Source organism: Lotus japonicus, chromosome 1, assembly GCF_012489685.1.
Source record: "Lotus japonicus ecotype B-129 chromosome 1, LjGifu_v1.2".
Classification (NCBI taxonomy): Eukaryota; Viridiplantae; Streptophyta; class Magnoliopsida; order Fabales; family Fabaceae; genus Lotus; species Lotus japonicus.
The window spans coordinates 50,387,837-50,532,015 of NC_080041.1; the positions used below are offsets into that span (position 1 = coordinate 50,387,837).

General features: G+C 40.5%; 2 protein-coding genes and 1 long non-coding RNA gene across 3 annotated transcripts in view; 2 read left to right on the plus strand and 1 right to left on the minus strand.

Annotated features, from left to right (window-relative positions):
• The first annotated feature begins 2,569 nt into the window (after nt 1-2,569).
• LOC130737625 (amino acid permease 1-like) lies at nt 2,570-79,762 on the plus strand. Its single transcript, XM_057589445.1, has 6 exons — nt 2,570-2,654; nt 8,541-8,868; nt 8,956-9,173; nt 45,062-45,195; nt 57,062-57,289; nt 79,340-79,762. Exons 1-6 carry the CDS (start codon nt 2,570-2,572, stop codon nt 79,760-79,762), a joined length of 1,416 nt encoding a protein of 471 aa, XP_057445428.1.
• Nucleotides 79,763-100,917: 21,155 nt separating this feature from the next.
• Nucleotides 100,918-110,141, minus strand: LOC130744408 (uncharacterized). The gene is made up of 3 exons (XR_009021497.1): nt 109,674-110,141; nt 108,422-108,544; nt 100,918-101,195 (listed from the first exon to the last, which is right to left on the minus strand). It is a non-coding gene; the product is annotated as an uncharacterized LOC130744408 (long non-coding RNA).
• Nucleotides 110,142-139,113: 28,972 nt separating this feature from the next.
• Nucleotides 139,114-144,179, plus strand: part of LOC130737635 (uncharacterized) — a 6,675-nt gene continuing 1,609 nt past the window's right edge. Inside the window, exons 1-2 of the mRNA XM_057589453.1 lie at nt 139,114-139,280; nt 139,380-140,266. Coding sequence (XP_057445436.1) covers nt 139,114-139,280; nt 139,380-140,266 — 1,054 coding nt within the window. The remainder of the gene's footprint in view (nt 139,281-139,379; nt 140,267-144,179) is intronic.

Consider the following 144,179-nt stretch of genomic DNA (forward strand, 5'->3'; position numbering starts at 1 on the left):
CGTCGCCAAGCAGAGTGACGTTATTCGGGTTTGTGTCAGCATATTCTGCAGTGACACAATGCATCTTATTATGATTTGATGTTGATTAACATTGTTACGTGTTTTGGTGATTGAATTGTGTAAGAGATTCGATAACATGCTATGTATATACCTTAGGGTAGGCAATACATAACTGATATGTATGTATATACAACATATATATACCCCCTTTATCGCATGTTGATTGTATATCTATTGTATTCTGTAAGTTGACCCTAGCGCCTTGGCTTTGTTTGTATGTTTGTGTTTGGGCGGTCGGCCTGCTGCCAGGCGTCTGTCAGCCGGTTCGTGATGATTCGTTGTGCGGGAAAGACCCGGAGCGAAATGACTAAGACTAAAGCTTTCGACGAAGACCCGGACTTCATGCCTGATCGAGGGAGGGTCGATGATAGTAGTGTGGGTTATGGGTGGTTAGAGTCTTTTGGAGTTGGTTGTTACTGTAATAGCTCTGATTCGTTTTGCTTTTGGGACAGGGTAGGTTCCCGACGCATGGCTTTTGTGTGGTTCTCTTACTGAGGGATCACAGTGAGTCAGTCGGACCATAGGGGTCTTTGCTTAGGCCATTTTGAGGCCGACTTTCTCCTAGTGGGTTGTAATTATACTCTTTCTCACTCACACTTCTGGTTTTGTACATATTTGCCTACGGGCACACTACTTTGGAGTCACTGCAAGTGTGCGTGACGTGGAAGTGCAGCTGAGGCTGTACATGTTTATATTTGATGTATATTGGTAAGTTTAGTGGTTGGGTTATGACTTTATTTCCTTTTCGCTTTATTTAAGAAGGAATCAATCGAAAAAAATTACCTGTTTTTCCGCAAAAGTTTATTTTTGGTTACTAAAGTGACACCTGGAAGTCGGGGTGTTACAGGCCGCATTGAGTAATAATTTCTAAAATTTTGGGGTCCAAGCGATTATTTTATTAGTTAACTCATGTCACCTCTCAGCTTTTTGGCATAGGTGAAATCATGGCCCTAAAAAGGCTATAACTGTCAGCTAGTGGAGAAGTCATCAGACGTTATGGCTGCTGATTGGACTTGAAGATCGGATGGTCGAGAGCACAAAGTATTTGAATCGTTGGAATCGAACGGCTACGATCAAAAATGCTTGGTGTCTTCAAGCTGAAGCAGTCGACAACCAACATTCTTGGGGGGCAACTGTTAAGCTAAAAACTACGAGGACTACGACTCTCGACATCATGGTGCAAAGGTGGGTTCTCGACAACAAGGGCTATGGCGAAACCGGCAACTCAGCATACGGTGCCCCTCAAAGTCAAGTTAGGAAGAGTTATATCTCGACAAACTCAGCAGATGAAGAAATCTCGATCATCTTAATGGAAGAGGCAGTTACCGAGTAACAAGTAACTACAAGCACGTGCATATACCCACGATGCCACGAATAGCAACGGTTGCCCACGACTCAGAACCACCCACGTGGCAATAGAGTCACGTGCTTGAAAACCAGCGGCTAAACGTGGGGCATGGCGCCAAAATTCAAAACCCACGAAGCCATCATGCACCCAAGAAAAACCGCCAAGAACGTGGGCAATGACAGCACTATAAATAGAAGAAGCAGCAGCAGAAAGAAGGGTTCCCAACTCAAAACTCCGAAAGTTCACCAAAAAGCTCTAAACGTCCGCATCAATGAGACTCAGAGAGCAAAACGTGATGATGGAGGAGTATGTTGCAGAACCAACGCTTTAGTTTTCTTGCATTTATGTTTGTTAATTCCCCAGTTCTTCTACGCATTTCCCTGTCGAGATCTTCATCTTTTGTAGTTTTTATGTTATTTTGATGTATGTGATTTCTTTGTAATTTACCCGTGTGTAATGAAATTCAGTTCTGTTTAAATCAACTTGGTGTTATCGAAAAAGCACTCACACACGCAACCCTTTGGCAAAGCGTTTTCTCAAAAGGACCCCGAATCTAAACTTCCTTTAGTCGAACTAAGAGGATATTTGTTTACCAAAAAACAACGTAAACACCAACCTAGCTTACCCGTGGTTATAGCTTACCCGTGGTTATAGGACGTTGAGAAACCATGATCGTGCTTTCTGAACCACCGTCATGCCACCTAGCGCAACCAGAGGCCTTGTAATTAAACCAAACAAATTATGATTGTATTATTGGCACATGACATTAAAGGTAAAAACCATTACCCAAATTGTACTACATTTGTATATATTATAGTTTTAGACGAAAAAACTAAAAGCTATACGTGCGTACTTTTCATTAAAATAGTTTCAAAAAAAAATTCTTAATTGTTTTAGAAATGCTTAATGACGAAAAAATGGCGTAAAATTGATTATTGAAAATGTCAAACAGTTTCTTTTCTCCATAACTGAGATGGACATTTTCAAAATGTGACAAAAATCTAGTGTCACGTGTCGAAATTTTAGATGGAAATCAATTTTATGTAGTATTATTATATACTGATTAATTTTTAATTTCTATTCAGTCAATAGGTTTTTGTTTATTTATGCTCTTAGATCTGGGAGCTTTCTTTGTAAATCGCAAGGTTGAAAGGTTGGTGGATGGAGATCAAGAAAGAACTCGATATGGGAGTAATTGAAAATGATAGTACTCTACTAGATGACGATGGCAAACCAAAACGAACAGGTACGGTCTAGTTTTTAATTTTTATTCTTTATATAAATTTATTTGGTCTAATTGATCATCTCCATTGAAAGGTAAGAAACTTCATTTCTTTTTTTTCTTGTCATGTGAATTTGAGTCTAAGAATTAATGTAGTTCGAATCAAAATGTCTCCAACATGTATAATGTTCCTTGCTACTTGTAAATTACCTGCATGGTGTAACATTTGTTTTTTTCAATGGCTATGTCTATCCCATCACTTTCTAAATACAAAACATAAAATATTAGGTGAGAGGGCAAGATCTGTAGAGGAATAAATTTTTATGACTTCAAATTTAGTTGATCTCATGCTCGTTAATATTTTTACCCACAACAAGTTCCTTAACTAACAACGTGGGCTGAGTGTATAGGAAGAGCTACCGAGTTCAATCTCAACACATTATATTAGAGAAGAAGGGATAAAAAAATATCATTTTAAATTTTACATAATTTTGTTTGCAAAATAAAATATGTATGTGTATGATTTACATACCATTGTTATTCTACCCAGCTCGATTCTCTCATAATAATACATGTATATGTGTATGTTTATCTTATGAGAAGAACAATCTTCTTTATATATATATTTCATAACTGTTAGATTTAATTTTTTTCTTTTTCTTAGACAAATATTAGTGGTTAGTTGTTAGTAAGTTAGAAAATCCCTTCAAATTTCCCTTCCAGGATTCGAACCCTGGACCTTCCCCTCCCCAACCCTTATGTCTCCTACCTCTTACCACTTGAGCTAACCCTCGAGTACAACTGTTAGATTTAATAATGAGTAGTTAAGATCAAAACATCAAGTATTTTAAGTAGTCATGTGACCATTTACTATCTTTTACTCATGATTATTAATTATTAGATCTAACGGTCATGATTTGTTCCTATCATCCTCATATAAAAGTATCTTTCTGATAAGATACATCTACTTTATGTGTTCAAAAAGTTATTAAATAAAATTTTATTCTAATTTAAATTTAACAGTTTATTATTATAATTTTAATTATTATTATTATTATTATTATTATTATTATTATTAAAGGCTTTATAAACCACCTTAAAAAAAGGCATAATAAACCAATATAATTAATGAATAATATTTTTAATTTAACTCAAAATAAAATATCAAATTTTAGCACTAAGAGTTGTGAAACACTAATAATGACTTTAATTTTAATTTAATGAACATACACTTGAAATAAAAATGTTTTAAGCTTGGAAATATTTAATAACTTTTTAAATCCACCAATAAAATAAAAACGTCTAGTTAAGAGTTTGTTTGGTGTGATGATTTGACAATTGTGACAACTATAAAATATGTCATACACATGAGTGTGAACTAACTGTAAACATAGTCATAGAAAGTTTGGAGAAACGCTCATATCTCTTTCTAGTTCTTTCTACGCCTTTTTTATATTGATTAAAATAGTATAAAGGCGATCTTTGTAGATGGACATAGGGACAATGCTCATGTTTTTCATCATCCTTATAGTCCTTCCATCAAGCACTATATGTAGACTCTTTCCCAAGAGTCGCATCTTTTGATTCAAGAGTCATGCCCCTTCAAAAAGTCACACACTTTCATATAAAAGGCTCATCTCTTTATTCATGAGTCATATCTCTTCATTTAAACATGAAATAACATATCCATTCACATGAGACATTTCTTACATTCTCCAACATAGCTCATGTGACAAAATACAATTCATAATTTAATGAACATCAAACATAATGCGCATAAATATAATGTAAATTTCATATAATCATTAAATCATAAATGATTATTTAAAATAAGAACTAGTAAGAGTCATGAGTCATGACAGTTGTACATCATTTGTCTTCCATAGTTCTTTTCATGTACCACTATATTAGCATTTTTCCTGACATTACACATTAATGAGAAGTACATAATATGTATTATAATAATATCATTAGAAAAGAAAAATAATATTTTCAATATTATGATTCTCACATGTATTCATAAATATGAAAATATAATCAGAAACTTAAACAAAATTAAGCTCAGAATGTCAAACATACATTAAAACATAATGCTAATACTTTCTACATGATAAGTAATTATTTTTTTTAGTAGCCCTTTTGACAAAGTGTCAACAATTATAAGATTAGTGCTAATATATTCAATAGACACTATATTTCTGAAATTCTTCTTTAACAACAAAATATTTCAAGTCCATATGTTTAGCACTTTTGGATACATTTTGTTTCATAAAATACAATTACTGCCGAATTTAATATAATAAAATTTTCAGTGGCTTAGCAACACTGTCGACTACTCCAAGTTCTGAAACAAAATTCGCAGTCACATATCCTAAACTACGACCTCAAAGCATGACATACATTTAGCTTTCATAGTAAATGCAGTAATGACAAAGTGCTTCACACTCTTCCTTGAGATAACTTTTCTAGCTAAAATAAATACATAGCTGAAGATAGACTTTCTTATGTATACGCATCCAATAAATAAAGCCTGAATCTGAATATCGAATCACCTCAAGGTTATTATATCTTCTATAAGGATGCATGTTAACATGTCATAAATTTCTTTGTAGTCTTCCAATGATCTATACCAGGATTACTTGGGTATCTTCCAAACATTCCAACTGCAAAACTAATATATGGTCTCGTACAAGTCCGAGCTTACATTAAGCTCCCAATATCTTCCACACGAACCATTATATAGAGAGTGCTCAGAGTAGAAAACTTGCTGAATACACCAATTTCTTGTTTTTTTTTTTCCTTTTTCCATATTTTCCTTTTCTTTTCTCCTTTTTACACCTATGACCTCTTGCATATTGCACATTTATCATAAAATACTGGAGTTCTTTATAGATAATGCAATATTTAGGTACAAAATCATATCGATAACACAAGAAATATCATACAATTTAGATGCGCATCAATTTCGATCCTCATACTTACATTCTACTTGTCCTCAAGCAAACTTCTAGACTATCAAATAAAACATGTGTCTCCACATAACTAGAAGCTAGAGAGGAACAAATGCTGATAATGTCCGCCATTCGATACAATTTACAGGACTTTTCAACTATAGTATGAGATAGATAAATTACCAACAACATTTCTAGAAAACTAGTGCATACACTATCCCTAACTTGGAGTTACTATGTTAATATCTCCCAATTAAGGGTAGTGTTTGGCTTGCTCAAGAGCACCAATTTACGATCCTCTGAAATGTTAGAAAATGATATCAGTTATCACCAAGTTTATATTGACAACGATAACCAACAATTTAAAGCTAATGTACACAACATAGGGAAATTAGAAGATAATGCACCCGTCATAATTAAACATCATATCAAATTTTGAGTCAACATAAGATCTGAATGTCAATTAAATTAATCATTTCAAGTTCAAAGTACATCACAAATAATTGTAACTAGACATAAGAAAACTAATACATAATGACAAAAGTATTTAAGAGCTTCTCAAGCAGCAGCTTATTACTTGTGTCATTCTTTTCACATTTCCAATGTCAACTCATTTATATATTTATCAGGCGTCACCTTTTCTCATGTCTTGAAGAAAAAAATGAAATAACACAAATTTAAAATTTCATTTTAGTAAATTTTTTCAAGTGAAGTATAAGATAAATAAATGAAAAACGTGATTTCGAAAAACTACCACCCATAGTGCACATACGTAGACAAGGTAGAAAGACCTTATTGATAGCATCTCTACGTTAATAATTCATCTATACAATTTATACTTATGCAGCTCTTTGAAGGTCTTCATCTGATGATCTTGTATTCTTGATATGGTCCTAAAATGATTGTTATAGCCAGCAACAATTACAAGAATTGAAAATCTAGCTCTATCAACCAGGTGACTTATAAATGTTTCTACCAGGATTTGGGAGTTGTGACTACACTCCACACAACTTATTATGGATTTCAAGGATAAAAAAATATTATCCACCTCAACTCAAACTTGATAGTGCCTTAAAATAGAGGAATTATGATATCCCATAGCCTCAACAAATTAAACTAAAACTACAAATATCAATCAATGTCTTCATGGATATGACAATGTTATTGTGGCATCTTCCAACCGTTGTGTTACCGTTGAAACCAACAATAATGTGCATGATGAGTCTGATATGTATTTCATTATTGTTTCAAAAAATTTATTGTATTTTCACCACATTTGTTACGTCATGAATGGGAAGCACCTGCTCATGTCAGTGGAAGCTCCGACCACATATTGTAATCCTTTTAGTCATTGCTCCATGACTTGCGAGAAGTTCATAATCGTCAGATGCTTCTATAATATAAAAATTAACTCACTATACATCATTAGTATTAAAAACGCTAAATCATGTTCCACTAGTTCAATTCGGTTAGCAACAACCTAAGATATGATTTTAATCTCTCTTATATGAGTTAGTTGGTGATCAAGGAGAACCACGAGCTCCCCTTTCAGCACGAGAGGTATGGTTGTCATTGTTAACCCAAACAAGCATTGTAACTAAACATCGTCATTGGCTTCTGTCCTACCAATTACTCTTTACATTGTCATGAAAGTATGACTTAAATCATCAACACTATCGTGAAACCAAAATCTATCCTTCACTTTTATGATAAGGATTTAGACCTACTCGACTCACACAATAGATCAAAGTATAGGAGAAGTACGTACTAAATGCTAACTAACTAGTTCATTACTTTGTTTTTCATAACATAAACTCATTATCCTTAGACAAACAATCATCTCAATTTACACATTGCAATACTTTCATATAATCAAACTTCATCTTAATTTACGGATTCTAATACTTACATATAATTAATTGAAATAATTGATCTTAAGACAAACAATTACACTTTCAGTTATTTAATATCATCAAATAACTGATGCAGGGAACACAATAGAACCAACAAAACATCAGAGATCAATGAAGGACCTGGTTAAACAAGTTTAGAGATCAAAGGATGAGAAAAAATGGAGTCGGTGGATGCTCTAGGGACGTCAAAGCAGGAACAATAGAGACAGAGTGACAGTGAAGTATCGCGCAGTAGAGCAGCAGTTTTGCGATGGCTTACGACAATGTAGCAACGACTCTTTGCAGAGTGGTAGTGTGGCAGCAACGCTATAGTGAGATAGAGTGTTGTGGGAGGAGTGTTGCAGAGAGGGAGAGGGAAAGGGTGAAGTTGAGGCCGAGGCAAGGGGAGAGGGTGAGGAGGAGGGTGGCAGAGGGAGGCGGAGAGGGAGACATAGGAGGAGTTGGGTGGTGGAGAGCCCGAGGGAGAGAGCGAGGGTGGCGGAGGAAGAGAAAGTGAGGTGGGTATGAGGGAGGGGTGAATAGAGTGATTTATAAGGAAGATGGGGCAGAGAAATCAATCAATGATAGCGTATAATTGATTGACACTAGAATTCAGTTGGCATTACTGTTGGTTGTCGTCATCGCTAGTTAGGCCAGTGAAGTACTCTGCGAGGAGGAAAACTATGTTGGCTGGTTATTTTAGTGTCTGCTACAACTGATGCTCACTTACAAAAAACCAATGCTAAGTAAAGTCGTTTAGAACGATGTAAAATAATATGATTATGTATAATGCTTAACATCGGCTTTGCGTCGGTGTAACCTACAGTACAAAGTAAAATTAGCATCGGCGTCGGGGCCAACACTAATTTTTTATGCTAATTACTCAAGTCATTCTTTCTTGCAGTGCCCCCACCTCCCTCCCCCACCCTTCCCCCAAAGCCTTTTAATTAATCTTGTAATTAGAGTCATTTCAATAGAATATAGTTCATTTTTAGCTAGCTATATAGGTTAATGGAATGAAATATATATAGGTGATTGATTTGGTTTAGTTTACGTCTTGCATGCAGGGACAGTGTGGACTGCTAGTGCGCATATAATAACAGCAGTAATTGGTGCAGGCGTGCTCTCCTTGCCGTGGGTGATGGCTCAGTTGGGATGGATCATAGGCGCATCATATATCATACTTATTGCTGCTGTCACTCTCTTCACTTCTAATCTTCTTGCTGATTGTTATAGAACCCCTCACCCTGTCACTGGCAACAGGAACCGCACCTACATGGAGGCTGTCAAAACTAACTTAGGCGGAAAAATGCATGTTATATGTGCATTATCTCAGTACCTCAATCTTAGTGGTGCAGCAATTGGATATACAATTACTACATCTATAAGCGTCGTGTAAGTTTTATCTTCTTTCACCTCACTTTAAATTATATACTTTTACTTACTAAAGATAACATATAATAGTTTTGTCAATATTTGCAGGTCAATAAGAAAAATAAATTGCTTCCACCACAAGGGAATTGCAGCTTCATGCCAATTTTCTAATAATCCATACATGATTGCTCTTGGCATTGTTGAAATATTTTTGTCGCAAATACGAAATTTCCACAAGCTATCTTGGCTCTCAATCTTAGCAGCAGTCACGTCTTTTGGTTATGCATTTATTGGTATCGGACTTTCCCTTGCTACCATCATCCAAGGTTAATTTTTCCATTCTCACTCTTGTTGGAGTCTTTAAACTCCTGAATTTTACCTTACTTCTAATAATCGTCAAATGCAGATCATATTTTAAGTCCTTCGATCCCCAAAATATAAAATGAAAGTATATCTTTAAAAAGTCGTTGGTGTTTTAGACATCACAGTATAAGATACAATATATTATAAATTTATTTAATATTTGATGTTAACATTGTATTGTATATGCTTATATATCCACTATTATACATTAAAATAGTGGATTATTTAATCCAGCATATAGACGATGGAAAAGGGTGAATAAAATTGTAAATGATCATACAAATCTAACCAAATCATCGGGAAGGGTGTTGATTGAGGAGGAATGGCGAAACTTCAATGAGGAGGGGTGGCGAGATGATGATCTTCTCGATGCTCCGTTGTCGTTCGTGCCCGGGAGGGAGGTCCCTGCGATGATACTTCGACGCTCAAGTTAGAACATGGGCTTAAGGGTATGATAAATGAGATGGATTATGCGTACCTTATGTTCGTCCTTATAATTGATCGAGTGAGGAGACAACGTGATCAACCCAGAGGGTGATCGTGTAACACCCTCTAAACCCCGCGCAATTATTATAGTATAAATCAGAGTAAAATGCATAACACAGAGGGTGTCACACTTATTCTCCAGAAACATAAATCAAAACACCTGTCATGCTCATAATCAATATATAAATTTCCAACTTTAATGTTATAACATCATATGCATAGCACAACGGATTTATTCAGCTTCAAAATAAAACATAATCCAAAAATAAATAAAGAGAGTTCATAAAATAACTCTTAACATCAAGGTACAAAACTAAGCGTTTCCCCGTGTTACATAATAGAGCATGACTCCCCTAACTAAAACATATCTAAAAGACTAGCTCCTCCGACCAACTCTTGCGAGAAGCTCCACTATCCTCGATACCTGAGCGATGTCGCATAGAACATCATTCCAACAGATCGGGTGAGAACTCATATCATATGGATAAGCATAACAATAAATAATGTATAAGTTTATCTATGTTCCACATAAATTCTTCACACTCCACTAGCAAATAATAAATTATGTAATTTAATATAATCAATCAATCTCACAGTTATGACAATACTCCATAATTCATAGTATCAAGTAAGCAAATATTATTGTCTCCAATTACAACAACATCAAATCTCAAAAAAATATCACAATTATCATTAATTAGCATCAACAACTCCCTAACACATATGACTCAAGTGAGATCCGTGCAAATGCCTTTAGTACCAAAGTTGCTATCCTTAGCGGTATCACCGCGTCCACTCCAGACAGATAGCCACCAATAAAGTCCTCGCTCTAGGCTTTCAAAACCAATCTAGTTTTGGGACAAGTCACTAGCCTCCACGAGAATTGGCAAACATTGCCTCTTGACAACTATGCAGTGTATTGTGCAAAACTCAACTAACATATGCATATTCAAACCATCTCCAAGTCTTAATTATTTTAGCATATTCATCACCAGCTCACTCAACAATTCACATCATCTCCAATTTCACAAAACACACACTTACATGTTATCAATCACACAACTTGCAATCACAGTAACTTAGCAACTTAACACATAACATCAATTTAGAAACAACATCATACAATGAACTATTAAATAAATGTAAATTAGCAAATACACTCAGAAAAATCTAATATTTTTATCATGGTTCCCTATGCACGTTTTGTAAATCCCTTTAAATTTTCAAGTCTAAATTCGAAGTACAAAATTCAGGAAAAATCTAAGACTAACAGCAGTTCGTGAGAAACGAGACAGCTTAACCTATCCTCACTAAAACGCATATAACTCGAGCTACAGACGTCGGAATGACGAGAAACCAGCGGAAAACGTTTCATAACCGAAAGGGCTACAACTTTTATGAAGACTACTTCTTCAAATTCGGTCATTAACACAGCTAGAAATAGGGTTCAAGAGCTTGTAAATTTCCCACGCGCAACCCGCGCATCATGCGCCCCTATCTTCTACCCCCAAAATTCATCTTAAAATCAAACCCTAACTATTTCAATTTGGGAATTTATGCAACCTAGGGTTCCTAAATCATGCTTCCTATCATTACCCACTATCATACTAATCCATAGAACACGAATCCAAACCCTGACCTCTTGAAGATCAAAGTCTAGGTTTTCATCTCTTTTCTCCTCTCCTTCTTGCTTTTCACGTGTTCTCTCTGTCTGCTAACTTCTCTAATTCTCAAATTCTGATTCCTCTTTTTTTTATTTCACTCCTATCCCTTAAATAGTCATACTAATGGGCCCCACGCTCAATTACTCACTATAAAACCTAAAACCCTTATTTATCTATATCACATAATCACTTAATTATCTACTAAAATCACTTAATCACCTTATCATCTAATTAAATCACATAATTCATCAAATTACCATATAGCATAATAATAATTAAAATAAAATAGTAAATAACCTAATAACGAAAAATGAGGTGTTACAGATCAGCTGGAGCATCTGCCAAAACAATAATCCCCTAGCTCTGGTCCCCAAGAATTGTGGAGCTTGAGGTAATAGAGTTTGAGTTGTAAGTCGGAAGTTGTGTTTGATCGGGTGAGGAGGTAGTGTGATTGAGGCAAGAATTGTGGAGTTTAAGCTTAAAGTCAGAAGCCGGCCTTGAATTCTCTCTCAGAACTGTCAGAAACCGACCTTGAATTATCTCTGAAAACATTCATCCCCTTGCTCTGGCATTTTGTGATGGATGTCGAGGGCTAAGTTGTTTTCCCTTGAAAGATTCTTGGTGTGCGTTTAACGAGGTGTTCAGAAGCTTGGAGGGAAGTTGTCGTTTGTGTGACGAATCTCTTAGAGCTCGGAGTACTCCTTGCACTCGCTTGACGAGACATTGGTTCTCAGAGGGTATTTTTCTTGTTCGTTAGACAAAGCTATGGGCATTTGATTAAATGGTTTGACACTTGGTTGTTTTGACATAGTAGAGTTTCTAAATCTTTGGGACCCGACAAAACGCTTAGTTTCAGTGGGATGATCGATCTCAACTAAGCGTTTTTGCACTTTGCGGTTTTTGAATTTTTGTTGTCCGCTCGATGAGAAAATCAAGTCTTCGAGGATTCTACCTATATTTTCTTTGTCTTCATTGTCTTCCTTTTCTTGGTTCCTTTTAGCTCCCCAAGGCATTCGTGCGCTCGTCGGGATTTCTTGGCGATCGTACTTGACTAAGAGTTTTGACGCTTAGGAAGTTTCTTGGCTTGAGCTTCCCCAAGCACTCAATTTTAGGGGTAATGCTCATCCTTGAGTAAGTTCTTGAGCATGTTGGAATTTGTCTTCATATCTAGTCTCGTCGAGCATTGAGACACTCGGTGGGGGAGGGGGGGGATTTTGTCTTCATATCCACTCTGACTGAGCATTGAGACACTCGAGGGGGATTTTTCTTAAAATTCGCTATCACCGAGCGTTGAGACACTCCAGGGGTATTTGTCTTCATATCTGCTTTTGCCGAGCGTTGAGATACGAAGGGGGGATCTTGTCTTCATATCCGCTTTCTTCGAGCGTTGAGACACTCCGAGGGGATTTGTCTTCATATCCCCTCTAATCAAACGTTGAGACGCTCAGGGGGGATTTATCTTCATATCCGCTATGGTCGAGCGTTGAGTCGTCCTAGGGGTATTTTATCATCATATCCTCTCTGGTCGTGCGTTGAGACAATGGAGGGGGATCTTGTCTTCAAACATGTTCTCTCTGAGCATTGAGATGCTCATGGGGGATTTTGTCTTCACATCCAGTCTCGTCGAGCATTGAGACGGTAAAAGGGGATTTGTCTTCTTAACCACTCTCGCCGAGCGTTGAGACACTCGGGGAGGGGGATTTTGTCTTCATCTCCGCTCTCGCCAAGCATTGACACGCTCGGGGAGAATTTTTTTCTTTCTATCCGCTATCGCTGAGCGCTTAGGCACTCGGGAGGGTGGGATTTTGTCTTCATATTTGCTCTCGCCGAGCACTAAGGCGCTCGGCGAATATTTTTTCTTCATATCTGCTCCTGCCGAGCATTGAGATGCTCGAGGATGATTTCTTCTTCATGTCCGCTCTCGCCGAGCGTTGAGACACTCGGGGTGGATTTCTCCTTGTGTCAGATCTTGATTTCTTCTTTTATCTCTTGGGAGAGTCTTCCTTCTCGTGCAGCTCATAGCCAACGTTTTGGCTTTGAGGGGTTTCACTTGTGCTTGAAAAAGTTTGGTGCTTGGGAGGGTCTTCCTTCTTGGGCACCTCATAGCCAAAGTTCTAGCTTTGAGAGGTTTTGCTAGTGCTCGACCAAGTTCGGTACTTCGGGGCCTTCCTTCTCAGGCACCTCATAGCCAACGTTCTGGATTTGACAGGTTTCGCTTGTGCTCGACCAAGTTCGATGCTTGGGAGAGGGTCTTCCTTCTCAAGCACCTCATAGCCAATGTTCTTGCTTTGAGAGGTTTCGCTCTTGCTCGACCAAGTTTGGTGCTTTGGAGGGTCTTTTTCGTCTTTGGAGAATTTGTTTGAACCTGTTACCTTCTTTACAAAGTCATGCTAATACATTCGTTCATATAAGACGTGTAACATGTTAGTGGAAAGCTTAATTGGCTGAGAAATTATAGCATATGAGAAAAGAGTGCTGGGAGCAACTTTGGAATTTTTCTGGACGGATCCTCTATCCATGTCCTTATTTATCCAAGCTTTCCTAGGTTGTTGCCATCGGTTTTTCTAAGATAGTGACTTCCATCGTTGGTGTTACCTTGATCGGAAAAACTTGCACTTTACCTGCTCTTTGAGTCTTGCTAGTATAATAAAATATTTAATCTGGTTGTTAGAAAATTTTTACTTTTGCTCTTTTTTTTGTTTAAGAGGCGTTTCACATCCTCCACCCATGTGAAAGTCGTGTAACATCACATATAAAACAAAAGATTTTAATGAGAGTAAATAAAACCTAACTACTCTGAGGTTTCTCAGTATAACACTAAACTCCAAAGTTGCTAAAATATTACACTCCACACTATTTGTGCCAAATAGATACCAGAATATTTATGATTCTGTTACAGAATATTCTCTTTAACCTTAGTTAACTAATTGGTTAACACTAAATAATAAAAATATCATAAACTGATCAAATTTCAATCCCAATTTACAATTTAACATTTTTTTTTCTTATCCTTTTTCCTTTTAACATTATCCTTCTCACTGCAAATAAAAATGTTATCCCTCCTTTTTATTTTGTCTCCTTGTTGATTCCACATTCACATAAGCTGAGAGACGTTAAAATTCCCCCCTCCACATGTATACGAATTGCTTGATCCATCAAGCTGAGACACGTTAAATTGATTCTCCAATTTATATAGCCAAACAACAATTTCCCAAAACTTGTGAATTTGAATAAGGAACGCAAAACCCAGTAGTGCAAACAGGTACCCATCACTTGAAAGAGAGACTAGAACTAGAAGTATAATAATTGATTCAGATTCTACATCTCCCTGAACCAACTAGCCACCCCCTACTAAAACCCTAGCTGATGCCCCTAAACCCCAAATTTCAGTTACCAAAGGGAACCAAAAATCTCAAAATCAGGGGTAGCAGATACAGGACGCAGCTCCAGGAAGGGAGGAAAAACAGTCATGACGGTGGGCGAACGACAAACAAGATGAGAGAACAACGAACATGATGAACTACCCGCAACCACGGCGAGGTGTTGTTGTGGTGTCACACGGCGAGATGTTGCTCGGCCTCTTTGTCTCTCTAACCTTCCAAGATTTTTCTTAACTTTCTACCATGGTCTATTTTTGTACTTTTAACTTGGGTTAAGTAACTTCATTCTGTTTTATTAAAAAAATTGAAATAGCATACTAAACAAACGACGTCAAAAAGAACGTTAGTGGCAACTTAAAAAAATGGGGGGAGTTGGGTTTGGCACCCCACCTATGGGGCTTGGCACCCCACTTTATCAAATACGGAATTTAAAATTCCGTATTCTCCCTATTGAATACGGAACTTAAAATTCCGTACTGCATTTAAGCATGCGTGTCACATTTTCAACCACTCATTATATACTAAAACAGATACGGAATTTTATTTTCCGTATTGATAGGGAACTTTAAATTCCGTATTTAATAAAGTGGGGTGCAAAGCCCAAGGGGTGGGGCACCAAACTCAATTCCCGGGCGGATGTAATTTTTATCCAACTTTGGAGTTTAGTGTTATATTAACAAACTTCAGTGTAGTTAGGTGTAATTTACTCTTTTAATTATATAATAGCTAGTTTTTCAAATTCCAGTCCGTGTAGATGTGAGATAATATATAAGACAATGGAGACATTGTATAATTTGGTTAATATGACCAGATATCAAATTTGCCAAGCCGTATGGATATTTGAGCAGCATTCATGTTTTTTTTACTGGCATATGTTAGTTGTTAGTAACGTTTGTAAATTAATCCATCTCAGGATTCAAACCCTGGACCCTCAGCAACATTCATGTAAAATAAAAGATATGCAAGGATGTCATATGGCCACACGGGAAATGATGGTTAAAAAGGCCTCTAGATTCACATTCTCAAGTTTTTGGGTGTTGGTAGAGTTTAACAACATACGCATAAGACAAAATGAGTAAAGGGTCATTTTGGTCCCTTAATGTGTTCACTTATGACGGTCCAGTCCTCATACTTAAGAATTTGTCTTATTTTGTCCCTAAATGTGTTACCGTCAGTCAAGTTGGTCATGGGTTCTGTTTTCCGTTAGTCCCTGAGACGGAAAAGGCCAAATGACAAGTTTTTCCACGTTGGATTGCCATGTCATGCTCCAACAGTCAGATGTGAAGTTTCGAAAACAGTCAATTTAGTCCTCGAGTCAATCTTCCAAAGTATGAGGACTGGATCGTAATAAGTGAACACATTCGGGGACCAAAATGACAGTTTACTCGTGTCATCATCTTCAACCTCATCTTCATCTTCACCCTCAATATCACCTTCTTTCATCATTTCCAAAAAACGAACACAGAATCCCCAAATCTTCATCCTCCCTCATCTTATTCCATATTCAACCATTAAATTTTAAAATCCCAAAAAAAGTGTTTCTTCAACTTCATGTTACTCATCTTCTTATTCTTTATCTCTTTTAATTCTAATTCTTAAAAATCCCAAACCCATAAATTTAAAAAGCCAAACCCACCTCAACCCAGAAATAAGAGAAAAGTGTCTTGATCTTATCAGAAGTTGCAAAGATGGATCAAGTGGTTCAAGGTCACTTACATGTTGTTGTGTCAATTCGACATTGATTATTTAGTGAGGCTTTGATTACTGCTGAGCAAGATTGTGCCAACCCTTTAATTGACCTTAACATATGATATTCCATATTTGAAAGAATCATATATAGCATCTAGGCTTTGATTTCTGCTTTGTGCCTTTGTCACTCAATATGGTTCTACATAACTGAAACGTCATCCAATTTATGCGTTAGGGTGAGTTTGAGTTAAGGGTGGATATTAAAGTTAGGGGTGGATTTTTTATTTCTGGGTTACGGTGGGTTTGGCTTTTCAAAATTCTGGGTTTGGGTTTTTAAGAATTAGAATTAAAGAAGATAAAGAATAAGAAGATGAGTAACATGAAGTTGAAAAAACACCTTTTTTGGGTTTTTAAAGTTTAACGGTTGAATATGGAAAAAGATGAGAGAGGATGAAGATTTGGGGATTTTGTGTTCGTTTTTGGAAATAATGATAAAAGAAGGTGAGGTTGAGGATGAAGATGAAGATGAGGTTAAAGATGGTTGGTTATAAAGTGATTTTTTGGAGTAAACCATCATTTTGGTCCCCGAATGTGTTCACTTATTACGGTTCATTTCTCATATTTTGGAAGATTGGCTCGAGGCCTAAATTGACTGTTTTCGATACGTCACATCTGACTGTTGGAGCATGATGTGGCAATCCAATGTGGAAAAACCTGCCATTTGGCATTTTCCGCCTCAGGGGCTAACGAAAAACACAACCAAGGACCAACTTGACCGACGGTAACACATTCAAGGACAAAAACAACCCATTTCCTACGTATCAGGACTGGACCGTCATAAGTGAACACATTCAGGGACCAAAATGACCCTTTACTCTTGACCAAATATTGGGAAAGAGAGATGCTCACATGCACTCTATATATATTTTTGTTTCACTTGCAAACTAAGTTGTACTTTATGTAGAATAAAATAATAATGGAAAGAAAGTGATTGATGACACCTGAGCAGTTGTTCGCGAGCCTCAAGGACTGTTCATTGCGTCGCCCAACATTGCATATGTCCATCTATCCATTGGTAACCCACAGGGTTGCCCTTGCTTTCTTTATTTAGAATTACTAGAATACCCCTGTTCTTTTTGTGTGATGAAGTTGTTGCCCCTGAATTTTGAGGGGAAATCCTTGTCAAATCAATCTTGTTTATTCTTCAATCTTGTTGCTTTCCGGCATCATTCTAGTATCATTGCGATATTCTAGGCGGCGATGCGGAGTGTCGGTGATGCGATGTGGCGGCGATGCGACATGGTTCTTATACTTCACGATGATAATGACTTTTTGATTGTGTTACTCTTAGTCTCCCTTCGAGTGTCCACTTGTGTTTTATCCTACTTCTTTGTTGCATTTCGTTCTTGATCATTGTCTTCCTTCAAGAAATGGTCCTCCTTCACGTGATTTTGGGATCTGCTTACTTCAAGCTTGGTTCTGATTTGCTCCGGTCATTGTCTTTCTGCTTCTTGAGTGCGAAAAAGAAACACGAGATGAGAGAAATGGTGAAAGAAGGAAAAAAGGGGTCGATACCGGAGGGAAATTTCGTGGTGCCTCCTCCTGTTGTTGTGATGTCAAGAACTTCTAGATCTGATGCTACGTCCTCTTCTTTTGCCTAGTTCTTGTTTGGTCTTGGAGGCATGTTTACTCGGTTTTGGAGCGGAAGGTGGAGATTTGCGCAGAATGAGGGTCTTGGCCATCGTGCTAACACTAACGATGGTGGAGTTCACTTTACAGCAGCGGAACCTTTCGATTTTTGTTGTCTAATTGTCGATCAAAGATTTCTTTTTCAATGGTGTGGCCTTTGATCATTCTTCATCTTTTTCATTCCTTCCTTGTTTCTTCGTTGTAGTGAGCGAAAGCTTGTTCCTTTTCAGTGATGTGAGAGGCGTTGGTGGTGGAAGCCTCCTCTGGGTTTCTCCCAACCGAAGAACACCTTGAAGAAGGAGTTGAAAACATTTCAACGACTCATCTTCCTAACCTTCTCATCTTATTTTTTTTGAGGAATCTGAGCTTTCGAGGTATCTCTATTGCTGCTCCCTTCTTCTTCTCACGAGATCCATGTAGTCTTTTTTATGTGGTTCCATTGGTGGAGAAGTTGTTGTTGCTATCGGCGGGGTTGCGGCCAGCTTTTTGCCATAATTTGGTGAAGGAGAAGGTTTACCAGTTCCCACAGAAGACGCCAATTGATCAGACGAATCTAACCAAATGAACGAGAATAAGGTTGATTGAGGAGGAACGACGAAACTCCGGTGAGTAGGAGTGGCGAGAAGATGATATTCATAGTGTTCTGTCGTCCGTCGTGCCTAGGAGGGGTCCCTGCGATGATACTTCGACGCTCAAGTTAGAATATGGGTTTACGGGAATGGATAATTGGGATGGGTTTTGCGTACCTTATGTTCTCCAACCCTTGACTTTTATAGAATTTAGGATCGCGCGGTTCGAGGCATCATGAGTGCTTATTCCAGCCACGAGCTTTGCGCCTTTACCTTGGCCGTTGGTCCATGGTTACTTGTTTGGTCAATCGGGGTTGATCGTCCTTAGAATTGATCGGGTAAAGAGACAACTTGATCGACCCGAGGAGTGATCGCTTAGAGCGTCTCCAAGAATAGTAATGTATAAGGCTTATTTTTTACGTTGTATTAGACATGATAGTATAAGCCTATACAATACATTATGGACTTATCCATGGTTTTGTGATAATATTGTATTGTATAAGCTTATCCATCAATCCACTCTTAGACATTAAAATGATAGATACGACATGATAAGTGTGTGATGTATAAGTCACATGAAAATATATCATCCACCACCACCACTACTCTCCCCCACTGCAACCACCAACGTTTCCACCATCGCTACTACCACTAGCACTGCCCCTGCTTCCACATCCTCCACCACCACCTCCATTACCGTCACCTTCTAACTTCACCACAACCGTCGCCACCACCCGAACCTCCCCCGATATTTCGACCACCACCATCTTCCTACAACACTACCACCTTCACAATACTATCCATATTCATTATCCACTACAACTACTACCACCACCCTCAAGCACCACCATCTTCAACTGTCATTGTCATCACCACCATTGATAAATAACGTAACGACACAAGTAAGGAGGGTTTGAATTGTGTATTAGAAAAATGACATTTTTAAACCTTTATGAAACAAAAAAAGGTTCTTAAGGTCTTTCGTAAAAGCGATTTGATTCAACGGATAGAATGAGTGATAGAGAACTTAAAGCAAGTAAAATTACACAAGGGTTTTTATCCTGATTCACCCTAAATTGATGGGCTACACCCAAGCCTTGGTACCCACAAATACTTTCCACTAAACAAGTATCAAAGACTTCTCCCTCACAAGTATTCAATAGGACTTCTCCTCAACAAGTATTCAACAAGACTTCTCCCAAATCTATAATAGAATTTTTCTTCTACTTAGATTTCTTCATAAAACGATTTAGATCAAGCTATTCTTCTACAAGTGTGTACAAGATATGATAATAAAGATTATCAATAGTATTTCAGAAAAAGATTTGACTTGTATGTGCTCTGATGATATTGAACAAGATAGTTCTTAGGACTTCTTCAACTTTGAACTCACTTCTTTAGCAGACTATGCTTATTTCTTCAAAGGTATTGGTGTTTTCCCTTTCGTTGACTAGTCAAAAGAAGTAGACGATACTCTCTTCAGACGAGACTTATCGTCTAAAATCGTTATCGAAGATATAGAACGATTTCCCTGAAATAATGAGACAGAATATCTTTAGAGATTTTTTTTTATCTTATAGGAATGCAATTAACAACATTTTTTTACTCAAAACATTAATGATTGAGAAATAGGAACCTAACATTTGAACTTTATAAACTTAACTGTATCTTCCATCTATCATCTATCGCGATTGTGTGATTTGATTCCTAATGTTTAAAATGAGCGATTTTGATCCAATAATTTTTAATTTGTTAAAATTGGGTCTTTCTGTCTCACTTGCGTCCAACTGATAACAAAAATAGTTGATGTTACCCTCATTTTATGACCTGGATCCAACTTGTATTACACATAGGTGTCTTGTAATTATTTTTTAATATAACACTAAAATTAATTTAATTTAATTATCAGGAGCGTTCCCGTCAGCAGGAAGGGAGGCCTTTCCGTTTCCCGGTCTAGTCGGCAATTCAGCTTCCCGGCAAGCATCCTCCTGCCACAATGGTGTGGGGAAATAATTTAAATGACATATGAGTTCTTTTTTAACCTTCCCCTTTCATCGAAGTGCTTCTTCAACTTTGCTCTTAGCACCTTCCTCCCCTCCTCACCACCTTTCTAATTTCCAGACAATGGCCTACCATTTAGACAATGGTCCCTCCGATGATGGGTGTTATGGTATGCACAATATCCATGTTGAGCAGATGACGAGTTCTTGTTGGATGATGATGATTTTTCAGATGATGGTGGTTTGTTCGATGAAGGGCGAACAATATTCTCATTAAGATTCATATCTGCAAAATTCTCCTCAAGGCTTGCTAGATCATCGTTATTAGTTCCACCATCAAATTTAACATTTATGGATTCTTTCACAACCAAAGTTCTTGAGCTATAGGCTCTACAAGCTTTTGAGTTAGGAGAGTAACCAATAAATATGTCTTTATCTGACTTAGAGTCAAACTTACCAAGACTGTCCTTTGTGTTGATGAAATCATGGACATCCAAAGGGATGTATGTAGAAAATGATAGGTTTCCTTCATTTCCAAAGTTCATAAGGAGTCTTCTTCAAAATGAGTCTCATAAGTATTCTATTCTGAATATAGCACGATGTGTTAACATCTTCTGCCCAAAAGTACTTCGGAAGAGAAGTTTCATTTAGCACGGTCTTCTCCATTTCTTGAAGAGATATGTTCTATCTTTCAGATAGTCCATTTTGTTGAGGAGTTCTTGGAGCTGACACTTGATAGAAAATGTCATTTTGATCACAAAATTCTTCAAAATCTTTGTTTAGTAATTCTCCTCCTCTATCACTTCTAATCGTTGCAAAGCAGTATACTTTCTCATTTTGTACTATCTTGTATATGTTTGAGAAAGCTTTAAAGGTATCATCTTTTTTACTTAGGTAGATAATCCATGTAAATCTTGTATAGTCATCAACAATGACAAAGTCGTATATGTCCAGAAAGACTATTTGTTGCAGTAGGTACAAACAAGTCCATGTGTAACATTTCCAACGCTTTGCAAGTACTTACAACGTTCTTCACTTTGAAATATCTTTTTAATTGTTTTCCTTAAAAACATGTAGAGCATATGATGTCAGACTAGAAAGATAACTTTGGCAGACCACTTACCAGGTTGTGTTTGAAGATTTGGGTAATGGTCTTTAAGGATGCATGCCCAAGCTTCTTAAGCCAAAGCCATTTATCGTCCTCTGAAAAAAGTAGACATGTTACATTTTGACTTGCCTCTGAGCTTCCCTTGTCAATGAGCTTCAAAGACAACTTTGTCATTAACGTCTGTGACACTACACTTCACTTTATTAAAGGAAACAATGAATCCACTATCATAAAATTGACTTATGCTAAGTAGATTATGTTTTACTCATTTAACTAGCAAAACATGGTTAATAACAGTGAGTGAAGCCTTACCCACTTTACCTTCACCTATGATCCGGCCTTTCTGCCATTATTTAACGTGTGCATCCACTATCCAGGTACCATTGTTTGTGTTTGATTTGTTAGTCAAACACATCTGCAACATGCAAAATAACTTAGGCACCCAAATAATCTTCGGTCCTTGTTTATTAGTGAATGGTTTCAAAGGAACCTTGTTTAACATATGAGGACCTTTCAATGGTTTGTTCAAGTTTGAAGTTCATTATAAATAATTTTTGGCCAGATGATGTGGATGCAGACGATATAAACGTGATGTCAGACGATGCATCATTTGATTGACATTAATTTTCTTGGTCATGCCCTAGATAACTTTTATCGTAGATGGCTCTATTGTTACCAGCCAGTTTTATCAAGTTATCATGTCCAAGAGTGAATGATGAAAGATCATCAATTAGTGAATCTACTTTCTCTTTAAAAGAAACTACTTCTCTAGATGAATCATCAGCCAGTTTTATGAGACAACGTAAGTTTTTCATTTTTGGCATGCATCAATGTCCTTTTAAAGTTGAGAAAGATTTTTCTTCAAGAGTTTATATTTATAAGATAAGGCATGAGAGTGAGCAAGAAGTTCATTATATTCATCTTCAAGAGTTTCGGTTTGTACCTTATCGTCTTCTTGCATGAAGGTGCCGAAGGCTTTATTTTCGTTTTCTTCTTCTTCTTCATCATCGTATAAGTTGTCCTCGGAACACTCATCTTTGATATGCCCAGGATTTCTGCATTCATTTTAGACGATGAGATTCTTTTTAGAGCTTTGTTCTCCTTTATTCCTAAAGCTCCATGATGGATTTTTGAAGTTTGATTCCTTCTTGTAGTTTCCTTTAGAATCATTACTGGCATTCTTCCTTTTGAGCCATATTCTTCTGAATTTCTTGGTAATGAAGGCTTGTTCTTTCCACTAAGTCATCTTCTGATTTCTCTATTTCTTCATATGACTCTTCAACCTTGGGGGATCTTTAGACTTTTGTTTTGAAAGCCACCAACTTGTTATTTCTTCCTCCACCATCTCGGTCTAGTTCCACTTCATGAACCATCAATGACCCAATAAGATCTTCTAATTTTAGAGTGTTGAGATATTTGGCTTCTTAAATGGTAGTGACTTTAGGTCTCCGTATTCTGGGTAGACACCTTAGGATCTTGTTGACTTGGTCAGCATTATCATAGGTTCTTCCAAGGTGGCTCAATTTTGTGGATGATGGCCTAAAATCTTGCAAACATTTCATTGATGTTTTCATCCTCTTTCATATTGAGTGACCAGCAGGTTGATTTTAGTTTGCTTCACATTCGATTTCTTTAATTCTTCCTTTCATACTTCTCGCTACAGGTCAAGAGAGGTTGTATAGTCTGCTGTCTTTAGTTAGTTGACCATCCAAAGCATATATCCATGGTACAAATGGTCATCTACTTTGCATTTAATGATTGTGCCCGTTGTTGTACTTTTGTTCAGAAAAGATTTTCAAAAAGGTGATCCAAAAGGTAGGTAGAAGTTTTGTGCAGTGGATCTTTCATCTTTTAGTGAAAGTTAGAGTTGGCAGATAGCTATCTGAAGTGACTTGTAGGACAACGTTGTACTTTCACTTTGTTCAATTAGCATTTTTAGCTCACGTGGTATACTTTAGGTCTTCAAGCTCTTTTCACTTAGGCTTTGAACTTAAGCTTCTTCAGCACACCATACTTGCTTCTTCGAAGGTCCATTGGCCCTTTCGTTGAATGGTCAAAAATCATTGAACAATGCTTCCTTCAGACCAGACTTATGCTCTTCTGACGTTAATGAGGAAAGAAAATGAGTTCCTTAAAAGGATACACAAGTATGTGATATCAGAAAAAAGTAGCATAAGAAAAGGGGGATTTGAATTGTTTTCACTAAAAACTTGAGTTTTCAAACGATTATAAGTTTAGAAAGAGTTTTTGCAATCGTTTGGTGTAGCGGATATAAAAGCAGTGAAGTAAAAGACGAAAAGCAAACAACGATATATTCTGGTTTACCCACAAAAGATGGGGCTACATCCAGTCCTTGGCTTAGCCAAGATTTCCACTAACAAGTATCAAGGACTTCTCCTACAACAAATATTCGGAAGGACTTCTCCCACTATAAGTATTACACATGACTTCTCCAACTAGTATTCTCCAGGACTTCTCCTAACAAATATTAGTCAGGACGTCTCCCAACAACAAGTATTATGCTGGACTTCTTCTAAGATCTTTTGCAAGATCGTCTGGTTCTACAGGGTTCTCTTCTCACAAGAGGGGTTATAGACTTTTATAGTGCGATGAACAACAAAGTTTTTGAATAAGATTTGACTCTTGAATGTACTTTGTGTTCCAAATCTAGAGAGAGTTGGATAGAGGATTTGACTCTTTGGCTTTTCTCTCAAATGATAAGGATTTGACTCTTGACTTGTTGAAGAAATTATTCAGATAAAAATTTATAGCTAATTTTCTTGAGTCTGAACATCTTCATGACCTCCTTTTATACTTCAAGTCTTTCTTGGATATGTTGAGAGTCGTTGGAGTGTATAGAGCATCTTGAGCACTAGTCGTTGGATCAAACGGTTTTCTCGTCAGGTGCATTTAATGTCTTGTACTTCTATAACAGAGACTTGTTGCTACAATGTGTATCTTTATCAAAGGTTGGTAGCATTTTGAGCCTTGTTCCACTCCTTGTGTACGAGAAAGAGGAAACTTGATTTTGAAAACGTTGTACTTGTTTCCTTGAACAAAGAGGTTTGTGAGATATCACGTGTTTCATTGCACTTTCATTCTCTTCTTGAATGTCAGAGGCTTAAATTTGAATGTGCCGCTCATTCTCTAGACATTGTTCTTCCTTCATCAGTACTTGACATAGATGATGTTGATCTTCATTAACTGCACTCTTCTCAGACTTTACTTCCATAGCTTGTTCTGATGCTTTCACACATCTCGTCTTCTTTATCTTCTTCTATATTCTTGATGAGACGATTTAGCAGAATAGACTTCCCTTTGCTTAGGTAGTCTGCCCTGAATCTTTGATATTTCTCTTTCTTCGTTTGGTCAGACGATTCATCATATTTGACTTTTCTTCATTCTAATAGTCTCCCTAGTTACTTTGACCTTTCTTGTACGTTGACTGGATTGATCTTTGATTACAGTCTTGTACTTTGTCATTAGACGATGGGGATGTGAATCATGGAAGATATTTCCTGAAAAGAAATTCACATTAATTATATAATCATTTCATTTATGTTCTATTAAAAATTATTATTATTCAAAACATGATAGACGTTGTATTCAGCGTTTGAACTAAACACTACGGGAACAAAAATAACTCATTTTTTTTTCTTTTAAGCTTAAAGTGAGGTTAATTTATTAAGCGGTAAAAAATTTATGTTGCTCACACATCGTGACTTGCAATGCATTTTGGCCCATTGAGGTTAGAACTCATACACATGAATTATTCTCCTCATAAACTCTTAACATTGTTATATAAAAGTGTTAATTATCATATGCTATATACTATTTACCAAACCAAACTCCAGACAAGTGTCTCCCCCTCATTCTATGTCTTTCTTTATAAGCTTTCTATCTCATACTATAATTAGTAGGTAGATGATGTCATATTTATACTTTCTGAGTTTTAAATAATTTAAATTTTATATAATTTCATAATTTAAAAAATAATTAATGTATTAATATTGCATTTTAATAGTTATTAATGCTATTAGAATAATTAACAAAAGTCAACTATTACTTTTTGGAAAATAACTATTGAACTAATTTGACTTTTAATGGTTTTTAATGACATTAAAATAGTTAATAAAAGTCAATTGTGACTTTTCTACCATCAAGATATATGTTGATACAGTATTTTTTTTAATGATTATTTTTATTTTTTATATAACAAAATTAAAAAAAATTAAATGTAAATCGTTATGTTCAAAATTTACATCTAATAGTTTTAAATGATTGATTTAAAAATTAACTCGAAAATTTTGAATTTTATGTTTTTGAATATACACCTAGAAGATTAAAATGATTTTGGTATATTGATTCATAGCATAACTAATTAGGAAGAAAAAAAATTAGAATGTAACTAGAATTTGAATGATTTCGAATATACATCAATTTCCTTTTTTTGGTCGTTCCCATTCTCAACTAAGGCTCCTCTGTAACCGTCGTTCCCTTTTTTTTTTTCCGGTCTTGTAACCACAGCTTTTGAGGCGTTTTCGGCAGCATTTGGACGCTGGAACTGCTCTGGTTCTAAGGTCATGTTTCGTATTCTGTTCGCCCTTGGTTTCCATTGCGTGTTATCAACTCTGTTTGTCCCTGTTTTGTGGTTTTTGTCATCTGCGGTTCTGGTTTTCCGTCTTTTCTTCGTGCTTTGCCCATGTCTCCCTGAGTGCGCCTGCTTCGTCTCTGTTCGTTCCGTCCTACTCGTGCCTTTTTCCTGGCGAGTTTTTGTCTGTGGTTGAGGCTGCTGGTTATTTTCTTGCATTCGTGATTTCTTATTTCTCTATTTCATCCCTGTTCGCCACTGGTTTCGTTCTTCCGTGATGGTTTCTATAACACCTTCTAAACCCCGCATAAATATTATAGCATAAATCAGAGTAAAATTCATAACACAGAGGGTATCACATTTATTCTCCAGAAACATAAATCAAAACACCTATCATGCTCATAATTTTAGACATAAATTTTCAACTTTGATGTCTCAACTTCATATGCATAGCACAACGGATTTATTTCAACTCTAAAATTTAACATAATCCAAAAATAAATAAAGAGAGTACATAAAGTATCTCTTAACATCCAGGTAAAATACTAAATGTTTCCCCGTGTTACATAACAGAGCATGACTCTCATAACTAAAATATAAATAAAAGAGTAGTTCCTCCGACTAAATCTTGTGAGAAGCTCTACTATCCTCGGTACCTGAGCGATATCGCAAAGACCAGAAGGATAAGAACTCATATCATATGGATAAGCATAGTAATAAGTAATTGTAAAAGCTGGTATATATTACACATAAATTCTTCACACATCGCCAAGAAAAATAATTTATGTAATTTAATTTAATCAATCAATTTCACAATTATGACAAAGCTCCATAATTTATAGCTCAAGTATAGCAAATATAATTGTCTCCAATTACCACAACATCAAACTCCTCCAAACATATCACAATTATCATTAATTAGCATCAACAGCTCCCTAAGGCCTAATGTAACAATTTTACAATAAAACATATGACTCAAGTGAGACCCGGTGCAAATGCATTTGATACTAAAGTGTTATGATTAGCGGTATCACCGCGTCCACTCCAGACTGATAACCTCCAATAAAGCCCGTCCTCTAAGCTTTCAAAAGCATCTCCAGTTTTGGGACAAGTCACTAGCCTCCACGAGAACTAGCAAACGTTGCCTCTTGACAACTATGCAGTGTATTGTGCAAAACTCAACTAACATATGCATATTCATACCACTCCAAGTCCTGATTATACTAGCATATTAATCTCGCAATTTCACAAAACTTACATGTTATCAATTACCCAACGCGCAATCACAATAACTTAACAACTTAACTCATAACATCAATTCAGAAACAACACTATATAGTGAATATTAAAAATAGATGTAAATTAGGCATTAATCATAGGCAACCAGATTCTGCAACTATTTTTAAAAAAATTGGATTTTCTCCCAATTTTCTCAAAAACCTGTGGCATGACGCATGCGCGACACCCCCCTACGCCGCGCGCCACCTCCATGGGTTGTACGCCACCGTGCTCGACTACCTCCATGGGTTGCGCTTCACCCTCTCCCCCACATGCGCCCACCACGCGCCACCCTGTCCCTCCTGCGTGCCCACCGCACGCCTCCCTCACCCTCATGCGCGCCCACCACGCCTCTCTCTCCAACATGTGCGCCTCTCTTCCACCCCCAAACCATAGCCCTACATTCAAACTGTCTACTTTCAGTTTAGAAAATTATGCATCATAGGATTCCTAAATCTTGCTTTCTATCACTACCACTACTATACCAATTCAGAAAATATGAGTTCAAACCCTTACCTCTTGTAGATCAACTCTAGGTTTTCTCCACTTTTCTCCTCTCCTTCTCTGCTTCATGTGTTCTTCTGTCTGCTCCTCTGCTTATCCTTATTTTCTTTCTTTCTTTCTATTTATTTCACTCCTAACCCTAAACTAGATGTACTAGTCTACTGCACTCCCAACTACTCACACTAAAACCCAAAAACCTTATTTAATTTAATCACTTAATTATCTAATAAAATCACTGAATTACCATATATCATAATAATAATTAAAATAAAATAATAAATAACCTAATAACGGAAAGTGGGGTGTTATAGTTCCCTTGGGTGTTGATGGGTCGGTGGGGTGGGACGTGAATTCTTATGGTTTGGGTGTTGGGCGTGAGGCTAACGTTTTGTGATTATGGGAGACTAATGTCTATTCATGTTTAACACTGGCCAAAGCGTGGGCGAAAGCCAAGGTTCGATTTTGTGCGGTTTTCCAATACATATCATGCTTTGGAGGCGCTCTGGGCGGTGCAAGGGAGGAGCTTCGGCGGTGCTCGTATCTCTGTGTCTATGGCTCGTTTTCCTGCAAAGGGCAGCGTAAGGTCAATTATACTTGGATGGAGATGGAGAGTGAGTCATCTCTAGTTGCGACGGATTTGGGGATTGATGATGAGCTTATGAAGGTTGTGTCAAGTTCTTTCAGTGGGGAGATGTCCAAGTTTCGTGCTCCTTCTTCTTCAGATTCTGAAGGAGAAATGGGCGTGCTTTCAGTGGCTAGGCCTTTGGTTTTAGAGGAGCGTGCTCCGGAAACTTGTATTACTGGATGTATTTATGAAGTATCAAATAATTTGATGGTATCTTTGAATGACGCTGGTGGTGACTCTTCGAGGGATGAAGATGAGGGTTCTTCATGTTTGGCGCTATTTAAGAAGTCTCCGATTGATTTGCGCTTGGTTCGAGGTGTAGGTGATTCGCATTAGTTTACTATTGATGGTGAGGTAAAATTCTTTGCAGGGCCTGATTCTTCAGTTGTGTTAGATATAATGGTTTGGACTACTTATGGGAGTTTGGCTACATATGTCGTGATGAAGGATTTTGAGGCGAGAATAGATGCTTTGCGCCGTGGAGATTATGCATCATTTGAGAGACGTGATGTTCTTTCTCTCCGAAGTGATGTTATTGGTGCTGGTGGTTCCTCTATGGAGATTAAGTTCTCTTTGAATACAAGTTTGGGTAGTAATCTAGTTGATGGTTAAGATCGTATGTTGGGTCATGGTCATGTAGTTTTTCCTTTCGTTTGGGTTATTTTATAATTGACTTATTGTGTTTAGATTTGGGTATTTATATTTTATGGTATTTGTATGCTTGAAGGGCGCTGCTGGGGGAATGTTGTACCCTTTTTCCTTTACTAGGATTTTGTCCCACTGGGTTTTTCCTATGAAGATTTTAATGAGGCAAGTTTCTTGGGTGCGGTCTTTGGGGTGGTTTTAATTGGTGGGATTTGGTTGATTTGTACTACTTGTGAGAGGGTTATTCTCATGATTTCACCTATTCATTACACACATATATATGTATACATATATATATATATACATATAGATATATATATATATATATTTCTTTTTCTGTAAAAAAAACTAGAATTAGAATAAAAAATTAAATAGGTGATATACGTATTTAAATAAAAACGAGAAAGAAAATATGAAAATGTCTGATGTATGTTGATAAAGTACTCTTACTTCATCCGTGCACAACGTTGGATCAATACTAGTAACGAGCAGAAAAAAAAAATAACAAGAAGGAGGAAGAGGAGGAGAAACACAAAGATATAGACATTGTTGACGGAAGCAAACAAAACACGTTTTAAAATTTCTTCCAAGTAAGCTAAAAAGGAGGTTAATTAATGAAGCAGTAAAAAAATTTGTTTCCCCGCACATTGTGGCCAGCACTGCCCAGTGAGGCAAGAGCTCATCCTTTTTTTTTTGATAAGCCAATAATATATATTAAGAGAAGTACAAGGGGTACTTCAACCCAATACATGAAAAGAGAGAGAGAGATAGAATAAGAGTAAATACTAACCTCAACCAAGGACAAGAAGTAGTAACACAAAAAACCGTGTACTACTAATAAGCACCCACCCGAACTTTGGAAGGAAGACTAGAGAAAGTAGCCTCATTAAAACCTTGCTAGGAAAAACCCCCTTGGGAAAACCTAGGAAGGAAAAAGAGTACTAGTTTCTAAAGTCAAAGCGACCCTCCCAAAGAGATACAAACCCACCCCAAAGATTAAAGAGTCAAAATCCATCCCTACTACAATATACAGCCTACCAGTAATATAGCTAACAAGTATCTCCCAGAGCTGCCACAACAGAAATTCAAATTAGATCATCTAGAACCTGCAGACAAAAGCCAAGGAATAGTCACTCTGTACCCCATCAGAATCATCATATTGCCACCAAAGCAACCAACCAATAAGCATTATGGAAAGCAAACCCACACGAGACTACCATCAAGATAATCAAATGTACCCCTCCCTTTCTAAGTCAAGCAATAGATTAAAGACAGTGAATTGGCAGCCGTTTCCATTCATAGAGGGAATATAAAAAACCAGGAAATTTCGCCTTGAGCCAGAACCATGAGCGGACCTGAATTAAATCCAGCATATTTCCACTGTCAAAATGTCCATTACTAAAAATTAAGTCGTTCCTTGCCAGCCACAGAGACCAAACCACTGCCATCCAAATCAGCACAAGGCCACCCCGAACATCCTTATTGCTGTATGGCGAAACAAAGCTCAAAAGATGGTCCTTAGTATCCAAGGGATATGCCAAGGACATGCCAATCCAATTTGAACATAAACGCCAAATGTCATAAGAGACGGGACAAGACATCAATAAATGAGAGCAACTCTCTTCATGCTCATAACAAAAAGGACATAGTAAATCATTTGTGCTCAAAGGCACCCCCCTCTTCACTAAATTATCCTTTGTCTGTATACGATTTAGAAGGACTCTCCATGTAAATGCCCTGATATTTGAAGGTGATGCAGCAGACCAAACAAGAGAATAAGTGGTTTGCTTCTGTAAAGAGTTGTGATCCTGCAAAACAGAATATGCAGTGTTAACCGAGTAAACCCCGTCCTTCGAATGACACCAGCTCCAACGATCACCCTCCCTTGCCTCAAGGAGATACCATTAACAATCCCCTGCAAATCTGATAACCAAGATAATTCCCTTCCTCGTAATGGCCTTCTCCAGCGAAAGTTCCAAGACCAGGTGCCGCTGTTCCACTCCCCCAGGTTGCAAACCAGCTCGTATTTTTGTTGCGACAAATTATGCAGCCGAGGGAACCGCGACCGAAGCAGACCTGAACCAACCCAATTCTCAGACCAGAAGTGAGTGGCATCCCCTCTGCCTAAAGATTTCACAAGTCCTGCTTGGAGCCAATTAATACCATTCAACGAACATGCAGCCTTAATGTCTCTCCACCATGAGGATTCACATCTGCTAGCAGGAAGGTAATCAGCCTTAGCCTTTAGGACCTTGCACCATAAAGAATCAGGTTCAGTGAGATATCTCCACCACCATTTGCCAAGGAGTGCCATGTTAAAAGCATGTAGATCTTTGATCCCCAATCCTCCGCAATCTTTCGGTTTGCAGACTTCCTTCCACTTGACCCAGGGAATCTTGTGTTCCTCTCCATAGCCACCCCACAAAAATCTGCGCATGATTTTATTGCACTCCTTCACCACACTGCATGGAGCCCTGAAAAAAGAAAAGAAGAAGAGTGGTAATGCGGTTAAAACACTTTTGATCAAACATATTCTGCCACCAAATGACACAGATTTGTGTTTCCAGGAGGATAATTTGTTGCGGAACTTCGTCACAATTGGATCCCACACCGCCACCTTACTCCCCCTTCCCCCCACGGGAATCCCAAGATACACAAACGGACAAGTCATGGTTTTGCAATGAAGTACAGCTGCTAGTTGGTTAAGGAGCCCATCACTCACAGCAACTCCCGCCAAACTACTCTTAAAGAAGTTCACTTTAAGGCCTGAGATTAGTTCAAAACATCGGAGAATACACTGTAGGACAACAACATTCTGGACCGACGCCTCCCCCATAAATAACGTATCATCCGCGAACTGAAGGATACTCAAATCCAACCATGAATTGTCCCCAATACTGAAACCAGAAAATCTCCCAGAACTGACAGCTTGTCTAAAGAAACCATTCAGCCCCTCCGCCACATTAAGAAATAAAAATGGGGCAAGCGGGTCTCCCTGTCGTAGACCTTTTTCCATTTTAAATTCTTCCCCCGGGCTACCATTAATCAGAACTGAAATGGAAGAAGACTCCAAACAACCACGAATCCACTGTATCCATTTGTTATGAAAGCGCATCCTCTGCATCATGTAAACCAAAAAATCCCACCGTACCGAGTCGTATGCTTTCTCATAATCGACTTTAAAAAATAGAGTTGGCTTCTTTGCAATTTTAGCCGCATGGATTAACTCATTTACAATAGCAACGCTATCCAACATATTTCGTCCGCCCAGAAAAGCAAATTGACGATCATTTATCACCTTTCCCAGAACTTGCTGGAGTCTATTAGCAAGGATCTTTGCTACCACTTTGTACATGCATCCGATCAAAGAGATAGGACGGAAATCGCTAAATCCTTGAGGGGTATGAACTTTTGGAATAAGCGCAATAAATGATGCATTGCAGCCCCTAGGCCACACACCTCTTGCCCAAAATTCATCAAGCATTTTACAAAAATCAGCCTTCAACAGCTCCCAAAATTTCTGGATAAACCGGGAATTGAACCCGTCGGGACCGGGGCTCTTATCGCCCCCACAACCCCAAACAGCAGCACAGATCTCTACCTCAGAAAATTTCTCAGTCAAAATCTCATTATCCGCCATAGAAAGAGTGTTGAAGGTAACCCCGTTCAACTGTGGTGGAACCCAACTATCAACCTTGAATTTAGTCTCAAAATAATCTTTGGCTTCATCTTTAATTAGGCTCGGCTCCTCCACCCAACCTTCATCAATCAAGAGCCCCACAATTGAGTTAGATCGACGTCTCCAATTAATCAACGAATGGAAGTATTTAGAATTTTGATCACCCTCCTTGATCCACCTTGAACGCGATTTCTGGAATGCTAAATTTTCCTGTAATTTCAACACATCCCAAAATTCAGTAAAGAGAGACTTACGTTCCAAAATTTCACTTTCGGATAGGCCAATAGCTTCCTCCATCAAATCCAGATCACTAATCTTCTGGACAGCCACATTTCGCCTAGTATTCAGGTTGCCAAACACCTCTTCATTCCAAGTCTTCAGATGCTTTTTTAAGGCTTTCAGCTTCTCTTTAAGTACATATGCTCCGCAGCCGTTGACATGTAATTCACCCCACGCCTTTTCTACAACTCCAGCTGTAACACCCCGATTTCGGTGACGTCACTTTAGTAACCAAAAGAAACTTAATGCGGAAAAACGTGAATATTTTTTTTTCGATAATAATAAAGACAAGGCTGAATTAAATAAACGCAAATGCGAGAGATAGCAGAACTAATACACAACATATATTACAGCCCCCCGCTGTAAGTAGCTAGCCTCGTCACGAGTAAACCTCCAGTGACGGGTAATGAGGAAAGTAGCGCCCGTAGGCAAAAGGTACAGACCAAAAGAAAGGTCAAGTGTTCGCAACACTATCTCTCAAAAATGAGAATAAGCTGGCCCATCGGCCTAAAACAAGACCTCCTAAGTCCAACCAACTCTCTGTGATTCCCGTAAAGAAACCACACAAAAAGCTATAGGTGGGAAACTACCCTGTCCCCAAAGAAACAAATGATGTTCAGAGCTAAGACTCTACTCCTACTCTAATCCCATCTCAAGGAGCTCACACCAGCACTAAAACCTACATGCTAGTATGATCGTCGTCCGAATTCGAAATCCAGAACGACCTAGTCTATGTACACCATCCGTCCTCCTCTCGCTACCGCGATGCGCTCCTGTTCCAGCATCTCAACCCTAGTTCCCCCCGAAGGGTGAACCGTCGTGAATCAGCCCGCCAAAGACATCTGACAAAAGGCGTAGTCCGCCAAAGCACACACAGAAGACGCGAGGGTCAACTCCAAAGAATTATGTAATTAATAGCACCAATAGATACAGATAATAGAATAGCCACTTAGGCTTATAGCTAGGGATAACATCCTAGGGTTGTATATTCCACAATGAATGTAACGACAGTAATAACAAATAGCATGCATCAAATAGAATTAACAATTATCAATCACACTCAGCAACTAAGTCAGTATGCATGTTGCATGAAATGATATGGCGGTTAACCCAGTTAACCAAATTCATTCCGAAAACGGATGGACATCAAACGGATCAGCCCTAACACCAACCACGGTGGGACCATTTCGGCCCGCATGCCTCTTACACCACACAAAGGTAGTCAGATCAGCAGTAAACCCGAAGGTCTGCCATTTCGGTCTGCTACAAGAGTCGTCTACAAACGCTCTTACACGGCATTCCGGGTCTTATGACCATTTTGGAAACCGACGAGGTCCAGAGTACGTCCTGTGTTAATACCTCATTAATGTTGCATGAATGCAAGATGATTAGTCAAACAACGTCTCCGAATCTCACTCGACTCGTCGCCACATGTTCTAGCTAAATTAAAGTCTCTAAAAGCTTACCCTAAGGTAACAGTCGATTCTGCGACAAAAGACACATCTTCACAACAACAAAGAACTCATGATGATCTCCAAATCATCCGACTCATCTCAATCCGATGGTCAAAACTGCTCAACGAGCAAGAGTATCAACATACTCGGAAACTACCGGTTTCCCGGACTTATCCCCAGGATAGTCCAACAACACAGCTGCTCCAACAGCACAAGAGCATCAACATACTCAATACTTCTCAACCTCCTCAACACTTGGATCCGACGACACTTCTCGTTTTCCAAAAACTAAGATTTGCATCCTAAGCTTCCTTTCGAGTTTGTTATCATTATTTGAAGATTTAGAGGTTGTTTAATGTCTTATGAGTTTTCTTTACAAAATAATATCCTTTTAATCTTATCGCAAAATCTTATAAGTTCTCGGGATCTCCTAATCCCCAACTGACTCCAGAGAATGTCTCGATCCATAAAACACCATAACAAGGCCCGAATCCCATTCGTCCTATCAAACTTTCTCAAAACTCTCAAAATAAAATCGGCATGACCTGCCCGCTATTCTCACTACTCAGAATCACAGATTTCATTGCAAAAGCATAATTAACTCAGCACAACCAATCAACATGTCATATATCAACATATTAAGCAATAACCACGTAGCACTTAGCATATAAGGCATGCATCACACATCCTAAATTACCCAATTAGCACTTAGCATGTAATTCACTCTCAAAAGCATTCAGTAGATGAATCATATACATTGTCAGCCGAAGCCTCAGAAAACATTTTTCCAATCAAACACAAACAAGTGCATAAACAGTAAACAATGTCGAAAGCATCGACCCTAAGCATTAACTAGAGATTCAGTGAGAAGCCCTCACCTGTAGATTCTCCAGAGTGATCTTCGAACTCTTCCTCACAAGCAAAGCGTTGCTCCTCAGTAAATTCCTCAAAAGCACCTTGAAAGTAAAACCACAGAATACTATCAGAATCTATCGGAAACTAAGCTATCAATACTTACTAAGGTTGCACGAAGTAGTATATACTCCGAGGTACGATAATCTAGCGCGAAAGGACAAGTTTTCGGAAAAGGAAATTTTCCTCCTCCCCCCTTAAAGGGCTCGGCCACTTTTGGTAATTGTGGGGCTCGATTTTTCTTCGATCAAACTTGGTTCCTATGCTATCATTAGCCGTAACTAAGGGTATTCTAAACTCGGAAAAATTATCGGATCAAAAACTGTCGCAGGGGTATTTTGGTCATGATTTTTAACTTAGAATTTCAAAACTGAAATCCCAAAAAGCAAATTTGACAGGGACGTCACCAACGACGTTTATGACAACTAATCCTACTAGCACTAAGCTAAGGCGATAGTTTTCAGCCCAAAGGACGAAGCTTTACTCCAAAAATGGGTATTTGAGGCATAAATTGATTCCGGCGGAATTTCGGCGACATAACGGAAAAACTAATCCGGCAGAAGTGATCTTGGGCACGTAAGGAAGATGTTTAGAATCAAAAATGAAATATTCAGGATAGTTTTTAAAAAACCTCAAAACTATGAGCACAGAAAAGTCTAGAGAAAAGCTATGGAAAAAGCGATCAGAGGTAAGGATTAGCGACTATACCTCGAAACCTTGAAGTAGCAACTGATTAATCGACGATCAAGCAAGGATTGAACAAAAACTCTTCTTCCTCTTCCTTCTATGGAACTCGCGGGTTTGGAGAGAAAATGGGTAAGATATTTGCCATTTTTTCTCCTTTCTTGCTATATATAGAGGTTGGAAAAACGCGGTAAAATGAAAGTTTCGCGAATCTGATTTTTCCGGCTTCATTCTCCGTGAATTCTAAGATATGTTTTGGCGAAAGAATTCCAAAACTAAAATGAGGTCTCCTTGTATTTTAGGTAACTAATGCAAAGTCGGTGTAAAACTATTTTACCCGATAAGTTGCTTTTTGCATCGGATGTCGGAATAGAAAACTTCCTTCTGAAGAAAGATTGAAATCATAGAGAGAAATGGGTGTACGCGTGTAGAATCTTCATTTGAAGCTCTGAATAGAAAAAGTCTTCATTGTCGGGTGATTCTAGGGTTTTAAAATACCAGGGTTTTGGTTTCGGCAAACTTCCGATGATTGGAATCGGACGTTCGTAGATCCTAGAGTTTCGCCTCGAAACGATTGTGATATATGGAAAATGAGAAGTTCTAACATTTCTCTGAAGATTTTTGGAATTAACTTCCATCATGCCTATAAGTGAAAACTAGCTATATACTAGGGTTTCTGACCTAGGTTTAAGCGTATATTAGTCGTGCTATAACTTAAATCGACTTCGATACAATCCTTTGACTTTTCCTGAACTTTCTCCTTCATAAATTTATTTCTTTTGGTAAACTCTTGTTCAGGTTTCCCTTCGCAATACATCAAACCTAATCGTAAATGGAAATCTCTTCCACTTATTCTAAGCTTAAAATCTTGGGTCTTACATTACTACCCTCCAAAAAGAAAGTTTCGTCCTCGAAACTTAGGGTTCAGTAAAAGCTCCGGATGTTATTCCTTGATCTTTTCCTCTAACTCCCATATGGCACCGTCTGTGTCTTTGTTCCAAATAACTTTCACTAAAGCACTCTGCTTTCCCTTCGATTGTTTCACTCTTCTAGCCCCAAGGTTGACCGACGGCGCCTCAAAAGACATATCATCTTTCAGCTCTATATTGTCCGGTCTGACCACTTGCGTCGGGTCTTCGTTGGAAATATTATTTGTTGGCATTCGTGCAATCGCACAATCTTAACCACTTGCTCATTTTCTTTTGTTCGTCCAAAATGCTGATTAGAAACTCGGTACATCTCTATGTTCCGGAGTGAATGCTCAACTTGTCCTCGTGATGTTCACTCATGATCCAAACTCAACTCGGTCGCTTGATAACTCCTAGACGAACTATTGCCTTGGAATCTACTAGTCCATTAACGTCACTTCCAACCCTCGTAACTATCATCACTCGCACCACGAAATCAATCTTCTACTTAGTCGCCGTTCAAATTTAAAACTCGACTTGAGTCTTATTACCTCGTACAGGACAAGACTGATTCCCTTTAACACAATTTCATCCACAATTCATAAGCCAACATCCTCTTAATATCTACCAATCCATTATTGTCGTCTTCGTCCTCAAAACCTTCCTCACTTAAACCAATTTCGACTTATTGAAATTCCTAACACTTCCCACAAATCGATACTTAACCGCTAGAAGGTCAAGTCATAACTATACCTCAAGGGACTTAACTAGTCATTTCGTCATCTCATCCTTCAACTTACTGTCATCCAGCTCGATAGCATGTGTCGGATCCGCAATATACTTCCGTTTAAACGCATCGGTGGAAGACTACTTCCTAGGCTTAGCATGTTATTCTAAACCTCGTGTACTTCTATAGTCTAAACACAAGCGCAGTCAAATAAAGTATTTATAGGCGTAATAACTATAAGGTCGAAGCTTAAACCACATAAGTAAGATAGGTGTGTTGCATGCGCTACGAGAGTAATGGAACATATTATACTGAAATGAGAAAGAATGGTTAGAAGGTTACCATCGTTCTTGCGCTCTCCTCTGGCTAACCCCTCAGCTCTCTCACCGTCCATGGTGTAGACTCTTGCTTTAGCAGCAGGACGCTTTCCACGAGCAGTGTTCACGGTTGATTCCGTCTTGGGTGTTCTGCACTGACCGGCATCATGCCCCATTTTGTTACAATTAAAGCATTTGGGCCTCGTGTCGGGACAAGCATTAGCATAGTGCCCCGGCTTCCCACATCTGAAACAGGTCACCTCCCTGTTCAAAGTCCGATCTCCAGAACCACCAGCAGTACCCGTCATGGGTCGGTAAGATCCTGAAGTAAACCCTTTTTCAGCAAGGCGCTGATATGGCCTCCCGTTCTGAAATTTCCCTTTGTCTTGGAAATTTTGAGAACCTGATCTCATCGGTCCTCCAGTTCCAGCACGGTTCAACCTCCTATTCTTCATTAGCTCCACTTCTGTGGCTTTCTCCACCAACGACTGAAAGCGCATAATTCCCAATGGCCTCACTGAGTCCTCAATATCAGGCCTCAGTCCATTAACAAAGCGCTTACACATGTAGCGCTCATCAACATGATCATTAAAGAATTGGAAATGCTTCGCCAAAGACTCCAGCTTCGAAGCAAATTCCGGTACAGACATACCTCCTTGACGGAGTGTCAGAAACTGTGCCTCCCTCTCATCCCGGGCACTTGTTGGAAAATACTTCTCCAAGAATGCGGTCCGAAAAGAGTTCCAGTTGATGTCTTCATGGTTAGCTTCCATGATCCCCCTGGTGCCTCTCCACCAGTACTCAGCATCACCCAGCAGTAGGTAAGTTGACATGCACACCTTGGCACCCTCCACCGTCTGCAATACGCCAAATATCTTCTCGATCTCCTGGATCCAGAGATCCGCTTTGTCCGGGTCAGTACCACCCGAGAACTTTGGTGGATCTTGCCTCCTGAAGTCATTCAGGCCTTTATTCTAGTCCAGAGTTACTTCCCTCTTGCGCTGATGCTGTTCACGTGCCTCCTCAGCAGCACGCCTCATCGCATTATCGTTTGCTTGCGCTGTCACGGCTTAGGCCATAGTGGCCATCATCGCAGCTAATTGGTTAGTGTTCACCATGTTCTGTTAAGTTAAACAAACAGTTAGTACTCATCATAAGATAGCATCTAGTATAACTATACAATATGAGTAAGCAATAACTTCAATCAATTCTAAGCGAAAAATCGCTTGCAGACAATCAATTTTCACTCTTTGCAAAGTCACACAACCTAGCACAGAAGACCTATTCCCCAACAACTCCCGAAAGACTTGACCGTGCTCTGATACCACAATGTAACACCCCGATTTCGGTGGCGTCACTTTAGTAACCAAAAGAAACTTAATGCGGAAAAACGTGAATATTTTTTTTTCGATAATAATAAAGACAAGGCTGAATTAAATAAACGCAAATGCGAGAGATAGCAGAACTAATACACAATATATATTACAGCCCCCCGCTGTAAGTAGCTAGCCTCGTCACGAGTAAACCTCCAGTGACGGGTAATGAGGAAAGTAGCGCCCGTAGGCAAAAGGTACAGACCAAAAGAAAGGTCAAGTGTTTGCAACACTATCTCTCAAAAATGGGAATAAGCTGGCCCATCGGCCTAAAAAAGGACCTCCTAAGTCCAACCAACTCTCTGTGATTCCCGTAAAGAAACCACACAAAAAGCTATAGGTGGGAAACTACCTTGTCCCCAAAGAAACAAATGATGTTCAGAGCTAAGACTCTACTCCTACTCTAATCCCATCTCAAGGAGCTCACACCAGCACTAAAACCTACATGCTAGTATGATCGTCGTCCGAATTCGAAATCCAGAACGACCTAGTCTATGTACACCATTCGTCCTCCTCTCGCTACCGCGATGCGCTCCTGTTCCAGCATCTCAACCCTAGTTCCCCCCGAAGGGTGAACCGTCGTGAATCAGCCCGCCAAAGACATCTGACAAAAGGCGTAGTCCGCCAAAGCACACACAGAAGACGCGAGGGTCAACTCCAAAGAATTATGTAATTAATAGCACCAATAGATACAGATAATAGAATAGCCACTTAGGCTTATAGCTAGGGATAACATCCTAGGGTTGCATATTCCACAATGAATGTAACGACAGTAATAACAAATAGCATGCATCAAATAGAATTAACAATTATCAATCACACTCAGCAACTAAGTCAGTATGCATGTTGCATGAAATGATATGGCGGTTAACCCAGTTAACCAAATTCATTCCGGAAACGGATGGACATCAAACGGATCAGCCCTAACACCAGCCACGGTGGGATCATTTCGGCCCGCGTGCCTCTTACACCACACAAAGGTAGTCAGATCAGCAGTAAACCCGAAGGTCTGCCATTTCGGTCTGCTACAAGAGTCGTCTACAAACGCTCTTACACGGCATTCCGGGTGTTATGACCATTTTGGAAACCGACGAGGTCCAGAGTACGTCCTGTGTTAATACCTCATTAATGTTGCATGAATGCAAGATGATTAGTCAAACAACGTCTCCGAATCTCACTCGACACGTCGCCACGTGTTCTAGCTAAATTAAAGTCTCTAAAAGCTTACCCTAAGGTAACAGTCGATTCTGCGACAAAAGACACATCTTCACAACAACAAATAACTCATGATGATCTCCAAATCATCCGACTCATCTCAATCCGATGGTCAAAACTGCTCAACGAGCAAGATTATCAACATACTCGGAAACTACCGGTTTCCCGGACTTATCCCCAGGATAGTCCAACAACACAGCTGCTCCAACAGCACAAGAGCATCAACATACTCAATACTTCTCAACCTCCTCAACACTTGGATCCGACGACACTTCTCGTTTTCCAAAAACTAAGATTTGCATCCTAAGCTTCCTTTCGAGTTTGTTATCATTATTTGAAGATTTAGAGGTTGTTTAATGTCTTATGAGTTTTCTTTACAAAATAATATCCTTTTAATCTTATCGCAAAATCTTATAAGTTCTCGGGATCTCCTAATCCCCAACTGACTCCAGAGAATGTCTCGATCCATAAAACACCATAACAAGGCCCGAATCCCATTCGTCCTATCAAACTTTCTCAAAACTCTCAAAATAAAATCGGCATGACCTGCCCGCTATTCTCACTACTCAGAATCACAGATTTCATTGCAAAAGCATAATTAACTCAGCACAACCAATCAACATGTCATATCAACATATTAAGCAATAACCACGTAGCACTTAGCATATAAGGCATGCATCACACATCCTAAATTACCCAATTAGCACTTAGCATGTAATTCACTCTCAAAAGCATTCAGTAGATGAATCATATACATTGTCAGCCGAAGCCTCAGAAAACATTTTTCCAATCAAACACAAACAAGTGCATAAACAGTAAACAATGTCGAAAGCATCGACCCTAAGCATTAACTAGAGATTTAGTGAGAAGCCCTCACCTGTAGATTCTCCAGAGTGATCTTCGAACTCTTCCTCACAAGCAAAGCGTTGCTCCTCAGTAAATTCCTCAAAAGCACCTTTAAAGTAAAACCACAGAATACTATCAGAATCTATCGGAAACTAAGCTATCAATACTTACTAAGGTTGCACGAAGTAGTATATACTCCGAGGTACGATAATCTAGCGCGAAAGGACAAGTTTTCGGAAAAGGAAATTTTCCTCCTCCCCCCTTAAAGGGCTCGGCCACTTTTGGTAATTGTGGGGCTCGATTTTTCTTCGATCAAACTTGGTTCCTATGCTATCATTAGCCGTAACTAAGGGTATTCTAAACTCGGAAAAATTATCGGATCAAAAACTGTTGCAGGGGTATTTTGGTCATGATTTTTAACTTAGAATTTCAAAACTGAAATCCCAAAAAGCAAATTTGACAGGGACGTCACCAACGACGTTTATGACAACTAATCCTACTAGCACTAAGCTAAGGCGATAGTTTTCAGCCCAAAGGACGAAGCTTTACTCCAAAAATGGGTATTTGAGGCATAAATTGATTCCGGCGGAATTTCGGCGACATAACGGAAAAACTAATCCGGCAGAAGTGATCTTGGGCACGTAAGGAAGATGTTTAGAATCAAAAATGAAATATTCAGGATAGTTTTGCAAAAACCTCAAAACTATGAGCACAGAAAAGTCTAGAGAAAAGCTATGGAAAAAGCGATCAGAGGTAAGGATTAGCGACTATACCTCGAAACCTTGAAGTAGCAACTGATTAATCGACGATCAAGCAAGGATTGAACAAAAACTCTTCTTCCTCTTCCTTCTATGGAACTCGCGGGTTTGGAGAGAAAATGGGTAAGATATTTGCCATTTTTTCTCCTTTCTTGCTATATATAGAGGTTGGAAAAACGCGGTAAAATGAAAGTTTCGCGAATCTGATTTTTCCGGCTTCATTCTCCGTGAATTCTAAGATATGTTTTGGCGAAAGAATTCCAAAACTAAAATGAGGTCTCCTTGTATTTTTGGTAACTAATGCAAAGTCGGTGTAAAACTATTTGCATCGGATGTCGGAATAGAAAACTTCCTTCTGAAGAAAGATTGAAATCATCAAGAAAAATGGGTGTACGCGTGTAGAATCTTCATTTGAAGCTTTGAATAGAAAAATTCTTCATTGTCGGGTGATTCTAGGGTTTTAAAATACCAGGGTTTTGGTTTCGGCAAACTTCCGATGATTGGAATCGGACGTTCGTAGATCCTAGAGTTTCGCCTCGAAACGATTGTGATATATGGAAAAAGAGAAGTTCTAACATTTCTCTGAAGATTTTTGGAATTAACTTCCATCGTGCCTATAAGTGAAAACTAGCTATATACTAGGGTTTCTGACCTAGGTTTAAGCGTATCTTAGTCGTGCTATATTTTAAATCGACTTCGATACAATCCTTTGACTTTTCCTGAACTTTCTCCTTCATAAATTTATTTCTTTTGGTAAACTCTTGTTCAGGTTTCCCTTCTCAATACATCAAACCTAATCGTAAATGGAAATCTCATCCACTTATTCTAAGCTTAAAATCTTGGGTCTTACACCAGCAAAGCGATGATCTTGCAACCAGCAATTGATAGTCCTAAAAGGCTTTGGACCCCAATTTTGATCACAACATCTGAGCAAAAGGGGGCAGTGGTCAGATATATCACGCTTCATAACCACTTGTGAGCAATTGGGCCACGACATAAGCCAATCAGTCGAAACAAGAAAGCGGTCAAGTCTACTCTGTGCGCTGCCATTAGGTCTGATCCAAGTAAATTGTCTACCCGTCATAGGTATATCAAATAACTCCATGGAAAGGATAAAGTTATTAAACTCATCCATTTCCCTTCTTCCACCGCTTGAGCCAACACTGATTCCTCTACGTTCCTCAGCGTCCCTGATTGCATTAAAGTCCCCAGCTAGACACCATTTCTCTATATCACACGTCCTCTTGCATTGTAATAGGGCTGCCCACATTTCACGTTTCTCTTCCAGTAGACAGGATGCATAAATATTCACAATTACACACCTATTTGTTGAATCTTCCCACGAACCTATCAGCCCTAAGAAGCCAGGACCAGAAACACAATCCTGAAGAGTGAAAACAACGCTATTCCAGATACACAGAAGGCCCCTGCTCTATTTACTGCTGGTAATGCTTTCCACCCAAATACAGAGTCTCCCCAAACCTGTGTGCAGATTCTATCATTCACTTCCTGCAGTTTAGTCTCTTGTATACATACAAACTGATCTTGCTCCTCTGACAATAAATCCTTCAGCACCCTACGTTTGGCAGTACTGCCAAGGCCCCTTACATTATAAGAAAGTAACTTCATTGGACTGTCTCTGAATCCCTCCTAGGAGTAGCAGCTGAAGCTACGGCTGCCCCTCTAGTATCCCTCTGCTCTAATTCAACCAATTTATTAATTACCTCTTCCTCATTCCCTTGGAAAGTGGCGCCAAATTCCTTACCAAGCTCCCAAGTACGTCTGGCTTCAGACTGAACATCCTTCACACATAAAGACTTGCTGCAACTTTGGGACAAGGACCCATTCTCAGAAGTGCTAAGAGATTGAAAGAAACGACCTACCTTCTTCCGCACCTCCGCCCCTTGAGGGAGAACTATGTCAAGTTTCGGATATACACAATAAAGAGGTTTAACACGCAACGCAAGCAATGTGTTGAAATAGCCCATAAAATGCAACACTAGTAACAATCAATAAAACACTCCTTCTATTTTCTTTCTTTTGTTTTTAATTTGTAATAATTAAGCTCAAATAACATACTCCCTCCGTTTTTTATCTTTTGATGTTTTAGCCTTTGACTCTTAGATTAAAGAGAAGTAATTGTATACAAAGATTTTTCTCTTTTGGACAAGAATGACCCTAAATAAAAAGTCATACTAATTAAATGCTATGACATTGATAGTTGTACATGAGTGCATATGTAATGGTATATTGATTTAATTCAGTTTTGAAAAATAAAAAGACACAAATTTTGGTGTGGTTTTCAATAAGGGTATATGTGGGAAGAAAATATTAATTGAACTTTGAATTTCTAAAACTTCTAAAATTTTGAATTAAATCACAAGTGCTAAAACTTCAAAAGATAAAAAACGGAGGGAGTATTTTGTTAATGGTTAAGAGGATTTATATTTGGGAAATAATAATTGAAACAGGGAAGGGAGGCAGTACCTCTTTTATTGGCGGAAGGAAAGAGCAAAATTTAGAAGACAAAGTGTGGAATATGCTTGTTGCACTAGGGAATGTTGCACTTGCTAGCAGCTATTCTCAAATTGCGATAGATATCCAGGTATGAACAAACTGTAGATAGTGCTTTTTAGTATCCTGAAATATTTTTTAATCTCTTAAGTCTTTATTATCTGGACAATGTTATGGTATATAACATATAACTTGTATTGGACCCCACCCATGACATGTTTGGACTACACATATAACATGTATTAATATTTAAAGCAATAGAAATGTGGATATTAGTTTGGTGGATAATAGACAAGTATTTTGTTTACAAAAGGTTGATAGAACAAAGGCTTTTTTATTAGTAAAGAGGGGACTTATAAGGCTGTGTACAGAAGCTGATTATTGCTTCTCCGGGTTGTCTCTCAAAGCTATGGTTCAAGGCCTATTTATAGGCATCAATTCACCGACCTATCTAAGTCGGTTGTAATTATTTAATTGTTGGAACTATCTAGACATGCTTAACTCTAGAAATTTCATGATATTGCTATTACCCTTACTAGCTTCTATAATATTCTAGAAATTTACAGCATATTTTAACACTCCTCCTTGATGCAAATTTCTTCAATTGCAAGCATAGTGCGTAGCTCTTCAAATCTTGGTCTCGGTAATGCCTTCGTGAATATATCTGCCATTTGATCTTCAGTCCTGCAGTACTTGAGCTGAATCTCTTTTGTTGTCTCAGCTTCTCTGATGAAGTGATATTTAATTGTTATGTGCTTTCTTCTACTGTCATGCACCGGATTCTTCACCATTGCGATAGCTGATTTGTTGTCACAATTTAGTATAGTAGGCCCATCTTGTTTTTCTCTCATAACTTCGAGTATTCTTCGAAGCCATATAGCTTGACTTGTTGCTTCAGCAGCTGCCACATACTCTGCTTCAGCTGTTGATTGTGCAACTGTAGCGTGCTTCTTAGACGCCTAAGGAAATATTCCCGATCCAAGTGAGAAAGCATAGCCGAAAGTGCTCTTCATGTCATCTACCGAACCTGCCCAGTCACTATCGGTGAAGCCAAGCAACCTTGAGGTTGTTGTGGTATTGTACCATATGCCAAACTCTTTTGTTCCTTGCAGGTATCTTAGAATTCTTTTGCCTACTCCAAGGTGTATTTGACTTGGGCTCTGCATGAATCTTGATAGAAGACTTGTAGCATACATGATGTCTGGTCGTGTAGTTGTCAGATATAGAAGACTACCAATTGGACTCATGTTGCGCGATGCATCATCTTCTGGTGCTCCATCAACCTTTTGTAGTTTCTCATTTGTCACGAGTGGAGTACTTACAGGCTTGCAGTCGTACATCTTGAATTTCTTGAGTAAGCCTTTTGTATCTTTCTTTTGTGTGATAAATATTCAATCATGTCTCTAACTTACCTCTATACCAAGGAAGTAACTCATCAAGCCAAGGTCAGTCATATCGAAGGTCTTCATCATGTCTTCTTTGAACTCCATCATCATCTTTGTATTATTTCTTGTGTAGATAAGATCATCTACATACAAGGAGAGTAAGAGAGCATGCTGACCTTGAGTCTTGATGTACAACGTAGGCTCACTCTTGCTCCTCCTGAATCCTCGATGGATGAAGTATTGATCAATCCGAGTATACCATGCTCGAGGAGCTTGCTTCAAGCCATAAAGAGCTTTTCTAAGTCTTAGCACTTTGCTTTCATTGCCTTCGCACACGAACCCTTGTGGTTGCTCCACATAGATCTCTTTTTCGAGTACACCGTTGAGGAAGGCTGATTTGACATCTAGTTGATGGATGCTCCAACCTTTTTGTGCTGCAAGAGCTATTAGAGCTCTTATTGTATCAAGAAGAGCGACTAGTGCAAATGTCTCATTGTAGTCAATGCCAGGTTGTTGTGAGTAACCCTTCGCTACTAGCCTCGCCTTGTGCTTCTATATAATGCCATCAGGGTTGAGCTTTGCCATGTGGGCAATCTACTAGCTCCCATGTGTTATTTTTCTCTGTCATCTTAATTTCTTCTTCCATTACCTTGACCCATACTTCTTGCTTTGATGCTGCTTCAAAGCTTTCAGACTCAAGTATGGCCAAGTTGCAGGTTTCATATACATCCACCAAAGATCTTACTCTTCTAGGAGTAGACTCTGGTGATGAATCTTGTTGTTTTTCTTGTTGTTGCGGAGGTGAAGAAGGCTCACCTGGGTTTTCTGCTTCTTCTTCAACTTCTTCTTGAGGCCGTTCCGTTGGTATTGGAATGTTCTTCTCCACTTTTTCTTCATCCCAATTCCAAGAAGCATTCTTGTCGACTTCAACATCTCGACTGATGGTAAGCTTCTTTGTTTGTAAGTTGTAGACACCGTAGCCTTTAGTCTTTGTACTATACCCGAGGAAGATACCTCGTACAGTCTTGTCTTCTAGTTTGTGCCTCTTCACATCTGGCACATGAATGTACTACATTCATGTGCCAGATAACTTCTTGCTGATAGCTTCTTGCCGCTCTAAACTTCAATTGGAGTCTTATTTTGTACTGCATTTGTTGGGCATCTATTGAGTAGACTGCTTCAAGTGTAGACTGCTTCTGCCCAAAAGTTGTTGGGCATTCCCTTCTCCTTGAGCATCGATCTGGCCATCTCCATAACCGTCCGATTCTTTCTTTCAAACACTCCATTTTGTTGTGGATTGTATGCTACCGTAAGTTGTCACTCAATGCCTTCATCCTCTCAGAATTTGTCAAACTCGCGGGATGTATACTCTTTTCCACGATTACTTCTAAGTACTTTTATATGTTTTGCACTTTGTTTCTCGACAAGGGCCTTGAACTTTTTGAATACTCTAAAAACTTCTGATTTTGCTTTTAGGACATAGACCCATGTCATTCTAGAGAAGTCATCGGTTAAGAGAATAAAATATATGTTGTTCTCATGTGATGGCGTCCTTATCGGTCCACACACGTCTGTATGGATCAACTCCAGCACGTCTTTAGCTCTCCATGCTTTGCTTGTTGAGAATGACACTCTGTGTTGCTTTCCGAGGAGACACCCTTTGCAGGCTTCATTGCTCTCCTTTAAGAATGGAAGGTCTCTAATCATATTCTTTTGATATAGTAGCTTCAAGGCATGTGTGTTGAAGTGGCCAAATCTTCGATGCCAAAGCCATGAATCATCAACTTACGCTTTCATGGCAATGTTAGCTACATATTTGAAATTTAGAGGGAAGCTTTTGTTGCTCTTCTGCATCTTCACATGGGCTATCTCAACCCTTTTGTCATGCTTATCATAGATTCGGCATTCATCTCCTTCAAAGTGAAGAGCATAGCCTCTTTCTATCATTTGGCCAATGCTTAAGAGATTCTCTTTTAGGTTGGGAACTAGTAAGACATCACTGATGAGTCTCGTACCTTTCTTTGTCTCCACCATGATGGTGCCTTTACCTTTTGACTCCACCACATCGCCATTTCCCAGACGAACTTTCACTTTGACATAGTCATCAATGTTATTGAAGATGCTCTCATCCTTGGCCATATGATTGCTGCAACCACTATCCAAGTACCAGCTTCCTCCAGTTTCTCCGGCTGAGTCTTGGGTGGCATAGAGAAGAGATTGATCTTGCTCTTGCTCTTCTGCAAGGTTAGCTTGATGTCTATTTTAAGTGTACCAATATATCTCCACGTGCCCAAACTTCTTGCAGTAGTTGCATTGTGGGTTATCACGATACCGACAATCTGCCTCGGCGTGACCTAGCCTTTTGCATATGCCGCATGGAGGGTTTTGCTCTTGACTGTTGTTGGAGAAATTTCTAGAACTTTCTCTTCTTCTAGAAGTTTCCCCATAATTCCTCTTCCCTCCATCGGGACGGAACTGCCCTTTTTCCTTTCTACCGGACCGAGAAACCCCGTAGCATTCCCGACCTACCCGAAAGGTCTCTGTCTGAGGATGGCAAGGCCATCATCAGTCTCTTCACTAAGCTCCACGTCCTAGATTGCACCAAAGTCCTTGAGGCCACAAAAAACTCCACCCTTAGCCAGTTCCTAGGTGACGCCCACTCGTCATCCTGTTGTTTATTTTTCACGACTGCTCATAACTAAATTTTTTCTTTTTCGTATTTACTAATGTGTCTTTCCCTTTTCTTTTGTTAGGAAGCATGAATTTCTCCAATGTCGAGCTGTTCCGCGTCCTCACTGTCAGGAGGGCCGCCCAAACCCCGCCAACTCTTAATGTTGAAGGGGGGAAGAGAAGCCACCCCCTGGCGGATGACGATGGCAGAGATTCCCAACCTCCGCCCAAAAGGCATGCCATGCAAGTTGAACGCTCTGCCCTGGCGGGCCTTGAGGGCGAGACTTTTGCCCAGTCAGCTCCTGTGAAAGTCACCGCCGCCACCTCCACACTTGCTCAAAACGAGGAGTCCTCTGCTCAACAGGGCGAGCTAGGGGCTCCACCGACTCCCCCTAATCGCCCAGCGAGCCCCGCCCCCACCTTACCGGCCTCGCCACCGCCCAACGACCAGTCTCCTTTGAAGATTGGCCAAATCGGTTTTTGTCCTTCTCCTTCCCACCGCCCAGGTAGTGTGGAGGACCAAGCTTCGTCTCCGGCAAGGGAAAAAGAAGGTCCACCGCGCGACCGCCCTGAGGATCTTGCCACTTTCCTCCTTTCTCACCCTTTCTTTGAGAAGCTGAGGGAAGGAGAGACTAGGGGACCTAAACACTTGGCTCAAGAAGCCTTGGCGAGCCTGCTTTGTGTTGGGTGTTTGCTTGCTCGGGCAACCCAGAACTCCGAGCCCTCCACTGTTGAGATTGACCAACTTCAAATGGAGGTTGAAGAGCTCAGCACCGCCAACAAGAAAGCTTATGAGTATCGAGACAAGCTGGTGGTCACGTTGGCGGCCCAGGAGACTAAGATGAACAAGGTTGGGGCCGAGATAGGCAAGGCTAGGATCGACTTGGGTAACTGCGAGTTGAGGATTGAAGAGCTAGAAGGAGAGCTCACAGCCTAGGCCGAAACTGTGACCACAAAGGAAGAAGCCCTTGCCGCCACCAACAAAGAGCTTAAATTTTTGAAGGGTGAATTGCTGGCGAGGGAGAAGGCTTTAGATGAAGTTTAGGTTCAGGTCGAGGATGAGGCTCAGGCCAAGGTTAAGGCGGAGGCTTAGGTCAAGGTCGAGGCTAAGGCTAAGGTCGAGGTCGAGGCTAAGGCCAAGGCCGAGGCTAAGGCCAAGGCGAAAGCTGAGGCTAAGGCCAAGGCGAAATCTAAGGCCGAGGCTAAGGCTAAGGTTATTGGTGAGGTCCAAGCTCGGGGTAAAGCGGACTCCAAGGCGCTTGAAGACAGGTTAAGGTCTGAGGCTGCCGCTGCTGTCGCGGCCCAACGTGCGATTGGTTTCTTTCACACCAAGGCTCAAGTGAAATATCTTTTCCCGACCCTTGACCTGGAAGCCATGGGGGTCTTCAAGGAGGTCACTTATGACGGCTTGGTCGGCCCGGAAGATCCTCCAGAGATTCTCGCCTTCCAACCTGGGGAAGAAAATAACAATAACAATAATATGTAATTTAGTTTAAATTTTCGCTTTTTTAAGTGTAATTTTCCTTCGCCCTTGGGGCCTTGAATGAAAGAGTTTGTCTTTGTCCTCCATTTTGTCTTGTGTTTTTCTTTTGAATACGCCATTTATTTTATTTTTCCTGCGCTATTTCGTACGCATTCTATCTTAACCCTGAATTACGTTTAACGACATTGATTCGTGTGAAGGTTTAACTAGGACTTTTTGCTTAGTTTATTTCAGCTAAGGCTTTGACACATTCAACTAAGAACGTGGCCTCGCCGGGCGTGTCGGGCCAGGTCTTTACCCATTCGGGTCGGGGTGCTCGGGTCCCAATGGCCATTTGGGGTCCCCAAGGCTTTGCCTAGTCAGAAATGCTCACCCTTATTCCGGGGAGACTTGTTATATAAGGAGCTTATCCCACACATCGCCAATAGATAACAGCGATTGCGCCGGCTTTTCCGGAGCGATTCCCGGACTTCAAAGGTCATAATGGAATCGCCACCTTCAGGGAATTTTTCCCACCGTGCAACCTCTGCAATTCAGTTTTCCGATTGGTATAGTCAATCGTAGGAATATTTCTAGGAATACCCTGTCATTCATATGAATTATGAATACAAATTTTGTATTTGACAATTTCATTCAGACGTTCATTGTCAAAAAACTCCCGAGATGGAGAAAAAGGTTTCATTCTTTTTAGTCTAAGGGCACTTACCCGCCAGTTTTCATGGTTCCTCTCGCCTCTAGCTGTAGTAGTACCGCAGGTTCGCCGCATTCCAAGCCCGAGGAACCCGCTTTCTGTTCAACTCCTCTAAGTAATATGCCCCCTGACCTAGTACCTCCAGGATGCAGTAGGGCCCCTCCTAGTTTGGGCTCAACTTGTTCCCTACGTTCCTAACTCACCTTTTGAGGACTAAATCGCCATCTTGCATTGCTCTTGGTCGCACCTTATTTCATCACAGCCTCACGCTGTTTCATCGCAGCCTCACGCACCCGGGCTCCCTCGTGGGTTTCCGACAACAAGTCAAGTTCTACCGCCATGTCTGCGGCATTCTCGCCCTACAGCCGTGGTTCAGTCCGCCATGATCTGTTATCAATTTCTACTGGCAGCATGGCGTCCAACCCATAGGTCATCCTGAATGGGGTTTCCTTCATGCTGGATTGTGGTGGCGTGTTATAAGACCAAATCACCACCGGGAGCTCGTCCAACCATGCCCCCTCCTTATCATATAGTCCTCATTTCAGGCCGCGCAAGATGACCTTATTCGCGGATTCGTCATGCCCATTGATTTGGGGGTGCTCCACTCAAGAGAACCTCATTTGATTCCCTATCTTACTAGAGAACTCCCTTGTTTGTTTACTAGTAAACTGGGTCCCATTGTCCGACACAATAGCCCTTCGTACTCCAAACCTACACACGATTCTCCTCCAGTAGAAATTGACGATCTTTGCCGCCGTTATTTTGGCGAGTGGTTTGGCTTCGATCCACTTTGTAAAGTAATCCACCCCTACTAGAATAAATCTCATCTGGGAGCTGATAGTTGGGAATGAACCGATCAAATCGACTCCCCACATGGCGAACGACCATGGTGCACTTATACTTGCTAGTTGTTCTAGCGGTGCTTTTGGCAAGTCCGCGAAGACCTGGCACTTGTCACACTTCTTGACAAATTCTGTGCAGTCCTTCCTCATCGTCGGCCAGTAGAACCCAGCCCGCAAAACTTTGCACTCCAAAGACCTTCCTCCGATATGACTGGCACAAACTCCCTCGTGCACTTTCGACATTACTGCCAAATGCTTTTCCGGCAGCAAACATTTCAGAAGCGGCGAGGTGAACCCTCAGCGAAACAGATGACCATCCAACAACGTATAATGGCTCGCCTCTCGCCTTTATTCTTTTGTGTGTTTCTCTACTTCGCGCGGCTCTCCCGCCAAGACGTCTATTATTGGATCCATCCATGTGTTTTGGTGCTCTGTACTCGCAACAAGCTCGCCCTCAATGCTCGGGCAGGCTAGAGTTTCCTGAATCACACTTCGATTGTTTCCAGGCTTTCTGGTGCTCGCCAAATTGGCCAATGCATTTGCCCTCTGATTCTTTGTTCTTGAGACGTACTCCACATTTACCTCTTGCAGTCGGGCCATCAGAAACCGCATGTGCTCCAAGTATTTGACCAGATTAAGTTTTTTTCACTTGGAAGGCTCCGCTTACCTGATTTGCTACCAGCTGAGAATCAGTCCTGATGAGCAAGTTGTCAATCCGTACCTTGATCGCCAACTTCAAACCAGCAATCAATGCCTCGTATTCTGCATGGTTGCTACTGGCTTTGAATTCGAACCTTAGAGACTGCTCAAAAGTCAACTCTCCAGGTCCTTCTAATGTCACACCAGCCCCACTCCCATTTTCGTTGGAAGAACCGTCTACGAACAACATCCACTAGGTGCGCACCTTCTCGCCAGGCTCTGGCGTTAATTCCGCCACAAAGTCTACAAGGGACTGCGCCCTACTCTTCCCCGTTTGTCATACTGCAAACCATATTCTGATAATTCTACCGATCATGCTAACAATCTTCCTGACAAATCTGGTTTCTGCAGAACCTGTCTCAAGGGAAAATCAGTTCTTACTTTTATCTGAAGCTCTGAAAGTAAGGTCTCAAATGCCTGGCTGTTATGAGCACCGCCAAAGCCGCCTTTTCTATCTTTTGGTATCTAATCTCTGCCCCTTGCAGCGTGTGGCTTACAAAGTATACGATTTTCTGTTCGCCGTCTACCTCTTGCAAGATCATCGAGCTAATCACATTGTTCCTTATTGAAAAGTACAGGTGGAGAGGATGTTCCTGAATTGGTTTTGATAGGATGGGGGGAGCAGACAGGAGCTCCTTTAATCGGGTAGAGCTTCTTCGCATTCCGAAGTCCATTCAAATTTTGTGTTTTTCTTAAGGCATTTAAAGAATGGGGCAGACTTGTCGCCTGAGTGAGGAAGGAACCTGGAAAGGGCTGCGGTCCGCCCTGTCAAGCGCTGGACCTCCTTCGCGTTCTTTGGACTTCTCATCTGGTGTATCGCCTTGCACTTGTCCGGATTTATCTCAATTTCCCAGGATGTAATCATGAAGCCCGAAAATTTCCCCCCTTGAATTCCAAAGGAGCATTTCTCCGGGTTGAGCCTCATGTTGTGCTTGCGAATTTCTCCGAAAGCTTCAGACAAATCTGCATGATGATTCGACCTCAGTACCGACTTGACGATCATATCGTCCACATAAACTTCCATATTCTTCCCGACCTGGTGGGCGAAGACCCGATCCATCAATCTCTGGTAGGTCGCCCCTGCATTTTTCAACCCAAACGGCATGGTTTGATAGCAATTATTCACCCTGGCGGTCATGAACGCAGTCTTATCTTCATCAGACGGGTGCATTCAGATTTGGTGATAGCCGGAGTAAGCATCCATTAAACTCAACAACTCTTGCCTGATGCTTCATCCAACAGCTTGTCAATACTTGGTAACGAGTAGGAGTCCTTCGGACATGCCTTATTTAAGTCTGTGTAATCTACACACATCCGCCATTTTCCGTTGGCATTCTTTACCATCACCACATTCGCCAGCCACGTGGGGTACTTAATTTCACGAATAAACTCGGCGACCCATAGCTTGTTCACTTCCTATTGTATAGCCTTTTCCTTTTCGTCGCCCATCCGCCGACAGAGTTGGGAGACTGGTTTAATTTCCGGGTTCAACGCCAACTTGTGACAAATGAAGTTCAGGTCTATCCCCGACATGTCCTTATGACTCCAGACGAAAAGATCTAAATTATCCCCCAATAATTTCTTCAACCGCGTTTCCTGTTCTTTAGTGAGCCTTGTCCCAATTTTGAGTATTCTTTCGCCAAACTTCAGTTCTTTGGTTTCTTAAATCGGTGTTGGCCTGTTCAGACGCCACTCGCCCCTCAGGTCAAGATTTTCTTCGGGGACTTCGATCTGGTGGCACCTATGGCCCGTTGAAGCATTCTGCCTCCCATACCGGTCCAAGGCATTGATGTAACATTCCCTAGCCCGTTTTTTATCAACTCTAATCCTTCCAACCCCGCCATTGGGCAACGAGTATTTGACCGCGAAATGAGCCGTTGAGATTACAGCGAAATCATGTTCAAGGTGTTTTGTCCAATGATCATATTGTAAGACCCCATTACCTGCAAAACCAAGTATCTTACCCTCAGCATTTTGGCGTTCTCATTTTCACCGAAAATCGTATCCAAATCAAGGGAACCTCTCACCCAAACTTGCTCGCCAGAAAACCTGACGAGGGTTCCCATATACGGAGTCAGATTGGTATCCGTCAGACCCAGCTGTTCGAACGCAACCCCATAGATGATGTTTGCTGAGCTGCCCTGATCCAAAAGTACGCGCCTGATGTTTAGATCATTGATCCGCAGCATGACCACGACTGGGTCATCCAAGTGAGGTCGGATCCGAGCGAAGTCCTCTACTGAAATGATAATATCAGGATGGGTAAAGCCAAAAGGATTCGCTTGGACGAAATTCACCGCCCTCATGTGTCGCTTTCTCGCCGCTCTAGTGTTTTCGCCGCCGCCATACCCTCCAGCTATCGTGTTGATGCCTTTGGGTGGCGACCAAATATTTCTCCCGACTACCGCCAAGTCCTCTTGTTGTCCTGCCGGGGTCTGTCGGCGATCAACTCGGTCATGACGTCTAAAGCCACGCGCCTGGACCAATTTCTCAATACCTCTTTCCAAGGCGTGGCAATCATTGGTGGCATGACCTACCGCACAGTGATATTCGCACCATTTTCTCACATCGGCGTCCCTCAGCGGGCGTTTGGGCAACCTTGGATCGCCAATCATATGCACAGCCTTCAGCTCCCGAAAGATATCTGCCTGGCTTGTGTTGAGCACCACATCTGCCTCGTCCCGCCAGCTAGGCCCCCGACGACCCCAGTGGCGACGTCGTTCCTCATTTTCTCGCCACCATGATAGTGCTAGCTGCTCCTTGATCGGCTTTGTCGTCGATCTGTTTTTCTCGCCACCACGTATGTGCTTCCCAGACCATCTAACTGGAGCTTCCATCTCTTCCCTCACACAATTGCGTTTGAAAGTGTCATCCTCCTCGTCTAAAATGTACACGCTCGCTCGGGAGCGGATCTCCACATGGAACGAGCCGGTTTCCTACTTCGCTTGCTGTTTAACGGTCCTGACAACAATCCATTCTTAAACGCTCGCACAGAAGCGAACGGCTCGGATTCCTCCACCTTCGCGGAAGATGCACTGAAACGCGGCACATACTGCTTTAAAGTTTCTCCGTCTATTTGGCGCACATTATACAGGTCGTTTGTGGTTAACTTCTTAACCTTACTCGTAGAGAACTGGATCAGGAATTTTGACGAGAAATCGCGAAAATTGGCAATGGAACCACGCCATAGCCGTTCCTCTGAGTGTTGAAGGAAACATTCGAAACTTAACCGCATCCGACGCCGCGCTGATCACCATTTTCGTGTTGAAATAGAGAAGGTGATTCTTCGGATCAGTTTTTCCACTATAAGGCTCCAGCACATAATTCTTCACGCTGTCCGGAATAGCAACTTCCCTCACCTCCTCCGAGAAAGGTTCGAATTCTGCAACAGCCTCCGCCTCGCGAATGTCTTCGTCCTTCTGCTCGTGGCGAAAGAAATCAAGTTGCTCCTGTAGGTAATCGTTTCGCCCCCGGATACCGTCGACGCTGCAAATCATTCGTTGCCAGTCTCCCTGAGTGACTGCAAAATGCGGCGGAGGAGGTGACATAATCGTTCATCCCTGTCGTACCTCCCCGCGCAACTCCTGCTCCGGCCGGACATGTCGTCTTCGACTGTGAGCCTCCGTAAAAAATTGGACTAGAAACGCTAGGAATCAAGAAATTTCACAAAATGCAACTTGTGCAATCAATCCACGTGATCCGGGAGTAGAAAATTTACAGTTTCCCACATACGGCGCCAAATGTTCTTGCCATGAACATTGAGATAGGGTGTAGTACCAATTGTAGAGAGATTGCACTAAGAGAGAGAGTATCTATAGAGAGAGTGTAACTGCTTAGAGAGAGGAAATAACTGAATCTCAAGTGTGTATTGATCAAATGAGCCCAAAATCCCTTACAAATGGTAACCGCTCCCTATTTATAGTAGGAGACCTAGGTCTAATGTACGTAACTGCCTCTGTTGGGCCGGTTGGGTCTCGCGGATGGAGGCCCAATTCCCAGGCTGGGCGACCACCACTTGACGGGTAACCCCTGGGCGTAGGCCCCCCTAGGGGCTTGTCCGGTCCAAACTTAATTTATTATTAGCTTTTATTTTCAAATACATTTGTGTTCTTTTTAAGATGAGATATATAATTGTGACATTCAGTTTTTTTTTTATAGTTATGTATATTTGTTTATGATGAAAACAGGACTCTCTAAAGTCACAACCACCAGAAAATAAAGTGATGAAAATGGCAAATACGATAGGAATATTTACAATGACAATTATATTCCTCTTGTGTGCTTGCTCGGGCTATGCTGCGTTCGGCTCACACACTCCTGGAAGCATCCTAATGGGCTCTGGGTTTAAAGAGCCTTTTTGGCTTATTGACGTAGCCAATGTTTTCATTATTGTGCATCTGGTTGGAGCATATCAGGTTTTCAAACTTTTCATTTAAATTATTAATTTCATGGACATCATTTAATATGCTATAACATTTTTCCTATCACATGTTTATCCTAAAAAGATAAAAATGCTCAATTTGTCTAGGAAGTTATTGATTCTTAATAGATGAAAACCTGCTTTTTTAAAGATACTTGAATTAAAACCCAAAATAGGACTTGTAATGTGACAACAACTCCACATGTAGATATTTCAGTGCTACAACATTAAATTACTACAAAAAACAACTTGCGCACTTAAACTACCAAGAGACTAAATAAAACATAACTTTTTGATATTGCAATACTACTTAATAAACCTTACTAATCAAGTATGTTCATTTATTCGCATATGTATCCTGGACTTTAAAATACTAGACTTAATAGTAATGGACAAGTTAACACCCTGGGCAAGTGAAGCAGTGAGCTGTTAAGAAAGCGTTTGAGAAAGTGAAGCCATAAGTGATTTTTTTGCAAGAAGCAAAAATTAATGTAGGAAAGGAAAAATTGTTAATTTGCATGATTGGCAAGAGCTATTGGAATGATTTTCAATGTATTTGGACTGAGAATGTTGAGAATAGTTACTGTGGCACAAGAAGGGGGTTGAATTATGTTTGTAAAAATCTTTCGCTAGTTGATAACTTTCAATCATTATAAGAACATTCAAGAAGGGGGGGGGGGGGGGGGGGGGGGTTGAGAATGCTGAGAGTATTCACAAAGGCACAAGAAGAAGAGTTGAAATGTGTCTGGAAAAACTTTTCGTTGCTTGACAACTTTCAATCATTCTGATTTAAAGTTCTTCTTCTAACGTTCCATCGGACGATGGAGTAGAGGATAGATGTTATGAGCAAGATGGTTATAAGGGATGGAAGATATGTAATCTCAAAATTTTATTCTGGTTCACCCGATAGTATAACACCCCAACATTTAGGGATCACAAATAGTAACCAATTAAAGTAATATGCAATGATTTTCAAAAGTGAAGTATAAATGTGGGTATTTTTTTTTTCTTTTCAACGCATTTCTAAAACAGTAAGTGAATTTACATTCCGCCTTGACCAAGGCACGACAAAAGATGAACACAACATATTAAACACAAACAGCAAAATTAGATTCAACAAAGAATGAATTATGCAATGACTTCATAGTTTCGATATACTCCCTACGACTTCCATGTCAGGGAATCGCAGGAAAGCAATATACCGGAACCTACCCAAACCATCAAATACAAAATCATAAAATCATCCTGCAGGCTTAAACCATTACGGTAAGCTTCCCTACCCAAAGGCTCTAGGCTTACACCTGACTCTACTATTCGAGTCTTCTACTGTTCTTCCACGTGGAGTAGCATCTGCAAACATCGTCACCTGTCATGGGCAGTTTGCCGACCGCCCAAACACAAACAATACAAACAAGGCAGGTTCAAGAGTCAACTCACGAAGATAATGTATAATACAAACAACACATCAAGATAGGAAAATGTGTATAGCATATTACATAATAGGCTTAAACTCTAACCGTCCCTGAACTTTGAGCGAGTTTTGAAAATCGTCCTCGCCGGAAAATTTTCTAAAAACCATCATCCTCAGAGTATTGAAAAACAATTTGGACTCGTCCCTCCGACAGCCTCAGATCCGGCCAGCGCTTACGTGGCCGTCCACGTCAATTAATAAAATACAAGTCAGAAAATTAAATTAAAAACCAAAATTACCCCAAATTAATTCATTAAAATTAATCTTATTACCCTCTTAATTAAATTAAAAACCAATTTTTTCCTCTCTCTCTTATTCTCATAAAAATCAAGAAAAGTTCAAAAACCCAGATTTAAGTTCAAAAAACAACAACTTCTTCATCATGTAGTTCAAAAAAAATCCATAAAATCTTCAACAATTTCATCATTTCTGTCAACTACTTTCATCTCATCTTATCACCTTCAAAAACTTTTAATCCATAAAAAAGTAAACTAATTTAATTTTAAATTAATTGAACAAACATAAAACACTGTTAATTTAACAAAGAAAACAAATGGTATGAAGAAACCCATAATCTTCAGACTAACAAACCCATAACCTACTCATCCAGAAACTAAAACACAGCAAACCCAAAATAAAGAAGATCCACAACCTTGCAGCAACCCCTTCTTCTTCCCCAGCCCACAAACCCTAACCCCCAACCAGAAAAGCATCAGAGTAAGGAGCAGCGATGATTTCCTTTATGAGACAGAGGAGGAGAAAACATAGAGCGTGAGGGATCTGCGTAGCCATGGAAACCAGCCACCGCCACCATATGCTCCTTCCGATCTCTGCGCCGCCGCCGACACCACCCACTCCATCTCCTCCTTCAAGTATCCATGGAACCTCCGTCGCACCTAGTCGCCCGCCGTATCTGGTTGGAGATCTTCGATTCTCGTCGTCGTTCTCTTCGATCTGGAAGCAGGGGTTGAGAGGCACCGAGGGGGGAGAAAGAGGGCTTTAGATGGAAGACAAAAATTTGAACAAAACCAAGGAAGAGAGCTTCAATCTGGTACTTCCATGTTTCGATCTGCACAAAACCCTGGAACGAAATCCCTTTGAATAAAGCTTCAAACTTTGGAGCGGCAAAGCTTCAATCTGCTACTTGCATGTTTTGATCTGGTGGCGTAGTGCGATTTTTTGTATGGAAGAAAGGTAGAAATGGAAAAGGAGGAGAATACACTGAGACTCAAGCCTTCTTCACTTTCTGCTACTCCCACAGATTCAATTTCAATCTCAATCTCAATTTACCCTAATTTACCGTCACATAATTTCCCCCCTTTCTATTCCCAATTAACCATTTTGATGAATTAATTAATAAATTATCTTCAACATCTACTACCTTTTCTCCCTCCAATCCCCTTTTTCCCTTGCAATAGCGTTTTGTTAATATGAATTTAACTTTCTCGATCTGTGTTTCTTGGTTGGCGCAACATCCTGATCTGGGTTCTGCTTGTGTTTTTGGGTAGTTTCTGGGGTTGGGTTGAAGGAGATGAAGAAGATGTAACGAAGATGAAGAAAGAAAAAAAAAAGAAGAAAAAGGAGAAGATAACGAAGAAAGAAAAGAGGAGAAGAGAGATTTGGGAATTCAGAGATTATTAATTTGGATTAGATTTTATTAATTCAGATAATTAGGGTGTATTTATTATTCTTTTAAATAAAAAAAGTCACGTCAGACTCTCATTAATTGGCGTAGACAGACACTTAAGCGCTGGCCGGACCTACGACTACCGGAGGGATGGGTCCAAGTTGTTTTCAATAGTCTGAGGATGATTTTCAGATAATTTTCCGACGATGGACGATTTTCAAAACTCGCTCAAAGTTCAGGGACAGTTATAGAACCCTACATAATAAGTTTATTCATAACATATTATCAATTCAAAAATCATAATTTTTGTACCTTTATTATGATTGTCTACATTTTAGCTAATCTACTTTGTGGGACAAGATGTTGTAACATCGTGCTGTGACACTTGTCCCTAGGAACGTGTTGTGTGTTCGGTTGTTTTTGTTCTAGAAGCTTTGGACTTATATCGTGATAATCAAGTTAGGGTTATTGAAGAAGCTTCTGTGCGCCGCTCATGGAATATATCCAGTGTCATCCAATCGTGTTCAGAGGAATTGATTTGAAGTTAAATGTGGAAGTTTTTATCTGCTATTCAAATCTTATGTTAAAAGATTTGGTGCAGATTTGTTACTGATTTTAGTGGAACAACTTCCTGTTTTGTGTATGGACTTTTTGATCTATCAAGCCCATCGAAGACAAGGCCTGAAAGACTGCTACTTATGAAGACCCAAGACCTAGTTTCTATGGGTGCTTCGAACGAGTGATTAGAGTTTTATTCTTAGTTCATACTTGTTGTTCTCTCAGCAGCTTTATGCTCTTCTATTTAGCTGAGACTTGTTGTGTGTGTTGTTTGATCTTGAGATCTATCTTTACTCTTGTGTAAGAGATCAATCACTGTGGCAGTGATTGTGTGTGAGAAAGTGAAAGAGACTCTCATACTTAGGCAGAGGTCTAAGTAATAAACACAGGTAGAGTTAGGTAGAAAAGGCACTGAACAAAGGATGTTCAGTTAAGACCTTTTGTGTACTAGTTTCTCTATAATAGTTTATTATCTTTCCTGGGTGAAAACCCTCCAGACGTAGGTGATATTCCACCGAACTGGGTTACCAATCTCTTGTGTTGATTCTGTTATTTCTATTCATTATCTTACATATCTGAACATTATTATCTGTGTTATGTTGTACAAGATGTCTTAGACATCTGGTAGAACATCTGTCCTACAATTGCCAGAATTTCAATAATCTCACCATTCATTGGTTTCACACCATTCATATGTATCCATGAGTGCAATATGGTTAGCCAAACGACGATTTACCCTCACACGGATATGCGTCTAGCTAATGTTCATTGTCTCTATCGTTTCCCTAAGGTAAATGTCAGTCCACCGACCAATAACTTGTTTCACCAGCAAGGAGTGCCTCTCGTACCCTGGTGACCTCTTCCGTCACAAGGGCCCACGCAATCAGCACACAACCCACACAGTCAACACGAAGCCCACATAGTTGGCACGAATCTTACACATTTGGCCCGAAGCCCACACAATCGACACGTGGCCCACACTGTACGCCTCGAAGGCCACTTAGTACGCCACAAAGGCCACAAAGTACGACATGAAGCCCACAAAGTATGCCACGAAGCCCACAAAGTATGCCACGAAGGCCACATAGTACGACACGAAGCTCACACAGTTAGCCACGGAGGCCACACAGTATGACATGAAGCCCACACAATACGCCACGAAGGCCACACAGTACGACATGAAGGCCACACGGTCATATGTAATCTGAGATCCAATCCAGTTGCTTCGACAAGCAAAGTAGTGTCACCTGCACTTAGTGACTTCTCTAGTCACAACGGCTCATTCTCTTGATGACCGAACAAATGGCTTAACAAGCAAGGAGTGCCACATGCACCCTAGTGGCTTCTCTAGTCACAATGGCCCATCCTCTTGATGTATACTACTAAGGTTATTTTTCTCTTCTCAATTCTCGGATCGTTGACCTTTCTCGTTTTCAAAGTTCATTTTCAGATCCTAAGTCTTCTTTAAAAAGGAGTTCTCTTTACCATATAAAAGTGTTCTATCTTGGATTAATTTTATCGTAAATTCTGTGGTACCCTCAAATTTGTTTGGGTATGGTACCCCATTAAGTAATTTTATAGATTATTATCATGTTATTCAAGGTAAATACTACACCTTTAGATTTTACTTTACTTGTCAATTAGCTTTATCTCATGAAATTCATTTTTTGATGAAAAATGTACGAGTGATGGAAACGAATAATGTGATGGAGATGCGCGTAAAATTACCATGGTTAATGGATGCACAAAGCTAAGAAAAAACAACTTTCAAATCTCATGTCCCTAAGAATGGAACTCTGCATTACGACGACAGAACACAATCAAAATTTTAACTGATGCATGAGTCTTTATTGTTCAACCAACTGATTTTGGGTACCACACCTTAGTCTGGTTTAAGGTACCCCAGCAAGCATATGGAGTTGATCGCAAAGTTTGATGTCTTACGTCTCTATTTATTTCAAAATCTAATATTCAAAAGATTCCCTTTATCCCCAAGTGCTCTTCCCGAGAAAGCCTCGATCCTCAATGCCAGCAGTAGCTCAGACCTCCCGTCAGATCCTACTCGCTAACTCTCATAAACATCGCTCTTCGACACACAGAGGCTTTACAGTCGATATAATAATTGATGCTCAGCATAATTAAACAATCATGAGAACATATATACATGCATCAATATCAATATCATTTCAATGGCATGCTTCAAAAACAATCCAGTCTAAAACAAGCTTCAACAATTGCATCAATCCATGCAAGCGATAAAACATAATCCAGCAAATGGCATAAGCCTCAACAATCCAAAATCATCAGTATGGGTCGATATCTCGACACCTAAAGCGCTTTCCTTCCTAAGCTGCAACTCTGATCCGAATCACATCTTAGTTTTACATGTCGATATCTCGACACCTAAAGCGCTTTCCTTCCATTGTGTAGCTCTGATGCCAAGTGTTTCCGTTTTTCGTACCTTTCACAAGCATACTTAACGCAATCACTAATTGAGCTACTTACTAACTCAAGTCTAGAGCTACGACTTCAGGAAATTTACTCGACTAACCACCCAAACACAAGTTAAACCTAATCTCCTTAATGGATATAAACCATCAAAACAACAATAAACAACGCTTCAATTGCTTTTGACTTAGGAAATCGACTTTAAAACCAAATATTCATATCCTTGTCAAAACAGAAGGTGCAAATAAAGAACACTTACTCCTCTCGTTTCCTTAGAGTTCTTTGTCTCTACTAGGATACTCATTGAGGATTTTCACAAAGCAATAGCATTCTCCTATCATCCTCAAGACATACTTATCAAATCACTTATAACACTTAATGCCTCAACGCCACTCTCAGAATCTAATCCTCAAGTCAATCATCCATTCTCATTTTCCAATCATATACACCTATGGTTCCAAAACCTTATATCTCATAGATCGATTCACTAGTCGTCATCAAACAAGATCTATCCAAAATCATTGGTTGATCATCACTTAGAAATATTTTTTACCCCTCTACGTTTGAATCTCTCAAGACTCAATTGTAGTATAGTAAAGGGTTTTGTCGTATCCACAGGGAGGTTTAATACTTATGTTAACCAACTCAAATGATGGTTAACAAAGAGATTGGTTGTTTGTTTAAGAACATGAAAACATAAATAAAGAAGATAAAAGAGTTGCGTTCACCAAGGTAGATAGTTTTGCTGGGATTAGAGTTTCGATGTCTGACCTCTATGTAACCTATTTATTCACATGCAAATATTGTTCTATGAAATTGATTCCTCCCACCATTTCTTATCTTACTACCTAGTCCTCCGGCGTAGAAGATTATCCACTTAGCTATATTAACTTTCAATCCCTTGATCGATTAACAATAGTGAGTTGTATTAAGCATGAATGTTTGAATAGACTAATGATCTAACTCTATCCCTAGACCTTAGAATCATTAGATGATTTTACCCATTTCCAATTTAAATAGCTAGTTCCCACCATCCTATTAAATCTAAATTCATGTTCTAGGTGATTAATCCAAAACAAGCATGAAGCACAAGGTAAAAATCATTGAATCATGGAAATGATACATATGATTAACTCTAGTTCAGACTCAAGAACGTGTGAGTTCCCTACACAAGTTTGAATCAATCAAAATACCCAAGGGGATCAACCTAAGATATAACATGAAGCAAAAGAGAAAACCATTGATTCTTTAACATAGAAACATAAAATTTGCATGAAAGGAAATCAAATAGATTACATGAGCATCAAAACAACTTGTTCTAATCCCAACAAATGAGAAATTAGATATCCATTTCCATGGATTGCTTTACAATCATAAAAGAGAAGAACAACGATGAAAAACCGAATTCGTGACGGTTCCCCGGCATGAAATCGGCTCCAAAGCCTTCTTTCTTGCCTCCTAGACCTTCCTTGATGATCTCCTTTGAGTTCTGGTGCTGAGCGCCCATGAACCTGCGCTGAGCGTTTTATTGACAGGGAAATCATCTATTCTTTCCACAAGCAGGCCGCTGAGCACCCTCTTTTAGGTGCTGAGTGGAATTTGTGCAGGGACTAATATCTGCATAATTTTCTGTTCAAACTTGAGTTTTTTTCACAAGTTCTATATCCAAACTTTGCTATAGGAAAACATCCCACTTCTCACCCTTACTAATACTCTTCAAAGGCTTATTCAAATTTGTTCGCATCAATTCCAAACCAATATTTCAATCACAAATTCATAATCAAAACATCAAATTGACAATTTCCACAAGAACTCAAAACTGTCTTAAATCATAAGTGGGTAGGTCAAATTTTGAGTTTTGAACTTTCAGAGCATGCCAATTGATTCTTTGACATCCATTCATCATATGAAACATGTCTAAGCCTTAAAAATCAACACTCAAGCTCAATTTACCAAAGATTCACAATCCAAAGCTTCCAAAGACAAGTTTCATGCATTTTCACAACTCAATAGGCCAAATTTTGATATTCTCACTTATAGCACATGCCAATTGGTTCAAACACATTCACATTCCCTATGAAACTTGCTCATGTGTTAAAACTAGCAATTAAATCACAATTTCATCAAAGATCAAATCTCACACTTCAAGTTCATTTGAAAACAATTTTCAAGCCATTTCACAACTTCTCACCCTAAATTTGACAATTCTGAAATTCTTTGCATTCTAAGCCTCAAACTCAATTATATCCATCATTTATAACTTGTGGAGAGTCTTAGAACACACAGTTGAAGCATATTTCATCACAATACACTTCATGGACTATACAAACCCAAATTGACCTTCAATTTTGCAATTACATCACATCATCTTCATCTTAGAGTTCACTAAAACCTATATTAAAACTTGAAAACAACATATAAATCACAAATTAAGATAGTTTGCAAGCAAATGGAGGCAAGTTTTCACAGTTTTTTTTGCAGAAAATGCCATAGAGGGACCTGTATTTCACTTGGAAACGTACAACCACATACCTCAAAATTTGCAATGCATACAAACCATGCATAACAACAATCCCTATGAATCAGAAACACTAAGTTGGACTTGTAGCAACCCTCAAACTCATACTTTGCAGATAAATTTCAAAGGATCCAATTTTCACTCAAATTTTATGCATTTTCACAACTCACCTCCTCAAATTTAAAGATTATTATTTTCGTTGCTTCCAAAGCTTATGAACACACTCAATATATCCATCAAAACTTGTGAAGAACCTTAAAGCACACAATTAGTCAAAGCTTCACAAAATCGCACTATCACTTACTAAAATACATAAAAACATAAATATAACAAAAGCAATAAAAACACTGGGTTGCTTCCCAGGAAGCGCTTGTTTAACGTCATTAGCTTGACTTAAACACTATCGTGGTGACCACAAACAAGGGTTATAATATAACCCCTTCCACTTTTTAGGTCGTTTGACTTGGATTTTATCAAATGTTCTACCAAAAGCCTTTCAAGCCATCAAAAATTCATTCTTTTTCTTTCTTTTCACGGTCCAACTCAATTCACCTACATTCAAATCACATGCCAAGCTATTTACATGCATAAGAATGAATGCAAATTTACAATTTGGTGAAGAATTTGATGCAATATGCTCAACAAACCTATCACCAAACACAAATCATATATGCTCAACATCAAGGATTTCATCATTGCATTGGTGATGTGATAGACTATCAAAATCTTCAAAGCTTACCTCATCCACTTCATATTTTACCTTTGGAGGGCTTGAAAGAATCGGTAAGTGGTGAAGGGTGGGACCCTTTTCTTCTTTTTTTGATGTTTTCTATTCTTCCTCACTTTCTTCCTCATTTTCTTTCTCAATTTCTTTTCCTTCCAAAACAACCTTACCATATTCAGCTATTTGTTGTGCTAGCTGCCCCACTTGATTTTCTAGGTTCTTGATGGAAGCCTCAATATTCCCTTGATTAATCATTGACAATTGCATGAATTGCACCAAGGTATTCTCAAGCTTAGAAATTTTATCCTCTTAGAGGCATAGTATGTCTGAGACAATTGAAACATTTTGAAAGGGTAGTGATTCAGAAGCTTCTTGTTGCTTCTCCTCTTGAACTAACTAACAAAAGAGATTATTAACAACAAGGAAAGTAAAATTGAAAACAACAACTATACACTCTATTTATAATTATTCAAGAATGAAAACTATTGCAATGCAATTAGAATTGACACACCTCCCCGACAATAGCGCCAATTTGATGAAAGATATTTTACCACTCTACATTTGAATCTCTCAAGACTCAATGAAGGTATGAAAAACACTACTAAAAAGGGGGGGGGGGGTTGAATATGGTTTTGAAGTAAAAATGGTTTCTTTTTAAGTTCACGTAAACTCTCGGTTTCAAAGGTAGAAGAGTAAAGAGAAAAGAGAGAAACACACAAGAATTTTATCCTGGTTCACATGAACAAATCCTCAAGCTAATCTAGTCCACCCGTTAAGGTGATTTCGTCCTTCGTCGAATGAAGGTAATCCACTAATCAAAGGATGTTACAACTGCACTAGCACACCTTGCTCAGTGACTAACAATCCTAAGAACTAGAAAACACCAAGACACACAAGTCTTAGTCTTCTCAAGGCTACTAACCTAACCGGTCCCTTAAGAAAATACAATCAAGAGTTTGAAAGTTGTGTTTACAAGAGATTTGTTTCTAAACAAGCAGAGTGTAAACAAAATAAGAACAATGAAGAAAAAGCTTGCGAAGAGAATATCGCTTGAATGAGAGTTGTATTGCAATGCAGTGTCTTAGCTTTTTCTCCCTATCTTCAACCTTTAAAAACTCCAAGCACAAAGTGCTTTTTCCGTTGTGAGATTCTATCCGTTGGAGGGTACTTCTGGAATTTCCAGAACGTACAAAGGCTGATCCTTGTAGATAGACCGGTCAGAATAGTACACTGCGATTGTACTCTTTGATAGTGACATTTTGTCCTTTACAGTTGACTTCTAATCTCCAGAGGCGCGCTTCAAATGTGAACTTGTGAAGCTTCTAGTCGGAGTCACGAGGATGCGTGGATCTTCAGCTTTTGGACCGGTTCACTTCAGAACTTCTGGTCTTCAGAATGAAACACTTGGTCTTCAGAGCCAGCTTTCTAGGGCCTTCAGAGTCTTTAACCGTTCACTTCAGAACTTCTGGTCTTCAAAGTCTTCAGCACTTGATTTTTCAGAGTCCACATCAGAGCTTTAATCTGCAGAACATCTGAAGCATTAAACTACCGTTCATCAGAACGTAGTAAATGTAGAAGCGGTTTGGTGGTCAATACTTTGGTCTTTGACTTCTGATGAAAACCTCTTTCAATCAGAATCAGAACCTGTTTGTTAAATACACAAAAGACGAACGTTAGAGTACCAAAGTTATCCATACTCAAAATATATCTTTGTTATCATCAAAACTTAGAGGTGTACACATAACCAAATCTTGGTCTTACAATCTCCCCCTTTTTGATAATGACAAAACTATATATTTTGATGAATAAAATACTAATACAAATCAGAGTTTAGGGTTTAGAAAGATCTTATCCTGATACGTATAGTTTGTTCATCTCCTTCTAAATCCAAGACTTGAACTTGATTCTGAGCTAAGCTCCCCCTGAATCTAAGACTAATTTCTAGATTCTGAGCTTTATGAAATTATTGATCTGAGCATTCTATATTTGTTAAATATGTGATCAGAGTAAAACAAAGCGTGTTGAATGTGTGATCAGAGCTATGAAGAGCAATAAAATACATAATACTTATCAAGGCATAAATATTGCATCAGAACTATACGAAATTGTGTAGCAAGGTATCAGAGTTTAACCGGTAGAACTTAGAAGCAAATGAAGAGCACTTCTTGGCAGAAGTGAATGTAATATGTGCATTGCTTCAGAGAAGGTTTATGGACGTTACACAATTGATCACTTATTCTCCAAAGAATAGAAGAAGAAAAAAATTCTTATCAAAATATTACTAGTACTCCCCCTTTTTTTTAATCAAAAAGATTTAAAGTGTGAAAAAAAATAGTTGAAAAACAAAAGAGTAAACTAGTACCCCCCTGATTAAATGAGCAAAAAGCGTTAATTGCAGAAGAGGGAAATATAAATAAAAGAAAATAAATAGAAGATAACTAAACTGAATAAATATAAGGTGCAAGAACACAATGCAAAAATAAACAAAGAAAGTATGTGATAGAAAACAAGAGAAAACAAGAAAATAGAAGGCCTAAGTTTCTTTCTTCTTCATAAGCTCCTGTAGCATTAGCTTGATGTCATTGGTGGTTTGTTTGAGCTCAGAAGAATCTTGATCTTGCTTGTCCAGACGTTCCCTGAAGACTTTCTGTTCAGACTGAATGGTGGCTAAAGTCGCTACAATGTCAGAAGGAACTTGAGCAGAAGAACCAATCATCTCAGAACCAGAAAAATCCCAGCTTGAGCTTCTAACTCTGCAGCCTTAGCTTTCAGCTTTGCAGTTTCTTCTAGAACCTGTTGAGGAGCAGCTTCTTTCCTTGCAGCTTCAGCCACTTCCTCTTCTTTTTTCTTGCATTGGGCCTCTAATACATCTTCTTGTTTCCTTCTTTCCTCAGCAGCCCTTTTGGCTTCCATATCTTTTTCCCATGCTTCCTTTCTTGCTTCAGCACCCTCGATATCTACCTTCTCTTCAATTTCAATGTAGTCATAGATGTCTTGAACACGATGCTGCACCCAGAAGAAGAAATCTTCCCATTGTGTTCTAACATAGGCTGGCGGAATGCTTGGGTGAGTGACTTCTTCAAGTTGCCGACGCCTAGTGCAAGCATTTGTACTAAACATCTAGATGCATTGAATTAGGGTAACAGGAGGAGGATCGAAAATGGCTTGTTGAAGATTTGAAGTGGATAGGGCAGAAGAAATTGGAGTTAAGGAAAACGATTCAGAAATGGATGCATCAGATGCAAGAACCATGTCAGACGCACTTGCAGCTAAGATTTCGGAGGAGGTAGGAATAGGTTCAGAAGTAGGATCCTCGGAGTCGGTTGTAATGACAGAAGTTGAAACTTCAGAAGTTACAGGGATTGTGGAAGTAGGAACTTCAGAAGCAATGGGTGCTTCAGTAGGGGCTTCAGAAGCAGATGCAATAGGCATCTGTTCGGAGGTGTTTGGGAAGGTGAAATCAGATGAGTTGACATCGGAGTAATTGGAAAGTGAGACGCTGGAAATGATAGAATCATCAGAAATTGATGATTGCACCGATTGATGAATGAGAAAGGGAGGTGGTGCCAAAGTGGTTGGCATTGGTCTAGAGGAGAGAGTTTCTTCACTAGAGTGGGTGGATGGTGAAGTGGTTTCTGTTTCACGAATTGTGGTCATGTGTGTAGGAATGGCAATGACAAGATTTGTTGGAATGGCTGAAGTTAAATATTCAAATCTTGACTTTTTAGGATGAGGTAGGGGAATGGGTTCATAGGTAATAGATTGAGAAGGTGTTGGGATTGGTTGAAAAGGGATGGGTTGAGAAGGAATTGCATCAAGATGTAAAGTACTAGAAATGCTAACAATAGGGTTACCTAAAGTCCGAGCATAAGTTCTAGCAGCAGTTCTGGGAGCAGGATTTGCAGCCAGATAAGAACTGGTAGACAAAGATTCTGTCTTAGGCTTCTTGAGCTTCAACTTCTTTTTCTCCTCGGGTTTGGAGGAATCAGGCCTTTTGTGCCTCTTGCTTCTGGTAGTGAAGACTTCTGCAGGATTTTCCAGAAGTTCGTCAATGAACTTCTAAGCATCAAAAGTTGCATCCAGAGATGTCATTTCATTCAGATACTCGAGCAGAGCCTCTGGGTTGTCCTGCTTGGTCCAGAGGGCGTAGTCTTCAACTACTTCTCTGGTTCTGAGAATGACTTCTGGAGAAGCATCAACAGGAGCAACTTCCACCGTCTTCACTAACCCCATGTTCCTGAGGTTCTTTGCAATAAACGCATCACCATAGGTAGTTGTCAGATCCTCGGTGAAGTTGGCTTCTTCCAGATGACGCACAAGCCCATTCTCTACGAAGATGTCAGAAAGCAATCTACCGTAGGGAATTTATGATATGACACCCTTATTTTCTCCGTCAATAGTCCTGGATCTTTTGACCATTTCCTTCCAATAATTGAATAGCAGAAAAGGAAGGCATCCAGGTTGCCTTGTCTTCAGACTGTACAAAATGTACTTCTAAGTTGCATTAAAGTAATCCTTAGAGTTCTGGAGAGATCTTGGATGAATGTAGGTCAGGATAATCTTCTGCCAGACTTTGAGATTGGGGTGCAAGTCTTTGAACTTGTAATTGGAGTCAGCTCTTTGTTCGTTGTAGGTTGTGCAGATTTCTTTGTTGATCTGAGACTTGATCAGGGCAGACTTGTTGTCGACGCCATGTATCTGTCTCCCTCTTAGTTTCTCCATTTTCAAAAGCTTTGCAATGGAGATTTCAGTGATGACGATTCTGCGACCCAGGACATGTGAAACAACATAGTTGTCATCACAGTCAGCCTGTAGCCAGAAATCCTTCACAAGCTTTTCAAAAACTGGACCTTGGAGTCTTTTGAAATAAGGTTCCCAACCCTGAGCAACAACCTCTGGCATCAGATCTATGCCATTGACTTGCATGTTCTTGAAGTCCACTGTTACTTCAACAAGAAAATTGAGTTCATCAACTTTGTGCAGACACGTAACAGAAACCTCTCTTTCGTAGATTGGAACAACTTTCTCGATGCGCTGTGAAGAGCCGGCGGCGGCCTCTTCAGCCTAGTGTTCTTGAAAGAATTGTAGAACTGAAGCTTCCTTTTGATGTTCCTCAGACATGATTAGAAGAAGGATGAATGCTTGGAGAACATGATGAACAGGAGAGAGAACAGAGAGTTTTTAGAGAGAATAGAGTTTTTCAAAAACTGGCAATGTGTAAGTGATGTGATCGTGGGTGAGATAGTGGGTTTATTGTGTTTTGAAAGTAACCGTTGGGTAGTTGTAGATCAAAAGGTAAAATCAACGGTTAAAAACTAATGGTAATAATTAAAATAACGTAAAAAGGTAACGCGTGTATGATAAGTAAATGAGACAGTCATTAAACTAAACCTTCCCAAGAAGCACACGGAACGAGGCGTATTACATTCAACGACTTGGAGGGTGTTTCGGGTTTAACTAGGACTTTTGCTCAGTTTTGAACCGAGGCTTTGTTCACACTCTTTTCCCGTAAGAAGCTTATCTGCGCACGTCGCCGACGGGTAGCAACGGTCGCGCCGGACTTTCTGGAGCGATCCCCAGACATCAAGGTCGTGTTGGGATCACCACCTTCAGGGAATTTTTCCCACCGAGCGGCCGTTACAATTCAGTTGTGAGTTAGGAGTATTGCTTAGAATATCCTTTTTTGTATTTGATCGTAAAAACAGTTTTTTACATCTATTGAGGGATGCCTCATTAAAAAACTCCCGCGATGGAGAAAAAGAGTACAACTTTATTTTTGTCCTATTTTTTGCTCCTTTCCGCCATGCCATTGCTCCTGCTCCGCGCTTGCTCTGACTTCCCAATAGTCGCCCCTTCTGATTAGAGTACCACACTAAGCACCTTATCTTTCTACCCCGACGTGCTCGCCACCCATTCTTCACTCTTGTAAGGCCGGTCGCCCCGCTCGGCCACCCTATGGTAGAATGGGCGCTTGCCTAACCTGTTCCCTCGCTTGACGTACCGGGCCGCCTTTGAAGGTTTAAAATTTGCGGCCCCCATTGGTTTCCAACATTCTACCTTCCCTTTTCATTTGTTCTTGTGGCGACGCGCTTGGCATCGCTCCTCTTCAGTCTTCGGCTCGCCCCAAGATTGATCAACTTTTCCCAATTTGCTTTGCTCGCCGCGGATTCGCTGTATCTTCAACTGAACCACACCCTGTAGCGCTGCCCCCTCTTCTCCGCTTCCTTCCTGACACATGCCCAAAAGGGTTGGCTTTTTGAACCTGGGCAACCCCCAGAATGCTGCGTCCTTTTGATTCCAATTGAAGAGGTCAAAATTGTCTTCTACCAACTTCTCCAAGCGCCTTTCCTGATCAGTTGTGAGTCTGGGCTCAATCGCCAATACTCCCCTACTGAATTAATACATTTCCAGGTCCCCAATCACGTTTTCCCAGTGCTCCTCAGCATGAGCATCGGTAAATTGCCCATCTTTCCCTGTCCTGCCATCTAGCCTTTCCTGATTTCAGTTCCTTCTTGATCCCCCGTACCCTTCACTGATCCACAATCCCTGTCTTCTCGCGTTGCTCTGATCCCAGCCCTGAACGCTCTGCTGATCCTGATCGCCTTCCAAAATCTCAATCTCGTGACATCTATGCCCGGCGCCAGCTCCCTTCTTACCATACAAGCTCAGGCAGTTGTAGTAACATTCCCTCGCTCAGCGGATATTTCACCGCTAGGTGGGCTGTCGATATTACCGCACAGAGGCGATTCAGCGTGTTCCGACCAATGATGACATTATACGACACAACTACCTGCAAAACCAAATACCTTACTCGCAAGAGCTTCGCGTTCTCATCAACGCCAAAAACTGTGTCCAAATCCAAGTAGCTGCATACCCAAACCTGTTCCCCCGAAAAACGTACGAAAGTTCCGGAATATGGCATCAGGTCTTGATCTGTTAACCCTAATTGATCAAATGCGTCGCCATAGATGATATTCGCAGAACTACCTTGATCTAGAAGCACCCTCCGCACATTGTAATTGTTTTTCCTCACCATTATCACCACGGGATCGTCCTTATGTGTCTTAATTCCTTAATAGTCTGCCGACGATATCACTATGTCCAAGCGTTGAAAACCAAATGGAATTGAAAACTCTTGTACTGAACTTACCGCACTAACATGCCTTCGTATCGCCGCTTGTGTGTCGCCGCCTCCGCCAAAGTCTCCTGCAATTGTATTGATCGTCCCAACCGACGGTTCGAGATCCTTGTTGAAGGTTTCTTCGACTCCCTTCTTCCTTGTCGCCAATGTCTCTTTCTCGTCCGTTGTTGGTGTCCGACGGCGGTCATCCCACCTGTGATTCTCCTGCTGGTGGTTTCCCTTGTAGCGATTTACCTGTTGGCGCTCGCCCTGCCAGCGATCGCCGCGATCATTCATTTGTGGGTGTCCCGCCCTGATCAGCCTTTCAATCTCACTTTTCAACGTAAAGCAGTCACCGGTGTTGTGGCCCGCTGAGCGTTGATACTCGCACCACTTGGTTTTGTTTATTGCCACCTGCGGTGGGTTAACTTCTCTCTCGCCTTCTTCGACTGTGTGCGTTGCCTTTGCCTCCCAAAGCAGTTCTGTCAAATGCGCGCTCAGGTCTTTGTCTGGCCTCTCTCACCGGCGAGAATCATTTTGTTGCCTCGGGCGTCGGCGCTCAAAGTTTTCCTTCTTCGGATAGAGTTGTTCCTTCGCATGCTTTTCTGATGGCTTGATTTTCTTATCCCTTCGCTTGCTACTTTCTCCCTTCTCCTGACCTTGCCTGTTTGCCGGCGATATATCCTTCTGACGGCCATCTTGTTCCGCTTTCGCACGCCTCCTTTTGAACGCGTCGTCTTCCTCATCCTGGATATAAGTGTTCACCCGAGCGCGGACTTCCGCCATCGAACAAGCTGGCTTCCGACTTCGCTTGCTGTTCAGCCTCCCTGGCTGCAGTCCATTCTTAAAGGCGTGCGCACAGGCTTCCGGCTCTGACTCCTCGATCTTGACAGATGCTGCATTGTACCGCTTCACATATTGCTTCAAAGTTTCTCGTTGTAACTGGCGAACATTATACAGATCATCAATCGTGACCTGCTTGATCTTGCTTGCGGAGAACTGAACAAGGAACTTCGACCAGAAATCGTGGAAGTTCGTGAACCAATCTATCGCCGTGCCTTTGAAAGTTGACGGGAACATTCTGCACTTCACCGCATCAGAAGTTGCACTTATCACCATCTTCGCGTTGAAGTAGAGCAGATGATCCTTCAGATCTGTCTTTCCGTTGTACGTCTCCAGAACGAGATTCTTCATGTTATCAGGAATTGCTACCTCCCTTACCGCGGCCGAGAATGGCTCAAACTCCGCTACAGCCTCCGCCTCCCGTTCTCCCTCGTCCTGTTGCTCAAGGCGATAATAGTCCAACTGCTCTTGCAAGTTATCATTCCGCTACCGTATGTTGTCAACATTGCGGACCAAACGTCTCCAATCTCTGTGAGTGATCGGAGCTTGAGGCAATGGCGATCCGCCTCCTGAAGCTTTCGGCGAGCGTGCTGGAGATCCTTGCTGCAAAGGTGGGGACGGTGGAGTAGGTAATGGAGGCGTAGGAGAAGGAGGCGGTGGAGGCGGAGGAGGAGTCGGTTGCTCAGGTTGCTCGCGACGAACCTCCTCACGACGCGGTGGTGAACCGCGCCTCTACTCCAACGGTTTGCTGCGTCGACAACGACGATTCTCCATCAAATTTCAACCTTGAACTAGAAATTCAACCAAAAACACGAAAATAAGAGGAAATTGCACAAAATTCCGAACTTCTCTCAACCAAAAACAGCAATCCACGAAGTCTGGGAATCGAAATCTACCGATTCCCACATACGGCGCCAAATGTTCCAGCCAAGAACATAGAAAGAAGGTATAGTACCTAGAGTGAGAGGATTGCAATGAGAGAATATAGTGAGTGAGAGCATGTAACCGCTTAGAGAGAGAGTGTAACTGAATCTCAAGGTTGTTATTCATGAAATGAGCTAAAAAGTCCCTTACAATTGGTAACCGCGCCCTATTTATAGGCGAGGGGTTGGGCCTGGCGTATCTAACTATCCTTAGTGGGCCGGTTGGGCCTCTCAGAGGAGGCCCAGACCTGTGGCTTGTGCACCGCCTTTAGGCGAGCATCCCAGGGCGAGTGCCTCTAGGGTCTCGTCCAGTCCAGTTGGGGGAATCTTTTATTACTTCAGCTCATTTCTTCCACTTCAATGCTTATAACTCCTCCCAACAGCTCTTTTGGTCATTATTACTTACTTCTGAAACCTCGTTGCCTTCATTCTTCATCAACCCTTAATATTCTTCATAAATTAGATTCCATGGACAATGGAATTCCTCCTTTAAGTGTCATAATTTGAGAGCCACACATTGAACATACTATCAAAGCATCTCTGTAACCACTAAACATGTATTCTAATGCATAATAAGTCATGAAAGATCAGATTATAGTTTACAAAAGATTTCTTCCCATAGTGCCCTCAATTGCTTTTACATTTTAGACCAAGGATTTAAATGCAAAAAGACTCAACCCTAAGGACTAAAATGCAATAAAAGACTCTAAAAAGGACTAAAATGTACATGGTGACTCTAAAATGGTAAAAGTACTATATGCAACTAAAGACTCTAATAAATAAACTAAAAAGTTAATAAAACCTAAGAAAAAGATAAGAAAGCAAAGGCAAAAATAACATATAAATTGCTATTATCACACCACTATGTGCATGGAAGTTACTTGCTTGAGCTGAGTTTCAAACTCAGCACAAAGCCTTACTTCGAGTTGCGTTGGGGTTTCTACAGCCATGATCCTTCTCTGTTATGCTAACCTTCACCTGTACGTCCTTTCAATCTCTGGATCAAAAAGCAATGATTCAGGATTAAAGTTACCTCCCATACAAGAACACGCAGTAAAAAGCATCTATTACAAACACAAAACTCAGCAAAGAGTAACAAGATTCAAAACAATAAAAAAAAATGTAAATCAACAATTCAATCCAATCCCCGACAACAGCGCCAAAAACATGATACGTGTTATGCAAGTGTACAAAATGCTCGAAGTAATATAAAATATTGTCGAACCATAAAGATTAGGGAAGAGTCGATTTACAAGAGCAATGGTTGCTTAAATCAAAAGAAAAATTAAAAGATAATATAATTGATTGGTTGGTAGAGAACTTAGCAATCTAAAGTAAAGAGGAAGAAACAATGTTTAAGAGCTTATCATTTGGAATAATTTCACCAAAACAAGTGATGCTTTAAAGAATCTGAATGCCTATGGAAAAATATGAAGTTTTCATGCTTTCTATTGTTGATCTGGCCTATATCTCTAAGTGTTGATTCCTCAGGTCAAAAAGAGCTTTCAAAAGACTTCAGTGGCTAAATCTGAATCGATTCCTAGCCGCCTATGATCACTCAAATTGAAGATTAAGTTCATTTAGTTTCAGGTCGTCAACTACTAGTCGTTGCCTTTATTCCAAAGGCTCAAAGGCTCAAATGCTCTACTAAACGGACCCACAGTTCCCCATTTCTAAACCAAACAGACCCCCAGTTCCCCACTTGCATGCATCTCAAGTTCATATTAAAACAGAAGGATAGGCTCATAGAAAGAAAACTCTTTATTCCATATGAAGATTCATAAAGTTAAAACAATAACAACTAAAGGATCCACATCCCAAATGCTAAAAGAAACTTAGCGAAGCATGGCTAAGGAAAACAGGTTTCTAACTTGAATAGGAACCTTGGAAGAGCTCCTTAATCCTTAAACAAGCTAAAACTTCAGAGAAACTAAGATACCAAACTAAAATTGCAAAGTCCTATTTATAGACAAAATGCTAAGCCAAGCCACTATGTGTGCAGACTTGGCTGAAATGCCAAGCCACTATGCTCCCACGCATGTGAGTGCAAGAAGGTGCACGCACATGCGTGCCTTCTTCTCCAGAATGCTAACACAGTGACCCTGCACAAGGTGCACGCACATGCCTGCAAACCTCATTGGAGGGGATCTTTCAATTCTTCAGCTCATTTATTCCTCTTCAATGCTTGTAACTCCTCCCAACAACTCTTTTGGTCATTATTTCTTACTTCTAAAACCTCCTTGCCTTCATTCTTCATCAACCCTTGCTATTCTTCATAAATTAGATTCCATGGACAATGGAATTCCTCCTTTAGGTGCAATAATTTGAGAGCTGCACATTGAACACACTATCAAAGAATTTTGGTAACCACTAAACCTCTATTCTAATGCATGATAAGCCATGAAAGATCAGGCTATAGTTTACAAAACATTTCTTCCCATAATGCCCTTAATTGCTCTAACATTCTAGATCAAGGGTTTAAATGCAAAAAGACTTAACACTAAGGACTAACATGCAATAAAAGACTCTAATGAATCAACTAAAATGCAAATGATGACTCTAAAATAGTAAAAGTACTAAATGCAACTAAAGACTATAATGAATCAACAAAAAAGATAATAAAACCTAAGAAAAAGATAGGAAAACAAAGGCAAAAATACCTTATAAATTCCTATCATCAGTAGACTATTGTGGTTTACAAATAGTTTTGGGGACTAGGTAGCCGTTTAGGTCGGTTGGGAAACCAACGTACCAATTTCCTGACAAGCGAATACTTGAGGAAGAAACTTTGTTCCTCAATGCAAAAAGCTTAGTGATTGATATTGAAGAGTTTGTATCGAAAGAATGGTTACTAACTAAGGCTAGCCAAAAATGGATAAAGGTAGCCGGCTGAAAATAAATGGCATATAGCTAAATAAATAAAGTGCTTGAAAGGTAATGGACTGAACGACTGTAAATGAAACTTAAAAGATGAATAGTAAAGGCATTGAAATGTAAAGGAAAAGATAAATGCAGGAAATTTGTAGTTTTGATTGATTGATGAGTTGTGTTTGTACATATAACCTTTCATCTATTTCGGCTAACCTATAACAACCTATAACAGGTAATAACTCCCGCCACTACCCGCATTTCCTAGTATAACTAAATTTTGTGGAGATGTTGGATGATAATTCCCCCAATCAACCTAGAAGATTTTGGTTAAGCCGAGCTTCTTGCCACAGTTGGTTCTTTGAGCATTAACAGCTCTCTCTACGTTCAATAGGTGAATCGCTAAATGATTTTTTGCACGCGTAGGCCTTCTTGAACCCTTGCAATATATCTTTGTTGTGGGCCTAAGACCTATGTACCTTTCTCCAATATTTTCCAAGTTCAAACCTTTAGCCGGTTCCAGTTTTGCTATCGACCGCTTGCTTTCCTCGGCTAAAACCTTTCACGACTCGTCTGCCATACTGGCGAGCAAAACGTTTTGATTGAGTGATACATATTTACAGAGAAGCAAATTCTATTGTTGATTTTTTAGCTAAGACAAGTTGTAATAGGCTAATCCCACTGTGGGAATTTTAATCTTTGCTATGTTTGGCTTATCCACTTGAGAGTGTTGATCTCAAGCTTCCTACTTTCTAGATTATAACATATGTTTCGCTTCTAAAAAAATTCAGAATTAATCTCTATACAAAATCATATATATTCTCTAATAGTTTGAAACTTGTTAGATTTTTCGTCTGCTTATTTTATATTTTGTTTATGATTCATTTCGTGAGGAAATAATTGTTCTCTATATATTCGTCTGCTTAATTATCTCTATACATGCAGGTAATTAGCCAACCTATTTTTCGTGTGGTTGAAATGTTGGTTTGCGAAAGGTGGCCAGACTCAAGTTTGGTAATGCAAGAGTACCCATTGAGTATTGGCAAGATGAAGTTCAGCTTTAATTTCTTTAGGCTTATTTGGAGGACCATATTTGTCATTGTGGTGACTATTTTGGCCATGGCAATGCCCTTTTTCAATGAAATGCTTGCCCTTCTTGGGGCTATAGGCTTTTGGCCCTTAACAATATATTTCCCGGTGGAGATGTTCATTTCAAAACAAAAGATAAGGAAACAAACAATAAGATGGTTTGGGCTTCAAACCTTGAACTTTATCTTTATGGTAGTATCAATTGCTTCTGCCTGTGCAGCCATTCGTGGGCTGAATCACGCATTTCATAAGTACAAGCCCTTCATGTATAAAGCATAGTTTATGTTTTACAAGTACAAGTTCTTCTTTGAGTAGTTTATTATGTTTTTTTCTTGCTGTATCGGTTCGATGGTTTCTTCAGAGTGTAGGTTTGTAAGCAATTATACTTTCTATTGCAGTGATTATTTCTTAAGAAGTAGAGTACTCTTTTGTACTAGTTATATTTTGTCTTGTATTTGCCTGACGTAAGTGTTGTTTCACTACCGGAGAAACCGAACCCAAAGAAAGAAACCGCAAAAATGCCTTTAATCTAATCATCCTTGGAAAAAAAAAATAAGTACAAGTTTTTCATATGTAAAATTCCTAAATACTTAATTATCAAAATTCAAATTCTATTGTGTTCTTCATATGTGATATTACTCGTTCCTGGAGTCTAGAAAATTCAAGTTAATATTACTTCATGATAATAATTAAATAATACATATATATCTGTAACAAAATATTTAATATTTGAAAATCCAAAAAGTATTTAAAACTTTGTCATGTAGGAAGCTAGCTTAGACTAGAGTGCTTTGTTGAATGTCAAGAACAAAGGGTATATATAACTTATAATATGCAAAAATGATAATAATCTAGACATGGCATAGTCAATGAATATTTATTTGTTAGTCAAAGAGCAAAATTCAGTAATCTTGAACACTCCATTCTCTTATTCGCTTTACCATGACACGGTTAAAAGAGTGGTCATCATGTAACTTCATTACGTGACTATTCAAAATATGGAATATAAAAATCTCATTTTCATATATTACATGCCAAATAACAGTCATATTATAATGATGTTATATTTTACTCCATCTCTTCCTAATAACAAGATGTCATTAAGATTAAGATAATAATGGTTATTATGAAAACATGTAATAAAATTAGTTAATGTATTGATTTTAAAATAGTTTATACAATTATTCATATTTAGCATTAACTAATGCATTAGGTAATGTTGAAGGAATTTAATAACTAGTGATAATGAAAATTTTGGAAGAACAGTGTTATATGACACAACAGCTTTTTGTCGTGTTATGCACGATTCGCATTTTCTGGCGGTTCTGAACCGCCAGAAACGTATAACTGTCACAAAATGCAAAAATTCGAGTGACGATTTCTAGCAGTTTTCACACTACAAGCGGTTTGAAACTTGCACAAATGGACTTCCAGCAATAGACGACAACACCCAGTCGTGTAATACTTCATTTCCCATTTTGGAGTACTTGTCTCTTCCTTGTGTGCTGATTAGTTTTGGAAAAAAAACATTTGGTTGATTATAGGGGCATAGCTGAGAACTAAGTATAGAGTTTTGAGTGGAAAATTTTCATTCAAACCAGTTTATGTCGTTGATGAGTGTAGTATGAAAGTGGTAAAGTGATAAAAATATTTCCTAGATGTAACACCCCGATTTCGGTGGCGTCACTTTAGTAACCAAAAATCAAATAAAGCGGAAAAGCAGGTATATTTTTTTCGTTTGGTTTAAATAAAAAGACTTGTCGAAAATAAAGACTCAACCCAATCGCGATTAACAGCGACTAACATACGATATAAGTACAGCCCTCGCTGCAACTAAAAACATCGTCACGAGTGCCCTCAAGTGACGGGAAGTAACATCAAGTAACTAAAAGTATTGCCCAACGGCAAACAAGTGCGACCCATAGCCAGAGTCATAAGTTTTATAAATACAGTCCTCCAAGAAAGTAAGTCAGCCCAAAACGGCGTCCAAAGGACCTCCTACATCCGACAAACTCCATGTGATCCTCATGGAAGAGAACCACACAAAAAGCTAATAGTCGGGGACCTACCCTGCCCCAAAATAAGAAATGAAAATCAGAGCTATGACAACGAAACCCGATATACTACACGCCTAACATCGACCCTCATCCGATCCTGCATGAAGTCCGGGTCCACGTCGAAGGCTCAGTAGTAGTCATTTCGCTCCGGGTCTTCCCCGAACGACGAAGCATCGCGAAACAATCTGTCAACGGCATCTGACAAAAAAGGCATACATAGCCCCCCAAACACAGGTAGCACGTGCAAGGGTCAACTTACAGAATATAGTATAGAGAATACCAGACAACAGGTAAAGTATAAGGGGTATATATATTGAAGGTATGAAAAACGGTAGAAAGGGGGGGGGGTTTGAATAACGTTTTCAGTATAAAGCTTCCACCTTAAAGATTTTGACAAATCTTTCGAGAACTTAAGTGCTAAAGATAAGAGATAGAAAAGCACACAAGGATTTTATCCTGGTTCACTTGATTAAATCACTCAAGCTACTCCAGTCCACCCGTTAAGGTGATTTCTTCCTTCTTAGAATGAAGGCAATCCACTAATCAGGTAAGAGTTACAACTGCACTTGAAACCTACAAGTGACTAACAATTACACTGACTTAGCTCACACTAAGATTCACTCTCTTAGTCTTCTCTAGGATCCGATCAGCCTTGATCTCCTAAAGGAACTAAACAAACTGTTTATCAAAGAATTGTTTACAAGAGATTTGCTTCTAAAAAGCTAATAGTAAACTCAATGAATTTCAGATGAAAGAAAGCTTAGAAGAATTTAAGTTTGTCTTGCGCGTATGTGAATGCTTCTAGCCGTTTCTTTCAGTCTTCAGCCTCTTTATATACTCCAAGGATTAGGGTTGAGCGTTGCATGGGAAATGCTACCGTTGGAGGGCAGTTCTGGAAAATCCAGCTTCTGCTGTGTCTGAGACTGTTAGGTAGGTCGTCAGGAAGGTACAGTTGCTTTTGTACTTGGATAGCGACTTGACCTTTAAACCTAGGAGACTTCTGATCAGGGGAATGCTTCATATTGGAACTTGTGAAGCCGGTTGATCAGAGTCAGAGGGAAAGCCCAGATCCTCTGACCATTGTTTCTTCTGATTCTGAACTCAGAGGGAAGAACATGGTCTTCAGAGTATCTTGCTTCTGGACAACAGAATTTCACTAATCAGCTTCTGGATCTTCAGAGTCTTCTACACCATCAGAATATCTGAGCCTTCAGTGTTTCTTGGTTATCAGACTTTCTGGATCTTCAGAGCTTCTAGTGACTGAGTCCACATCAGAGTTTGTATAACTTCAGAACTTCTGAAGCTTTTCCACTGTTCATACTGAACATGGTGAATGCGAAAGCGTTGCTTGGGTCGCTCTTTATACACAGTGCTTCTGATTTGTGTGAGATTGAGTTGAGGTCAGAGCCTGTAAATAGCACACTCAGAAAAACACGTTAGAGTACCACAATTGTTCATATCATAAGGTTAACTTGTAATCATCAAAACATAGAGTTGTACTACTAGATCAAAACTTGATCTTACAATCTCCCCCTTTTTGATGATGACAAAACTAAGATTTTTGATGAACAATTCTTAAACATTAAACTGAATTCACTCAGAGTTTAGAGATATAGAATAAGACTTATCCTGATGTGAATAGTTTATCTTGCTCATTCTGAATTCAAGTCACTGCTTGATTCTGAGCTTAGCTCCCCCTGAATCTAATACTTGATGAAAACGTTAGTAAAGTCTAGATTCTGAGCTAAATGATATAAGAGTTCAGAGTGAAAAACTTATGACATAGATGAAAATCGAGTAATCAGAGCGCATAAGTAATCAGAATCACGGACAAGGTATCAGAGTCTTGGGTATCAGAGTTTACTTAGAATCACTTCAGAAGAAGTGCAATGTATTCCTTGTATTTGCCCAGTGACACATCTATGGTCATGAAGGTGGAACTCTTAAATTCTCCAAAAGAAAAATAAATCACACTAACACATCTTACACATCAAAAACTGGGTTTACTCCCCCTTTTTGTCATAAGCAAAAAGCTTGGGGTGTGAAAAACTTAGCTTGAAGTACAAGGTACTCCCCCTTAGAGAAGGTCTAAGTTTAAAGAAAATGAAAACGATGCAAGAATCAGAGTTAGGCGAAATGAATAGAAGAGTTAATGCAAGAGAAGAACGTTTACCACCGGTCAAGGGAGTAAAGAGAAGGGTCAGTTACCAAGAATTTAATCTCGAGAAACTGTAGGAGCATTAACTTTCAGAGAGAAAGTGAAGCCTATATAGAGAGTGGGAGAGAGAGGTAAGCTTCACAACTCGAACAATTTTCAGTAAGGAGAAAAATGGCATCATACATCGTAGCACTAGAAGAGCTGAGGAAGAAGGCCTTCGAGGAGGACTTGTTCCTGAACATCAGGCATCCAGAGGGTACAACGACCATCTCGGAGCTGACACGGACACTGCTGGAGGAGGACCTGCGTCCAGAGTTGAATAGAGACCTGAGGGAATTTCTTGCCTTCGTGGAGGAGGTGCAAGAACTCAGCCGGCTTGAACTCAAGCTGCTGGAAGAAAAAGAGATCTTGGAAGAGAAGCTCAAGACTGCAGAAGAGATTCTGGAGAGGGATGAGCTAAAGGACAGGCTCAGCAACATCCAGTATGCACTGGAGCGTCTGGAGAATGATAGGTCAGAGCAGCGCCAGGAGTGCAGAAGAATGAGGAGGGATCCTCCATTCTAGACTTTAGGGAAAGAATGTATGATGTAAACATAAAGAGATTATGAATAAAAAGATTTTTGCAAACATATGTGACAAAAATATATATAGATATGCATAGATAACCACAAACGAACAAAGTAGAATAAATAAGTAAAAAGAAACAGAAGTTAACAAAATAAAACAACGTTAAAGAAAAAGAAAAGCGAAGAGATCCTAAAACTAGGGTTTATCAGTTCGACGCAGAAGTTCCATCATCATGTGCTTCATTTCAATTAGCATGGATTCATGAGTGTCAAGACGCTGTTCCATGATGTCGAGTCTGGACGAGCTTGACTGAGTAGAACCGGAAGGAACATTCTGAGCAGATTGAGGAGCTGGAATGGAAGCAGAAGCAGCAGAAGTAAACACTACTGGTGCAAGTGCTTGGCATCTAAGAGCTTCAGCCTCAGCTTCAATTCGTTCTGCCTCTAATCTGGCTTGTTCAGCTTGAGCTGCTGCTTGACGTGCAGCTTCTTCTGCTTGAGCTTTCTTTCTCTTAGCTTCTTCAATAGCTTCAAGAAGCTTATGTCTCTGTTCTTGTTCATGAAGAGCCACCCTTCGAGCAAACCTTTGCTTTGTAGCCTCGATCCTCTGACTTCCTTCTGCATGCAGGAGCTGCATCATAATTGGAACTTGAGCCACTAGCCAAGTGCCCAGGTTGTTCCACTCATCAGCCACATGTTCAGCATTCTCACTTAGGTCAGTCTGACCGTGCACATTGCGTAGCATCAAAGAGGCTTCATGATAGAAAATATTGATGCACTCAGAGAGAGATGTGGGTCGGAGGTGAGTGTAAGGAATTATGGAGAGGTTGGTTTCAGGAGAGGCTGGGTGATTGCTGCTGTGAGCTTCAGAGGAACCTTGTGGAGAGCCAATGTTAAACATTTGAGCATTGGGTTCAGAGGTTCCAAGGTGAGGTTCTGAAGTTTCAACCAAAGGATGGGGTGATCTAACCGAGGATTGGTTAGACACAGATTGTTCTGGTTCAGGTTCCGGTTGAATAGGCTCTTGTTGGTCTGGGGCAGGGTGAGCTTGTTGAGCCAAAGGGTCTGCCTCATGTAAAGGATTGGCCAAGATAGGTTCATCTGGGTCAACTAGACGTTCAGGTCTAGGGTCAGGATATCTCCTAGGGCTTGGACAAGTGAGATAATACTCTTCTAAAGTAGACACCTTTTCTTTTCTGACCTCCATGAATTTTCTAATGGATTCAGAGTTATTGGAGGGAGAAGAGTCAGCAACATTGGTTGGGAAGGATACAGGTGTAAGGGCTGTGGAAGAGTCTGTATCCGTGGGTCTGAGAGCCAGACGTTCTGATGCTCTTGGGACAGAGTGATCAGAGGGTCTGGGTCCAGGTTCTGTTTGGGTAGGCTCTGGTTGTTCATGAATGATGGGTTCAGAAGTTAATGGGTTGTACGGAATGGTAATGGGAGAGGTTGGTTCTTCTGACCTAGAGGGTTGGTTCTGGAGCAAATTCCAGAGAGGTGCTTCAGTAGGGGAAGGTTGAAAGAACGAAGACCTTGGGGAATGTGGTGGAGAGGTGGTTTGTGCAGCTGGTTGGGATTCAGGAATAGGAGTGAGGGGATTTGAAGAGTGTTTGAGCATGGCAGGTATGGGGAGTGCATCAAATAAATTCAAATCATCATCAGAAGCAATTGCAGACTTACTTGAATGTGCTGATGATCTTATCACTCTGGCAGGAGGTTCAGTCCTTCTGATCACTTCAGTAGCTGGTTCCACCCGAGTAGGCTTCACCACAATTCTGACCTGCTTCTTCTTCTTCTTAGGAGGACCATCCTCATTATCACCATCATCACCATCATCAGGCTTGCTGGTTTCATCTTGCTTTCTCTTGGATTGACCAGCCTTCTTCTTTTTGATCAGAGGGACATCTGATTCCTCAGAAGATTCTTCTAGGATCATCTTCCTCTGAACTTTCTTCTTGGGAGGAGAAGGAAACTCTGGAGCTGGCGGCAGTCTACTGAAGAAATCATCGAGATCAATTTCGAATCCTTGAGCCCTTAGGTCTTCAACATAGCACCTAATGGCGTCAGGATTGTCTGCCTGTGTCCACAGAGGGTAGTCATTCAGAGGCATCATTCTACTTCTGATCTCAGAAGATGTGTCTTCATGGGAAGGAGCAATCTTCTTCTTGATTAGGCCCATCTTCTTTAGAGAATTTTCCGTGAAGACATCACTGACAATGGTGGTCAGATCCTCTGTGCATCCAGCATTTTTCAGATCTTGAATGAGGCCACTCTCAATGAAGAGATCAGACAAAAGTCTCCCGAAGGGAATATACTTGATCGCTGACTTGATGGAGGCAGTGGTACGAGACTTCCGGATACATTCCTTCAAGTAGGAGAACAGGAAGTAGGGAAGGCAGATCTTCTTCTGGTCTTGGATAAAGAACAACATCACCTTCTGGTTGAAGTTGATGTTGTCTGGGGAACTGCCCTTTGGTCTCTGGTTTATGCAGTGGAGCAAAATTTTGTGCCAGATCCTGAGCTTGGGATGAAGGTCCATCACCTTGTAATTCGTCTTGCCCGGTTTGTAATTGGTGTACAGGGCCTTGTTGATCTCATCCTTCGTCTTGGGTTTCAGCTTCGATTCCGTGAATTGGAAACGATACCCAAAAGCAGTGTCTGCACCCAACAAATTCACGAAAGACTTCTCTGTGATGATGATCTTTCTTCCAAGAATGTGAGATACCACCTGAGTATCATCGCAGTCGGCGTGCTTCCAGAATTCCTTGATCAGTTTATCATACACCGGTCCTCGAAGCCTGTTGAAGTAATTTCCCCAACCTTGAACTTGGACTTCAGGACGGAGATCATACCCATTTGTAGCCAGGTTGTCGAGGTCGAATCTCCATTCTGCCAGGACTTGAAGTTCCTCAGGAGCATAAACGCAATGAACGGCACAACCCCGTTCTGCAATTGGAATAATCTGCTCTTGAGCTTGATCTTGATCTTGTGTCGGATTCTCAGGGCCCCTTTGACCCGTTGCTAGACCAACTACCATGTGAGGGAACTGGGTTGCATCTGCAGTAGCTCTTCTGGTTTGACTCACCATTTTTGAAGCGGTTGAAGGTTTGAGGTAGAAGATGAAGGTTGAAAGATGAAGAGAGATCGAGAGAGAAAACGAGGATAAGCGGTTTTGAAATAGCAGAGAGAGAGAGAGTAAAAACTGGAAGTGAAAGAGATCGTGTGTGTATAGTGGGTTTTGACAAATAACCGTTATTGATTCAAAAAGCAATTTAAGATCAACGGTTGAAAATTAAAGATAGATAGTAACAGTAAATACACAAATCACACACAGGAGAGAAGCACATCTACACGCAATCATAACAGACTGTCACACGGGCACAAGGAACTATGCATTAGACATACTGACACACGTGTTGCTGTCTCAGCTTCAGAGTCAGTACCAGTGGGTACACACACTCTGATTGAGTTACCTTCTGGACTAGACATCTTCTGATCAAGAAGTATCATAGTCAGAGGTTCTGATCCATCTTCACTCTGGACAAAAGTCCATGTTCAGATTTTTCAGAATAAAATTAAATCTATCCTCTGCTAAGGGCTTTGTAAAGATATCTGCCCATTGATGGTCAGTATCAACAAACTTCAGAAGAAGTACGCCCTTCTGTACATAATCTCTAATAAAGTGATACTTTACCTCAATGTGCTTTGCCCTTGAATGCAAGATAGGATTCTTACTCAATGAGATTGCAGCAGTGTTATCACAATAGATTGGGATATTGCTCTCAAGGATCTGATAATCCTCCAGCTGATGTTTCATCCAGAGCATCTGAGTGCTGCATATTGCTGCTGAGATATATTCTGCCTCTGCAGTTGATAGTGCAATGGTTGATTGCCTCTTGCTTGCCCATGAGACTAGATTGCTTCCCAAAAATTGACAATTTCCAGAAGTACTTTTTCTCTCTGTTCTATCTCCAGCATAATCAGCATCACAATAACCTGAAAGCTTATACTCTGATGTTTTCTTATACATCAAGCCAAGGTTAGTGGTGCCTTTCAGATACCTTAGGATCCTCTTAACAGCAGTTAAGTGGGTTTCCCTTGGATCTGATTGGAACCGAGCACATAAATGAACACTAAATAGTATGTCTGGCCTAGATGCAGTTAAGTATAGAAGTGAACCTATCATGCCACGATAGAGCTTCTGACATACTTTACCACTTTTATCTTCTTTCTCCAGAATGCATGTAGGATGCATTTGAGTCTTGGCCACTGTAGATTCCAGCATATTGAACTTCTTCAGAAGTTCTTTAGTGTACTTGCTCTGATGGATATATGTTCCTTCTGGTGTCTGATCAACTTGTATTCCCAGAAAGTACTTTAATTCTCCCATCATACTCATCTCAAATTCAGCCTGCATCATCTCAGAAAATTCTTTGCATAGAGATTGATTAGCAGAACCAAATATAATATCATCAACATAAATTTGCACAATTAAGATATCATCTTTATAAGTCTTGCAGAAAAGAGTTGTATCTACTTTACCCCTTACAAACTCATTCCCCAGAAGGAATGAGCTGAGTCTCTCATACCATGCTCTGGGAGCTTGCTTCAGACCGTAGAGTGATTTCTTCAATTTGAACACATGGTCCGGTTTCTTCTCATCTTCAAAACCTGGGGGTTGATGAACATAGACTTCCTCTGAAATATAACCATTTAGGAAGGCACTCTTCACGTCCATCTGATGTAGAACTATGTTGTGATTTACTGAAAAAGAGATCAACAGTCTGATTGCCTCCAGTCTTGCTACTGGAGCAAATGTTTCAGTGTAGTCTATTCCTTCCTGCTGGCTGTAGCCTTGAGCAACTAGCCTTGCCTTGTTTCTGACTACATCTCCTTTCTCATTCAGCTTGTTTCTGAATACCCATTTTGTTCCAATTACATGGACACTCTCAGGCTTCTTCACTAAGCTCCAAACATCGTTCTTGGAGAATTGATTCAATTCTTCTTCCATGGCCAGAATCCAATCCTTGTCCTGAAGAGCTTCATCTATGGACTTGGGTTCAATTAAGGACACCAATCCTTTCAGACTGAGCAAGGTCTCTTCAGAGGGTCTGAAGGCAGATCTGGTTCTGACTGGTTCGTCTTTGTTGCCCAAAATCAATTCCTTAGGGTGAGCTGCAGTGATTCTGCTCTTCTTCAGAGTTTGTGAGTTAGAGGGACCAGCTTCTTCCTCTGGTTCATCTTCCTCTGGCTCAACTTCCTCTGGAGCTTTGCCTTTGTCAGAAACATTAATGCTTAAATCTGCAAACTTTTCAACTAGCTTTGACTGGTCAGAGTCAAGCTTATCGTCAAATCTAACATGAATAGATTCTTCAATAGTCTTAGCATCAGTATTATAAAATCTAAAACCTTTAGATCTCTCAGAGTAACCGAGTAATATACACTTAGAAGACTTAGCATCAAATTTATGCAATCTATCCTTAGTATTGAGAACATAACAAACACAGCCAAAAGGATGAAAATAAGAAATGTTGGGTTTTATGTTCTTCCACAATTCATAAGGAGTCTTATTCAGAATTGGTCTCACAGAGATTCTGTTCTGAATGTAACATGCTGTATTTACTGCCTCTGCCCAAAAGTGCTTAGCCATGCCAGTTTCTTGGAGCATGGTTCTAGCCATCTCCTGAAGAGTTCTGTTCTTCCTCTCAACAACACCATTTTGTTGAGGAGTTCTGGGACAAGAGAAATCATGTGCAATTCCATAGGAATCAAACAGACTCTCAAATTTGTCATTCTCAAACTCTCCACCATGGTCACTTCTGACACGCACAATCCTACAAGCCTTCTCGTTTTGCACTTGAGCAATGAAAGTAGAGAACACAGCATGAGACTCATCCTTGCGGGTTAGAAACTTTACCCATGTCCAGCGGCTATAGTCATCAACGATAACCATCCCATATCTCTTGCCACCTATAGACTCAGTTTTTACTGGTCCAAAAAGGTCGATATGCAGAAGTTCCAACGGCCTTGAGGTTGAGACAACATTCTTTGCCTTGAAAGGGACTTTTGTGAATTTGCCTTTCTGACATGCTTCACAAAGAGCGTCTGAAGCGAACTTCAGATTGGGTAAGCCCCTGACAAGGTTTAGCTTGCTCAGCTGAGAAATCTTTCTCATACTGGCATGCCCTAACCGTCTATGCCATACCCACTGCTCTTCATTAACAGACAGAAGGCACTTCACATTCTGAGCCTCCAACTCAGATAATCTGATCTTATAAATGTTGTTCTTCCTCTTGCTGTTAAACAGAACAGAGCCATCGATTTGACTTACAGCCCGGCAGGACTTTTGATTGAATATAACATCATAACCCTTGTCAGCTAATTGACTTATAGACAATAAGTTATGTGTTAAGCCGTCTACCAATAACACATTATCAATGCATGGACTACTATCTACACAAATAGTACCAGTACCAACAATTTTACCCTTTTCATTTCCTCCAAAGCCAACTTCGCCTCCAGGCTTAAGTTTCAGCTCTCGGAACATACGCCTTTCTCCCGTCATGTGACGCGAGCATCCACTGTCCAGATACCATGATTGGTGTTTCAGTGGAGCTATCAAGGATATCTGCAACATAGATAATCTTGTCCTTAGGTACCCACTTTCTGGGTCCTCTCTTGTTAGTTACCCCAGAGGTTCTGATCACCTTGGGTGTCTCAACATGATATTTTAAAGGAATATTTGCATGATATTTAGTCATAGAGAAGGATCCCTTTTTAAGAGGGTTTTTAGCAACTTTAGCAGGTACAGGATCAGGCAATATGGTACCAGAGGGAACAAAGCATTCATACAAGGATTTAGCTTTAGACACAGAGGGCTCATTTCTAATTGGTTTAGAATAGCCAATGCCATGCATTCCATTTCTGCTTACGCCATAGATCATTGAAGCCATTAAGCTTCTATCCACGCTTTTAGCTAGGAATCTTTGAAAAGACTTTTCATACTTAGATTCATTTCTACAATCAGAGGCATCACAGGCAACAATTTCTTCTAACTTAGCAATCTGGTTCTTAAGCACAGAGTTAGAATTGATCAAGGCATGATTATCATTTTTCAAATCAGAAATAATTTTCTCATGTTCAGAAGGAGTCTTGGAAACAGCAGATAAGTTCTTTTTCAGCTTCTTATGCTTAGACAATAAGGAGTTATACTTATCCATAATATCAGACAATGCATGTTTCAGTTCAGAGGTAGAGAAAGAAGCGAATACCTCATTTTCATCGTCTGAGTTAGGATTTCCTTCTGATTCTGAGTCAGAGTCAACAGCTCCCTTTGACTCTGCTTCCTTGTCTTTGACAATAGCCATGAGTCCTTGGACTTCACCATCAGAGTCAACATCCTCTGACGCTGATTCATCAAATGTCACCATCAGACTCTTCTTTGTCTTGAAGTGCTTCTTTGGCTTCTTGTCCTTCTTCAATTTTGGACAGTCACTTTTGTAGTGCCCTGATTCTTTGCACTCAAAGCATGTGACTTCCTTAAGTGAGGACTTCTTCTGACCTGAGGATTCAGACTTTCCTTTTGCCTTTCCAGAGCCTTTGTATTTGCTCTGCCTGTGCTTCCAGATGCGATTGAGTCTCTTGGAGATCAGAGTCAGCTCATCTTCATCAGAATCTTCTGATGCTTCTTCAGATTCCTCTTCTTCAGCTTGAAGAGCTTTTGACTTCTCAACCTTAGCCTTTTCAGATTTAGATTTCAAGGCTATGGACTTTTTCCTCAGATCTTGCATCTCTGAGCGCTTCAGCTCATGGCATTTCAAAATGCTGATGAGTTCTTCTAAACTCATATTCTCAACGTCTCTCGTGAGCTCTATTGAAGTCACCAAAGGCATCCAAATTTCAGGAAGACACCTGATGACCCTTATGACATGATCTTTTGTTGTGTAGCTCTTGTTGAGAGGTCGTATGCCAGCTACAAGCAACTGAAATCTGGAGAACATTTCTTCAATGGACTCATTTGGCTCCATGATGAAGGATTCATACTTTTGGATCAAAGACAATGCCTTTGATTCTTTGACTTTCTTGTTTCCTTCATGAGACATCTTCAGAGATTCGAAAATGCCTTTCGCAAACTCACGATCTGTAATCTTCTGGTACTCTTCATAGGAAATAGCACTTAGAAGAATTGCTCTTGCTTTGTGATGTTGTGAGTACAGCTTCTTTTGATCTGCAGTCATCTCTGACCTTGGGATCTTCTTGCCATCTGCATCAACTGGACGCTCGTAGCCATCCACAATAATATCCCAGAGATCTGCATCGAAACCCAGAAAGAAACTTTCCAGTCTATCTTTCCAATATTCGAACCTTTGACCGTCGAACATAGGAGGCTTTGCATTGTAACCATCTCTTTGAGTTTCACTGGTGGTGGCAGCCATTGTTTTTCACACCGGCCCGGATCACTGAACACTGTTAGGTGTGGTAATCAGAACTTGCGCTCTGATACCAATTGAAGGTATGAAAAACGGTAGAAAGGGGGGGGGGGCTTGAATAACGTTTTCAGTATAAAGCTTCCACCTTAAAGATTTTGACAAATCTTTCGAGAACTTAAGTGCTAAAGATAAGAGATAGAAAAGCACACAAGGATTTTATCCTGGTTCACTTGATTAAATCACTCAAGCTACTCCAGTCCACCCGTTAAGGTGATTTCTTCCTTCTTAGAATGAAGGCAATCCACTAATCAGGTAAGAGTTACAACTGCACTTGAAACCTACAAGTGACTAACAATTACACTGACTTAGCTCACACTAAGATTCACTCTCTTAGTCTTCTCTAGGATCCGATCAGCCTTGATCTCCTAAAGGAACTAAACAAACTGTTTATCAAAGAATTGTTTACAAGAGATTTGCTTCTAAAAAGCTAATAGTAAACTCAATGAATTTCAGATGAAAGAAAGCTTAGAAGAATTTAAGTTTGTCTTGCGCGTATGTGAATGCTTCTAGCCGTTTCTTTCAGTCTTCAGCCTCTTTATATACTCCAAGGATTAGGGTTGAGCGTTGCATGGGAAATGCTACCGTTGGAGGGCAGTTCTGGAAAATCCAGCTTCTGCTGTGTCTGAGACTGTTAGGTAGGTCGTCAGGAAGGTACAGTTGCTTTTGTACTTGGATAGCGACTTGACCTTTAAACCTAGGAGACTTCTGATCAGGGGAATGCTTCATATTGGAACTTGTGAAGCCGGTTGATCAGAGTCAGAGGGAAAGCCCAGATCCTCTGACCATTGTTTCTTCTGATTCTGAACTCAGAGGGAAGAACATGGTCTTCAGAGTATCTTGCTTCTGGACAACAGAATTTCACTAATCAGCTTCTGGATCTTCAGAGTCTTCTACACCATCAGAATATCTGAGCCTTCAGTGTTTCTTGGTTATCAGACTTTCTGGATCTTCAGAGCTTCTAGTGACTGAGTCCACATCAGAGTTTGTATAACTTCAGAACTTCTGAAGCTTTTCCACTGTTCATACTGAACATGGTGAATGCGAAAGCGTTGCTTGGGTCGCTCTTTATACACAGTGCTTCTGATTTGTGTGAGATTGAGTTGAGGTCAGAGCCTGTAAATAGCACACTCAGAAAAACACGTTAGAGTACCACAATTGTTCATATCAAAAGGTTAACTTGTAATCATAAAAACATAGAGTTGTACTACTAGATCAAAACTTGATCTTACATATATATATGTTGTATGTATACATATAAGTTATGCATTGTCTACCCTAAGGTTTATACATAGCATGTTATCAAATCTCTAATACAATTCAATCATCAAAATACATAACGATGTTTATCAACATTATATCATCAAAACACATAACGATGTTTATCAACATCAAATCATCAAGATCTCAACAAATATAGTTAGAGTGCATGATATGTCAATGCAACGTCAATTCAAAAGGTTCCGGAAGAAGTAGGCTGGGCATGATCGAGTCGGTCCTAACACTAGCATTGTGTCGACCATAACCCTCGGGTGTCACTTACAACCTTGACATAGCCGGATCAGTCCTAACCCTGTGGGTCGACTTTTCCCTCCGCTATGCCTGACATCAACAGGTCGATCCTAACCTTACGGTCGATCATATCCCCCATCGAGTGCCCGAGTTACCCGAAGGCATATACTGTACCCGAAGGCATATACTGTACCCGAAGGTATATACTGTACCCGAAGGCATATACTGTACCCGAAGGCATATACTGTACCCGAAGGTATATACTGTACCCGAAGGTAAATGTCGATTCTGCGACAAAAGACAGATAACTATAAAAAGAGTGCAATCACCCTTGATGACTTCTTGAGTCATCTGACTCATCAAATTTCGATGGTCAAAAACTGCTCAGCGAGCGGAAGAGTATAAGCATACTCAGAAACTTATGAGCTTCCCCAAAACTTTGATTCGGCGACACTTCTCATTTTCCAAAACTAATATCCAAATCCTAGAAGTTCATTTGAGATCATTAACATTTAATTAAAAGAGTTTGAATGTTGTTTAAAGCATTATGGAATTTCTCATGAAAATATTTTCTTTCCAAAACTATAAGTTCAAAAGATCCTGATATCCCCAAAATCCCATGAGAAGGTCTTGAAACCACAAAAGAAGACAAGAGTCTGAACCTCAGTTCGTCTTGTCGAGATAAACCCTTAAGAATTCGCCACCAACGGAGCATAACTAACCGTTATTCCTCACATTTTGGTAGTCCACGAATAAACGATATAAATTGCACCATAGGTCAGCATATTCCAATAATAATTGCATGTTCCAAAATAATGTGCACAAGTATTCACATAGCCTAAGATTAACCATTTAATCACTTAGCAAGTATAGCATGTGAATCAAGTAATTGCGGTAAAACATAACCCTGTCCTATCCACTAGGAAGCAGTAAGACGGAAACCAGTAAACGGCCGAAGCCTCTCAGAAAAAGGAGACACACGCCTCATATTAGTTTCACACGGCCAAAGCCTCAAAACATTTTCTCCAGTCAAAGCGATAAAGAAACATAAATAAGCAAGTCGAAATTATCGACGCCTAAAGCATTAGCAAGCAGTGTAAGTTGCCCTTACCTCTAGTTCCTCTAGAATCACATCACACTCATAAGCTTGCTCAGTCAAGTCCAAGGTTTCCACAAACGAACCTTAGAGCAAACAAAGCAAATATCAATCAAAATAAGTCGGTACAATCGAAACAATACTAAATAACGTTAGACAAAGCTCAAGGAGCTTCAAAGTACAACATTTAGGCACGAATGGAAGGGCTTTCCCCGAATGGATGAGTTTTGACTCGATTCAAGTTTTGTACAAAAACACTTTATTCGCTAAAACGTGCATAACTCGAGCTACAGAACTCGGAATGACACGAAACCAAAGCCAAAATTTCGACAACGGAGAGAGCTAAGCTATAACTCAGGTCATACAGACCAAAAAATTATTTTTGGACACGGTACCATAGCAAATAAGTTTCGGCCACTATCAAAATAGGGTTTCCCGAACTTTTTCTTCGATCTAATTTAATTCCTAGGTATTCTTAGACGATATCTAGGCCAGGGAAACTCTCAGAAAATTATCGGGTCGAAAACTAAAACAGGGGTATTTTGGTCAGTGTTTTTAGACCGAAAACTCAAAGTCGGAATTTTGAAAACTAAATTTGATGAGCGTGTCCCTAACGACGTTTATGACAAATAATCCTACTGGCACTAAGCTCAGTTTGAAGGATCACGCGCTTACCACTACGCCAAAACCAATTGGTGTTAGTGATAAGCGCGTGATCCTTCAATTGGTATCAGAGCCAGGTCCCGTGTTCGAATCCCACGGAAGGCATGCTGTGCAGCTAGTTTGGCTGGCAGGTGCTGGGGGGGGGGGATTGTTGGGTCCAGGTGGGCCAGCATCCTGCCTGCTAGGTAGCGTTCGAAACGGGGCGCTGTCTGCTACGCTATAAGGAAATAACGTTGCACCCTCACTAACACCAATTGGTTTTGGCGTAGTGGTAAGCGCGTGATCCTTCAATGCCAGAAGGCGATGTTATTCTTCATTCAGGATAAGACAAAGATCTGTCTTCCCTTCTTCTTGTTCTCCTACCTGAAGGAATGTATCAGGAAGTCAAGAACAACTGCCTCCATCAAGTCTGCCATCAAGTATATTCCCTTTGGGAGACTGCTATCAGATCTTTTCATCGAGAGCAAATTTGTCGAAGATTTGATCAAGGCAGGATGCACAGAGGATCTGACCACCATCGTCAGTGATGTCTTCACAGCCAATTCCTTGAAGAAGATGGGCTTGGTCAAGAAGAAAATAGCCCCTGCTCATGAAGATACGTCTGCTGAAATCAGACAAAGAAGGGTGCCTCTGAACGACTATCCCTTGTGGACCCAGGCAGACAACCTAGAAGCTATCAGGTGCTACGTACAAGATCTAAGGGCACAAGGCTTTGAAATTGATGTAGATGAATTCTTCAGAAGATTGCCCCCAGCTCCAGAGTTTGACTCTCCTCCCAAGAGGAAAGTTCAGAGGAAGATGGTCTTAGAAGAATCCTCTGAGGAATCTGATGTCCCTCTGAAGAAGAAGAAGAAGGCTGACCAGCCTAAGAGGAAACATGATGAAACCACCAAGCCAGATGATGGTGATGATGGTGACAATGAAGATGATCCTTCTCCTCCAAAGAAGAAGAAGCAAGTCAGAATCGTGGTGAAGCCTACCCGGGTGGAACCAGTTGCTCAAGTGATCAGAAGGATTGAAACTCCTTCCAGAGTGACTCGGTCATCAGTGCGATCATCAAGTAAGTCTGTTGTTGATTCTGATGATGATTTAAATACATTTGATGCACTCCCCATCTCTGCTATGCTCAAACGATCCTTAAACCCACTAACTCCTATCTCAGAGTCCCAATCAGCTGCACAAACCACCTCTCTACCAAATTCCCCAAGATCTTAATTTTTCCAACCTTCTCCAAATGAAGCACCTCTCTAGAACATGCTTCAGAACCAACCTTCTAGACAAGATGAACCAACCTCTCCCATTACCATCCAATACAACCCATTAACTTCTGAACCCATCATTCCTGAACAACCAGAGCTTAACCAAACAGAACCTGAACCCAGAACGTCTGATCACTCTGTTCCCAGAGCATCAGAACGTCCAGCTGCCAGAGCCACTGATACAGACTCCTCCACTGCCTATACACCTGTCTCATTCCCAATCAACGTTGCTGACTCCTCACCTTCAAACAACTCTGAGTCACAACGTAAATTCATGGAAGTCAGAAAAAAAAAGTGTCTGCCATCCCAGAGTATTACCTCACATGTCCCAGCCCTAGGAGATACCCTGGACCTAGACCTGAACGTCTAGTTGACCCAGATGAACCTATCCTGGCTGTTCCTTTACATGAGGCAGACCCTTTGGCTCAACAAGCTCAACCTGACCCTGTCCAACAATGTGCCTATGAAGCAAATGATGACGGAACTTCTGCGTCGCTCTGATAAACCCTAGTCTTAGGATCTCTTCGTTTTCCCTCTTAACTTCGTTTTATTTTAACTTTTGTTTATTTTCTTTAAATTTCTTTAGTTTTTCTGCTTTGTTAGTTGTTATTTATCTTTGCACATACATATATATATATTTGTCACTTTGTGTTTGCAAAAAATTTTCTTTATTCATAATCATTATGCTTTTACATCATACATTTCTTTTTCCTACAATCTAGAATGGAGGATCCCTCCTCATTCTTCTGCACTCTTGGCGCTGCCCTGGCCTCTCTTTCTCAAGACGATCCAGTGAATACTGGATATTGTTGAGACTGACGTTTAGCTCATTCCTCTCCAGAATCTCTTCTGTTGTCTTGAGCTTCTTTGCTATAATTTCCTTTTCTTCCAGCAGCTTCAGTTCAAGCTGGCTGAGTTCCTGCACTTCCTCCATGAAGGCAAGGAATTTCTTTAAGTCATTCTTCAGCTCTGGACGCAGGTCCTCCTCAAGCAGTGTCCTCGTCAGCTCTGGAATGGTCGTTGTACCCTCTGGATGCCTTATGTTCAGGAACAAGTCCTCCTCGAACGCCTTCCTTCTGAGCTCTTCCAATGCAACCATGTATGATGCCATTTTTTCTTAATTGATCGAGTTGTGAAGCTTACCCTTCCCTAACTCACTTTATATAAGCTGCATTCGCTTCTTGGAAGTTATTGCTCCTCCAGTTTCTCGAGGTTAAGTCCTTGGTAACTGAAGTTCTATTTACTCCCGTGACCGGTGGTAAACGTTCTTCTCCCGCATTAACTCCATTCTTTACTTCGCGTAACTCTCATTCATGCATCGTTTATTTCTCCATTTTTCTTAAACTTAGACCTTCTCTAAGGGGGAGTACCTTGTACTTCAAGCTAAGTTTTTCACACCCCATGCTTTTTGCTTATGACAAAAAGGGGGAGTACACCCAGTTTTTGATGTGTAAGCTGTGTTAGTGTAATTTTTTTTTCTTTTGGAGAATTTAAGAGTTCCACCTTTATGACCATAGATGTGTCACTGGGCAAATACAAGGAATACATTTCACTTCCTCTGATGTGATTTTAGTTTGGCTCTGATACCAATTGAAGGATCACGCGCTTACCACTACGCCAAAACCAATTGGTGTTAGTGAGGGCGCAACGTTATTTCCTTATAGCGTAGCAGACAGCGCCCCGTTTCGAACGCTACCTAGCAGGCAGGATGCTGGCCCACCTGGACTCAACACAGTCGAGAGTTTTTAATCCAAAGAACGAAGCTTTGGTCAGAAAATGGCTATTTTCACAGAATTGAAGCTCAGCGACGATTCGGCGAGATTCGACATAAAACAACCGGATATTCATGCTCTTGGGCATGTAGGCAATAAGTTTAGACACTGAAATCAAGTTATTTGGACAGTTTTACAAAAAGCTCAAAACTTTGAGCACAGAAAGACATAGAGAAAGGCGACATAATTGATGATCAGAAGTAAGGAATAGAATCTATACCTCGAGGTCTACGCGTAGCAACTGTCAGTGCGACGATCGGTCAAGAAACGAAGAAACGGTGCTTGAATCCTCTTCCTCCCTTTGCTCTCGGCCTCTCTTGGAAAATATGGAGGAAATGAATGAAAAAAAAAAAAAGAAGGTGATTATGTGAGGAAGATGAGTGTTAGGGCTGCAGGAGAAAAAGAAAATGAAAGTGATCAAAATAAGTGGAAGAAAGAAAGAAGAAGAGAACGCAGGTTCTGTGGAAGAAAAGAGAAACGGAAATAAAGAACAATGGGAAGGAAGAGACGTCGAGAATGATCACTGGAGAGTAGATATATGTATACATCCATATATATTATAAAATGATATTTACCGGTACGAATTGGTTTAGACACTATAGGATTTAACTCGTAGAGTTAAGAGAAAAATATAAGGATGATATATTATTATCCTAAAAATTATGAGGAACTTTATGAAATAATAAAATATAAATTTGGATCACTTTGAGAAAATTAAAATGATCCATGGACAAAGTAATGAGTAAAAATTGAGCTAAAGAATAATTTCGAGACATTTAGAATAAATATGACATTGTCATATTGTGCATCTAAGCTAAGTGTCGCTCCAAGAAAAGACGATACTTGCATCGGGTTCATTTAAGTGAGAAAGTGGCTTGGACGCAGTCTGCTTCAAAATATGCCGCAAAACTACTTTTTGCAATTGATGTCTGATGAGAAAACTTCCTTCTGAAGAAATGTGAGAAACATCGAAAGAAATGGGTGCACACGTATGGAATCTTCGTTTGAAGCTCCGAATAGAAAAAGTCTTCATCAACAGTTTATTTTAAGGTTCTTGAGCTATCAGAGATTCAGTTTCGACAAACTTCCGAGAATTGGAATCGGACGTTCGTACATTCCAGGGTTTCGGATCGAAACGCTTGTCATATAAAGGATTAAGAGAAATTCTAACATTTCTCTGAAGATTTTTGGAATTAGTTTCTATAGTGCTCTTAAGGGTAAATTAATCGTTTACTAACGCTCTTGCCCTAGGCGTAAGCGAATCGCGAATAGTATTAATCGACTTTAATACTATTCTTAGTCTTTCTCTGAACTTTCTTCTTCATAAATTTATTTCATTCAGTAAACACTTGTTCAGGTTTCCTTCACGATACATCGAAACCTAATCGTGGATAGGGATTTAATTAATTAATTCTATAACTGAAATTTTGGGTCTCACAAAAAAACTTTTTAGTTATTTAATTGTATGAGTTTTAAAGTTTAAAAGTGTAAAAGCTTTGTGTTGTATTCAACCTCAATGAGTATCGCAATAGGGCTTAAAAACCTAAAATAAGATGAAAGGACAATTTAGTTTTATGCTTATTTAAGTTTTCCGATTGCACTTCTGCAGCCAAGAATACAGATTTTCCTGAAGTAATAAAATATATTGATTCATAAGAATTATGTGTTACATACTATCTCACTGGCTAGACGTTGATTGAACCACCCAAAAGTTGAAATAGTTTTAATTTGAAAAAGTGAAGAAAACTATAAAAGAAGTTGCACATACGTAAACGTAACACCATTTAAACCCCGCGTAGATATTATAGCATAAATCAGAGTAAAATGCATAACACAAAGGGTATCATATTTATTCTCCAGAAACATAAATCAAAACACATGTCATGCTCATAATTTAGATGTAAAATTTCAACTTTGATGTCTCAGCATCATATGCATAGCACAGTGGATTTATTTCAACTCCAGAATTTAACATAATTCAAAAATAAATAAAGAGAATACACGTAGTATCTCTTAACATCCAGGTACAATCCTAAACGCTTCCTCGTGTTACATAACAGAGCATGACTCTTATAACTAAAATATAAATAAAAGACTAGCTCCTCCGACTAACCCTTGCGAGAAGCTCCACTATTCTCGATGCCTTAGTGATGTCGCATAGAACATCATTCCAACAGAAGGGTGAGAACTCATATCATATGGATAAGCATAATAATAAGTAATGCAAAAGCTTATAAAAGTTATCCATAAATACCTCATTCATAATTTAAGAAAATAGATCATGAAATTTAATATAATTTATTAATTTCACAATATGCCAGTACTCCATGAGTATAGCTCAAGTAAAGCAAATATAAATATCCTCAATTATCACAACAACAAATTCTCCAAAAATATCGCAGTTATCATTATTTAACATCAACAGCTCCCTAATGTAACATATATGACTCAAGTGTGACTCCGTGCAAATGCCCTTGGTACCAGACAGATAACCACCAATAAAGCCCGTCCTCTAGGCTTTCAAAATCATCTCTAGTTTTGGGACAAGTCACTAGCCTCCACGAGAACTAGCAAATGTTGCCTCTTGACAACTACGCAGTGTATTGTGCAAAACTCAACAACCATATGCATATTAAGACCATCTCCAAGTCATAATTAGTTTAGCATATTCCTCTCCAGCTCAACAATTCAAATCAACTCCAATTTCACAAAACATAACAACTGAACACATAACATCAATTTAATAAATAAAAAACAGCACCATATAAGAATTATTAAACAGATGTTGGACCGGGCGAGCCCCTGTAGGGGCAAAGCCCTGGGGTTCCCCGCCCATTGGCGAGTCACTTGGCCTATAAACTAGACCTATTCATGTGGCCCAACTAGCCCAATAGGAATAGGCTATCATATGGGGCACACACCCCTATACCTATAAATAGGGGCAGCAATCAATTGTAAAGGACTTTTGCTCATTTCTCAAAAACACATGAAACTCAGTTACTCTCTCTCTCTCTAAACTCTCTCTCTAGTGCAATCACACCACACTCTAGGTATTACCCTACCTCTCAATGTTTCAACCAGGAACATTTGGCGCCGTCTATGGGGATCAGTAAACTTTCGATTCCCAATTCACGTGGATTGGTTGAATGATTGAGTCTCGATGATCGATCGATTGTAATTCCTCTGTTTTTCGTTGATTTTGAGTGCTTGTTTGATCGCCTTGCATTGATTCAGTTTGATTTTGGCTTCACTGAACCATAGTCTGATGGAAACCCGTCGTAGAAGGCATCGCGATTCGCCGGAACGACGACGAGTCTCACCTACGCGTCATATCAGGCAGATACGCCGTGAATCACCGGTTTCTGCACCAGGAGGTGCAGTAGGAGCTCCGATACCTTCGCCTCCTCCGCCTCCTCCGTCTCCACCTCCCCCACCTCCATCACCTTCGCAACACGGAACTCCGATACCTTCACCACTTCCATCACTTTCACCACAGCAACCTCCTGTGAACATCACTCAGGGGGAGTGGCGCCAGATGATGCGTAGCATAGACGACATCCAACAACGGAATGCACACTTACAAGAATAGCTTGTTTTCTTCCGACGGGAGCAGCAAGATGACGGCGTCCGCGAAGCGAACACGGTGGCAAAGTTTCGTCCGTTCTCAACTGAGGTGGAAGAGGTGGCGATACCAGATAACATGAAGACGCTAGTTCTAGACTCGTACAATGGAGATTCTGATCCTAAGGATCATCTCCTGTATTTCAACACAAAGATGGTGATCAGCGCAGCGTCGGATGAAGTGAAGTGTAGGATGTTCCGTCCAACATTCAAGTCGACAGCGATGGCATGGTTCACAACCTTGCCGTGCGGTTCGATTTCAAATTTCCGTGACTTTTCCTGGAAGTCCTTAGTGCAATTTTCGGCGAATAAGATTCAGCAAGTGACAATCAATGACCTAAAGATGTGGAACCGCGTGCTTGCGCTTTGGCGTTCAAGAACGGTTTGTTGCCTGGTTCGTTGACTAGCAAACGGAGCAGGAAGCCAGCCCAATCCATGGCGGAAATTCGTGCTCGGGCTAGTACGTATATCCTAGATGAAGAGGATGATTCATTCAAGCGCAAGCGCGCAGGAATGGAAAGAGACGGGGCGTCGGATAAACATTCACGAAAGGATAAGTATAGTAGCGAGCGTGGCGAAGGAAGTCGACGCAAGGAAAAAAGGGGAAGTCGGCGACAAAGCCAACTAGAGAGCAGTTGTACCCGCCGAGGGAAGATTATGAACGCCGACGTCCTTGGCAATCGCAGCGTTACCCGCACCGGCAGGAGGAGGTGGATATGGTGCTTAACACAAACCTTACGAATATGTTCCGCGAGGCCAAGGCAGCAAGTTTAGTTGATAAACCTGAGGCGACAAGGTATCAATCGCGAGGCGCGGATCCAAATAAATGGAGTGAGTCTCACCGTTCGATAGGGCACGACACCGACAGTTGCTGGACTTTGAAGTGCGAAATTGAGAAGTTGGTTAAGGCAGGGCATTTCAGGCGATATGGTCAGAAAGACGACCACCAACGCGATGACCGTCAATACGATTATCGCAAGCGCGATGATCGTCAGTACGACAACCGCCAGCTTGACAATCGTCTTGGAGGTGAGCGGAGACACGACGACCGCCGGAAGGATCTAGCGACAGAACAGAAAAAGGAAACACAAGCGATCACAGAGCGAAGCGCCGGGAAGGCATACACGCATAACTTGGGACCACTAGCAGGCACCATAAACACGTTCGCTGGAGGTTTTGGCGGTGGGGGAGACACGCAGGCAGCAAGGAAGCGACATGTACGCGCAGTAAACTTCGTTCATGAGATCCCTTTTGGATTGGAGCATCCAGACATTACGATCTCGATGGCAGACTTTAAGGGAGTTAAGCCTCACAAGAATGATCCAATAGTAGTATAGTTGAGGGTGAATAGCTTTAATGTCAGACGCATGCTTCTAGATCAAGGAAGCTCGGCGGACATCATTTACGGTGACGCATTTGCAAGTTGGGGCTATCAGAACATGATTTAACGCCATACACGGGAACGTAGGCGAACAGGTCATGGTACGTGGCTACCTTGATTTCGATACAATTTTTTGCGAGGAGGAGAATGTGAAGGTCTTGAGAGTTAGGTACCTCGTGCTGCGGGTTGTGTCTTCTTACATTGTGATCATCGGGAGGCATACTTTGAATCGACTTTGTGTCGTCATTTCGACGGTGCATTTGGCGGTTAAGTATCCATTAAGCAATGGGAAGATTGGAAAAATGAAGGTTGTTCAGAAAAGAGCGAGAGAATGTTACAACAATGGCCTGGACTTGTATGGTAAGAACAGCGCGATGGTTGGCCACCGATGCTATGAGATTGAAACCCCGGACGAAAATTTTGATCCAAGGGGCGAGGGGCGTTTGAACAGGCCTACCCCGATTGAATAAACCAAGACTTTGAAGTTCGATGAGAGGGTGTTGAAGATATGAACCAAGCTCAGCAGCGAGCAAGAGGAGTGTTTGGAGAAGGTACTAGGGGAAAACCTGGATCTCTTTGCGTGGAGCTGCAAAGACATGCCTGGAATCAACCCCAATTTTATCTGTAACAAATTTACTTTGAATCCAAGCGCCAAGCCTGTTTCCCAACTTCGTCGTCGTATGGGGGGGCGACAAGGGAAAGGCGGCACAATAGGAAGTTGATAAGCTTTTGGCGTCTGAGTTTATCGAGGAGGTCAAATACCCGACGTGGTTAGAGAACGTTGTCATGGTAAAGAAGGCGAACGGAAAATGGGGGATGTGCGTAGATTACACTGACCTGAACAAGGCGTGCCCAAAAGATTCTTACCCCCCTCCCAAGCATTGATAAGCTGGTCGATGGCGCTTCCGGAAACGAGCTGCTCAGTTTGATGAACGCTTATTCTGGATATCATCAAATTCGCATGCACCCATCGGATGAAGATAAAACAGCCTTCATGACTGCTAGGGTCAATTACTGTTACAGCACTATGCCATTTGGATTGAAGAACGCCGGTGCAACCTATCAAAGGCTGATGGGCAAGGTCTTCGCTAACCAAGTTGGGAGAAACATGGAGGTCTACGTTGATGATATGATCGTGAAATCCGTTTTGGGATCGAACAACCATCAGGACCTCTCAGAGGCGTTCGGAGAAATCCGCAAGCACAATTTGCGGCATTACCCAGAAAAGTGCTCGTTCGGTATTCAAGGCGGAAAATTTTTGGGCTTCATGATTACTTCAAGGGGAATCGAGGTCAACCCCGAAAAGTGTAAGGTAATCCAGCAGATGAAAAGTCCAGCAACGGCGAAGGAAGTACATTGTTTGACGGTTCGCATGGCGGCTTTGTCAAGATTCCTCCCATGTTCAGGTGATAGGTTAGCACCTTTTTTCAGGGTCTCAGGAAGAACGCGACATTCGAATGGACGACATAGTGTGAAGAGGTGTTCGCTCACCTTAAAGAGCTCTTATCTACCCCACCCATCCTATCAAAACCCGAACAAGGCTTTCCTCTTCACTTGTATTTTTCCATAAGTGCCAACGCCAACGATTATGTTATTTTGCAGAAGATAAACAACGAACAAAACATAATTTACTTTGTAAGCCACACCATTCAAGCCGCGGAAGTCAGATACCAGAAGATTGAGAAGGCTGCACTAGCGATTCTGCCAGTGAAGTTACGAACTGATCTGCCTTTAAGGGAAGTTTTGCAAAAGCCTAACTTGTCAGGAAGGCTAGTTGCGTGGTATGTGGAGTTGTCAGAGTACGGGTTGCAATACGACAAGCGCGGGACGATGAGTGCCCAATCGTTGGCTGATTCTGGCGCGAAAGTAAACACCCAGTGGACTTTGTTTTTGGATGGGTCTTCTAACAGTAACGGAAGTGGCGCGGGAGTCACGCTTGAGGGACCAGGGGAGTTGACTCGGGAGCCTTCCTTGAAGTTTGAATTCCAAGCTACAAACAACTAGGCGGAGTACGAGGCGCTAATCGCTGGACTCAAATTGGCGATTGAGGTTAAGATTGAAAGTTTGCTCATCAGGACGGACTCGCAGCTGGTGGCGAGCTAGGTGACAGGGGCCTTCCAGGAGGTACTTAGAGCGAGTGAGGTACTTGATGACTCCTTTTCAGGAGGTAACTGTGGAGTTTGTTCTCCAAACACAGAACCAACGAGCGGACGCCCTGGCTAAGTTAGCAAGCACACGCAAGCCCGGAAAGAATCGTAGTGTGATACAAGAGACGTTGGCGTTTCCAAGTATCGAGGGAGAATCGGTAGGTTGCGTAAACAGAGGAGCCACTTGGTTGGGACCCATTCTGGACATCCTCACTGGTGACCCCGTAGAAGTTGAGAAGCACACAAAAGAGCAAAGGAGGGAAGCTAGTAACTATACGCTCATAGACGAGGATTTTTTTCGTCGGGGTTTTTCATCACCTCTAATGAGATGTTTGCCGCCAGAAAAATATGAAGCAGTCATGTCTGAAGTTCATGAAGGGGTATGTGCAAGTCATATAGGAGGAAGTGCCCTGGCGTGCAAAGTTCTGAGAGCAGGTGTAACACCCCGATTTTCGTGTGCCACGGTAGTAACATGATAAAGTAAATATGCAATCTTTTCCAAAAGGGATTTATAAATGCGAGTATTTTTTTTTCCTTATCGAAGTGTTTTCCAAAATATGCAATGCATACTCCCAACCGTAAATTATTTACATCTGGCCTTGACCAAGGCACAACATAAAGGACAGGACAAATAAAATAAGATCTAACAACAGACCCACTATGCAATGACTCCATAGATCCGATATACTCCCTATGATTTTCACACTAGGTAACCATAGGAAAGCAATGCACCGGAACCTACCCAAAACCTCAAATGTGAATCATAAAATTATCCTACAAGCTTAAACCAATAACGGTAAGCTTATTCTACCCAAAGGCTCTAGCCTTACACCTGACTCTATTCTTCGAGTCTGCTATAGTCCTTCCCCATGGAGTAGCATCTGCTCATATCACAAACTTTAGTCGTCTGGCAGCTGGCCGACCGCCCAAACACAAACATACAAACAAAGCCAAGGCGCTAGGGTCAACTCGCGGAATAGAGTAGATATACAAACAACATGTGATTGGGGATATATATATATGTCATTATATATATAAAAATATATTCCTAGCATGTTATCGGCTCTAACAATAATTCAGTAATGCAAACAGCACACAATTCCAGTCAGGATGAATGTATGCGTGAAATGCAATTCAATATGATCCGGATTGTGAAGCATTCCCGTTCTTCACTCTTGGTGAACCATTCCAGTTATTCACCGCATGATGAAGCATTCTCGTTCTTCATCAAAAGATACATTGGTGAACGATTCCCGTTATTCACCAAATGATGCATTGGTGAACCATTCCCGTTATTCACCAAATGATGCAATGGTGAACCATTCCTGTTATTCACCAAATGATGCATGATGCAATATGGTTAGCCAAACATCGAATCGTCCTCACAACACAAGTGTTTAGCTCAAAACCCAATATCAAAAACCCAAGAGTTAGTGTCGGTCAATACATTACAACTCCAACAACAAAACCCAAGAGTTAGTGTCGGTCAATACAACACAACTCGAACAACAAAACCCAAGAGTTAGTGTCGGTCAATACAACACAACTCGAATAACAAAACCCAAGAGTTAGTGTCGGTCAATACAACACAACTCGAATAACAAGACCCAAGAGTTAGTGTCGGTCAATACAACACAACTCGAATAACAAGAGTACTAGAGTACTCGGTGACTTTCAATCATCACCGTAGCTCACCTCAGTGGCTTTCCCCAATTCCAAAACCCACAACAAAAGTCGACTTTTCCCCGTCTTTCGCAATTATTTTCCCCCTTTTGTTCTCCTATGCTTATTCGTTAATAAAAATGTTTCGAATTGAATTAGTCAAGTTATGAGTTTATTTCTCAAAGTCTAAGTTTCCCAAAGTCTATATTTTTCGAAAGTCTAATCATTCTAAGTTTCCAAAGACCAACCACCCAAAAGAAATTTCCCGGGGAAAGTCTAAGAATACGAACAAATACCCACGAATGGCTAAGTCTCAAACCCCATGTTTGAACTTGCCTAGGGTTGTTTCTCCAACCCGAAATATCAAATATCCCCAGTTCAGTGATTCCCCACTCCGAAGTCGCGTCAAAACGCACAATTCAATAACATCTCAACAACATAAGTTATGAACAACATCATAACATCAGTTCATCAACATAATCAACATCATAGTAAAGCATAAGTCGAATTTATCGACGCCTATCATACAGCCATAACTAATAAGTAAGTTGCCCTAACCTTAGGCGCTTTCCTTACTAAGTTGCGACTCAATTCCAATCCAATCATATCTTTGCTTTCCCGTGTTGGCTCACTTCCGTTTGTTCTTTGGCTTCGTCGCCATGCGTCTCCATTATTCGTACCCTTCATAAGTACATATGCTATACCTTAGTCTCTAAGGTCATATCTAAAGTTCCAAAATAAGTTTAGCTAATCATTCTAACTCACTTAGGTTAATGCATATGCTTTATGTTCCAAGGGCTAAAGTCCGAAGAGAAAATATTTGTGATTTTTTTTAAAGAAAGGTCCTTAAGAAAAAACCATTTTGCAAACCAGTCCTCAACTTTTAATAAATTTATCAAACCAGCCCCAAGACTTTTAAACTCAAGTTTAACCCAAAACTCTTCAACCTCTTGTGTCTTAAGTCCAAAGTTTTCCCTCAATAAACTTTTAGTCCTCAAACTTAACTTAGGATTTTCATTAAAGAAAAACAAGTTCAGAAGTAATTTTCCAAACCCCAAGCACGTACCATAGGCTCGGCCACACTTACATAACCATGCACAAATTTTCCTTTTCCGCCAAATCTATTTCAAAGCTAGTTTTGGCCCTTAAAACAACTAATTAAGGCTTAAAACAAAATCCTTAAAACCCCAAAACCACTTAACTCAAAGGAAACAACTTTTTAGAAAACTTAACACATTAACATGAAACTCTGCTCAACCACACAACCTTTGTAAATAGATTAGAAAAACATACTACATTAGAAATATATATTTACTTCAGCCAATCAGCAGTAGAAAGAATTTCAAATATATGTTATATTAAAGTAGACTCTTGGGGCTTTCTAAAAAGTGGTCATATACCTAAAACGGATCAAAGATGAGAGAGTTATGCAATTTTCAAGTTGGAGAACCGAAACAGGAAATTGTCCCCTGCAGGTTCCGTTAGTGACAGAAAAACTGAGCTTTGTGACGGAAAAACTGATGTTTGTGACGGACTTCATAACAGAACGTGGTTTTGAAATTTCCAACATGTTCTCAGCACCATAACACTATCTCAAACCATTTTGATTCATCTAAACCCCAGATAAATTTAGAAATCAAATATACAGACATACTAATCAAGAAATTAAGGCTTTTACTAAGGAAAATGAGAAGATGATGGTGAAGGAGCTTAAATCTATATTTCATGAAATGATCAGATCTTGTTCTAAGAATTTTGAAGCATGTAAATGAAGTTTATCAATCAGAGATAGCAAAATAAAAGGTTTTACCACATGAGGAAGTAAAGTGGCATGGTGATGGTGTCTCCTTGTCATGATATGGATGATGAAACTTGAACAATACCATATGATGAATGGGGTTGTACGTGTTCCTTGTGGTGCTGGCCTCCTCGTGGTGGCCAAGGAGAGAAAGAAGAGGGACGTGATAATGGTGGCCTCTTGGCTGGACATAACAACCATGGTGAGGAGGAGGGACGGTGGTGTTGAGAGGAAGAAGAAATGGTGATGGTGACCAGCGGTGGCATCTTGTGGAGGGGGAGAAGGGGAGGTGAGTGAGAGGTACCATGGTGGTGTGGGTGCTTCAGCAAAAGAAATGAAAGAAGGAAGAAGAAAAAGAGAAGTCTGCAGAAGAAGAAGAAAGAAAGATATTATGAAGAGAAAGAAGGAAAAGTCAAAAGTGAGAAAGAGAGTGGACGAGAATGAGAGGGAGGAAAATCTGATTGGTGGTACCTTGACATGTGGGACGTGGAGAGGGATATCCAAGGAAAAATAAGAAGATATTTATTAATCGGTACAAATTTATTTAGATACTGAATGATTTACCTCACAAAGTTAAGAGAAAAATATAAGGATAATATATTACTATATCAAAAATTATGAGAAACTCTATGAAATAATGAAATATAAATTTGAATCACTTTGAGCAAAATAAAATGATTCAGAGACAAAGAAAAATAGTAAGAACTATGTCAACGAATGATTTGAGATAGTTAGAGCAAATATGACATTGTCATATTATGCAACTAAGCTAAGTATCCTTTCATTGAATGTCGATACCTGTTCCGGGTTCATTTTAAATGAGAAAATGGCTTGAACGCAGTCTGCTTCAAAATGCCGCAGAACTACTTTTTGCAATTGATGTCGGATGAGAAAAATTTCTTCTGAAGAAAGATTAGAAACATCGAAAGAAATCGGTGTACACGTGTGAAATCTTCATTTGAGGCTCCGAATAGAAAAAGTCTTCATCGACAGTTTATTTAAGGTTCTTGAGCTATCATGAACTTAATTTCGGCAAACTTCCGAGAATTGGAATCGGTCGTTCGTACATTCCAGGGTTTCATGTCGAAACACTTGTCATGGAAAGGAATGAGAGAAATTCTTATATTCCTCTGAAGATTTTTGAATTGCGTTTCTACAGTGCTTTAAGAGCGGATTAGCCATTTACTAACGCTTTCGCCCTAAGGCGGAAGTGAATATGGCTCGTGCTATAACCTATTGCGACTATAGTACTATCCTCAAGCAATTTCTTGAACTTTATTCTTCATTAAGTCGTCCAAAACAGCATTCTCCTTTACCAGGTCCTTTTGCGGTTAAACCGATTCTACTCGTGGGTTGGAAAAATAATTAGAAATAATTATTTAAATCCAAGTCTGAAATGTGGGTCTTACAGCAGGGTTCTACTAGCCGACGTTAAGGAAGGACTGCTTGAAATTTGTAAGGAAATGCGAGAAATATCATGTGTTTGCAGATCTGCCAAAAGCGCCACCGGAGCAGTTGGCGACTATAAGTGCCCCATGGCCATTCGCCATGTGGGGGGCATACTTAGTTGGACCTTTTCCAGTCGCCAGGTCTCAAATGAAGTTCATTCTAGTAGCGGTGTATTATTTTACAAAGTGGATTGAGGCGGAGCCGCTTGCTAAAATCACCTCTGCAAAAATTATCAAATTTTACTGGTGAAGGATTGGTTGTAGGTTTGGAGTGCCAAGGGCAATAATATCTGACAATGGAACCCAGTTTACGAGCAAACAAACGCGGGAATTCTGCAAAGAGATGGGAATCCATATGAGGTTCGCCACGGTTGCTTCTCCAACTGCTACCAAGGTTTCCACAGTTAAACCTTTTGAGAAAAACAGCAGAATTCAATCAAACAAGTCGTTACTAACCGAACAATATTTACTAACGTCAAACGAAGCATTAGAAGCTTCAGAGTACGATAATCTAACACGAGAAGATGAGTTTTCGCGGAAAAATAATTGTTCCTCCCCCCTAAGGGTGCTCTCGATCGTGGCAATATTTTTAGTGTTCCAGCGCTTTTTCTTCGATCAAACTTGATTCCTAGGTTAACATAGGTTGTATCAAGGGTGAATTAATGCTCGGAAAAATTTATCGGGTCGAAAACTGAAATAGGGACAATTTGGTCAAGGTTTTAAGCTCAAAAATTCAAAGTTGGAATTTTGAAAAATAAAATTGATGAGGTTGTTTACAACGTCGTTTATAGCAACTAATCCTACAGACACTAAGCTAAGTCGTGAATTTTTTATTCAAAAAACCAACCCTCAGTGGAAAAATGGGTTTTTGGGCTATTTTCAATCTCTACGACGATCCGCTGAGAATCGGCGGACATCAGCGGAGTAAATAAGACATATGAATGGTAGGGATGAAGTTTTGAAAGAGAAATCGAGTTATTTTGGACAATTTTAGAAAAAGCTCAAAACTTTAAGCATAGAAAGAGATGTAGAAACGCGACAGAAAAGACAATCAAAGGTAAGAAGTAAGATGAATACCTCGCTGTCGATCCGTAGCAACTGACATCACGACGATCGGTCAAGAAACACTGAAAATATCTTCTCTACCTTCTCCTCTCAAGCTCCCGGGTTTGGCAATGGTGATGGTGAGATATTTTTGATTTTTTTGCTATTTATAGGAGAGAGAAAACGCGGGAAAATGAATATTTCGCAATTCCTATTTTTCGTGTACATTCCTCTATGGATTCTAAGCGAGTTTCTGGCGACTGAATTCCAAAACTCAAAATAGGTTTCTTACATTTGAAGTAAACGATCCAAAACCGGTATGAATCAATTTAACCCGAAAAAGTACTTTTTGCAGCTCACGTCGGATGAAGAAACTTCCTTCTGAAGAAAGGTTGCAATCTTTGAAGGAAAGAAGACTACGCGAATGGAAATTTCGTTAGAAGCTCCGAATAGAAAAAGTCTTCATCCAGGACTTATTTTAAAGTCCTTGAGAAGAAAGAATTTAGCTTCGTCAGACTTTGTTGAAGTGAAACCTATCGTGCGTACAATCAAGGGTTCCGTATCGAAACACTGGTCATGGGAAGAATATAGAGAGATTCTTGTTTTTTCTAAAGATTTTGAATTTCTCTTAAACAACGCTTTAAGAGCGGAAATAGCCTTTCACGAATTCTCTCTTCCTTAGGCGGAAGTGAAAAAGGCTCGTGCTATAACTTAGCCTAACTATAATATTATCCTTAGTCATTTCCTGAACTTTCTCCTTCAATAAGTCTTCCAATTCTGCAAAGACTTGTTCAGGTTCCTTTCACGATACATCGAAACCTAAGCATGAATAGGAAACCAATTATTTAATCTATAACTAAAAACTATGGTCTTACAATAGCCTGTGATGCCCCGAGCTGACGAGGGGGGGGATTCATCGCCTTCTATGTGGAGGGACGTACCACACCCGAACAAGAAGTATTCCGAGACTATGTAGGGATGGACTAGACAGTTGAGGATGGCATATATGATTTGATTGGTACTACTCATGACAACAAGATGCATCTTCTTTTCGGGAGCCCAACTCATTAAAACTCCAAGGTTAAGTGTGCTTGCCTTGGAGCAATATTGTGATGGGTGACCTCTTGGGATGTTTTCCAGGGAAGTGTGCGAGTGAGGACATAGCGCGCTGAAAAGACTCGTGCTATTTCTGTGAGGCCAGTCGTCAAGTCGGGATGTTACAAATGGCATCAAAGCTGACCTCTCCCTGTACGGTGTGGTTTGAGGACAAACCAAGCGGGAGTTGGTGAGCCTGTGACGCCCTCAGCTGACGAGGGCGATGATTGATGCCTTCTATGTAGAGGGACGTACCACACCCGAATAAGACGTATTCCGAGACTATGTAGGGATGGACTAGACGGTTGAGGAGGGCATATATGATTTGATTGTTACTACTCATGACAACAAGATGCATCTTCTTTTCCGGAGCCTAACTCATAAAAACACTAAGGTTACGTGTGCTTGCCTTAGAGCAATATTATGATGGGTGACCTCCTGGGAAGTTTTCCCCTGGAAGTGCGCGAGTGAGGACAAAGCGCGCTGAAAAGACTCGTGTTGTTCCTGTGAGGCCTGTCTTCAAGTCGGGATGTTACGAACGACTATTTCGCAATCAACAGCTATAACAGATAAAGAGTACATATCTATTTTGAAATGAAAATCATTTTGTTAAACAAATCACAACTCTTTAATAATCGACTCTTAAACTCCGATTTTCACAATAACAATAAAAGGGTTTAGTTTTCTTTAAAACTTGCTTGCCCGAGGCTAAAACGTATATGAAGGTTGAAGGCTTACATAATCTAAGTTTTGAAAGCTTGCTCGCGAAGAGTCGTCAGAGAAAGTCGTGGCCCGCGGGGGTTGATGGAGAAACTGTCATCAGAGACACAAAAGGGGTTGGGTTTCTTCATCCTTTCGTGGCCCAAAACTCAATGGCGATGTCCGTTTACCTAAACAGTCGACGGTTTTCCCAGAAAGTCAAATTGTAGGTCGGCAGAGCTCGCCGACAAAAGTTGTCCAAAACTGAAATTTATTGAGGGCTATTGTTCCCCTCGCGGCAAGGATCGTCCTGGTATACTTCGTTTTTCCATTGGTTGTCGGAGTTGACCGGAAAATGCTTTGAAGGCGGCAGTGACAGTCGACGGCGACAGAACGTCGTTTCGGAACATGCGTTTTGTTGTGGACGTCGTGAGGATTCTAACGGTACTAACCTCGCTGTGAACGGAGGTCCGATGACACTGAAATCGAAGCGCGAAGTTGGCGACGTCAGCGACAGCGTTCTTCATCGTTTCTTGTCGTGGTGGCTTCTGTCGCTACTCGCAGTGGTGCTATGTCGTTGTGGTCGTGGCTCCCATTCTTGTCCGAACAAGGAGAAGAGGAAAGGGTGGCTGTTGGTGGATCTCATGGTGAACAAGAAGGTGATCATGTTGTCCACGGTGGTGATGCGTTTGGCCATGGGGGAAAGAAGAAGAAGTCATGGTGCTGGTTCCATCGGGAGAGGCACAATGGTGGTTGTCGTTGGCTGCCGTGGTTGTGGTGCGTGGGAGGAGAAGAACGTTGGTGTTGGTGGTGAGAAGAAAAGAAAGGAAAAAGGAGAACATGGTGTATGGTGATGGTGCTGCCATGAGGAGGGCTACGTGAGAAAATATGGGAGAGGACAGAGCTTCAATGGCAAGGAGAAAGGAAGAAGAAACAGAAAATGGGTTTCCTGTAAGAAAGAAAGATAGAAAACGTGAAAAAAGAAAAAGAAAAGAGTAAGTGGAGACTGAGAGCGTGAGTGGCTGGGAATGGAGGGATAAGGATTAGTGGATATGGGTGATGTGTCATAATTTGAGTGAATGAGCGAGAAAGATATTTAAAAACAGTTACAAATTGATTTAGACAATGAATGATTTAATTCACAGAGTTAAGAGAAAAATATAAAGATGATATAGTACTACCCCAAAAATTATGAGGAAATCTATGAAATAATAAGATATTAACCACTTTGAGCAAATTAAAATGATCCATAAACAGGGAAATGAGTAAAAACTAAACTGAAGAATAATTGTTAGACAATTAGAACAAATATGTCGTTGCCATGTTATGCGTCTGAGCTAAAATAAGTTATAGGAAAATGACAATAATAATTATTACCATTTGAGAGGAAAAGACAAACGTTAGATAGCTCACGAAGCGTTGAATTGAGCTTATCCAATAAAATATTTTCAAATTAATAAAATATTTTGAAATTAATTATCATTTAAATCATTTTCATGATTCACAATTAAATTCGAGTCAGGAAGAAATAATATAAAAATAGTAAAATGTAAACACGCAGTTAAAGAAATATAAGGAAAATTTTCGTTGAGGTATTTCCCACCCTTGTGGCGTGAATAATATTCGATCACAAATAATTATTAAAACAATACATGTGAGACCCAAGTTTTTAAGCTTAGAATAAATTAATTAAATCCATATTCACGATTAGGTTTCGATGTATCGTGAAGGAAACCTGAACAAGTGTTTACCGAATGGAATAAATTTATGAAGGAGAAGGTTCAGGAAAAGACTAAGAATAGTATTAAAATCGATATAAGTTATAGCGCGAGTCTTATTCGCTTATGCTTAGGGCGAAAGCGTTAAGTGATGGGCTAATATGCTCTTAAAGCGTTGTAGAAGCGAATTTAAAAAAATCTTATAAGGAATATAAGAATTTCTCTTATTCCTTTCCATGACAAGGGTTTCGACACGAAACCCTGGAATGTACGAACGACCGATTCCAATTCTTTGAAGTTTGTCGAAACTAAGTTCCTAATAGCTCAAGAACCTTAAAATAAACTATCGATGAAGACTTTTCTCAATTCGGAGCTTCAAACGAAGATTTCACACGTGTGTACCGATTGCTTTCGATGTTTCCAATCTTTCGTCAGAAGAAAGTTTTCTGATCCGACATCGACTGCAAACAGGAACTTTTCGGGTTAAATCGTCTAATACCGTTTTTGGATCGATTGCCTAAACTCCAAGAAACCTGTTTCGAGTTCTGAAACTTTGTCGCCGGATTCTATCTTATAATTCACAGAGGAACGCGCCGGAAAAATCTGAATCGCGAAATTTTCATTTTCCCGCGTTTTCCATCATTTATAAATAGGAGGAAAATTCCAATTTTCCTCACCATTGGAGCACCAAACCCGCGAGCTTGAAGGAGGAGAGGGAGAACGAGATTTTCGCCGTTTCTCGCCTGATCATCGCTCTGCTCGTTGCTACGCGTTGACCTCGAGGTACTGATGCTATTCCTTACCTCTGTTCGTAAATTCTGTCGCTTTTCTCTGTCTTTCTGTGCTCAAAGTTTTGAGCTTTTTGTAAAACTTTCCAAATAACTCGATTTCTCTGTCAAAACCTCTTCTCTACTAACCTAAGAGCACGATTATCCAGTTGTTATTCGCCGAATCTCGCCGAATCGTCGCAGAGCTTCAATTCTGTGAAAATACCCATTTTCTGACCAAAGCTACGTTCTTTGAATTAAAAACTCTCGACTGAGCTTAGTGCCAGTAGGATTAGTTGTCATAAACGTCGTTAGGGACAAGGCCATCAAATTTGTTTTTCAAAATTCCGACTTTGAATTTCTGAGCTAAAAATCTTGACCAAAATACCCCTAAGTCGCATTTCGAATTTTAAATTTTTCTGAGAGTTTCCCTGGCCTAGATATCGCCTAAGAATACCTAGGAATTGAATTAGATCGAAGAATAAGTTCGGGAAACCCTATTTTGATAGTGGCCGAAACCTATTTGGTATGATACCGTGTCCAAAAATAATTTTTTTGTCTGTATGACCTGAGTTATAGCGTAGCCCTTTCAATTGTTGAAATTTTGGCGTCGGTTTCGTGTCATTCAGAGTTCTGTAGCTCGAGTTATGCACGTTTTAGCGAATGAAGTGTTTTTGTACAAAACTTGAATCGAGTCAAAACTCATCCATTCGGGGAAAGCCTTCCATTCGTGCCTAAATGTTGTACTATGAAGCTTCTTGAGCTTTCTCTAACGTTAGCTAGTATTGTTTCGATTGTACCGACTTATTTTGATTGATTTTTGCTTTGTTTGCTCTAAGGTTCGTTTGTGGAAACCTTGGGCTTGACTGAGCAAGCTTGTGAGTGTGACTTTCACCGTGATTCTGGAGGAACTAGAGGTGAGGGCAACTTACCTTGCTAGCTAATGGTTTAGGCGTCGATCAGTTCGACTTGATTTATTGTTTATGCACTTGATTGTTGATTGACTGGGAAATGTTTTCTGGAGGCTTCGGCCGAGTGAACTAATTGAGACGTGTGTCTCCGTTTTTTGAGGCTTTGGTTAACATTGTCAATTGGGATTTACTTATCGTTTTAATTGTTGTTGATTGATTCACATGCTATGTGCTAAATGGTTAATCATAGGATGTGTTGATATATGTGTTTATGATTTGACTGTTGTTATGTTTGAATATTGAACTGAGCTATGTGCCATTATTTCTGTTGAGTTTACGATGTTTTGCATATGCTCTATTGAATTGTACCGACTTGAGATAGTACATGATTATATGATTTCGGAGTGTGGGAAAACGTGATGTTATGCCATGTTAATGACGAGGTTTGGGAAATGTTATGCAGGCTCTAACCTGAGGTCTAAGCCATTGCCATTTTAGGATCGAGACCTTCTCGGCAATTATTTGGGTTTATTGGGATCTTTCGACTTATAGAGTTTTGAAACAAACGGAACCAGAACTTGATTTGTAAATGAAATTCATAATACACTAATCAAAGATAGAACACTTTTAAATAATGATGATAACCTCTTGGAAAAGACTTAGGATCTGAAAATGGTTTGGAAAACGGGAAGGGTCGACAATCTAAGTGTAAGGAAAACCTTGAGTGCGATAGCACCTTTTGCTCCTTTAGCTATTTATCTAGCCATCCTAAGGATGAGCCAGGGATGATTGGAAAGTCCCCAAGTGCGAGTGCACCATCTTTTCTCATTGAGCAGCCTTTCGGCCATCGAGCTGATAAGCCTGAGTATATTGAAAAGTCATTGAGTGCGAGCAGCATTCTCCTTGTTCGTTGAACAATCCATTTGGCCATCGAGCTGGTGAGCCAAAGTAACTTGAAAAGTCACTGAGTGCGAGATGCATTCTTTTGCTCGTTGAGCAGTTTGGTTGGCCAACGAGACGATGAGCCAAAGTAACTAGGAAAGTTACCAAGTGCGACTAGCACTTCTTTGTTTACCTTAGGGTATTGTAGAGACAATGTACTCTAGCTAGACACGTGTACCTTGGTGATGAAGATTCGTTGTTTGGCTAACCATATTGCATTCATGCATACATTTCTTGGGAAGTGTGCTGCTTTCCGAAGGATGATCTTAGATCGGACTTCATCGGAGCGAGATGTAGGCAATAAGTTTAGACACTGAAATCAAGTTATTTGGACAGTTTTACAAAAAGCTCAAAACTTTGAGCACAGAAAGACATAGAGAAAAGCGACATAATTGACGATCAGAAGTCAGGAATAGCATCTATACCTCGAGGTCTACGCGTAGCAACGAACGGTGCAACGATCAGGCAAGAATCGACGAAAAGCTCTCCTCCCCTCTCCTTCCTCAAGCTCGCGGCCTTGGTGTGGCAATGGTGAAGAATTTTTGGTTTTTCTCCTATTTATAGGAGATGGAAAACGCGGGAAAAAGAAAATTTCGCGATTCCGATTTTTCCTGTGCATTCCTCTGTGAATTCTAAGATAGGTTATGGCGACAGAATTCCAGAACTCGAAACAGGTTTCTTGGAATTTAAGCAAACGATCCAAAGTCGGTGTGAATCGTTTTAACCCGAAAAACTACTTTTTGCAGTTGATGTCGGACGAGAAAACTTTCTTCTGAAGAAAGATTAGAAACATCGAAAGAAATGGGTGTACGCGTGTGGAATCTTCGTTTGAAGCTCCGAATAGAAAAAGTCTTCATCAACAGTTTACTTTAAGGTTCTTGAGCTATCAGAGATTCAGTTTCGGCAAACTTCCGAGAATTGGAATCAGACGTTCGTACATTCCAGGGTTTCGTATCGGAACGCTTGTCATGGAAAGGATTAAGAGAAATTCTAACATTCCTCTGAAAATTTTTGGAATTAGTTCCTATAGTGCTTTAAGAGTAAATTAATCGTTTACTAACGCTCTTGCCCTAGGCGTAAGCGAATAAGACTCGCGCTATAACTTATATCGACTTTAATACTATTCTTAGTCTTTTCCTGAACTTTCTCCTTCATAAATTTAGTCCATTTGGTAAACACTTGTTCAGGTTTCTGTCACGATACATCGAAACCTAATCGTGAATATGAATTTAATTAATTTATTCTAAGCTTAAAAACTTGGGTCTCACAATTGGGTTGAGTCTTTAGTTCGACAAGCCTTTTTATTTAAAACAAAACGGAAAAAAAATACCTGCTTTTCCGCTTTATTTGAGTTTTGAGTTACTAAAGTGACACCCGGAAATCAAGGTGCTAATTTGTGGTATCAGAGCTTGTCGAGTCTTTCGGGAGTCTTTGGGGAATAGGTCTTCTGTGCTAGGTTGTCTCACTCTACAAAGAGTAAAAAATTGATTGTCTGCCGAGCGATTTTTCGCTTTGAATTGATTGAAGTTACTGCTTAATCGTTTTGTATAGCTATGCTAGACGCTATCTTATGATGAGTACTAACTGTTTGTTTGACTTAATAGAACATGGTGAACTCTAACCAACTAGCTGAGATGATGGCCACCATGGCCCAAACTGTGACTGCACAGGCTAATGACAATGCTATGAGGCGTGTTGCTGAGGAAGCACGTGATACACACCAGCGTCAGAGGGAAGTAACTTTGTACCAAAACAAGGGACTGAATGACTTTAGGAGACAAGATCCTCCTCAGTTCACTAGTGGAACTGACCCTGATAAAGCGGATCTTTGGATCCAAGAGATTGAGAAGATTTTCGGCGTGCTGCAGACTGTTGAAGGTGCCAAGGTGGGCATGGCTACTTATCTGCGGCTTGGTGATGCTGAGTACTGGTGGAGAGGCACCAGGGGGATTATGGAAGCCAATAATGAGGAGATTAACTAGAACTCCTTTCGAACTTCATTTCTGGAAAAGTATTTTCCAAATAGTGCTCGGGATGAGCGGGAGGCACAGTTTCTAACACTCCGTCAAGGGATCATGTTTATACCTGACTATGCTTCTAAGCTGGAGTCTCTGGCCATACATTTCCAATTCTTCAACAACCATGTGGATGAGCGCTACATGTGTAAGCGTTTTGTGAATGGACTGAGACCTGATATTGAGGATTCTGTGAGGCCACTAGGAATTATGCATTTTCAGTCATTAGTTGAGAAGGCCACAGAGGTGGAACTGATGAAGAACAAGAGGATGAACCGTGCTGGAACTGGAGGACCAATGAGGTCGGGTTCTCAATGTAAGACCCTACCTTGATGTATGAAATTATTTAGTTTGAATAAATACTAAAGTATGGTTTGCTTATGATTTGTGAATTTCCTTGATGCCTTGTAGTGTGAAGTATTATTAATATGGAAGTGATAATGGTACTTGAGGGCTAGGATATAATTATTTATAAATTCAAGGACTCAAGGATGAGTGAATTTGAGTTGCTTGGAGGCCAAGAAAGAAGGTTATGGCCGAGTATGTGAAGGGAGATGGAGTGGAGAGTGATTGTTTGACTAATTTGCATGAGTTTAGGGAAAATAATTAGGGTTTAAGGCTCATGATCAAAGGCTGATTAGTTTTGAGACAAGGATTAATAGGAAATTAAGTGCCATTAATGCCTTGTCCCATTCAAAATTTGTGAATTCTGAATGCCCTTGCTTGTGCATTGTTTGGTCGTGGGTTTCAGGGGCAAAAGGGGGAAGTTGATTCAGTTTTGTGAACCCTAAAGAGGCTGAGTTAGAAACCTGAATCCACAAACTCATTCCACACTCACTCATTCAGAAAAAAAGAAAGAAAACAAGAGAGAAAGGGAGAGAGAGGGCGGCGGCTAGAGAGAAAGAAAAGAGAAGAGAAAAGAGTGAAAGCAAGAGAGGGCAAGAGAGAAAGTGTAAGGCCCAAGTTTTTCAGTTTATACCAAGTGAATAAATTCTTATTCACTAGTAGGTTTGATGCATGGCGAAGGGAAACCTGAACAAGAGTTTAGTAAATGAAATAAATGTATGAAGGAGAAAGTTCAGGAAAAGTCTGAGGTTCGTATTGAAGTCGATAAAAGTTATAGCACGATCGTTTTACGCTTAAACCTAGGTCAGAAACCCTAGTATATAGCTAATTTTCACTTTTAGGCACGACGGAAGTTAATTCCAAAAATCTTCAGAGAAATGTTAGAACTTCTCTTTTTTTTTCCATATATCACAATCGTTTCGAGGCGAAACTCTAGGATCTACGAACGTCCGATTCCAATCATCGGAAGTTTGCCGAAACCGAATCCCTGGTATTTCAAAACCCTAGAATTTCTCGACGATGAAGACTTTTTCTATTCAGAGCTTCAAATGAATATTCTACACGCGTACACCCATTTCTCTTGATGATTTCAATCTTTCTTCAGAAGGAAGTTTTCCATTCCGACATCCGATGCAAAAAGCAACTTATCGGGTAAAATAGTTTTATACCGACTATGCTTTAGTTGCCAAAAATACAAAGAGACCTCATTTTAGTTTTGGAATTCTTTCGCCAAAACATATCTATTAATTCACGGAGAATGACGCCGGAAAAATCAGATTCGCGAAACTTTCATTTTCCCGCGAATTTCCAACCTTTATATATAGCAAAGAAAGGAAGAAAAACTCAAATTTTCCTCCATTTTCTCTCCTCAAACCCGCGGCCAAGAACAAGGAAGAAGGAAGAAGAATTTTTTTCATCGCTTGCTTGATCGTCGATCAATCAGTTGCTACTTCAAGGCTTCGAGGTATAGTCGCTAATCCTTACCTCTGATCGCTTTTTCCATAGCTTTTCTGTAGAGTTTTCTGAGCGGATAGTTTATGGGTTTTTGCAAAACTATCCTGAATCTTTCATTTCTGATTCTAAACCTCTTCCTTATGCGCCCAAGATCACTTCTGCCGGGTTAGATTTTCCGTTATGTCGCCGGAATTCCGCCGGAATCAATTTGAGCCTAAAATACCCATTTTTGGAGTTTTTGGAGTAAAGCTTCAACCTTTAGGCTGAAAACTATCGCCTTAGCTTAGTGCTGTAAGACCCAAGATTTTAAGCTTAGAATAAGTGGAAGAGATTTCCATTTATGATTAGGCTTGATGTAATGTGAAGGGAAACCTGAACGAAAGTTTATTAAATGAAATATATTTATGAAGGAGAAAGTTCAGGAAAAGTCAAAGGATTACACCATGATCGATAAAAGTTATAGTACGATCGTTGTACGCTTAAACCTAGGTCAGAAACCCTAGTATATAGCTAATTTTCACTTTTAGGCACGACGGAAGTTAATTCCAAAAATCTTCAGAGAAATGTTAGAACTTCTCTTTTTTCCATATATCACAATCGTTTCGAGGCGAAACTCTAGGATCTACGAACGTCCGATTCCAATCATCGGAAGTTTGCCGAAACCGAATCCCTGGTATTTCAAAACCCTAGAATTTCTCGACAATGAAGACTTTATCTATTCAGAGCTTCAAATGAATATTCCACACGCGTACACCCATTTCTCTTGATGATTTCAATCTTTCTTCCGAAGGAAGTTTTCTATTCCGACATTCGATGCAAAAAGCAACTTATCTGGTAAAATAGTTTTACACCGACTATGCATCTGTTGCCAAAAATATAAGGAGACCTCATTTTAGTTTTGGAATTCTTTCGCCAAAACATATCTTAGAATTCATGAAGAATGACGCCGGAAAAATCAGATTCGCGAAACTTTCATTTCGCCGCGAATTTCCATCTTCTACATATAGCAAGAAAGGTGAGAAAATTTACAAGAACTCCTCCATTTCTCTCCCAAACCCGCGAGCTCCATTGAAGAGGAAGGAAGAAGAGTTTTTCTTCATCTCTTGCTTGATCGTCGATTAATCAGTTGCTGCTTCAAGGCTTCGAGGTATAGTCGTTAATCCTTACCTCTGATCGCTTTTTCCATAGCTTTTCTGTAGAGTTTTCTGAGTGGATAGTTTATGGGTTTTTGCAAAACTATCCTGAATCTTTCATTTCTGATTCTAAACCTCTTCTATATGTGCCCAAGATTACTTCTGCCGGATTAGATTTTCCGTTATGTCGCCGGAATTCCGCCGGAATCAATTTTAGCCTTAAATACCCATTTTTGGAGTTTTTGAGGTAAAGCTTCAACCTTTAGGCTAAAAACTATCGCCTTAGCTTAGTGTTAGTAGGATTAGTTGTCATAAACGTCGTTAGTAACGTCCCTGCAAAATTTGGTTTTTGGGATTTCAGTTTTGAAATTTCTAAGTTAAAAATCATGACCAAAATACCCCTGCGACAGTTTTTGATCCGATAATTTTCCGAGTTCAGAATACCCTTAGTTACGGCTAATGAAAGCATAGGAACCAAGTTTGATCGAAGAAAAATCGAGCCCCACAATTGTGAAAAGTGGCCGAGCCCTATAGGGGAGGAGGAGGAAAATTCCTTTTCCGAAAACTTGTCCTTTCGCGCTAGATTATCGTACCTCGGAGTATGAACTACTTCGTGTAACCTTAGTGAGCATTGATAGCTTAGTTTCCGATAGATTTTGATAGAATACTGTGGTTTTACTTTAAAGGTTCTTTTGAAGAATTTCCTGAAGATCAAGGAGCTCATTGTGAAGGAACGTTTGAGGAGAACGCTGGAATAACTAGAGGTAAGGGCAACTTACCTTACTAGCTAATGCTTTAGGTGTCGACGCATTCGACTTGATTTACTGTTTATGCACTTGTTTGTGTATGATTGGGAAAATGTTTTCTGAGGCTTCGGCTGACAATGTAGATGATTCATCTACTGAATGTTTTTGGAGATTGACTTACATGCTATGTGCTATGTGGGTAATCTAGGATGTGTGGTGCATGCCTTATATGCTAAGTGTTATGTGGTTATTGCTTATTATGCTGATATATGACATGTTGATTGATGGTGCTGAGTTATTTATGCTTTAGCAATGAAATCTGAGTTTCTGAATAGTGAGAATAGCGGGCAGGTCATGCCGATTTTATTTTGAGAGTTTTGGGGAAAGTTTGATAGGACGAATGAGATTCGGGCCTTGTTATGGTGTTTTATGGATCGAGACATTCTCTGGAGTCATTTGGGGATTTGGAGATCCCGAGAACTTATAAGAATTGCGATAAGGCTAAAAGGATATTATTTTGTGAAGAAAACTCATAAGACCTTAAACAACCTCTAAATCTTTAAGTAATGATAATAATCTCGAAGGAAGCTTAGGAGTCGAATCTTAGTTTTGGAAAACGAGAAGTGTCGTCGGATCCAAGTGTTGAGATATTGAGAGGTTTTGAGTATGTTGATACTCTTGTGCTCTGGGAGCAGTTGTGTTGTTGGGCTATCTGAGAGATAAGCCGGGAAACGGGTAGTTTCCGAGCATGTTGATGCTCTTTGCTCGTTGAGCAGTGTTGACCATCGGATAGAGATGAGTCGGATGATTCGAGGAATCATCATGAGTTAAGTTTATACCTTCGGGTACAGTTTATACCTTCGGGTACCGTTTATGCCTTCAGGTACAGTTTATACCTTCGGGTACCGTTTATGCCTTCGGGTACAGTTTATGCCTTCGGGTACAGTTTATGCCTTCGGGTACAGTTTATACCTTCGGGTACAGTTTATACCTTCGGGTACCGTTTATGCCTTCGGGTACAGTTTATGCCTTCGGGTACAGTTTATGCCTTCGGGTACAGTTTATACCTTCGGGTACAGTTTATACCTTCGGGTACAGTTTATGCCTTCGGGTACAGTTTATGCCTTCGGGTACAGTTTATACCTTCGGGTACAGTTTATACCTTCGGGTACAGTTTATGCCTTCGGGTACAGTTTATGCCTTCGGGTACAGTTTATACCTTCGGGTACAGTTTATGCCTTCGGGTACAGTTTATGCCTTCGGGTACAGTTTATACCTTCGGGTACCGTTTATGCCTTCGGGTACAGTTTATGCCTTCGGGTACAGTTTATGCCTTCGGGTACAGTTTATACCTTCGGGTACAGTTTATACCTTCGGGTAATTCAGACATCGACGGGGGATATGATCGACCGTGAGGTTAGGATCGACCTGTTGATTGTCGGGCATAGCGGAGGGAAAAGTCGACCCGCAGGGTTAGGACTGATCCGGCTATGTCAAGGTTGTAAGTGACACTCCGGGGTTATGGTCGACACAATGCCAGTGTTAGGACCAACTCAAACGTGCCCAGCCTATTCTTTCTGGAACCGTCGAGAGTGACGTTGCATTGACATATCATGCACTCTAATTGTATCGTTATGTGTTTTGATGAGTAGATGTTGATAGATATCGTTATGTGCTTTGATGATGGAATTGTACTAGAGATTTGATAACATGCTATGTTTAAACCTTAGGGTAGACAATGCAGAACTTATATGTATGTAGACAACATATATATATATACCCCTTATACTTTATCTGGTGTCTTGTATTCTCTATCCTATATTCCGTAAGTTGACCCTTGCACGTGCTACCTGTGTTTGGGGGGCTACGTATGCCCTTTTTGTCAGATGTCGTTGGTGGATTCTTCCGTGATTCCTCGTCGTTCGGGGAAGACCCGGAGCGAAATGACTACTATTGAGCCTTCGACGTGGACCCGGACTTCATGCATGACCAGATGGGAGTCGATGATGGAAGTATGGGGGATGGGTGATTAGAGTCTATTAAGGTTGGGTGTTAGTGTCCTAGCTCTGACTTATTCTTATTTTTGAGGGCTTGTGTTGCTGACACTTGACCTAACATTTTGGGATTGTACATTTTGCCTACGGGCGTTACACTTTTCTACTTTCCGTCACTGGAGGTTACTCGTGACGAGGTCGCTACTTACAGCGGGGAATGTTATATGTATTGTGTATTAGTTCTGTTACCTTTCGCATTTGGGTTTTATTTAATTCAGTCTTGTCTTAGTTATTATAAAAAAAAAAAATATTTCACGTTTTCCGCATTAAGTTTACTTTTGGTTACTAAAGTGACGCCACCGAAATCGGGGTGTTACAAGTGCTATTAGGATTAGTTGTCATAAACGTCGTTGGTGACGTCCCTGCAAAATTTTATTTTTGGGATTTTAGTTTTGAAAAATCCTAAGTTAAAAATCATGACCAAAATACCCCTGCGACAGTTTTGATCCGATAATTTTTCCGAGTTCAGAATACCCTTAGTTACGGCTTATGAAAGCATAGGAACCAAGTTTGATCGAAGAAAAATCGAGCCCCATAATTGCACAAAGTGGCCGAGCCCTATTAGGGGGGAGGAGGAAAATTTCCTTTTCCGAAAACTTGTCTTTCGCGCTAGTTTATCGTACCTTAGGGTATAGATTACTTCGAGTAACCTTAGTAAGTATCGATAGCTTAGTTTCCGATAGATTCTGAAAGTATTCTGTGATTTTATTGTAAAGGTGCTTTTGAGGATTTCCCCGAGGACCAACACTTTGAGAGCGAGGAAGCACTAGTTGATCATTCTGGAGAACTTTCAGGTGAGGGCTTCTCACTGAATCTCTAGTTAATGCCTAGGGTCGATGTTTCGACATTGTTTACTGTTTATGCACTGGATTGTGTGTGATTGGAAAATGTTTTCTGAGGCTTCGGCTGACAATGTAGATGATTCATCTACTGAATGTTTTTGAGATTGTCTTACATGCTATGTGCTATGTGGGTAATCTAGGATGTGTGGTGCATGCTTTATATGCTAAGTGCTAAGTGTTTATGATGCGATTTATTGATATATGACATGTTGTTGATTGTGATGATTTAAATATGCTCTGTACTGGAATCTGAGATTCTGAATGGTGAGAATAGCGGGCAGGTCATGCCGATTTTATTTTGAGAGTTTTGAGAAAGTTTGATAGGACGAACGAGGTTCGGGCCTTAATTTTGTTTAGTGGATCGAGACATCCTCTGGAAGCGACTTGGGATTGGGAGATCCTGAAAATGTATAAGACTTGCGATAAGACAAAATGGAATCTATTTTATAAAGAAAATTCATAAGACCTTAAATAACCTCAAAATCTTTAAGTAATGATAACAACCTCGAAGGAAGGCATTGGAAGTCAAATCATAGTTTTGGAAAAACGAGGAGTGTCGTCGGATCCAAGTGTAGCGTTTGTTGTTGTGCTGTTGGAGCAGCGTTTGTTTGTTGTGCTGTTAGAGCAGCGTTTGTTGTCGTGCTGTTGGAGCAGCGTTTGTTGTTGTGCTGTTGGAGCAGCGTTTGTTTGTTGTGCTGTTGGAGCAGCGTTTGTTGTTGTGCTGTTGGAGCAGCGTTTGTTGTTGTGCTGTTGGAGCAGCTATGTGTTGTTGTGAAGTGTGTCTTTTGTCGCAGAATCGACTTTACCTTAGGGTAAGCTTTTAGAGACATTAATTTAGCTAGAACACGTGGCGACGTGTCGAGTGAGATCGGAGACGTTGATTGACTAATCATCTTGCATTCATGCAACATTAATGAGGTATTAACACAGGACGTACTCTGGACCTCGTCGGTTTCCAAAATGGTCATAAGACCCGGAATGCCGTGGTAGAGCGTTTGTAGACGTCTCTTGTAGCAGACCGAAATGGCAGACCTACGGGTTTACTGCTGATCTGGCTACCTTTGTGTGGTGTAAGAGGCACGCGGGCCGAAATGGTTCCACCGTGGCTGGTGTTAGGGCTGATCCGTTTGATGTCCATCCCTTTCCGGAATGCATGTGGTTAACTGGGTTAACCTGCATATCATTTCATGCATGATACGCCCCAAGTTGATGCAAGGGCTGAAATGGATCGTCTAGGATTGATCTTGGATGATGAGAACTCTGAAATGTGAGAAAGAAGAAGAAGAATTTCGTGATAGAAGGGAAATGGACAGAAAAGAGGGGAAGTTTTAGTGAAATGGAAGATGAAGACTTCACACAAAGGTGGTGGCAAACCCTTGATAAGCCTAATTCTTGAATCACTCAAGAACTATGAGAATCACTCTCACAAATCTGAATCACTCAGAAAAAAAAATACTAATTCATTCATATTCTGTCTATTACATTGAAGGAGTGGTCCTTATAAAGAAGAAGAAAATTCAGCCTAGTTACAAAAAAAAAAATGACGAGGTGTAATTTCTCTAGAAGAATCCTAGGCTAGGAGTTACAAATTAAAAGAGGAAGATAGTGATTTGCTTCAGCCCTGAACGTGTATTTGGTGGCTGATTGCTTCATGTAACTCCCTTTCTTGATTGTTATTCTGACCAGGGAACATAGCATTCAATGCTCTTTATGCACTTAATTTCCTTGTCTTTGTAACTCCATTCTTGCCTTTGAAAGCTCTTCAATCCTTTTACTTTGCTGATGTAACTCCTCCATTCAGAACTTATTGAAATTCAAACACATTCAAAGAGTTTTAAGAAAGGAATGGATCCCTCCCTTTAAGCCCTTCATGCGCCACATGCAAACACACACCACTTGAAGTGGATTAAACACACTAAAATAAAATTCAGCAACATAATGCATTTGGATCCAACTTATTCAATTGGTCCTTTGCATTTTTATTGAAATAAAATAAAACAAAACATCACATGGCAGCCCCTATGCGTGGGCTGGCTCTTCTTCTTGGGCCTGAATGATCATCATGATTTTTGGTTCCATCTCTTCTACCACTTTGTCTTCAAGAATGGTTGCCACTACTTGCTGAAGAGTCTCTTTGGCCTTTTTAGCTCTAGCCCTTGTCATTGGTCCTCCAAGTCCTTTTAGTGCTCCATGACCCTTGTCCTTGTCCTTGTCCTCATCATTCCCTCCCTCTTGAAAAGGATTTGACCTCAAATCAAATTCTCCGCCATCTGCATCAAAGAGAGATAAATCAGAGACATTAAAGGTTGAGCTGATGTTATACTCACCTGGAAGCTCTATTTTGTAGGCATTGTTATTGATTCTCTCAAGCACTTGAAAAGGTCCATCCCCTCTAGGTTGGAGTTTGGATTTCCTTTGTTCTGGAAACCTTTCCTTCCTCATGTGCACCCAAACCCAATCTCCGGGTTGGAACACCACCTCCTTTCTTCCCTTGTTAGCTTGCCTAGCATAACTCTCATTCTTTCTCTCAATTTGAGCCTTCACACGCTCATGCATCTTCTTGACATATTCAGCTTTGCCCTGTCCTTCCTTGTGCTTGAAAACATAAATGTTAGGCATAGGCAACAAATCAAGAGGAGTCAAAGGGTTAAATCCATACACTACTTCAAATGGAGAGCAATTGGTAGTGCTATGGACAGCCCTATTGTAAGCAAATTCAACATGAGGCAAACACGCCTCCCAAGCCTTTAAATTGGCCTTAAGGACAGTCCTAAGCAAGGTGCCTAGGGTCCTATTAACCACCTCAGTTTGCCCATCAGTTTGTGGGTGGCAAGTGGTAGAGAACAAAAGTTTGGTGCCTAACTTCCCCCATAAAGTCCTCCAGAAGTGACTTAGGAACTTGGTGTCCCTATCACTAACTATGCTTCTAGGCATCCCATGAAGTCTTACAACTTCTTTAAAGAACAAATCAGCAACGTGACAAGCATCATCAGCTTTCCTGCAAGGAATAAAGTGAGCCATTTTTGAAAACCTATCAACAACCACAAAAATGGAATCCTTACCATTCTTTGTTCTAGGGAGGCCTAAAACAAAGTCCATAGACAAGTCAACCCAAGGGTATTCAGGGATTGGCAAAGAAGTATACAAACCATGTGGCATCACCTTAGACTTAGCCTTCTTGCAAACAATGCAATGTTCACAAAACTTGATCACATCATGTTTCATTTTGGGCCAATAGAAATGTTCCTGTAAAGTTTCTAGAGTCTTTTGGACTCCAAAATGACCCATTAATCCCCCAGCATGGGATTCTTTAACAAGCAGTTCTCTAATGGAACTTTTAGGCACACACAACCTGTTTTCCTTAAATAAAAATTCATTGTGCCTATAAAATCCATTTTGAGAAACTTTCTCACAAGCCACAAAAATTTCAGCAAAGTTATCATCTTTTTCATACATTTCTTTCACATGTTCAAGTCCTAGCAATTTAGTCTCTAACATGGAAAGCAACACGTGTCTCCTGGATAAAGCATCAGCCACAATGTTACTTTTCCCTTTTTTGTGTTTTATGACATAGGGAAATTGTTCCAAAAATTCAACCCATTTGGCATGCCTTTTGTTCAACTTACCTTGCCCCTTCAAGTATTTCAGCGACTCATGATCACTATGAATCACGAATTCCTTGGGCAAAAGATAATGCTGCCAAGTCTTCAAAGCTCTCACCAAAGCATACAATTCCTTATCATAAGTAGAATAGTTAAGGGCAGCTCCGCTTAACTTTTCACTAAAATAAGCAATTGGGTGGCCTTCTTGAAGCAACACAGCACCAATACCTACATTTGAAGCATCACATTCAAGTTCAAAAGATTTAGCAAAGTTAGGTAAAGCAAGTATAGGTGCATGGGTAAGCTTATGCTTTAGGGCAGCAAAGGCCTCTTCTTGATTCTTTCCCCAATGAAAACCCACATTCTTTTTCACCACTTCATTTAGGGGTGCTGCCAAGGTACTAAAGTCCTTTACAAACCTCCTGTAGAAACTGGCCAAGCCATGAAAACTTCTTACATCACCCACGGATTTAGGAGTGGGCCACTCTTGAATGGCTTTGATCTTTTCCTCATCAACCTGCACTCCTTTCGAACTCACAACAAAACCAAGAAACACAACATGGTCAGTGCAAAAAGTGCATTTCTCAAGATTGGCAAACAATTGTTCCTTTCTAAGCATACTCAAGACGGATCTTAAGTGCTCAACATGCAGCTCAAGAGTAGTGCTATAGACCAAAATATCATCAAAGTACACAACCACAAATTTCCCAATGAATTCCCTCAAAACATGGTTCATTAGTCTCATAAAAGTACTAGGTGCATTAGTTAAACCAAAAGGCATAACCAACCATTCATACAAACCATATTTAATTTTGAAAGCAGTTTTCCATTCATCCCCTTCTTTTATCCTTATCTGATTGTAACCACTTTTCAAATCAATTTTAGAAAAATAACATGCTCCATGCAATTCATCAAGCAAATCATCAAGTCTAGGAATAGGGTGCCTATACTTAATGGTGATGTTATTCAAGGCTCTACAATCAGAGCACATTCTCCAAGTCCCATCTTTCTTTGGTACCAAAATCACCGGTACAGCACAAAGACTCATGCTATTTCTTACCCACCCTTTGTTCAAGAGTTCTTCCACTTGTCTTTGAATTTCAGTGGTTTCTTGTGGGTTGCTTCTATATGCTGGCCTATTAGGCAAAGAAGCTCCCGGAATGAGATCAATTTGATGCTCAATTCCTCTCAGTGGTGGTAGACCACTTGGAACACTTGTTGGAAACACATCCTCATAATCCTGCAAAAGAGATTTAACACTAGAAGGCAGCTCAAAATTTTCAAAAGTGTTAGTGTTCAAAATCTGATTTTTGCAAAACATCAAGTATAGGATCTGTTTTGAAGCTATCATCCTTTTCACCTCTCTCTTTTTGATCAAACAAATTTCTTTTCTCTCAAGTATTTCACTCTTTTCTTTTTGCTCTCTCTCAAGTGTTTCACTCTTTTCTTTTTGCTTTCTCTCAAGTGTCTCACTCTTTTCTTTTCTCTCTTGTTCAATCTTTTCTCTCATTTTCTTTTGATCCTCACGCACCTCCCTAGGGCTCAAAGGTTTGAGCGTAATTTTCTGGCCATGATGTTGGAATGAGATCTTGTTGGTGCTGCCATTATGATCAGAGTTGGTGTCATATTGCCATGGTCTTCCCAGCAGTATGTGACTAGCCTCCATGGGAACAACATCACAAAGAACCTTATCCCTGTATTTGCCAATGGAAAAGTCAACTTCAACTTGCTTACTTACTTGTATTTCTCCATAGTGGCTGAGCCATTGAAGTTTGTATGGCCAAGGATGTGGTTTTGTGACCAGGTTCAGCTTCTCCACCATTCTTTCACTAGCCACATTAGTACAGCTCCCGCCATCAACAATCATCAAGCAAATCTGCCCATTGACAGAACATCTTGTGTGAAAGATATTCTCTCTTTGGCTTTCTTTCTTTGGCTTTTGTTGGCTACCAAGCATTCTTCGGATCATCAACAGTTCACCATTCATGGCTGCCTCCTCTTCTTCTTCACTTTGTTCTCCTTCGGACTCACTGGTGTAGTCTCCATCATCCTTAAGAATCATGGTCTTTTTGGAGGCACATTCATAAGCATAATGTCCCATACCTTGGCATTTGAAGCACTTGACCTCTTTGCTCTTTTTGGATGGTTGTTCAAGAGGTTTTGAAGAAGCTGAAGCTTGTGGTTTGGTGGCTGGTTTGCTAAGGGTGCTCGGCCCTTCATTCTTCATTCTGTCTCTCCAAGATGAATTGGAATTGGTAGAACTCTTCCTTGCAAACCCTTTCCTTTTGAGTTGTTGCTCAACTTTAGTGGCCTTGTGCAGCAATTCTTCCATGTCTACATATTCCTGAAGTTCTACAATATCTCTAACATCATTAGACAGACCATTAATAAATCGAATCATGGTTACCTCTTCATCCTCCTCAAGATTGGCTTGCAACATAAGCACCTCAAGTTCTTTGTAATACTCCTCAACACTCTTGCTGCCTTGGGTAAGTTTTTGAAGTTTAAATTTTACATCCCTAGCATGGCTTGAAGGGACATATCTTTTCCTCATGATTCGTTTCATTTCAGCCCATGTTTCCACCGCTGGCTCCTCATTTCTCAATCTCTCTTTTGCAAACTTATTCCACCAAACAAGAGCATAGTCTGAAAAGTGAGCAGCTGCAAGTTTCACCTTTTGGTCCTCCTCATAGTTGTTGCAAGCAAAGACATGCTCTATTTTGAGTTCCCACTCCAAGTATGCCTCTGGATCACTCTTTCCCTTAAAAGGAGGAATTTGGAATTTGACTCCTTCAATCCGAGCAGGTCTAGGATTTTCATGAATTCGTCGTGGCCTCCCGCCTTCACTGTCACTATTGTTCCGGTTCTCCATTTGATCCAGCCTTTCGTGGATCTCTTCAGTTTGCCTCCTCATTAAGTTTTCCAGATGTTGTGTAAGAGCCCGCATTTCGATGGTCGAGAGTTGCACTGCTGGTTGCTCCTCCTCTTCTCCTGACATCTTTGACAAATGAAAAGATTCAAGTAGAACAAACAAATGTTAGTGTTTACCTCACTTCTCTCGTGTTTCCCTCAAATTGGCTTTTCTATGATGTGCACTCTTGCCTTTTTCCACTCAAAAATTCTCACAATCTCTTGAGTAAATCAAAGTTAAGACACACAAAGAATTATGCCACCAAATTTGTGTAGAGTCACACAGATTAGAATAGACTTTAGAATATGAAACAAAAGAAGACAAGACAAATCACCACAGAAATGGAAAGGACTCCAAATATTTAGAGACTAAAGAAGAATTCAAGAACAAACAGAAAGAAGAAAATAAATTGGAATGCTAGCAACAAAATTACCTTGAACAATTGAATTTGGCTAATTAAACAAGAACCATTCAGCCATTTTTTTTTTTTTGAATTTTCGTTTTTTTTTTTTTTTGAATTTTCGTTTTGTAATTTGTTTTTGATTCTGAACAATTAACAAGGCTTAACTTTTGCAATGGTTCAGCCAAAAGAAACAAAAACTAAAATCAAGGTAATAAGAAATGACAAAGAGTTGCTAACCAGAATTCCAGATAAGAAAAGAAACCAAAATCCTAGAACCGGAGCTCTGATTACCAAATGATACGCCCCAAGTTGATGCAAGGGCTGAAATGGATCGTCTAGGATTGATCTTGGATGATGAGAACTCTGAAATGTGAGAAAGAAGAAGAAGAATTTCGTGATAGAAGGGAAATGGACAGAAAAGAGGGGAAGTTTTAGTGAAATGGAAGATGAAGACTTCACACAAAGGTGGTGGCAAACCCTTGATAAGCCTAATTCTTGAATCACTCAAGAACTATGAGAATCACTCTCACAAATCTGAATCACTCAGAAAAAAAAATACTAATTCATTCATATTCTGTCTATTACATTGAAGGAGTGGTCCTTATAAAGAAGAAGAAAATTCAGCCTAGTTACAAAAAAAAAAATGACGAGGTGTAATTTCTCTAGAAGAATCCTAGGCTAGGAGTTACAAATTAAAAGAGGAAGATAGTGATTTGCTTCAGCCCTGAACGTGTATTTGGTGGCTGATTGCTTCATGTAACTCCCTTTCTTGATTGTTATTCTGACCAGGGAACATAGCATTCAATGCTCTTTATGCACTTAATTTCCTTGTCTTTGTAACTCCATTCTTGCCTTTGAAAGCTCTTCAATCCTTTTACTTTGCTGATGTAACTCCTCCATTCAGAACTTATTGAAATTCAAACACATTCAAAGAGTTTTAAGAAAGGAATGGATCCCTCCCTTTAAGCCCTTCATGCGCCACATGCAAACACACACCACTTGAAGTGGATTAAACACACTAAAATAAAATTCAGCACCATAATGCATTTGGATCCAACTTATTCAATTGGTCCTTTGCATTTTTATTGAAATAAAATAAAACAAAACATCACATGGCAGCCCCTATGCGTGGGCTGGCTCTTCTTCTTGGGCCTGAATGATCATCATGATTTTTGGTTCCATCTCTTCTACCACTTTGTCTTCAAGAATGGTTGCCACTACTTGCTGAAGAGTCTCTTTGGCCTTTTTAGCTCTAGCCCTTGTCATTGGTCCTCCAAGTCCTTTTAGTGCTCCATGACCCTTGTCCTTGTCCTTGTCCTCATCAATGCAACATGCATACTGACTTAGTGATGAGTGTGTTTGATACTTGTTAATTCTATTTGAGGCATGTTAACTGTGATTTATCGTCGTTTATATTCATCATGAGATATGCAACCCTAGGATGTTATCCCTAGCTAAAAGCCTAAGTGGCTATCCTATTATCTGTATCTATCCTTGCTATTATTTACATAATTCTTTGGAGTTGACCCTCGCGTCTTCTGTGTGTGTTTTGGCGAACAAACGCCCTTTGTCAGATGTCTTTGGCGGACTAGTTCACGACGGTTCACCCTTCGGGGGAAACTAGAGTTGGGATGCTGGAACAGGAGCGCATCGCGATAGCGAGCGGAGGACGGAGGATGTACCTAGACTTAGTCGTTCTGGATTCAGATTCAGACGACGATCACGCTAGCATGTAGGATTGAGTGTTAGTGTGAGCTCCTCAAGATGGGATTAGTGTAGGAGTAGAGTCTTAGCTCTGAACATCATTTGTTTCATTCGGGACAGGGTAGTTTCCCACCTATAGCTTTTTGTGTGGTTTCGTTACGGGAATCACAGAGAGTTGGTTGGACTTAGGAAGTCTTGTTTCAGGCCGATGGGCCAGCTTATTCTCATTTTGAGGGATAGTGTTGCGGACACTTCACCTTTTCATTTGGTTTGTACATATTGCCTACGGGCGCTACTCTTCTATTACCCGTCACTGGAGGTTTACTCGTGACGAGGTTGCTACTTACAGCGGGGGCTGTTATATATTTTGTATATTAGTTTTATTGCTTTTCGCATTTGGGTTTTATTTATTTCAGTCTTGTCTTAGTTATTATCGAAAAAAAAATATTCACGTTTTTCCGCATTAAGTTTACTTTTGGTTACTAAAGTGACGCCACCGAAATCGGGGTGTTATAGAAAGGAAGAGATCAGAACAAGGCTGAGGTTGCAGCAGGGATCAAGCTCTTCCATTCATCTTTTCCAGAGCCAAACCTTCATCTTTCCAAACCCAACAACCAAGGTAAGGGTGGATCTAGTTGGGTAGAGTCTTGCATGCTTAGGACTTGAGTTGGTGATGTTTGTTGCTATATGTTGTATGAAGGGCATGGGCTGTTCTGTTGTCTTGTGTTCATGATGTTTTGATGCTGTTATATGACTTAGAACCTTTAGAATAGAATGGCTAAAACGAAATTGATGGCAAATGCATTCCCTGTCAGATTTCTGTGCTGGACAGTAAACTTCAGGGCCTATTGTCATTTATTTCTGGTCGTCAAATGAAAAAGTGATTAACATGAAAGTTGTATATGTTCGAAAACGCTTTCCAAAAATATAAAGATCATAAATTTTGGTTTAGTAATGTGTGCTGGAGGTCGTTTTTAGTAACTGTTGCACCTGTTGTTTTTCCCTGTGTCGGACAGAAAGCTTTAAGGCCTAATATCACCTAATTCTGGGGCTCAAATGAAAACGTGTTTAACTAGAGAGTTGTAGATCTTTACAATAGCTTTCCCGAAAGGTATCATACATGATTTTTGGTTCGAAGACGCGTTCTGTAGGCCAGTTTCAATGAATGTTGTTTCTGCTGTTAAAAGCTAAGTTGCGAAAATGTTTGTAGTTTTGTTTAGGAACATGTAATTAGGAGATGCTATGAATTATGTGCGATTAAGCTTGTGAACATGACTAAGTGCTTAGTATAGCTTGTATTTGCTTAATTTGGATATCGCCAAAAGGTCGCTCATCTAGCTGTAATATCTTTTGGTGCTGTGGTTATTACTGCGATTAAGTTGTTTAGGTCTTGTGTAAATGTTAAGACTCTAGGTTGACTTTTAGATCCCTAACAAAGAGAATTGAGACTTAATCGCTTGCAAGTAAAATGTGATGTAATTGGAACATAGGTCTAGTGATGACTATGGACCATGAGAACAATGGTACCGTTAGAGACAAACGGTTACTTGCACGCGAGGATGTTTGTGGGTTGTACGGTGTGTCCTCACGTGATTTGGTTGACTGCGGTCACCTTGTGATTTTGTGGGTTGTACGGTGTTTCCCCATGTGATAGAGGATTGTACGGTGTGTCCCCTCCGAGAACTGTTCATCTGCGGATGATCGTGATTTGGCCATTGGTGTTGAGGTGGTTGTGTGAATGGTGAGGTCGTTAGCCTAACTAAACTTAGGTGACTAACTGTGATATAACTTATAGATTTTCCTTATTAAATCTTGTTATTTATGTGAGTTACATGATTATGTAAATGTATATATGAGAACATGAGATCTGACCCTGTTATTTGTTTATGTGTTATTCTGGGAGGGGCCAGATGGTGAAGGTCAAGAGTGCAGTGGTCTCGTGGACCATAGATTTACATGATCAGCATAAGGACAACGCCTGGCAGACCGACTCTGCCCAAGTACGTCGCATCTACGTCGGCAGCGCTACGATCACGGGACGTGACCGGCATGGGAACGTCGTCGAGACTCAGATCATGGAGTGGGGCAAGGTCAAGATGCCCTTTGCACCCTGCCGCTTCATACACCCAGGAGACGAGGGTTCTTGCTCGAACTCTCCACAGCGGGCTGCAGGAGAGGAGGGTTCTTCACGGACGTTCGAGGTACCAGACTGGTGGGCACGTCTTGGCGACCTTTCAGTCCCGCCTCCAGAGTCCCTACCTGAGACTGTTGTTCCCCTGCCCATTGGTGTAGCTAATGCACCAGTGGAGTTTGTGGCGGAAGACAAGGCTCCTTTGAAGAAGCGTCTGAGGAACTGCGGATGGCTTGGCGAGTGATTGATGTTACTATGCTGGGGGTTGAGTGTTTCATAGTGCTAAACTATTATTTATCAGTTTTTACTTTCGGGTTTTCTTTTGTTGTACCTTGATGTAGGGCTTTAGCCTAAGGGTTCATTTATGTACTTTTGATTTATGGATCTTTTGATTAAGAGTTATTTTATTCAGAAATGCATGTCTTATTTCTTCCTCAAATTTATTCGTAAAGTTTTAAGTTTCGCAATAATTGAATTTTTGTCACTAAATCAAGATTAATAATCGAACGGCGAAAATTCTTTACGAAAATGGTGACGTTTGGTTTACTGTGTGACACTCGAGAAATCGGGGCGTTACATTGTGGTATCAGAGCTCCGGTTGAGAAACCAGAGCACTGAGGGTGTTGGGTTTACGAGTTTCCGAACTCGTTGTGTTTTGTTTTTGATAAAGGTGTTTTCGAAACTTCGCGGTGAGATTTGGGTAGACTTATTTGCTAAGATGTTTGCTTGACAGAGAGATTGTTTGAAATTAGTATCATTGCCGTGATACTTGAGATTAATTATTTATTGTACACTTAGATATTTCTTTTAATTGAGGGCACTGACATTGGGTTGTGGATCTATTTCTAAGCAGGATTTCCATCATGCCTCCGAGACAGGACCCAACCAATGCTCAGCTTGCTCAAGCAATGGCTCAGCTGGCTCAGGTGATGACCCAGCAGGCTGCCCAAGCTACTGCCCAAGCCACGGCACAGCTTCAGCGGGAAGCTGAAGAGAACACCAGGAGAGCTGAGGAAGATGCCAGAAGGGCACAACGTGCTGAAAGGGAGCTGGCTCAGGACCAGATCCGTATGAGAACTGACTTCAACCGCCATGGACCACCCAAGTTCCAAGGAGAGGTTGAACCCGAGAAAGCTGATCTTTGGATTCAGGAAATGGAGAAAATCTTTGAGGCTCTCCACACTCCTGATGCTGAGAAGGTGAACTTGGCGACCTTTATACTGAAGGGTGACGCTGAGTACTGGTGGCGGAGCGCCAAACAGTTGATGACTGCCAACAATGTGGCCATCACTTGGGAGTCCTTCAAAAGGGCTTTCATGGAGAAGTACTTCCCAAAGACTGCCAGGGAAGACATGGAGAATCAGTTCCTCCATCTAAGAAAGGGGATGATGACAGTGGGGGAATATGCTGCAAGATTGGAGACCCTGTCCAAACACTTTCGCTTCTTCCAAGTGCAAGTGGATGAGTCTTACTTATGAAACCGGTTCATGAGGGGTTTGAGGAATGACATTGAGGAATCTGTGAGACCTTTGGGAATCAGAGTTTTCCAACAACTGGTAGAGAAAGCTCGTGAGGTGGAGTCGATGAAGAATTGTCAGAGGGGCAAGTCTGACAGCGGAGGTCCGATCCGTTTTGGACAGAGGCCGACCGGAAGGTTTGAGGGGCAGAGGCAAGCTGGTAGGTTTGACAGGGGCAAGGCTCCGATGAGGAAGCCTTACTAACGCCCTGCTGACAGGGTGCCTTTTATTGAAAGGGGTGTAGCACGTGCTCCTAAGGACGATGTCGTCTGTTACAAGGGCAACCAGAAGCGGCACTATTCGAATGAATGTGGAAAGGAGATTGTGTGCTGGAAGTGCCAGAAACCAGGGCATGTTGAGAGAAACTGTCCTAATGCTGCTAAGGCCGAGCCAGTACTGAATGCTGTCAGGGGAAAGCGACCTTCTACTCCAGGTCGTGTGTTTGCAATGTATGGGGAACAGGCTACTGTGACTGATGATCTTATCCAGGGTACGTGTGTTATCGCTGGAACTTCTTTAATGGTGTTATTTGATTCTGGTGCTACACACTCATTCATCGCTGAGGAGTGTGTGGAAAAGTTAGGATTGCTAACTGCTGATTTACCATTCGATTTGGTGGCGACGACCCCTGCCGCCGATCGATTAGTTACGCGCACGGCATGCTTGCAATGTCCGTTGATCTACGAGGATCGAAAGTTTCTTGCGAATCTCGTTTGCTTAGGGCTTAAAGGGCTCAATGTGATTCTGGGAATGGATTGGCTGGCGCAGTATCACGTTCTCTTGGATTGCGCTAACAAGGCTGTAGTCTTCCCGGATTCAGGCGTTACGGATTACTTGAATTCGTACACCTTGGGAAAGGGTTCACCAGCGTTCGTGAACTCTATTGTCGCTGAGGCGAAGAACGACGGTGATGTGCGCAACATTTTGGTGGTGCAAGATTTTGTGGATGTGTTTCCAGAGGATGTGCCTGGAATACCGCCAGTAAGGGAGACGGAGTTCTCTATTGATATCATGCCCAGTACAGGACCAATATCAATGGCGCCTTATCGGATGGCACCGGCAGAGTTGACGGAGTTAGCAAAACAGTTGGAGGATCTCTCTTCCAAGGGATTCATCCGACCAAGTATGTCGCCCTGGGATGCACCAGTGTTGTTGGTGAAGAAGAAGGACGGGAGGTCCAGATTATGTGTGGACTACCGACAACTCAACAAGGTGACAGTGAAGAATCGCCATCCGATGCCTCGGATTGATGATTTGATGGATCAACTTCGGGGTTCTATTGTTTTCTCGAAGATAGATCTGAAGTCAGGATATCATCAGATCCATGTGAAGGAGGCTGACATTCATAAGACCGCATTCAGAACTCGATACGGGCATTATGAGTACCTTGTGATGCCGTTCGGAGTTACCAATGTACCCGCTGTATTCATGGACTACATGAACTGTGTGTTCAGGCCATTCCTGGACAAGTTCGTGGTGGTGTTCATTGACGACATTCTGATTTACTCGAAGAGTAAAGAGGAACACGAAGAACATTTATGTCAAGTGCTGGGAGTATTGCGGGAGAAGGAGCTATATGCTAATGGCTCGAAGTGCGAATTCTGGATCGAAGAAGTGAAGTTCTTTGGTCACGTCATATCAAGTCAGGGTGTGGCTGTTGACCCCAGCAAAATTGAATCGATTTTGTCATGGGAACAACCTAAGACCGCAAGCGACATCAGAAGTTTTGTTGGGCTTGTTGGCTACTATAGACGCTTCGTGAAGGATTACGCAAAGTTGACTTCGCCGTTGACTCAATTGACAAAAAAGAATCAACCATTTGCATGGACGGAGAAATGTGAAGAGAGTTTCCAGGAAATGAAGAAGAGACTGACTACTGCACCAATACTAGCCTTACCCAAGGAAAGAGAACCATACGACGTCTATTCTGACGCTTCACATAATGGGTTGGGTTGTGTAATGATGCAAGAGAAGAAAGTGATTGCTTATGCTTCGCGACAGTTGAAGATTCATGAGAAGAACTATCCTACGCATGATTTGGAGTTGGCTGCTATAGTGTTTGCTCTCAAGATTTGGAGGCATTACCTGTATGGCAGTACGTTCACAATCTACAGTGATCACAAGAGTCTGAAGTACTTGTTTGATCAGAAGGATCTGAACATGAGACAGCGAAGGTGGATGGAATTTCTACAGGACTATGAGTTCGCTCTACAGTATCATCCGGGGAAAACCAATGTTGTAGCTGACGCTCTTAGTCGAAAGGCTATACATGTATCCTCGTTGATGGTCAAGGAGTTAGAACTGTTGGAGTCATTCCAGGATATGAGCTTGGATGTTAAGCTCGCACCAGGGGAGTTGAGATTCGGAATGGTGACAGTGTCGAGTGGACTCTTGGACGAGATTAAGTCGAGACAAGAGACCGACGAAGGACTGATTGAGTGGCGCAAACTTGTTACTCAAGGGGAAGGCACCGGAATTCACTATCGGAAACGATGGTCTTTTGCACTGCAAGGGACGAGTTTGCGTACCCAATGATGCAACTATGAGAAGGTTGATCTTGGATGAAGGCCACAAGAGCAGGTTGAGTATTCATCCGGGAATGAACAAGATGTATCAAGACTTGAAACTTCATTTCTGGTGGCATGGGATGAAGAAACAAGTAGCTGAGTATGTGTCGACATGCTTGACTTGTTAGAAGGCTAAGGTGGAACATCAGAAGCCAGCAGGAAACTACAGTCGTTGGATGTTCCGGAGTGGAAATGGGATAGCATCTCCATGGACTTCGTGACGGCATTGCCCCTAACACGAAGGAGATTTGATGCAATATGGGTAGTGGTTGATCGATTGACGAAGACTGCTCACTTCGTGCCGATCAATCTGAACTACAAAGTGGAGAAACTAGCAGAGATCTACATTGCAGAGATTGTTCGTCTGCATGGGGTACCATCTAGCATTGTGTCGGACAGAGACCCGAGGTTTACCTCACGTTTCTGGGGAGCTTTGCAAACAGCTTTTGGAACCAAGTTGAGATTGAGTTCCGCTTATCATCCACAGACGGATGGGCAAACCGAAAGGACTATTCAATCCTTGGAGGATTTGCTAAGAGCTTGTGTGCTAGATCATAAAGGAAGTTGGGATAAGTTGTTGCTGCTGATTGAGTTCACCTACAACAAAAGTTTTCATGCAAGCATCGGGATGACACCTTATGAAGCTTTGTATGGTTGGAGGTGTCGTACGCCTTTGTGTTGGCATCAAGACAGTGAGAATCTTGTCATTGGACCCGAATTGGTTCAGCGAACTACAGAAGAGGTGAAGCGAATCCAAGAAAAGATGAGGATCTCGCAGAGTCGTCAGAAGAGTTACGCTGACAATCGAAGGAAAGAGCTGAAATTTCAAGTTGGAGATCATGTCTTCTTGCGGGTTACCCCGATGACAGGTGTCGGAAGGGCGATCAAGTCAAAGAAGCTCACTCAAAAGTTCATTGGACCGTACCAAATTACGGAGCGAGTTGGACCAGTGGCATATAGGATCGCATTACTGCCATTCCTATCCAACATCCATGATGTGCTTCATGTGTTGCAACTGCGGAAGTACATGGCTGGTGACTCTCATGTGATTGAGTCTGATGACATTCAGCTAAGGGATGATCTTACGATGGTGATGCCACCCATCAAGATCGTCGATAGAAGCACCAAACGCTTGAGGAACAAGGAGGTGTCCTTGGTGAAGGTCGTTTGGAATCAAGCGACAGGCGATGCTACATGAGTGAGAACTAGAGAATAAGATGCGGGAGTCACATCCCGATCTGTTTGTAAACTCTTAAGTTTCGAGGGCGAAACTATTTTAAGGAGGGTGGTATTGTAAGACCCTACCTTGATGTATGAAATTATTTAGTTTGAATAAATAATAAAGTATGGTTTGTGAATTTCCTTGATGCCTTGTAGTGTGAAGTATTATTAATATGGAAGTGATAATGGTACTTGAGGGCTAGGATATAATTATTTATAAAGTCAAGGACTCAAGGATGAGTGAATTTGAGTTGCTTGGAGGCCAAGAAAGAAAGTTATGGCCGAGTATCTGAAGGGAGATGGAGTGGAGAGTGATTGTTTGACTAATTAGCATGAGTTTAGGGAAAATAATTAGGGTTTAAGGCTCATGATCAAAGGCTGATCAGTTTTGAGACAAGGATTAATAGGAAATTAAGTGTCATTAATGCCTTGTTCCCATTCAAAAATTGTGAATTCTGAATGCCCTTGCTTGTGCATTGTTTGGCCGTGGGTTTGAGGGGCAAAAGGGGGAAGTTGATTCAGTTTTGTGAACCCTAAAGAGGCTGAGTTAGAAACCTGAATCCACAACCTCATTCCACACTCACTCATTCAGAAAAAAAGAAAGAAAACAAGAGAGAAAGGGAGAGAGAGAGGGCGGCGGCTAGAGAGAAAGAAAAGAGAAGAGAAAAGAGTGAAAGCAAGAGAGGGCAAGAGAGAAAGGAAGAGATCAGAACAAGGCTGAGGTTGCAGCAGGGATCAAGCTCTTCCATTCATCTTTTCCAGAGCCAAACCTTCATCTTTCCAAACCCAACAACCAAGGTAAGGGTGGATCTAGTTGGGTAGAGTCTTGCATGCTTAGGACTTGAGTTGGTGATGTTTGTTGCTATATGTTGTATGAAGGGCATGGGCTGTTCTGTTGTCTTGTGTTCATGATGTTTTGATGCTGGTATATGACTTAGAACCTTTAGAATAGAATGGCTAAAACGAAATTGATGGCAAATGCATTCCCTGTCAGATTTCTGTGCTGGACAGTAAACTTCAGGGCCTATTTTCATTTATATCTGGTCGTCAAATGAAAAAAGTGATTAAAATGAAAGTTGTAGATTTTCGAAAACGCTTTCCAGACATATAAAGATCATAAATTTTGGTTTAGTATTGTGTGCTGGAGGTCGTCTTTAGTAACTGTTGCACCTGTTGTTTTTTCCTGTGTCGGACAGATCGCTTTAAGGCCTAATATCACCTAATTCTGGGGCTCAAATGAAAACGTGT

Excerpts from the sequence above, each read along its gene's own strand:
- LOC130737625 (XM_057589445.1), top strand. The coding sequence starts at position 2,570 with ATGGAGATCAAGAAAGAACTCGATATGGGAGTAATTGAAAATGATAGT. Across the intron at positions 2,655-8,540 it reads TGGCAAACCAAAACGAACAG|GGACAGTGTGGACTGCTAGT; the intron begins GTACGGTCTAGT and ends TCTTGCATGCAG. Across the intron at positions 9,174-45,061 it reads CCTTGCTACCATCATCCAAG|GGAAGGGAGGCAGTACCTCT; the intron begins GTTAATTTTTCC and ends TAATTGAAACAG.